General features: G+C 46.2%; 5 protein-coding genes and 1 long non-coding RNA gene across 26 annotated transcripts; 1 reads left to right on the forward strand and 5 right to left on the reverse strand.

Annotated features, from left to right (window-relative positions):
• Nucleotides 1-5,111: 5,111 nt before the first annotated feature.
• LOC146337824 (protein NKG7-like) lies at nucleotides 5,112-18,630 on the reverse strand. Its single transcript, XM_084815319.1, has 5 exons — nucleotides 18,569-18,630; nucleotides 14,134-14,351; nucleotides 12,571-12,717; nucleotides 10,660-10,791; nucleotides 5,112-5,437 (listed from the first exon to the last, which is right to left on the reverse strand). Exons 2-5 carry the CDS (start codon nucleotides 14,297-14,299, stop codon nucleotides 5,397-5,399), a joined length of 486 nt encoding a protein of 161 aa, XP_084671445.1. The 5' UTR covers nucleotides 14,300-14,351; nucleotides 18,569-18,630; the 3' UTR covers nucleotides 5,112-5,396.
• Nucleotides 16,063-23,779, forward strand: LOC146337825 (uncharacterized). Its single transcript, XR_014785106.1, has 3 exons — nucleotides 16,063-16,428; nucleotides 20,474-20,529; nucleotides 22,942-23,779. It is a non-coding gene; the product is annotated as an uncharacterized LOC146337825 (long non-coding RNA).
• Nucleotides 23,780-26,940: 3,161 nt separating this feature from the next.
• Nucleotides 26,941-42,018, reverse strand: LOC146337826 (uncharacterized). Of its 9 annotated transcripts, none has more exons than XM_084815302.1 (7): nucleotides 41,899-42,018; nucleotides 40,151-40,371; nucleotides 35,285-35,431; nucleotides 33,383-33,478; nucleotides 30,157-30,303; nucleotides 28,256-28,351; nucleotides 26,941-27,232 (listed from the first exon to the last, which is right to left on the reverse strand). In XM_084815302.1, the coding sequence occupies exons 2-7, from the start codon at nucleotides 40,317-40,319 to the stop codon at nucleotides 27,192-27,194; spliced, it is 696 nt and encodes a 231-aa protein (XP_084671428.1). In that variant the 5' UTR covers nucleotides 40,320-40,371; nucleotides 41,899-42,018; the 3' UTR covers nucleotides 26,941-27,191. The 9 variants fall into 9 exon arrangements, with proteins under 9 accessions (XP_084671428.1, XP_084671426.1, XP_084671425.1 ...); XM_084815300.1 differs by having other exon boundaries at nucleotides 28,256-28,387; XM_084815299.1 differs by having other exon boundaries at nucleotides 33,383-33,514.
• Nucleotides 42,019-53,686: 11,668 nt separating this feature from the next.
• LOC146337827 (protein NKG7-like) lies at nucleotides 53,687-78,614 on the reverse strand. 3 transcript variants are annotated; one of them, XM_084815323.1, is made up of 5 exons: nucleotides 78,471-78,614; nucleotides 67,645-67,862; nucleotides 64,247-64,393; nucleotides 54,523-54,654; nucleotides 53,687-53,993 (listed from the first exon to the last, which is right to left on the reverse strand). In XM_084815323.1, the coding sequence occupies exons 2-5, from the start codon at nucleotides 67,808-67,810 to the stop codon at nucleotides 53,953-53,955; spliced, it is 486 nt and encodes a 161-aa protein (XP_084671449.1). In that variant the 5' UTR covers nucleotides 67,811-67,862; nucleotides 78,471-78,614; the 3' UTR covers nucleotides 53,687-53,952. The 3 variants fall into 3 exon arrangements, with proteins under 3 accessions (XP_084671449.1, XP_084671450.1, XP_084671448.1); XM_084815324.1 differs by having other exon boundaries at nucleotides 78,484-78,583; XM_084815322.1 differs by lacking the exon at nucleotides 78,471-78,614 and adding an exon at nucleotides 75,465-75,693.
• A 2,007-nt stretch (nucleotides 78,615-80,621) lies between these two features.
• LOC146337828 (uncharacterized) lies at nucleotides 80,622-105,199 on the reverse strand. Its single transcript, XM_084815325.1, has 4 exons — nucleotides 105,043-105,199; nucleotides 102,147-102,161; nucleotides 100,941-101,081; nucleotides 80,622-80,752 (listed from the first exon to the last, which is right to left on the reverse strand). The coding sequence occupies exons 1-4, from the start codon at nucleotides 105,197-105,199 to the stop codon at nucleotides 80,679-80,681; spliced, it is 387 nt and encodes a 128-aa protein (XP_084671451.1). The 3' UTR covers nucleotides 80,622-80,678.
• Nucleotides 105,200-124,633: 19,434 nt separating this feature from the next.
• On the reverse strand, nucleotides 124,634-141,316 carry LOC146337829 (uncharacterized). Of its 11 annotated transcripts, XM_084815335.1 has the most exons (7): nucleotides 141,279-141,316; nucleotides 140,473-140,597; nucleotides 139,862-139,974; nucleotides 134,236-134,449; nucleotides 131,633-131,779; nucleotides 128,555-128,659; nucleotides 124,635-125,258 (listed from the first exon to the last, which is right to left on the reverse strand). In XM_084815335.1, the coding sequence occupies exons 4-7, from the start codon at nucleotides 134,399-134,401 to the stop codon at nucleotides 125,218-125,220; spliced, it is 459 nt and encodes a 152-aa protein (XP_084671461.1). In that variant the 5' UTR covers nucleotides 134,402-134,449; nucleotides 139,862-139,974; nucleotides 140,473-140,597; nucleotides 141,279-141,316; the 3' UTR covers nucleotides 124,635-125,217. The 11 variants fall into 11 exon arrangements, with proteins under 11 accessions (XP_084671452.1, XP_084671461.1, XP_084671454.1 ...); XM_084815328.1 differs by lacking the exons at nucleotides 140,473-140,597; nucleotides 141,279-141,316 and adding an exon at nucleotides 140,126-140,195; XM_084815334.1 differs by lacking the exon at nucleotides 139,862-139,974 and having other exon boundaries at nucleotides 124,636-125,258; nucleotides 141,279-141,315.
• Nucleotides 141,317-142,209: the final 893 nt, after the last annotated feature.

Consider the following 142,209-nt stretch of genomic DNA (forward strand, 5'->3'; position numbering starts at 1 on the left):
GCATCCAACACATCCATTGCATCTCTGTGGAAATATGCATTTTTAAATTAGGGGTAAGGGAGGATTCTGGGGAGTGCTTTCACTGAGTTCATGCCCTGAGTTTTGCACATGCATACAATGGTGCAGCCAGTGGGGGAGAATCATAGAACAGTAGGGTTGCAAGGGGCCTACAAGACCATCGAGTCCACCCCCCTGCTCAATGCAGGAATCCGAGTCAAACTGTCAAAGCATCCCTGACAGATGGCTGTCCAGCCAGCCTCGTCTTGAATGCCTCCAGTGTGAGAGAGCCCACCACCTCCCTAGGTCATTGGTTCCATTGCCGTATTGCTCTAACTGTCAAGAAGTTTCTCCTGATGTTCAGCCGGAATCTGGCTTCCTGTCACTTGAGCCCATTATCCCATGTCCTGCACTCTGGGATGATCGAGAATTGATCCTGGCCTTCCTCTCTGTGACAGCCTTTCAAATGTCCATCCAGAGAGCGGCAGGTGGGGACAAAAGTGTAGCAGAAGCCAGCTCTGCTGTATTCTTTCCATCATGATGGTGCCATGACTTCTGAGAGTTTAAAGTAAATCTTTACGTAGACTACAGGGACTAAAGAAGGAACGCGAATGGCGGCTCCCTATGGGGGCCGCCATTTGCGTACGCGCTTTTTTTTTTTTTAAGTCACCCGTTATAGGCTATGTGACAATTTACGTAGCCTATCACAGCTGACTTTGCAGATCTAGCCGTGATAGGCTACGTAAATCTTTACATAGCCTATCACGGGGCTTTTTTTTTTTTTTTTTTTACTTTTCGTTTGAAGTTCGCGGCCGGGGAGACGGGGCGCTTCTCCCCGGCCTGAATTTCGGCCGGGCGAGGCAGGAAGCCTCCCCCCCCCCGGCCTGAACTTCGGGGGGAGAAGCGAAGCACCTCCCCCCCACCGTGAAGCAAGCTGCGAGACCAGGTAAGTGACTTTCGTACATCCCTATAAAGAAGTCAGTTAATACGACCAAAGTGTCTAAAGTGCTGCAAGGTGCCACCGAGGCCCCAGAGCATACTTGGAGCGTCATTTAGATGCCTATCACCAGTATACCCCCCTCAACCCAGAGGCCCAAGAAGACGTGGATGAAAAAAATAGAAGACCCAGCAAAGGCAGAGGCACAGTGTGGACAAGATGGACATTGGTGGCATGAATGCCCAAATAAAATGAATCAAATACACAAAAGAGAAAACCAAAGGAGCCAAAATGGGCAAGAGAAAAGACAGCTTGAGAGGGGCCGTGAAATTGGCTGTGAGGGGCCGTGACATTGACTTCATGATTGACACTAGAGCGGGATCAAGAGCAAGCAAACGTTAGCCTTAAACAAGAAGTCCAAACACTGGGCAAAGTTCTTCAAGCCCAGCGTCGCTTTGTCTTAGAAAATAAGCCCCCAATTCCCATCACAGACGTTCATCCTTTCCAACCAAGAGTCAAAGCATGAGTTAAAGGGAGAAAAAATAACCCTTTGACTCCCAGATGGAGAGGACTAAAAACTGTTATACTTTCCACCCCCGCAGCTATGAAAGTAGCTGGAGTTAAACCCTGAATACATTGGACATGAGTCAAAAAAAGCAAAAAGGAGTGGACTGTAAACAGGAATCCTGAAAATCCTTTAAAAATCATTCTGAAAAAGCAGTAAGAAGACTCAGGCTAGACCTTACTGTGGTCACACTGGGAGACTGTCCACCCGGCGTACGGTCAGACCTGCAACTAGAGAATTGAAGAAGGGGACTAGACCCTACTGCAGCTTGCCTGATAAATAGCTGCCCAGAGTATGGTCAGATCCCAAAGAAGATCAAACATGCGTGTTGTAGTGTTAGTAGTGTTGCATTGTGTTTCCTTAATAAGGTGCGAAAAAGGGGGGTCTGCCCCTAGAGAGGGAAATCTGTCCCAACAATTCACTGATAATTACTGGCTTTACCTGGCTAACATCACTGGAGTAAAACATTTTTGTTTGCCAAGGAAGACTGAGCACTGAAGAATTGATGCTTTCGAACTGTGGTGCTGGAGAAGACTGTTACGAGTCCCCTGGACTGCAAGGAGGTCAAATCAGTCCATCCTAAAGGAAATCAACCCTGAGTGCTCATTGGAAGGACAGATACTGAAGCTGAAGCTCCAATATTTTGGCCACCTAATGCGAAGAGAAAACTCCCTGGAAAAGACCCTGATGCTGGGAAAGACTGAAGGCAAAAGGAGAAGGGGACGGCAGAGGATGAGATGGCTAGAAAGCATCATGGATGCAATGAATATGAACTTGAGCACGCTCCGGGAAAGAGCGCAGGACAGGAAGGCCTGGCGTGCTATGGTCCATGGGGTCACGAAGAGTCGGACACAACTGAACGACTGAACAACAACAATACCTGCAAACAGGTTTTTTTTATCTTTTTCTCCCCCATCATTTAATTTGACTAATAATAGTAATGCTGTAGATGTTCAAATCAATAATCTGCATGCATAATATAGTGGCTGACATAACAATGGGACAAAACAATTGGCTAAATTGGTTAACCCCTTGGCTTCCAGATTTTAGCTGGCTTAAAGCATTGTTCATCCTAATTCTACCAGTGTTGTTCATAGAGATACTGTTATGCCTTTGCATTCCTTGTCTTATGCGCTGTTTAACCAATCTGTTTTATGTCTCGGCTAGTAAAACTGCCGCCCTCTACACTCTAATAGCTCAACAAGATATTAAGTAAGAGGGTTGCTATAAGAGTCCTGTGTTATGCTTCGCAAACCAAAATGTCTACTTGTGTAATGAAATGCTATAATTGTAATGAAATTATGCATTTAAGGGGGGAATGTAGCAGCCATATCAGGGGTCAGACTAAGTAGCCTCATGCAGCCTCATGCTTCATGTTCTTGCTGAGCTCTTTCTCCCTTGAATATATTGTTGTAAGCTGACGAGACACAGGAATTTCTTATCTTGTCAACAAAAGGCTAAGGTCACAGAATTGCATATCTTGTTCTCTGCTGTTCTCTTCTGTTCTCTGCTTATCAAGGCTACCCTATAACCCAGTTCTTGTATTATAAACAATGGTGCTAGGAGAAGAAATGTTGAGGACTGCAACCCCACACGGGAGGGAGAGGAGGAGCCATTTCCTATGTGTCACAATATCTAAAAAACAATGTGCTGATGTAAATCGGGGCTTCTGGCTCTTTGGAAATGATTCCAGCCTTAAGCCCGCGCGTTAAATAAAAACTCTTTTTCCTTCACTCCGTGGTCTCTCTGACTCTGGGTTCTGCAACAATACAACATGCAACTCACTCTTCTCACACACACTCACCCCAGCCCCCACTCTCTCACACACCAGTAATTCCCGCACTCAAACCCATTGCATGGCATCTGCTTTGATTAGACAAAACCAACACACCTCTGAGAAACTGCCATTCTCAAACTGAGAGGAGCTTGGAGACAAGAACAGTTCTCCTGCTGAACCATGCTCCCTCCCCAGGGGAAACTGGCATCCACTGGCCCCTGGGCGGGAACGTCAGACACTGGGGCCAGTTCTGTTGTTCAGTTTGGGGTTTTGAGCATGTGGTTCTTCCTGTATTTGTTGTGTTTAATAAATATTGTAAGCCACTTTGAGGACTCTCATCAAAAACTGGGATTTAACTCCAATACATACATAAATAAATAAATAACCAAACCACACTTTTTTGCACCCTGTTAGAGAAGGTCAAATATGCCAATGAATTTCAGCTTGGTTCCTTCTGGTATGCATAATTCCATGTTCAAAATCAAAAGAGAACCGATGGAGTTTAAAGTCAAGAAGAAGGCAACATATATCTGTTTAACTGAATTGTTTCAAAATGGTCATATAAACATATAAAATCACACGGGCACATTTAATGTACATTTGTGCTATCATTCATCTCTTTTGAGGGGGTGTATTCTTGTCTTGGAGTGACGTGTAAGTGGCCAATTTTGCCAGGAGGCTCTGTAGGTTGACACTGAGAAGGAGTGTGAGCCTCCCTCAGCAAATACCCAATAATGCCGACTAGCGACATCGGCTCTGAAAAGAGGTGCCAATGTGTGTCACTGTCATCACTCTGACAGGAAACAATGGGTGGAATTGTGGGTCCACCCATCCTTAGAACGGACCCACCAAAATCACTAGAGGTTAAATCAGGAAGACTTTTGGTTCCACTGGGGCAGCTCGGCAGTTCAGACAGGAAATGTAGACGGAAATACACGGGTCACAAAACTAAGTGGAGAGAGATATGGGCCATTTGTGAAGGTTTTGCAATCTTTGGTAGGAGGTGCCGGTCCTGCCCATTCCTGTTAAAATATAATCCCATGCACAGTATAGCCAGATCGTTCCAGGGACGCATTCTGCAGTGCTACATGGGGCGGTTCTACCAGATTCCTGGATGGAATCTGGCTCCCGTGCCATCCCTAGTCCTGAGCATATGTGCAACTTTATACTCATGTCTAGAATAGTATATTCACTAACAACTTGATTGTGTGGGGCTCTTGATCACATGGAGGAGCCTACACGTGTTCAGCTGCACATGCTTGGATTCCCCTTTCCAACCTTTCACTCAACATATGGGTGGAACGGTGGACATGGGAGGGATGGAACTCTTGGGAGTGGGGCCACTGCATGGCCCTGCTCTCCCCCCCAAATGTTCTTTGAACATGACCTCCGGAGTGGAATAAACCATGACGTTTTCACATATTTAATACATATGTGGAAGGTGAATGGGATTAGGGCTGTGTGAGAAGGGACCCCCCCACACACACACACACACAGCAAATCCATTGCCTCATTGATGGGGAAAGAAGGAGATTTCCAGTCCTTTCCCAGCCCCTCTTCTCAATGCACCACCACTCTGGCCATCTCTGCATAGTTCTAATCTCGGTTCTATTTCTTGGTTATGCTACAGTGCAATGCTAGCGATCCTGTGACCCTCCAGATGTTGTTGGATTCCAAGTTGCTACAGCCCTAGCCAGCATGTCCAGGCAGTAGAGGTGATGACAATTGTAGTTCAACATCTGGAGGCCCACAGGTTTCATCACCCTGTGGTCTCTGTGGGGAATAGCTTGTATAGAAAGATGTTTAGTTTCTAATTATTTGCCTTTACACCTTTTCAGTCTTCTCTACAACCACAGTGACTAGTAACTTGGTTTATTTATTTATTTGGTATGCGTTTGTGGCAGGAAGTACAAAAGCCATGTGAGAAACTTCATCATTATTGTTAAAAACTCTCTTAATTCCTTTCAGAATTCCTCCGAAGATTCGGTTTAGGAGGAACCTTCACAGTTCTTTATAGTTGCTACTTCACTGTTTGTATATCTGCATTCATTTATATTATAAAGGAATCATGAATGAGCATCTCAGCAGCCAAAGAAGGTGGCACAGCCTTTTCCAAGTCCTCATATCAATATTTTTTCTCGTATTTTGTAAGCAAGCGTACCTGTCAGGAGAGAAAAATGATTGGTTTGGGCAACAGATCAAATATCATTTTCTTGGCTATTTCTTTCTAGTCCCTCCCCAGCTGGGCTATCTTCCTACTTGTGTCAGTGGCTTGAAACTCAGATCCTCAAAGTCTTCTCATGCACATAGCCCAAGATATGTTCTTCTCTTTTACAAAATTCACATGGCTGTAGTATTCTGAGACTTCTTTTTTTAAGAAGTGTGTGGTAGAAAGCCTTGTAAGTATCTTAACCCCTTAACACCTGCCAATGGAGCACCAGCAGAGAAATTATAAACCCCAGTTTGGGAGTGCCTCCTTCTGGTCCTCTCAGTGAGGTGATGGTGAGGCCATTATTAAAGAATCCCTCTTGGATCCCTGAAAAATCTGGAAATTATAGGCGAGTCAAATTGAACACATGAGGCTGACTTATACCATGTCAGACCAGGACTCTGTATAGCCCAGTCTTGTATCTCCTGGCTGACAGCTGGTGGCCCCCCATTGTCCCAGGTAGCTGTGAACCTTCACCTGAAGCCCACAGTGGTACATTTGGAGAATGACTCCAGAACAGAACTTTGTGCAAGTGGAGTCATCCAATATCTGTACATATCGATACAGATATCGGGGGTGGGGGGCGGGGAGATGCACACACATACGCACACCATTTCACTGAATTGCTCAAGGGAGAGGAGAAATTCTTCAACATTTTCTCAGGGGCTCTTGGCTCACTGCTAGCAATGGGAACAGCATGGTTTTCTTTTATCCCCCTACATTTTTTTTTTAATGCCATGGGAAGTAGCGGCAGCGGCAGTGGCAGCAACTGCTTTGGCAGGCTAGGCACAGTTTTGACTCCTCCACAATGCCATGGGCCTAGCATTCTTCTGGGGCATCATAGGAATATCCATTATGGGGAAATCCTGCCCTTTTTGGCCTCGCCAGATTTCTGCCGTGCCCTTCATTCAGCTTGCATTTGCAAGACAAGCCATAGGTTTCTTCCCAAAACCTGGGATTTTTTTTTTGTTTTTGTTTTTATCTGAAGATAAAGCCATTTGTGCAAATTGCCTCCACAGTTTGCACAAATGACACAAATTATGGCCACAATTTGCCTAATTTGCTTAAACTGCAGCTGAAATGTCCACAAATTGATTTTATGCAAAGACCCCCCCCCAATCCACAAAGTGGCCCAAATCGAAGCAGATTGGGTTGGGCCAGCTCGTAAGAAAGTGATGCAATGTTGGGGGGGCGGCAAGCTCATGAAAGCTCAGCGAGCTTCACCCTTTGGATGGATTCATCCGACATCCTTAGGGCATCACGGGGGGAAAGGGCTGCCAGAAAAAATAATACTTGGAGAAAATTCTGCAAAGCAGCAGACTTTTTCTAGAGAGGTGAGAGAAAGAAAAAAGTCTAAGCTCTGTTCCACACCTTCTATGAAATCAAAAAGGGATCTTCATGGTTTGATGTGCCTGGGAAGGTAAGCAGGGTCAGCCCTGGTTAGTACTTGGATGGGAGACTGCCTGGGAATCAGGCTTCCTGCACTGAGCAGGGGGTTGGACTCAATGGCCTTGTAGGCCCCTTCCAACCCTATGATTCTATGAGATTGAGCAAAGGGCTGGATGCGCCCAATCTTGTCTGATCTTGGAAGCTAAGCAGGGTCAGCCCTGCTTAGTATTTGGATGGGAGACCGCCTGGGAATCAGGCTTCCTGCATTGAGCAGAGGGTTGGACTCGATGGTCTTGTAGACCCCTTCCAACCCTATGATTCTATGATTCAGGAAAACCATGAGGAGGCCATCTCTAATGGTTTTGTAATAAAAGGCACTGAGACATGTCATAAAGGTCGAATAAACCTCCCAGAAAGCTGCAGCTATTTGGGCAGTTGTTGTTGTTCAGTCATTCAGTCGTGTCCAACTCTTCGTGACCCCATGGACCATAGCACGCCAGGCCTTCCTGTCCTGCGCTCTCTCCCGGAGCATGCTCAAGTTCATATTCATTGCATCGGTGATGCTATCTAGCCATCTCATATTCTGCTGTCCCCTTCTCCTTTTGCCTTCAATCTTTCCCAGCATCAGGGTCTTTTCCAGAGAGTTTTCTCTTCGCATTAGGTGGCCAAAATATTTGAGCTTCAGCTTCAGTATCTGTCCTTCCAATTGATTTCCTTTAGGATTGACTGATTTGACCTCCTTGCAGTCCAGGGGACTCGTAAGAGTCTTCTCCAGCACCACAGTTCAAAAGCATCCATTCTTCGGTGCTCAGCCTTCCTTATAGTCCAGCTCTCACAGCCATACATTACTACTGGGAAAACCATAGCTTTGATTAGATGGACCTTTGTCGGCAAGGTGATGTCTCTGCTTCTTACTGTGCTGTCTAGGTTTGCCATAGCTTTCCTCCCAAGGAGCAAGCGTCTTTTAATTTCATGGCCACAGTCACCATCTGCGGTGATCTTGGAGACCAAGAAAATAAAATCTGTCACTGCTTCCATTTCTTCCCCTTCTATATGCCAGGAAGTGATGGGGCCAGATGCCATGATCTTCGTTTTTTTAATGTTGAGTTTCAAACCAGCTTTTGCACTCTCCTCTTTCATCCTCAACAAGAGGCTCTTTAGATCCTCTTCGCTTTCTGCCATTACGGTGGTACCGTCTTCATATCGGAGGTTGTTGAAGATTCTCCCAGCAATCTTAATTCCGACCTGTGATTGATCCAACCTGGCGTTTCTCATGATGTACTCTGCATATAAGTTAAATAAGCAGGGTGACAATATGCAGCCTTGTCGTACTCCTTTCCCAATTTTGAACCACTCGGTTGTTCCACGTCTGGTTCTTACTGTTGCTTCTTGACCCTCGTACAGGTTTCTCAGAAGACAGGTAAGGTGGTCTGGTACTCCCATCACTTTAAGAATTTGCCACAGTTTGTTGTGATCCACACAATCAAAGGCTTTAGTGTAGTCAATGAAGCAGAAATAGACGTTTTTCTGGAATTCTCTTGCTTTCTCCATGATCCAGCGAATGTCGGCGATTTGATCTCTAGTTCCTCTGCCTCTTCGAAACCCAGCTTGTACTTCCGGTAGTTCTCGGTTCGCATACTGCTGAAGCCAAGCTTGTAGGATTTTGAGCATCACCTTGCTGGCATGTGAAATAAGTGCAATTGTGCGGTAGTTTGAACACTCTTTGGCGTTGCCCTTCTTTGGAATTGGAATGTAAACTGACCTTTTCCAGTCTTGCGGCCATTGTTGAGTGTTCCAAATTTGTTGGCATATGGAATGCAGCACTTTAACAGCATCATCTTTTAGGATTTTAAATAGCTCAGCTGGAAGACTGTCATCTCCGCTAGCTTTGTTGTTAGTAATGCTTCCTAAGGCCCACTTGACTTCACTCTCGAGGATGTCCGGCTCAAGTTCAATGACTGCACTATCATGGCTATCAGGGACATTCAGATCTTTCCTGTATAGTCCTTCTGTGTATTCTTTCCACCTCTTCTTAATCTCATCTGCTTCTGTGAGGTCCCTGCCTTCTTTGTCCTTTATCATGCCCGTCTTTGCACAAAACGTTCCCTTGAGATCTCCAATTTTCTTGAAGAGATCTCTAGTCTTTCCCATTCTATTGTTTTCCTTGATTTCTTGGCATTGTTCATTTAAGAAGGCCTTCTTGTCTCTCCTTGCTATTCTCTGGAAATCTGCATTCAGTTGGATATATCTTCCCCTTTCTCCCTTGCTTTTCGCTTCCCTTCTTTCCTCAGCTACTTGTAAAGCCTCATCAGACAGCCACTTGGCTTTCTTGCATTTCTTTTTCTTTGGGATGGATTTCGTTGCTGCCTCCTTAACAATGTTACGGACCTCCATCCATAGTTCCTCAGGCACTCTGTCTATCAGGTCTAATCCCTTCAATCTATTCCTCACCTCCACTGTATATTCATAAGGGATATGATTTAGGTCGTACCTGAATGGTTTAGTGGTTTTCCCTACGTTCTTCAATTTCAGCCGAAATTTTGCAACAAGAAGCTCATGATCTGAGCCACAGTCAGCTCCAGGTCTTGTTTTGACTGACTGTATAGAGCTTCTCCATCTTTGGCTGCAAAGGACATAATCAATCTGATTTCCATATTGACCATCTGGTGATGTCCATGTTTAGAGTCGTCTCTTGTGCTGTTGGAAAAGAGTGTTTGCTATGATCAGCATGTTCTCTTGGCAAAACTCTATTAGCTTTTGTCCTGCTTCATTTTGTACACCAAGGCCATGCCTGCCTGTTATCCTGGTGATTTCTTGACTTCCTACTTTAGCATTCCAATCCCCTATGATGAAGAGGACATCTTTTTTTGGTGTTAGTTCTAGAAGGTGTTGTAGGTCTTCATAGAACCGATCAATCTCAGCTTCTTCAGCATCAGTGGTTGGGGCATAGACTTGAATTACTGTGATGTTGAATGGTTTGCCTTGGATTCGTACTGAGATCATTCTATCATTTTTGAGATTGTACCCCAGTACTGCTTTTCCCACCCTTTTGTTGACTATGAGTGCTACTCCATTTCTTCTAAGGGATTCTTGCCCACAGTAGTAGATATGATGGTCACCTGAATTAAATTCGCCCATGCCTGTCCATTTTAGTTTGCTGATTCCCAAGATGTTGATGTTCAATCTTGCCATCTCATGTTTGACCACCTCCAGCTTACCTTGATTCATTGATCTTACATTCCAGGTTCCTAAACAATATTGTTCTTTACAGCATCAGATTTTCTTTTCACCACCAGACACATCCACAGCTGAGTGTCCTTTCGACTTTGGCCCAGCCGCTTCACTCTTTCTGGCGCTAATTGGAAATACCCTCTGCTCTTCCCCAGTAGTATATTGGACACCTTCCGACCTGAGGGGCTCATCTTCTGGCATCATATCTTTTAGCCTTGTGATACGTTCCATGGGGTTTTCTTGGCAAGAATACTGGAGTGGGTTGCCATTTCCTTCTCCAGTGGACCACGTTTTGTCAGAACTCTCTGCTATGACCTGTCCGTCTTGGGTGGCCCTGCACGGCATAGCTTATGGCTTCACTGAGTTATGCAAGCTCCTTCACCACAACAAGGCAGTGATCCATGAAGGGGGTTTGGGCAGTACAGATATGAAATAAAAATAAATAAATAAATAAATAAATAAATAAATATGAATATCTGTGTGTGAAGATGGGGAGAGGTCTGTGAATGCCATGTGTTAAGAGATGTTCTCATTCCTGTTCTGCACATACTCACCAGTTAACAGGAACAGAGTTGCAGAGGCCCAGCCCACACCGAAAGCCCAATCGTACCATTTCCCTGTCTGCCACTCGTAGCGATCAGAATATACTGCTGTGAACGTGGTCATGCCAACCATGGCACAAACACCTAGGAGACAAAAAGACGATACAGTGACGCCACGCTAGGGAGTCATATATTCCTGCAGAACTCCTCTCTGTCTATCATCACAGGGGGGAGCTGCTGGGATGTGTGTTGAATGTCAGACATTTGCAGGAGACAGGTTCCGACTTAGCGAATGCGACGGAGACAAGGGTTGCCAGGTGTCGGACCAAGGCCATGCCAGGCCTCTGTGCAGCTGAGCACAAATCCCAGCCAAGAGCGTTTGTACTCTGGCCTAGGGTCCTTGAGGTCAGTTATTCGCATGCAGACTAGGGGTGTCAAGCTCGGTGAGTTGGCAGATTTTTGGCGAGCTTTGGGCCAGCTGGTGGATTTTCCGTGTTTGTATGGTGGCATGGCAGCAGGGGCAGAAGGATGAGTGGGGAGTGGTTCTCCTCTCTCATCCTTCATTTTGGGCACAGTGGGGCCCCTGTGCAAGAACGTCTTCTTGCTCCTGGGCCTGGGAGGAAGAAGGAGCCATTTGCACACTGCAGTAGCAGTGCCGGTGTGGGGGCGGGCTCACATAAACGGGCTGGAAAGAGAGAAGAAGAGGGCAAGAGGGGAACAAAAAGCATGCCAAATGTTCATGTAAACCAGACTTCACACGTCAGCGAAGCCCTATTGCCTTGAGCTCCTCATACCGAAAGGACAGTCTATCCATTGATCACATTCCCCACATCTTTAGACCTCTTTGCTTTGAATGCCTCCACCTTTGGAGATTAAGCTGAAGATGACTCAGAGCAGGGTCTTTTAGTACCATAGCACTGGAAGCTGGTGGAAAGCCCTTGTGTTCCGCTTGCCGGCATCAGCAATGAGAGTGTCAGGGGTTTGTGCATGGCGGCAGTGGCAGGAGTCTGTACCAAAGCCGCCTGCCACCCATCGCTGCTGCCGTGTGCAAATGTGCAAATATACATAATATATGTTCTGGGCACCACACTTTAAGAAGGATGCAGACAAACTGGAGAGGGTTCAGAGGAGGGCAACGATGATGATCAGGGGACTGGAAACTAAGCCCTATGAGGAGAGAATGAAAGAACTGGGCATGTTTAGCCTTGAGAAGAAAAGACTGAGGAGAGATAGGATAGCGCTCTTGAAGTATTGAAAGGTTGTCACAGAGGGGAAGGCCAGGATCTCTTCTCGATCATCCCAGAGTGCAGGACACAGAATAATGGGATCAAGTTACAGGAAGCCAGATTTCGTCTGAACATCAGGAAATGCTACCTGGCTGTTAGAGCAATATGACAATGGAACCAATTACCTAGGGAGGTGGTGGGCTCTCCCACACTGGAGGCATTCAAGATGAGCCTGGACACGTCCTGGGACCCATGAGGGGGAAAAGGAGCCATTTGTGGACAGCGCCCACAAGTTCTGGCAGGGAGCCTGTGGCTCAGCTCACTAAAGCTAAGCCAGGGGCTCGGGGGAAATACATTGAGCTCCAAGAGGGATGGATTTCCCTGCACCGTCCGGACCTCCCTAATGCAGACAGAAGAGCTCAGTTGACCAAGCTGGGTAGAAGACAGGCTCCTAGTATTCATACTGTGACTGGCCAATCCACAAGTCTTCATACTTCTTGCCAATTGCAGGAGCTGATGATGAGCTCCCCTCCTCCTCACCTTTCTTTGCTGGCAACAGGACCAATTGGACATGTACTGCTTGCTTGTTCACTCTAATCTCGAATTTGTGATGTCTGAACACAGCCAAATGGCAGAAAGACAGCACAGAAAGCATCGAAAATGACATCTATAAATATGAAACCTTGAAATATAATACCTGCTATAAAGCTGGCTATGGCTGCCATCCTGGCCAGGGAGACGGAGCCAACATGTGGGCAACAACACGAGAAGCAAAGGCTGAAGAAGGAGATGGCCCCAGGGACCGCTGCCATCAACATGAAAGCTCTGGTGGCGTGAATGTAGCCTACAGGAAGACAAGAGAGTGGGTGGGGTTGGGGCAGGGGGACAACAGTCACCATTATGAATACCTTACTTAATATCTCCTCTCCCCTAATCCCAGTCTTACCATGCAAGGCCACGAAAATAACCTCCTAATTCGGCCTAATGGGAGGGCTGGCCCTGTGTCACAGTTATTTGCAAACCTCCCATTTGATACCTGACCCCACACTTCATCTCAACATTTCCATTCAAGCCTTTTACTGTGCCCCATGTTTCCAACTCCAGCAGGATGCCAATGGGATGACTAAGGATGACCATGTCTATGTTTCGTGGATTATCAGGCATCTTTTGTTCTGTTGTCCCCTCAGTGATGGAACTGGATCCCCCCCCCCCGTTTTGTAAAAGTATGCAAAAAGGTCTGCCAGAATTTATGTAGATTTGAGAGATTTTCTTCTCTCAAATCTTTCAGGGAGATTTGAGAGAAGAAAAAGCCTGGGGAGACTACACAGGGAGTGAAAAAAGCACCAACTATAGAAAAGCATGGCAGAGAAAACACACGCCCATGCGGGTGACAATCCATGTAGCAAGGAATAGTTTCACCCTGAGAGGACATATTCCATAACTAAAGGAATAGGCACCATACATATAATCCACTAGATTTCCTCTCTGCCTCTGAAAACCTCGCAGTACTGGCAGCATTCTAGTTTCAGAATGAAACTGAGTATGCGCTGCATCACTTTGCCAGCAGTTGCTGTCATAGGCATTAATGGGGCAGGAAAACCTTAATAACCCTTGAAACACCGCTCAGAGCTTCACCAATCAAATGTCGGATTTCCTTCGTCAAGAAGGCTGAACAAAGTGCTTCAGTAGTTTTCAGCAAAATGTGAAAGAAATGTATGATATGCCAAATTAAAAACTGGAATAAGTAAATGTTTCAGTCTTCAGTGCTGCCTGCAATGGTGCAGGTGGGTAATTTTAGACCCCGGACTTAATGTTCTTGGGTGCATGGGACTTCATACAGCCTTGTGTATTGCTTCAGTTGTGAAGCACACAGATAACATTTCCCTTCCCCAGGCAGCCACCATTCCATGCTTTACAAGTGCTTCTGCAGTCCTTATATGATAGAATCTTTGCTGATCCTGCACAAACAAACCCAACAACCCTTGAGCATGCACAACATTGCATTTTAAGCTCATATCAATCATGGCACTGTCATGACTGCAGGGATAAAATGGAGCTTGCTTCTGCTTCCCTGATGTCCTCACCTGCTGTTCTCTGGGTGGAAATTTGCCACACACCCTGGGAGGCACCACTGAAGACCTTCAGAGGGTTGACCCATCCAGTGTACCGCCATGCAAGCATTAGGACATGAGGCGGAACTTAGTGTACTCCTGACTACCACACCTCTAGTCTAGTTGTCATTTTCCAAGCAGGATCTTACCTTCCACATTCATTCCAGATGGCACACATGGGTGGCCCAGTTTGCAAACTTTCCACAGGCCCATGTTGGCATTGCCAGTCACCCAGTTGTCTGAGGCCAGGGCAGAGAGGAACAGCAGGAAGCTGATGAAAGAGCAGATGGCAGCACTAATCCGCAGGCAGCCCATGGTGGGGAATTGTCGGGACTCTCTGTCACTTCACAGCACAGTTGGGATGAATCTGAGGGAAGAGAGGTTCTGTTCATGTTCTGCCACAGGACCATCCGCTGCCTGTGTTGGGGCATTCCCTGTCCTTCTTAAGTGCCACTGCCCACTAGCGGCCATGGGGAGGTAAACACCTAGTTTGTGCGTTACAGTAGGGATGCTGGAGAAATTCGAGATGGACTAAAATGAGCTTGGATTTCTAAGAATCCCACCTGTGGAATCCGCTGTGGAGCGACCCCCTCCAGCTGCACGGAGTCTGTGGAGTTCCGGATAATTTTTTTACTTTCCCAAAATTTACGCATACAAATTTCCAAATTCGTAGCAAAGTATGTAAGTTTCTGCTGAGGAAATGTTGAATGGAATGGAGGCAATACACTAAATATTACTCACTAAGGTAAATTATGGAAATGCTTACGTAAATACTTTAATAATTATTTGCGCATTTTTCTGCTCAATGAAAAAACATATTCGCATCCGTCCGTGGGCGGACAACGGAACAAAAGGCTCCAGACAATCCACGAGACACAGACGGAGCGGATTTTACACAGTCCGTACATCCCTACTTTGTAGCTGTCCCCAACCTCCCCAGGTGAAAAGGCCTACAGCAGAAGGTGAAGATGCGAAGTGGCAGCAGCAGCAGCCCATGCAGAGTGCGATAGGCAGGTGCACAGCCATAGCACCTCCACATCTGCATCAAGTGCACCACAATGCAAGCACACAAACTGTGGCATCCTCTTTGCACTCCCCTTCCTTTGATAAGCCACATCTTACCCTGACATGACAGTGTTTAATGGTCCCAAGATGGTGCAAGTGCATATTGATCCTGTGGTAAACAATAAGATAGGAATATGTCTCCTGATTTATCAACTCAACAGGGGCTTTTTGTTGTTATTTTTAAGCACTTAAAGCACAATCCTATGCATGTTGGGACAGAAAAAAAGGGTTTCACCTCCCAGCGTGCCTCAGCCATAGCTGGTTGAGGCATGCTGGGAGTGGTAGGCCTTTTTTTCTGCCTAAAATGCAGAGGTTTTTTGTCCTTACTTAGAACAAGTGGAACAGACAACAAAATGTTCAAGCTCAGAGTTCTATCCTGCCAGCCGTGCCCTTTATTAGACTATTCCATTCCATCTCTGCCCCTAGTTTTCCATTTTATTCTCTAATGAAACGCTGCCTTCTGTGGCCAGTTGCCTTTAGAATCCCCTCCCTCGAAATATGAGCATTGCAGATATTGCTTTCTTTCGGCACCAAATCCAAATCTTCCTGTTTGTCCAGGCATCTTAAATATTTCGTGGTGTTTAAAATAATGGGGGGAGAGATGTTTGTTTCTTGTGGTTTGTTGGTTGGACAGTTTTTATTTTTCTCATCTCATAATTTTATCATTGCTGTTGTGTTGCATTTGTCCGTTTGTTATAGAAATTTCAGTTGTAATATGTCTGTTATCCCATGATTTTATAAGCTAGGCTATGTCTATTCTACCTCTGTGTGAGATTGCCATGCTAAACAAAGACACAGTGCCTTATCAGAGACTCAGGAATGCCAAGGATGTGTTTACATTAGAGCACACAACTAGCCGTCTGTTGCCTCTCTCTACCTGTGCCTGAGTATGTAAAAGGTGTTGTCTGTTTCCTGTCTCCCTTTCAGCTAGACAAAGAAAGTGGTAGAGAGCAGGCGTAAGACAACCCCCAGAGACTTTGTGTATATAAGCCTCTGGATCACATTACTTGATTGCGACCTTTGTTGGTGCGTAGCCCCAAAGGTTGCCTTATTCTGCAGAATAAAATCATGTTGGACCAGATCTCTGCCTCCTCTCGTTCTTGGTAAATGAATTGGAAAGTCTACCAGGGAAAAGAACACAATTTTTGTAACAAATCTGGCGACTTTGCCGAGACTCCCTGTGTGACCTGTGAGCTAGGCAAATGCTGGATCAACCCAAGCGGAGGGCGCCCTGGACCTTGTTTGGTTCACCGTGAGGTTTGAGGTGACTGTTGCCTGGCAACCCAGCTAGCAAAGGACTCCTAAAGAGATGAAGCTAGTGGCGGTCTTTTGGAGGACAGGACACTGTCTGAGGGGTCGTTATTAGGGTACACCATGAGGTAAGGGTTCCGCACTGTCTGAGCCGTTTGGGGAGTGAAAATCTCCAAATCTTGTCCAATTGAGCCTTGCTTAAGCAGCAATTGGATAAAGAAAAAAATAATAATATAGGGCTGGCGGGGGGGGGATTGGGGCGGTCCTTGGAACAGAACAGCTGAGACCCATTGGGATGCATGCTTAGGAATTTTAAGTTGTTCAAGCTGGATTATGGTGTTGAAATGACAAAAAGAAGAGCTCATCAAATTTTGTAACAGAGAATTAGTAATGTTTAGTGTCGGCTGGCCGACTAGGGGAAGCTGGGAAAAGAATGTTGTGTCCAAAGTTTAGAATAAAGTGACTGTTGATAATCATTAGGATCAGTTTCTTTATATTGATGCTTAAATGTTGGGGGGGGGAAATCCTAATTAGATAAGAAAATGTAAAGGGCAGTATTGTAAAATCATGATGGTATGCTCCTAGGCGAAGCCCAAAGCCCCTATTCTCCCTGACTCAAGCCCACGGAAGGAGCTTGGAGATTAAGAGATCCTGCCCAAGGCTCCCTAGGTTTCCCCTGCCCTATTTGGCCTGTTAGGTTGGGAGGAGAGGTTGCTGGGAGAGGGAGGGAAGCCCCCCCACACACAGAGAACCCATCTGTTACATCCCCATGTCTCGCTCCTTCTATGTTGAAAAATCCTCCACTGTTTTCAGGTTTGTTAGAGGAAGCAACAACAGCTGAGAAAGTTGTAAACTCTGAAGAAAGAGATTTGTTTGAAGTTGTAAAGACCCTAAATCTCTTTCCTAGGGCCCTGGATCTATTTCCTAGAACTCAGAGTGTGCACTGATTCCAGTGGGAGGTTTCTTTCATAGCACAATTGCCGTGGATGGGGTGATTTTTCAAGGGGAATTTCAGCTGGGGAGGGAAGGTTACCTTTCCCCTCCCCACCTGTTGCAATGTTCCCCCACTATCAGCAAATATATCCTTGCATAGCAATTATGCTTAGAAGAAGGGTGGGGGGAACTTCTCTCTTTGGTTTGGGGCGATCCTGGGTAAGATGCAAATTAATCAAAGATTTTATTTTATTTGAGATCATTTGGCTGAGAAATGACCTGGCTCGCTTTGCCACCTGTGAAACTGGCATCACCCCGGTAATTATTTCTGTGTTAGTCTATATAGATATAGATATAGATATAGATATAGATATAGAGGGGCCGCGGTGGCTTAGTGGTTAAGACGCTGAACTGCAGACTGGAAGGTCGGCAGGTCAGCAGTTCGAGACCCGAGACCCGAGTGCTGCGTGACGGAGTGAGCTCCCGTCTTCAGTCCCAGCTTCTGCCAACCTAGCAGTTCGAAAGCAAGAAATTGCAAGTAGATAAATAGGTACTGCCTCAGCGGGAAAGGTAACAGCGTTCCGTGCACCTTGGTGTTCAGTCATGCCGGCCACATGACCACGGAAGCGTCTTCGGACAGCGCTGGCTCTTCGGCTTAGAAACGGGGATGAGCACCGCACCCTAGAGTCGGACACGACTGGTTGGGGACACCTTTACCTTTTACCTTTTACTATATAGATATAAATCAACATATGCAATTTTTATGCAGATATCTGTTCCCTGGGCCTGAGCTCCAGATCTCTTAAGTGCCAAGCAACATGCTGGGCTGTGGCAATGGCACCAATGTCATAAAAAAAAAAAAAAAGGATTAGACACAGAGGACAGGTCTGTAAACAGCAATCAGCCATGATAGCTAAGGAACCTCCATCTTCAGAAGCAGTCTATCTGTGTGCCCTACATGCCTGGGATAAACAGCCAGGCACATCTGTTGCCTTCAGGCCCTGTTTCTTAGCTTTCTGATTGCCATGGCTGGAAAGAGGGTGACTGACTGGATTAGATGATCTAATATCCCAAGGTTCTCCTTTGGCTTTCTGGATTGCACCCTTTGATGCACAGAGTGTAATAGGCTAGATCGGAAGGAGGACTCATAATAAGACATTAAAAAGGCACAATTATTGCAGATGTCCAGTACATAAGTTCAATTGTAAACTTGGTTTTAGTAGTACCCCTTCCTCACTTCCATGTAGCATTGGAATTCCCCAGCCTTCAAGCTACTGAAAAAGCTATACCCCTTTTCCCTTCCACTGAAAGAAAGCTATACAGGTATCACCTCACCTGGCTCAGATTCCTTTCTGCAGGTGAATGTAGCACTGCAGAATGCGTCCCTGGAACGATCTGGCTATACTGTGCATGGGATTATACTTTAACAGGAATGGGCAGGACCGGCACCTCCTACCAAAGATTGCAAAACCTTCACAAATGGCCCATATCTCTCTCCACTTAGTTTTGTGACCCGTGTATTTCCTTCTACATTTCCTGTCTGAACTGCCGAGCTGCCCCAGTGGCACCAAAAGTCTTTCTGATTTAACCTCTAGTGATTTTGGTGGGTCCGTTCTAAGGATGGGTGGACCCACAATTCCACCCACTGTTTCCTGTCAGAGTGATGAGAGTGACACACAATGGCACCTCTTTTCAGAGTCGATGTCGCTGGTCGGCATTATTGGGTATTTGCTGAGGGAGGCTCACACTCCTTCTCAGTGTCAGCCTACAGAGCCTCCTGGCAAAATTGGCCACTTACACATCACTCCAAGAGAAGAATACACCCCCTCAAAAGAGACGAATGATAGCACAAATGTACATTAAATGTGCCCATGTCATTTTATATGTTTATATGACCATTTTGAAACAATTCAGTTAAACAGATATATGTTGCCTTCTTCTTGACTTTAAACTCCATCGGTTTTCTTTTGATTTTGAACACGGAATTATGCATACCAGAAGCAACCAAGCTGAAATTCATTGGCATATTTGACCTTCTCTAACGGGGTGCAAAAAAGTGTGGTTTGGTTATTTATTTATTTATTTATTTATTTATGTATTGGAGTTAAATCCCAGTTTTTGATGAGAGTCCTCAAAGTGGCTTACAATATTTATTAAACACAACAAATACAGGAAGAACCACATGCTCAAAACCCCAAACTGAACAACAGAACTGGCCCCAGTGTCTGACGTTCCCGCCCAGGGGCCAGTGGATGCCAGTTTCCCCTGGGGAGGGGGCGCGGTTCAGCAGGATAACTGCTCTTGTCTCCAAGCTCCTCTCAGTTTGAGAATGGCGGTTTCTCGGAGGTGTGTTGGTTTTGTCTAATCAGAGCAGACGCCATGCAACCGGTGTGAGTGCGGGAATTACTGGTGTGTGAGAGAGTGGGGGCTGGGGTGAGTGTGTGTGAGAAGAGTGAGTTGCATGTTGTATGTGAGTTATATGTGAATCTTTGTGTATTTGTGTGGGCATGTGCGCACGAGTGCATGTGTGTTCATGTGTGTGCACAGACACACCACTGCATCCGACATCGATGTAGCCCTCACGGCTGAAAAGGTTGCGCACCCCTCCTCTAAAAGGAGTCTGATAAAAAAAAAGTATTTTAAAAGGAAATACAATAGCACACCAAATGTTAAAACTTTCAAGAGGCATTGAAGATGGTAGATTATTATTATTGTTGTTGTTGCTGCTGTTGTTGTTATTATTAAACTTAATTTCACTGGCAAGTGGCAGTAAATCTTTAATATTGCAGACTGAAATGCCCCAGAGAATTATGGTAGGTGACAATGTAGCATTGTTCCCAGGGTCACTGTGTGGGGGGAAATATGGCTGTCCTTCTGGGTACTTCTGCCCGTTGTTGCGGCCACTGACATGGGAAGAAGCTCACCAAAGGGCATTTTGCCAAGCCCCTCCTTCAACCTGGAGCTGCGACCTCGGATTCGGGTTTTGAAACATATTATTTGCCCTGAAGCAACGTATTATTTATTCTCCACATCTTTGCATACCGTGCTTTGCATTTGTAACACCCATGGGTGAGCTATCGGTACCAACAGAAGTTCCAATTTGGTTCTAAGAGACATTTTCAATGAATATAGGTGACACATAGGAAAGAATCATTTTTGGAATCTTTGTTCTGGACATTAAAAAGAAAATAAATATAATCTCTCTCTCTCTCTCTCTCTCTCTCTCTCTCTCTCTCTCAGAAGCTGTAATCTCTATGGACTGAGGCCAACAACTTCAAAGAAATCAACTGAGAAAGGTATATAACAAAACAGTAAAGACATGTTACTGCGGGGCACTTTTTGAAAGCAGAACCTCCCCTCCCCTCAGGGTGAGATGGTCCTTGATCAGCCCTGTGGTCATGCCAAGTTGTTCAGTGTTCTCAGACTAAAGTTGGGGGTCACATATTTAATGTCTCCCTATGTAAAAATGAACAACAAAGAAAACCAACCCTCCCTGCAAGTAGAAAGTCAGCAGAGCAGGAATGGACCATGAGAGAACCTTTCTCTCTCAAGCGTTAGATGATGATGATGGTGGTGATGATGATTGGCAGTTAGGTTTTTTCCCCAAAAAGTAGGGGAACATTCAATCCAGGCAACCTTTGCCAACCTGGTGCCCTATAGATATGTTGATCAAAGAGCCCTATCATCCCTAGCCAGCATGGGGCATCATGACTGGTGTGATGGGAATTGTAGTCCAACACATCTGGAGGGAGCCAGATTCGCAAAGGGTGAAATAAATCATTGCTCCCTTGCAACCAGATGTCGGACAGTCTGCTCTCAAATCCTGGCATTTTAGCACATCTTTCTGCCACGAGTGTGTAAACTAAGCTCCAGGATAGACCTCCAGAGGAGTGCCTCCCTCCATATGTGCCGCACCAAAGAAGGCCAATGGGGGTGAAGTGCATCTAATTGTAGGCTGCTGGGTGTGGCTAATATGTTTCTGCTGGCAAGATTTCCCAGAAAGCCATTTTTTAATCTCCATGACTTTCCCCTTGACTGGCTGAAAAATGCCAATCTTCCTTTAAATTCTGTTATGATCATTGGCTTCGCTGACTGGAGCGGATGGGAGTTTAAGGCCAAAACATGAGGTAGGGGAAGGCTGCATTACATAAATAATGTCAGTGATGAAACCTTCAGCACCCAGTGTTCTCCTGTCCAGTCAGAATGGAGCAGAGAGGTTGATTCATTTGTATACAAAGAAAAGTTCCTAGGCTGGAGCCTCCTTCTAAAGCATTCCTGGAAAATTTGGATTCCCAGTTCTGAGGATGTCAGAGGGCAAACTATGAAACTGTGATGGAAGCAATGCAGTGGTGGTGCTGGTTGGCTTTTGTAGATGCTGCTTAAAAACTCGTAGCCTGCCCCATCTCCCTTTATCCAGGCCCATCTGGCAGTGCCCCTCCTAGCTTTGGGCACTTCCCTTCTAATAAGACCTATTAAATAATTTTTCATATACTGTAATAAAGAAAAATGGGGTGCATAAAATGGCTTCCCAATTAATTTAGGTGCAAGCAAGATTGTATTTCCTTTCCGCTGCCTCTGGGCCATCGGCCTCCCACTTCAAGCCTCTGCCTTAAGCAAACATCCCATAGATGTGCATAAAATGAACTTTAGAACTCAGCTTTCAGAAAGTTAAGCTGATTCATGGGACAAAGTATGCTCTAGGCCAGCCTCCCACAATTTAGTTTCCTCCTTCTGTGCTGGGCTGGAACCCCAATTATCCCCATTGGCTGTGCCTGCTGATGATGGTGGGAATTGTAGTCCAACACATTTGGAGGCCACCAAGTTGGTGAAGGGCAGAAGGGTTTTCCAGACTTAGCCTCTATTTCTTTATAAAGGGGTGTGGAACCTTCTCCTTCTGGGGTCAGAATTTCTGTAATTGAAACTTGACCATGGTGAGACCAGCAGTGATCAGGTTTGTATGACCACTGCAACTTAAACAAGCCACCTTGGCTTGTTTAAGCCATGGTAGGTGCCAGCGTGTACCAGGTGTAGGGATGTACAAGTTGTGTACCTTCCGTGCCGCTTGACTTCTGCAGTTTGTGGCCAGTGCTCATTTCGCCGTTCACAAGACCCTGGAATTCTCCTCTTTTTTTTCCGCTCCGAAAATTACAAAGATAAATCCGTACTCACAACTTTAATTCCAGTGCCCAGCTGTCTCTGTGAGTCTGCATAAGTTCTGTAAGAATAGCTATTTTTTGTAAATATTTACTTTTTTAAAAAATTGAAATCCTCCGTCTCCGTTTACTTTCAGCCAAAACACTTCCTCTTCCTAGAGGCTTCCCAAAAGAAGGCTGTCTTAGGTGTGCCTGAGTGATAAACTATTTGTTTAAAGCAATGCTGTTTGAAAGAAAGAAAAAACCTTTTAAGATAACCATGCCGCTCCAGGACTGGCATGGTCATTTTAAAAGGTAGTTTCTTTCAAACAGCATTGCTTTAAACAAATAGTTTATGGCTCAGGAACACCTAAGACAGCCTTTTTTTTGGGAAGCCCCTAGGAGAGGAGGTGTTTTGGCTGAAAGTAAACAGAGATGGAAGATTTCAATTTAAAAAGAACACCCACAAACAAGGCGGTGAACACAATTCATTTTTTTAAAAAAAAAACTATGTATTTATTATCAGAATATACTAAACTGCGTTTTTATTTACGAAAACGTTGCAACTCTTTGCAGATGATGAAAAAAAAGCCGCATGACTGCTGGCTCCGCAGAACCTCGTGGTGCCATTCTGCAGAGGATTCCGTGGCACAGACTGAAGGGAATTCGATCTCATTTCAGTCCATGGTGAAATTCTCTGACATCCCTAACCAGGTGCCATTTGCCTATGTCAAGGTTTAAGGCTAGCCTAGTGTGGGAAAAACTACAGACTAGGGATGTATGAAATGTACTTACCTTTCCACGGATTATGTTTATGGTGGTGGTGGGGAGGCGTTCCGTCCCTCCCCCCGGAATCCTTGACGGGGGGGAGGCGCTCCGTTCCTCCCCCCACTGGAATCCTCAAAGGCCAGCTATGCTCCGCGGCGTCTCCGTGGAGCAGCTGGCCAGGCCCAGGCCAGAGCCATCCGCAGCCGGATTTCTGGCCACAGAGGGCTCTGGGTAAAAAAAAAAAACCGCATACGCAATTTTTTTTTTGCGTTCCTTATTTTTGGCCGTCTTAGTCTACGTAAATATTTATGTAGACTATGACGGTGAAAATAAAGGGGAACGCAAATAGCATAGCGGGCGCTATTTGCCTCCCTTTTTGATTCACCATTTTAGCCTACGTAAATAATTACATAGGCTAAAACAGTGAATCAAAAAGGGATGCAAATAGCGCCCGCTATGCTATTTGCGTTCCCCTTATTTTCGCCGTCTTAGTCTACATAAATATTTATGTAGACTAAGACACCAAAAATAAGGAACGCAAATGGTGGCGGCCGTAGCCACCGCCATTTGATTACACGGGTTTTTTTTGTTTTTTTACCCAGCCATGATAGGCTACGTAAATCTTTACGTAGCCTATCACGTCTTGAAAAAAAAAAGAAAAAAAAACCACAAGTCTGCAAATGGCGGAAAATGGTCGGAAGACCAGCCGCCGCAGCCGCCGCCACCCGGAAGATCCGCCCCAGGTACGTCTCGTCCCGGGGGGGATCCGTGGGGTGGCGGGGGGGTGGCAGGCCATTCCGCCACAGATTTTGGGGGGCCGAATGCACTGACATTCAGCCTCACCGAGATCCGTGGCGGAATTCTCTGCCATCCCTACCACGGACGCAAATGGCATAGTGGACACCATTTGCGGCCATAAAGCCCTTAGTTTAAGCTAAATGCAGCCATTTACAGCTGCATTTAGCTTAATCGAAGACCTTTACGGCTGCAAATGGCATAGTGGACACCATTTGCATCCAGATTCCTTCCTCCTCAGCAGTGATACAGCATGGCGATGGCGACCATATCGCTGGCTATATGGAGCTGGCCGCGGAGAGGAGACAGCTTCACAGTGGATTCTGGGGGAGGTGGAGGTGAGTGCCCTGTTCTGCTGTGGACTCCCAAGGCCAGATTCCTTTGAATCCAGCCTCATTGGGGTCCACGGCAGATTTCTCTGCCATCCCTACCAGAGAGAGAGAAAGAGAGAGCCAGAGAGAGGGAGACGGGGGAGACCAGAGAGAGAGGAAGACCAGAACCTGAAGAGAGAGCAGGAAGAAGCAGCCTGGAGAAGTCTGCTGGGATAGTGGTACTAGTGCTTTTGCAACCTTTATTTTTTCTTCATGCCTCTTGAATCACTCAGCTCTATTCTGTAAATACCTTTAGTTGCAATTTGCTTGCTTTAATTTACCAGTTAACTGTTGTGGTTAACACTCAAGTGTCTGAAGTGGCAATCACCCCACATCTACAGCCTAAACCCCATGTTACTGGGAAGGGGAAGGTTAAGAGAAGGAAGGTGGGACTCTTAAAGACTTGCTCAGGGGTTCCTAGTCATAAGGGGAACCCTGACAGCCTAATTACCCACCTGGGTGTGGCTTGTTGTGCCATCCGTACCTGGGCACCATAGTTGTTAGAGAGGGAAACAACCCTCAAATAACCCATGGGCCATGGTTGGGTTCTGGGAAGGTTATTTCCCCTCCAACAAAGCATTCTTCCCAGTTTCAGATGACACGGAAAGCTGTTCCTGTGTGGGTAATTAGGCAAGTGGCACCCAGCCCACACCAAAGCTTAAATAACTAAGCAGACCAGTAACTAAATATTCTTGAGGAATGCAGATTTTGGGTGATGTGAGCTGAGAGGAAACAGGAGCGAAGCACAAAAAGCACCATAAATTTTGATCCCCAGATTGTTATTGTTTCCAGGAATCAGTTCCTTCCTCCCCACTTACGCCAGGCCTTTTGTTGTTGTTTTCTTACTGAAGAGTGTTAGGGACTCTATTGGCTTATTCTCCACCTCTTGGAGCTCTCACACTTAGAAGCCCATCCTTTATCAGTACGGACTGCCAGTGCATATCCACAGCCTATCTTAAGCTCTGGAACCCACGGATCCAGCTTCTGAGAGAACACAGCTATTTCCCTCATCATCTGGTTCTCTCCGCAGGCTCCAAAGAGCCTAACTGATTGTACGTACGTGTTTATGATTGCTCCAAGTTATTTTCTCTGAAGTCAGCAGTGTACATTTTCAATTCTTGCTTGTGTTTAAGAAATTCCCCCTTTTTCAAAGAAGCTTGTGTGTGTGTGTTGCCAGGTTCCACTTCGCTGGCTGGATACACAATATTGCCAAGGTCTAAAGGTTCCTTCACGAATGCTGGTCCTCAGCACACCTTCAAGTTCGTACTTGTGTCTAGAAGTGCATATTCAGTAACAATGAGATTGAGAACCGGATAGTGTGGGGCTCCTGATCACATGGAGGAGTGTACACGTGCTCAGCTGCACAGTCTTGGATTCCTCTTTCAGACCTTCCACTCAACGCAAGAGTCGAAGGGTGGACCTGGGAGGGATGGGCATGTTGAGAGCGGGTCACCATATGGTTTTTGAATTGAACATGACTTCTGGAGTGGGCTAAACCAAGACCTTTGCATGCATTTAATGCATCTGTGGAGGGTGAATGGGACTGAGTGAGAGGTGACCCCCTCTCCAAATCCATTCCCCCATCCATGGAGAGAGAAGGGGATTTCCAGTCCTTTCCCAGCCCCTCGTCTCAACCCACCACCAATGGTCATGTCTGCACACCTCCACTCTGGGTACTGTCTCTTGGTCTTCTCGGTGGTGCCTCCCATTTATTTATTTATTTATTTAGCCAGCCAGACAGCCAGTTAGCCAGCCAGCCATCTGGCCAGCTACCCAGCCACTCTAGGTGGCGTACAATGCAAATAACACGAAATACAACAAATTACATTATCAACTGAACAAAACAGCATTGCTGTAACACACACACACACACACACACCCCTAACCTATCCCCAAATGCCCACCTGAACAGCCAGGTTTTCAAAACCCAGTGGAAGGTCACCAAAGAGGGGGCATGGCGGAGGTCACTAGGGAGGGAATTCCATAGAATGGGGGCCACCACAGAAAAGGCAATGATTATGGAATGATCTCCCTGACGAGGCCCTCCTGGTACCAACATTGTTATCTTTTTGGCGCCAGGTTAAGACTTTTCTCTTCACTCAGGCATTTGGCAGCATATGTTGAGTTTTTAATCAGGTCCTGGATTTGTTTTATCTATGGTTGATTGTTTTACATCGTTTTTAGATATATCTTCCCTGTGTGTCTGCTGTCTGTTTATGTTTTCATTTAAATGCTTTTACACTTGGTATAATTTATTTTTAATAGTTTTTAATCTGTGTAAACTGCCCAGAGAGCTTTGGCTACAGTGTGGTATAGAAAGAAGAAGAAGAAGAAGAAGAAGAAGAAGAAGAAGAAGAAGAAGAAGAAGAAGTCATGCTATAGTGCAGTGATAGTGATCCTGTGGCCCTCCAAATTCTGTTGGACTCCAACTCCTTGCAGGGCTAGCCAGCATGTTCCGTGGTTATGGACGATGGCAATTGCAATACAACATCTGGAGGTCCACAGATTCCTCACCCCTGAGACAGTGTGACAGGAGATTAAGGAATTAGCTTGCAAACAGAGAGGTGTTCAGTTTCTGAGTATTTCATATATATAGTTATTATATCTTCTCTATCTTCTCAGCAATCCCAAGGACTAGACATTTCATTTATGAATTATTTATTTATGGCAGGACATACAAAAGCCATCTGAGAAACTTCATCATGGTTGTTAAAACTCCCTTTGCTTCCTGCAGAATTTCTCTGGAGTTTCGTTTTGCAAGGAACTTCTATGTTCAGAGATCTTTATAACCATCACTTAATTGTTTGTATACCTGCATTAATTTATATTATAAATGAAGAGTGTCTGAGTATCTCTGCAGCTGAAGAAGGTGGCACAGTCTTTTCCTAGTCTTCATATCACCATTTCTCTGTGCATTATGAAAGCAAGCAAACCTGTCCGGGAGAGAAGGGATGGGTTTGGGCAAGAGATCAAATACCGTTATCCTGGTCACTCATTCCTGGCTCCTCCCCAGCTGGGCTCTCTCTCCCAACTTGTGTCAATGGCTTGATCTTCTGATCTGCAAAGTCCTCTCATTTACATAGCACAAGATATCATCTCTTCTACAAAATTTGCATGGCTGGAGTATTTTGAGAGGGTTTTTTTTTTTTTTTTTTTTTTAAGGAACCAATGGCAGAATTATCTGGAAGTACCATAACCCCCTAACACCTGCCAGTGGAGCAGCAGCAGAAAAATTGTGAACTCCAATTTGGGAGTGGCCCCTAGTCCTCTCAATGAGGTGATGGTGAGTCCATTATTAAAAAGAAATCCCTCTTGGACCCCTCCAAATCTGGAAATTATGAGTGAGTCGACTTTGAACACAAGAAGCTGAATTATAGCAAGACAAATGGTGTAGATACAGATGGTGGGGAGGGGAGAGACACACTCCATTTCACTGAATTTCCCCAGGAGGGGGGAGAAATTCTTCAACATTTTCTCAGGGGCTGGGTCAGCACTGAAAATGGCAATTGCATAGCTTCTTTCTTTTTTTCTATGTTCTTGGGGGTATGTGTTTTTAATGCTATTGGAAGATCAAACATAAAAACATTTGACCTGGCAGCAATTGCTTTGGCAGCCTAGGCATCATTTTTAATTCTTCACTGTGCCATGGTCCTAGAATTGTTCTGGGGCATCATGGGTAAAAATGGCTGCCAGCACAAAACAATGGCAGAGAATATTCAGATAAAATTCTGCAGAGTGACCAACTTTTCCTCAAGGTGTGAGATGAAGAATCTCAGCTCTGCTCCACACATACAGGAAAATTATGAGGTGGCCATCTCTAACAGTTCTGTAATTTAAAAAAAAATCACTGAAAAATACTGCAAAGACCCAATTAGAATGTGTGTGCGGAGGGTGGGGGTAGTCAGGGAACCCTATGTATTGAGAATTGTTGTCATTCCTGTGCTGCACATACTCACCAGTTATTCCGGACAGCAACACAGAGGTCCAGCCCACAGAAGAAGACCACTCATTCTGTTTGACCATAGTCAAACCCCCACGTCCCATCTGAAATCCTAGGGAAGTCAACATAGCAACCATGACACAAAGACCTAGGAGCAAAAGATGGTGTATTAATACCCCTCTAGAGATCCATGTATTCCTGCAGAACTCCTCTCCATGTTTCATCACGGGGGGTTGTTGCTGGAATGTGTGTTAAACATCAGATATTTGGAGGAGACAGGATGGGCCTTACGATCAAGCACGTGGTCACCTAATCCCTTGCCAAGCCACCATTTTGTGTGAAAATGGTGGCTTGGCCTTTTTCGTAAATGGCCATATGCACAAATGGCAACTGCAAAATGGCCACTTTTGCAATACTACAGGTGTGAATGGACCATTTACTCCTGTAACTTTGGGTAAATGGCTGCTTTACGGCTGCCATTTTCTAGGGATGTCAGAGAATTCTGCGACAGATCTCGGTGAGGCCAAATGCCAGTGCATTCGGCCCCCCGAAATCCATCGCGGAACAAAGTCCCCGCCCCCCCAACCCACAAAAGTCGGGCGGGATGAAGCCCCCACCCCCTGACCCATGAAAGTCATGCAAAACGGAGCACTCACATGCTCCCGTCCTCGCCAACTTGCGAATGGCGGCCGCCCTGCGGCTGCCATTCGCTTCTTCTTCATATTTGCCATAGGCTATGTAAATAAGTTGCCAGAATCAACACGCAGACAAAAGGGCTCTTTTCCAAGGCTTTATTTCCATTCAGCCTAATGATGCTTACAGATGCTAATTGCCTGAGCCTAAGGGGAAAACTTTAGGGAGCAGACTACCAGGGGATTCTAGCTTTAGAGAGTCAGTTGGTCTCCATTTGGAGGGAAAGGGTGGGAAGCCTCTGAACTTAAGGTCTAGAAGGAGAGAGTCCATCCCTTCTCCATGGGGCATTGGGGCACAGCTGTTGCCATCGCGCCAAGTGGGCTGAGTGCCTTCTGTCAGGACCCACAACCTCTTGCTTGTCCCTGCACTGGAGCCTCGCATCCAGATGCTCCAGTTGTCCCCCCCTCTCCCTGCCAGGTCACTGTCACTCTCAGGAATGTGAGCAGGGAGGGGCTCACCCTCCAGCTATGCCTCTGAAAAGTAAGCAGGTTCCTCTCTCATGGTTTCTATCTCTTCCCCAGAATCAGAACTGCTTTGGGCTCTATGGGCTCTGATCCAACCCTGACAGCAATCTGCAGTTGAAGTCCATTCAAAAGCTACATTTTTGAGCTTGCAGTATGATTTGTGGATTATAGAAAATGTGTTCGATGGCATGCATGCATTTGAAAAATGTACTTGAAAAAAATACATGGTTTTGAAAAATGCTCACAAATATGTGTTAATTGATGGGAGACCAGTGCGTACATCGCACCAAAGCAAACCATTGACGTGTACTTTAAAAAAAGAAGCATGAACATGTGTATTAAAAATACACAGATTTTCATGAGAAAAGCAAATAACCAAAGGCCACAGTCTGATATGGACTTGAGTCAGAATCAGCTTCAACATAGGATTTGGGGAACATTGGTGAGCTCACATTTTACTCATATGCACATCTCAAAAGATAGGCTCCCAGTGTGGATACTGTGACTGGCCAGACCACAGGGCTTCCAACTGCTTGCCAATCACAGGAGCTGATGATGTGCCCCCCTCTCCCGCTTGCCCTTCTCTGCTGGCAGCAGGAGCCACGTGGGAGCAATCAGACATGTGTTCCATCAGACTTGCCTGTTCACTCTATTCCCAACGTCATGACATCTGAACATGGCTGATTGGATCAAAGACAGGGCAGAAAGGGTTTAAAATGACATTTTAATTAAATAAATATAAATCCTTTAAATAGAATACCTGCTATAAAGCTGGCTATGGCTGCCATCTTGGCCAGGGAGATGGAGCCAACACGGGAGCAACAACATGAGAAGCAAAGGCTGAAGAAGGAGATGGCACCACCAACTGCTCCCATTAGCATGAATGATCTGGTGGCATGAATTGTGCCTAGACGAAGGCAGGAGAGAGGGGTGGGGTTGGTGGGGAGGGTGACAACAGTCAGGATTATGAAGATCTTACATATCATCTCCCCTACCCCTCTAAATCCCAGTACCACCATGCACAATCACCAGATCACCCTCACTTGGCCTAATGGTAGGATTTGTTCTGCCTAAGCTAGGGGTGCACGAAAGCCACTTACCTGGTCTCACAGCTTGCTTCGCGGTGGGGGGGAGGCACTTCGCTGCTCCCCCCGAAGTTCAGGCCGGGGGGGGAGGCTTCCCGCCTCGCCTGGCCAAAATTCAGGTCAGGGGGGAGGCTTCCCGCCTCGCCTGGCCGAAATTCAGGCCGGGGAGGAGGCGCCTCGCCTCGCCCGGCCGCGAAATAAAAAGTTTTTTAAAAAAAACGCCCCCGTGATAGGCTACGTGATGATTTACGTAGCCTATCACGGCTAGATCTGCAAAGTCAGCCATGATAGGCTACGTTAATTGTCACGTAGCCTATCATGGGTGACTTAAAAAAAAAAAAGCGCGTACGCAAATGGCGGCCCCCATAGGGAGCCGCCATTCCCGTTCCTTATTTGGTCGCTATAGGCTACGTAAATCTTTACGTAGACTACGGCGAAAATAAGGGCAACGCAAATAGCTGTGGAGGGTGAATGGGACTGAGTGAGAGGTGACCCCCTCTCCAAATCCATTCCCCCATCCATGGAGAGAGAAGGGGATTTCCAGTCCTTTCCCAGCCCCTCGTCTCAACCCACCACCAATGGTCATGTCTGCACACCTCCACTCTGGGTACTGTCTCTTGGTCTTCTCGGTGGTGCCTCCCATTTATTTATTTATTTATTTAGCCAGCCAGACAGCCAGACAGCCAGTTAGCCAGCCACCTATCTGGCCAGCTACCCAACCACTCTAGGTGGCGTACAATGCAAATAACACGAAATACAACAAATTACATTATCAACTGAACAAAACAGCATTGCTGTAACACACACACACACACACACACCCCTAACCTATCCCCAAATGCCCACCTGAACAGCCAGGTTTTCAAAACCCAGTGGAAGGTCACCAAAGAGGGGGCATGGCGGAGGTCACTAGGGAGGGAATTCCATAGAATGGGGGCCACCACAGAAAAGGCAATGATTATGGAATGATCTCCCTGACGAGGCCCTCCTGGTACCAACATTGTTATCTTTTTGGCGCCAGGTTAAGACTTTTCTCTTCACTCAGGCATTTGGCAGCATATGTTGAGTTTTTAATCAGGTCCTGGATTTGTTTTATCTATGGTTGATTGTTTTACATCGTTTTTAGATATATCTTCCCTGTGTGTCTGCTGTCTGTTTATGTTTTCATTTAAATGCTTTTACACTTGGTATAATTTATTTTTAATAGTTTTTAATCTGTGTAAACTGCCCAGAGAGCTTTGGCTACAGTGTGGTATAGAAAGAAGAAGAAGAAGAAGAAGAAGAAGAAGAAGAAGAAGAAGAAGAAGAAGAAGAAGAAGTCATGCTATAGTGCAGTGATAGTGATCCTGTGGCCCTCCAAATTCTGTTGGACTCCAACTCCTTGCAGGGCTAGCCAGCATGTTCCGTGGTTATGGACGATGGCAATTGCAATACAACATCTGGAGGTCCACAGATTCCTCACCCCTGAGACAGTGTGACAGGAGATTAAGGAATTAGCTTGCAAACAGAGAGGTGTTCAGTTTCTGAGTATTTCATATATATAGTTATTATATCTTCTCTATCTTCTCAGCAATCCCAAGGACTAGACATTTCATTTATGAATTATTTATTTATGGCAGGACATACAAAAGCCATCTGAGAAACTTCATCATGGTTGTTAAAACTCCCTTTGCTTCCTGCAGAATTTCTCTGGAGTTTCGTTTTGCAAGGAACTTCTATGTTCAGAGATCTTTATAACCATCACTTAATTGTTTGTATACCTGCATTAATTTATATTATAAATGAAGAGTGTCTGAGTATCTCTGCAGCTGAAGAAGGTGGCACAGTCTTTTCCTAGTCTTCATATCACCATTTCTCTGTGCATTATGAAAGCAAGCAAACCTGTCCGGGAGAGAAGGGATGGGTTTGGGCAAGAGATCAAATACCGTTATCCTGGTCACTCATTCCTGGCTCCTCCCCAGCTGGGCTCTCTCTCCCAACTTGTGTCAATGGCTTGATCTTCTGATCTGCAAAGTCCTCTCATTTACATAGCACAAGATATCATCTCTTCTACAAAATTTGCATGGCTGGAGTATTTTGAGAGGGTTTTTTTTTTTTTTTTTTTAAGGAACCAATGGCAGAATTATCTGGAAGTACCATAACCCCCTAACACCTGCCAGTGGAGCAGCAGCAGAAAAATTGTGAACTCCAATTTGGGAGTGGCCCCTAGTCCTCTCAATGAGGTGATGGTGAGTCCATTATTAAAAAGAAATCCCTCTTGGACCCCTCCAAATCTGGAAATTATGAGTGAGTCGACTTTGAACACAAGAAGCTGAATTATAGCAAGACAAATGGTGTAGATACAGATGGTGGGGAGGGGAGAGACACACTCCATTTCACTGAATTTCCCCAGGAGGGGGAAGAAATTCTTCAACATTTTCTCAGGGGCTGGGTCAGCACTGAAAATGGCAATTGCATAGCTTCTTTCTTTTTTCCTATGTTCTTGGGGGTATGTGTTTTTAATGCTATTGGAAGATCAAACATAAAAACATTTGACCTGGCAGCAATTGCTTTGGCAGCCTAGGCATCATTTTTAATTCTTCACTGTGCCATGGTCCTAGAATTGTTCTGGGGCATCATGGGTAAAAATGGCTGCCAGCACAAAACAATGGCAGAGAATATTCAGATAAAATTCTGCAGAGTGACCAACTTTTCCTCAAGGTGTGAGATGAAGAATCTCAGCTCTGCTCCACACATACAGGAAAATTATGAGGTGGCCATCTCTAACAGTTCTGTAATTTAAAAAAAAATCACTGAAAAATACTGCAAAGACCCAATTAGAATGTGTGTGCGGAGGGTGGGGGTAGTCAGGGAACCCTATGTATTGAGAATTGTTGTCATTCCTGTGCTGCACATACTCACCAGTTATTCCGGACAGCAACACAGAGGTCCAGCCCACAGAAGAAGACCACTCATTCTGTTTGACCATAGTCAAACCCCCACGTCCCATCTGAAATCCTAGGGAAGTCAACATAGCAACCATGACACAAAGACCTAGGAGCAAAAGATGGTGTATTAATACCCCTCTAGAGATCCATGTATTCCTGCAGAACTCCTCTCCATGTTTCATCACGGGGGGTTGTTGCTGGAATGTGTGTTAAACATCAGATATTTGGAGGAGACAGGATGGGCCTTACGATCAAGCGCGTGGTCACCTAATCCCTTGCCAAGCCACCATTTTGTGTGAAAATGGTGGCTTGGCCTTTTTCGTAAATGGCCATATGCACAAATGGCAACTGCAAAATGGCCACTTTTGCAATACTACAGGTGTGAATGGACCATTTACTCCTGTAACTTTGGGTAAATGGCTGCTTTACGGCTGCCATTTTCTAGGGATGTCAGAGAATTCTGCGACAGATCTCGGTGAGGCCAAATGCCAGTGCATTCGGCCCCCCGAAATCCATCGCGGAACAAAGTCCCCGCCCCCCCAACCCACAAAAGTCGGGCGGGATGAAGCCCCCACCCCCTGACCCATGAAAGTCATGCAAAACGGAGCACTCACATGCTCCCGTCCTCGCCAACTTGCGAATGGCGGCCGCCCTGCGGCTGCCATTCGCTTCTTCTTCATATTTGCCATAGACTATGTAAATAAGTTGCCAGAATCAACACGCAGACAAAAGGGCTCTTTTCCAAGGCTTTATTTCCATTCAGCCTAATGATGCTTACAGATGCTAATTGCCTGAGCCTAAGGGGAAAACTTTAGGGAGCAGACTACCAGGGGATTCTAGCTTTAGAGAGTCAGTTGGTCTCCATTTGGAGGGAAAGGGTGGGAAGCCTCTGAACTTAAGGTCTAGAAGGAGAGAGTCCATCCCTTCTCCATGGGGCATTGGGGCACAGCTGTTGCCATCGCGCCAAGTGGGCTGAGTGCCTTCTGTCAGGACCCGCAACCTCTTGCTTGTCCCTGCACTGGAGCCTCGCATCCAGATGCTCCAGTTGTCCCCCCCTCTCCCTGCCAGGTCACTGTCACTCTCAGGAATGTGAGCAGGGAGGGGCTCACCCTCCAGCTATGCCTCTGAAAAGTAAGCAGGTTCCTCTCTCATGGTTTCTATCTCTTCCCCAGAATCAGAACTGCTTTGGGGCTCTATGGGCTCTGATCCAACCCTGACAGCAATCTGCAGTTGAAGTCCATTCAAAAGTTACATTTTTGAGCTTGCAGTATGATTTGTGGATTATAGAAAATGTGTTCGATGGCATGCATGCATTTGAAAAATGTACTTGAAAAAAATACATGGTTTTGAAAAATGCTCACAAATATGTGTTAATTGATGGGAGACCAGTGCGTACATCGCACCAAAGCAAACCATTGACGTGTACTTTAAAAAAAGAAGCATGAACATGTGTATTAAAAATACACAGATTTTCATGAGAAAAGCAAATAACCAAAGGCCACAGTCTGATATGGACTTGAGTCAGAATCAGCTTCAACATAGGATTTGGGGAACATTGGTGAGCTCACATTTTACTCATATGCACATCTCAAAAGATAGGCTCCCAGTGTGGATACTGTGACTGGCCAGACCACAGGGCTTCCAACTGCTTGCCAATCACAGGAGCTGATGATGTGCCCCCCTCTCCCGCTTGCCCTTCTCTGCTGGCAGCAGGAGCCACGTGGGAGCAATCAGACATGTGTTCCATCAGACTTGCCTGTTCACTCTATTCCCAACGTCATGACATCTGAACATGGCTGATTGGATCAAAGACAGGGCAGAAAGGGTTTAAAATGACATTTTAATTAAATAAATATAAATCCTTTAAATAGAATACCTGCTATAAAGCTGGCTATGGCTGCCATCTTGGCCAGGGAGATGGAGCCAACACGGCAGCAACAACATGAGAAGCAAAGGCTGAAGAAGGAGATGGCACCACCAACTGCTCCCATTAGCATGAATGATCTGGTAGCATGAATTGTGCCTAGATGAAGGCAGGAGAGAGGGGTGGGGTTGGTGGGGAGGGTGACAACAGTCAGGATTATGAAGATCTTACATATCATCTCCCCTACCCCTCTAAATCCCAGTACCACCATGCACAATCACCAGATCACCCTCACTTGGCCTAATGGTAGGATTTGTTCTGCCTAAGCTAGGGGTGCACGAAAGCCACTTACCTGGTCTCACAGCTTGCTTCGCGGTGGGGGGGAGGCACTTCGCTGCTCCCCCCGAAGTTCAGGCCGGGGGGGGAGGCTTCCCGCCTCGCCTGGCCAAAATTCAGGTCAGGGGGGAGGCTTCCCGCCTCGCCTGGCCGAAATTCAGGCCGGGGAGGAGGCGCCTCGCCTCGCCCGGCCGCGAAATAAAAAGTTTTTTAAAAAAAACGCCCCCGTGATAGGCTACGTGATGATTTACGTAGCCTATCACGGCTAGATCTGCAAAGTCAGCCGTGATAGGCTACGTTAATTGTCACGTAGCCTATCATGGGTGACTTTAAAAAAAAAAAAAGCGCGTACGCAAATGGCGGCCCCCATAGGGAGCCGCCATTCGCGTTCCTTATTTGGTCGCTATAGGCTACGTAAATCTTTACGTAGACTACGGCGACCAAATAAGGAACGCGAATGGCAGCTCCCTATGGGGGCCACCATTAGCCGTACGCTCTTTTTTTTTTTTTTTAAGTCACCCGTGATAGGCTACGTGACGATTTACGTAGCCTATCACGGCTGACTTTGCAAATCTAGCCGTGATAGGCTACGTTAATCATCACGTAGACTATCACGGGGGCGTTTGTTTTTTACTTTTATTGGAATGGCGGCGGCGGCAGCCGGTCAACAGACTGGCTGCCGCCCCCGCCCCTGACGAAGACCTGCCGATCCGCCGCCGGGACCCGCCGCCGGGAGGGACATTCGGGAAAGCTAATTCCCATCCCGGGGGGGGGGGGTGCGGGGTGTGGGGGGGTGCAGAGAATTTCTCCTCGAAACTACTTCGGGGGGCCGAATACGTTGGCACTTGGCCCCCCGAAGTTTCGGGGAGAAATTCTCCCCCATCCCTAGCCTAAGCATCATTGCAAAGCCCTCGATGAATAGCTGCCTCCACACTTCATCCCAGTTGCCTTGCAAGCATTTTACTTTGCCACATATTGCCAGCTCCAGCAGGATCACCTTGTGGGATGGCTAAGGAGGAACAGACTTTTTTCTGTCTGTGTTTCATGGATTGTCAGGCATCTTTTGTTCCATCATTCGCTTATTGTAAGAAGTGGATTCCCCCCCTGCCACTTCAAGAAACTCTGCAAAAATGTCCACTGCAATTGACATAATTTGTCTTTATCATATAACATTTTGTCTTTTTCTTAGATTAGCATACAGTCAATGAGCAAAGCCCACAAGTAAAGAGTGGTCCGAAGCAGAAGCTGAAAAGAGATAAGAGTTGTATAAAATGGTGTGTGTGCACGTGTGTGTGTTTTGAAAATGGCATTCACATTGTCCCAAAACACACATTTTTGCATTTGCAAAAATGCACATTTTCACCCATCTGCAAGTGTGCACATTCACAAAATTGTGCATTTCGTGCATATGCAAATATGTGTACTTTTGCAATTGCCACTTTATTTTTCAAAACGTGGCGACTGCAGAGGTTGACAAGGCTGCCAGGGTGAGTGGAAGCCCCTTGCTGAGCATGGGCGGGGGGCAACCAGGGCCATGAGCTCAGCGACGGGGCTCAAGGGTGCGGGCAGGGCGGGTTCTGCCAGAGTCCCTGATGGAATCAGGCACTAGCACCATCCCTAGCTAAGCCACACAGAGAATGAGCCAAGGTGGGTTGGTGGTTTGCTCCCAACAGATGAGGGCTCTGTGTCTTGCCATGGCTTGTTTTCCCCCCAGCAGCTATTCTGCAATTGGTTTGCTGGGTTTGCCAGCTTAGGTGGGGAACCCCCCCCCCCCGCATCAGATCACTAAATGCATGTAATTTTCTGAGCCCTCATGAATGCAGTAATGCATTCACAAGCTTAAAACAACCAACACTTTATTTGGGGGTCTTGCATAAATTTCACAGGAGCACAAGATTGCCTGTCCTCTTTTTAGCCCAGCATACCGATATCCCCCTTTTGTCAATGTCCTTGTCAATTTCATCCTCCACTTTGGTTCTTGCCTAGCTAGCGAACTCCTTTTTCTTTAAACACTGCTTCACGTACTATTAAAGAAATTACACTGGCCTCAAACTTTCCTTCTCCTATAGCCACCAGCTGCTTTCGGCTCCCACCCCCTTCATGCTTGTTGCTTCCTTCCACTGTTCTCCGCTGTTAGCTGTCAAATATACATACGGGTTATGGAATAGCAATGGGGATTGATAAAGATATTTGAATTTCAGTGCAGAGCAGTGATGGAGGTTGGTAAAGTTAGGCAAATTCCAAGGCAGAGCAGGGAGTGGGACTGGTAAATATACGTGAATTTGTGGCAGAGCAGTAAAGTGGAGGGGGAAATTATGCAAATGTCTAGCTGCTGACTTTTGAATGTGTGCACTTGCACAAGACCCAAAAACATGTTTGCCAATGCAGCTGCCATTTCCATAAGACTGAACTTACAGAAAACAATGAGGCGCCATATTTCGTAAAAACAGCATCTCACATGCAGGGCGGGCAGCTGCTGGACCCACTTTCAAGCTCATGGCTGCTTAGCATATGGGCCCAGCCAAGCACGTCTTCTCATTGAATGGGGGTGAGACTGCCGAGCAACCAGGAAAGCTGGACAGAGGTGAGTCCATCCATCCCTACCCATAACTAAAGAATAGGCATTGTACACAGAATCCTTTAGATTCCCTCTGCAACAAAGAATCCCTCTGAAAACACTGCAGTACTGGCAACATCCTAGGTTCAGAATGAAAGTGACCATGCCCTGCATTATCACTTTGCCAGCAATTGCTGCCAGAAACTTTAGGGAGGCAGAAAAACCTTAATAGTCTTTTAATGCTGCTCAGAACTTCAACAAACCAATGTAGGATTTCCTTCCTCAGCAAGGCTGAACAAAGTGCACCAATAGTTTTCTCCAAAATGTGAAAGAAAGATATGATATTCCCTGGTTAAAAAACTGGAGTAAGAAGGCAAATATATCCATCGTTAGCACTTTTTAACTTGCTGCACATGTGTCCATTTTTATTGGATCGGTTGGAAATTTTTATTTATTTATATATTTATGTATGTATTTATTTATTTCTATACCGGCCAATAGCTGAAGCTCTCTGGGTGGTTCACAAAAAAATTGCCATCATGACAATCCTGGATGCCACACTTTACGTTCTTAGCTCAGCTGGTGTTATTTGTATAAGCAATAGCAGTTTGAGGCCTATAAAGGTGAAAGGTTTTGTTGCTGTTGTTTCTGTACTAGTGTTAACTAAATGGACAATTCTGTGCCCCTTTAATTTTTTAACACATGCATATTCCCAAAGAGATGTTGGATGTATTCTAAGAGACACACCAGGTTCACATGGAGTGGCAGGGGATACTCAAAAGTTCGGCCTGCAATGGTGCAGGCTGCACCTAGGTAATTTTAGACTCCAGGCTTGATGTTCTTGGGTGTGTGGTGGGTGAACTTCATACAGCCTTGTGTATTCCTTCAGTTGTGGCTCAAGCAACTAAAAGGTATCTTCCCCCAATCAACCAGCATTCCATGTTTTGCAAACACTTATGCATTCCTGATATGGTAGAACGTTTGCTGACCTTCCCAAATAACAAAAACAAAAATAACCAAAACCCTCTGCACACATGGACTTTTTTAAACTCTCGGAAGTCATGGCACCATCATGATGGAAAGAATACAGCAGAGCTGGCTTCTGCTACACTTTTGTCCCCACCTGCCGCTCTCTGGATGGACATTTGAAAGGCTGTCACAGAGAGGAAGGCCAGGATCAATTCTCGATCATCCCAGAGTGCAGGACATGGGATAATGGGCTCAAGTGACAGGAAGCCAGATTCCGGCTGAACATCAGGAGAAACTTCTTGACAGAGCAATACGGCAATGGAACCAATGACCTAGGGAGGTGGTGGGCTCTCTCACACTGGAGGCATTCAAGACGAGGCTGGCTGGACAGCCATCTGTCAGGGATGCTTTGACAGTTTGACTCGGATTCCTGCATTGAGCAGGGGGGTGGACTCGATGGTCTTGTAGGCCCCCTGCAACCCTACTGTTCTATGATTCTCCCCCACTGGCTGCACCATTGTATGCATGTGCAAAACTCAGGGCATGAACTCAGTGAAAGCACTCCCCAGAATCCTCCCTTACCCCTTTAATTTAAAAATGCATATTTCCACAGAGATGCAATGGATGTGTTGGATGCATTCTAAAATACACACTTGGTTCAGATGGAGTGACAGCCAGGGGAAGACTCAAAAGATGGGCCAGTCCTGTCAAGAACCCAGTGTATGAACTGAGTGAGAGCACTCCCCAGAAAACTCTGCTATAAGGAGGGATATTTTGGCTGAGGTATAGCAGGGCTTCCTTGGCAGAATGGCCAATGCTGAAAGAGTTCCCTGACAGCAGAGGCTTTGAAAGTACCTGGTGTAGGCAACAGCAGGGGAGCTATCTTTGATCACATATGGTGATCAGGGGGTTGACCCATCAATTGTCCCAGAATGGAAGCATTGAGCCATGAGGAAGGACTTGGCGTGCTTCTGGCTGCCACACTTCTAGCTGCCATTTTCCAGGCAGGATCTTACCTTCCACATCCATCCCAAGTGGGACACACTGGGAACCCCACTTGCAAATCTTCCACAGGCCCATGTGGAACATGTCACTCGTTGACCAGTGGTCTGAGGCCAGGGCAATGAGGAGCATCACAAAGCTGATGAAGGAGACGACCACAGTACTAATCCGCAGGCAGCCCATGGTGGGGAATTGTCAGGTCCCTCAGTAACTGGACAGCACAGTTGAAATGAATCTGAGGGAAGAGAGGGATGTTCCTGTTGTGACACATGATCAGCTGCCCCTTGTGTTGGGATGTTCCAGGCCCTTCTTAAGTGCTGCTGCCCACTAGTGGCCATGGGGAGGGCAGCACCCCATTTGTGTGATGCAGCTCCTCAAGCTGCCCACGTGCAGTGGGTTATAGCAGACCGCGAAGATGTGCTATAGGCAGGGGCACAACAGCAGCCTTTCTGCACCTGCAGACCTGAATGGATGCCTCCTCTTTGTATCTCCCTTCCTTTGATAAGTCACATCTTACCCAGGCATGACATGGCTTAGTGGTCCTAAGACAGTGGAAGTGACTATTGATCCTCTAGTCTGTAAACCTGCTAAAATCAAATGGAGTGGCCCACGGGGCTATACCAATACACTTGTCATTTCAGACTTTGTGCAGAAATTTATTTACTTACTTACTTACTTATTACTTACTTATTACATGCCTATACCGCCCCATAGCCAAATCTCTCTGGGCAGTTTTCAAAGATTAAAAACATTTTAAAATACAATACACAGATTTTAAAGCCAATTTCATGAAAAACACACAAACAGACAATATCCAAAAGAACATAGATCTACAATACAGTCTGCCCACGACATAGGCCTCCAGCATCATTTCCCCTTTGTGTGGGATAATCTTGGGAAGGATGCAAATTAATTGAAGAATTTATTTGATTTGAAATCATTTTGTTGAGAAATTAATTGGCTGGCTTTACCTCCTGTGAAATTTAAATACATCCTAGCAATTATTTCTAGATAGATAGATGGATAGATAGATAGATAGATAGATAGACAGACAGACAGAAGCACATTTTTACGCAGATGTCTGTCCAATGGGCCTGGGCTACATATGTTTTAAGTGTCTAGGAACATCCATGGCAGTGTCTTTCGTTTAGATGCCATTGAAAGATGGATTGAAAACAAATACCTGGAGGATATCTATGTAAATGGCTATAAACCATGATAGCTAAAGAAACTCCATGGTCAGAGGCAGTCTATCTGTGCATCACAGATGCCTGGAATAAACACCCAGAAGGGTCTGTTGTCTCATGCCAAAATTTGTTTTCTGCAGTTCAATGGGCTAGGCAGGAAGGAGTATTAATAATAAGAATATGAAAAATAACACAATCCTTGAAGAAATCAGTCACAAAGTAATTTGATGCATTAGCTTACTTTTAGTGTCTTTTCCTCAGTTCTGTTCATGTAGCATCTAAATTCACTACCCTTCAAGCTATTGAAAAATACCTGCTTTCACTTCCACAGAAAGCTATACAAGTATGTCCTCATCTAGCTCAGAATCACCTCCTCCTTTCTTCAGATGAGGTTTTGTTTGTTTGTTTTTCCTGCCAGGTCTACAGACAACTGATCCAGCTGACAGAGATCTGTGGGACTTCATGAGGAGGTGGATGAATGAGGCTCCACAAAGTAATTACACTTCAATCCAGTTTATTCTAGCAGGTTAACAGATGTTACGCTAAGTTTCCAGTCCCTAACCAAGCATACTTACCCCCATATAATATTCTGATGGCCGATCACAATAGTACCAGGCGTTGGAGGCTCAGATCTGACTGCACACAGTTGCCTCTCTGGAGTGTTACTGTTGATCGCGACCATTGTAAGGGCGACTACCTTTTTCTTTGGCTCACAGTCCACTTATGCCTTCTCGATCTTCCAGTGCCAGATGGCAAGTGCTGATTACCATTCTGTGACTTTCCGCTACCCACCTTCAAGATGTCTCATGAGTGGCCAGCATTGGGTTATGCCTGGGCACAGCCCTGTCATGCCTGGATACAGCCTAGTCATGCTCTGATACAGATAACACAACCCTCCACTCACACCAGCATGACAACAACACCTGCTGGACATCCTGCTGGACATCCTGCTGAATATCCTTGTCCCCATCTTCCCATCCTCCGTCTCACACCTGCTGGACAACAGCACCTGCTGGACATCCTGCTGGACATTCTTGTCCCCATCTTCCAATCCGGGTCTCCATGTTACACAGCTAGGGGATATCTACAGCATGACTTTCACTTCTGTTTTCTCACTCTCCACTCTGTATTGCTTGTTATCAGTACCAGCTTCTGGTGCAAATGCAGTCATTTGCCAACTTATCAGCATATTGCCACTTGATGTTTTTTTGCAGTCTTCTTCTCATGGTGGTCAACAATATCCCATCTTCTTCTGATGACAGTCACATTCTTAGCCTCAGTGTCAGCTATGTAGGGTGAGAAAACACAGACTCAAATTCTTTTTCTTCTTAAGGTGCCATCTCCTATCAAAGGTTAGCTATCATTACAGCTATTTTGGTTTTGATGCTGCTGCTCTGAATAGTTGCAGAGAAGTACAGCTGAACCATTCCCTCAGATTCTTTAACCACAATGTTCATCTTCTTTCCTGACTAAATCAGGAAATACACCACCAAAAAAGAGACAAATCATAGCACAAGTTAGCATTAAATGTGCACAAGCTATTTTATATCTATATATGCCCATTTTAGAATAATCCCATTAAGGAGGTATACACTCCCTTCTTCTTGATTTCAAGCTATGTAGGTTTTCTTGTGATTTTGAACACAGAATTATAGATACCAGAAGAAACCAGGCTGAAATTCATTTGTACAGTTCATCCTCTATAATGGGGTACAGAATGTGTGGGCTGCAGGCACCCCCCCCACACACACACACATACCTGCAGCCCTATCTGTTGGCTCTGGGGGTGGGGGGAATGAAATACACACTTGTTATGGTCTCTATGGGTTTTTTTTTTTCCTGGTTTTTTTTTTTAAGTTTCCAGAGAACAAAGGGTTTGACATCAGGATTCTTCAGTGAAAAATGGATTAGAGGAGGGAGAAGGGCTAGCAGCCAGAATTCCTGGATGGCCGAGTGGTTTATTTATTTATTTAGTAGATTTATACTCCATTTTTTGCCTAGCATCCTCAGAGTGGCTCATAATTTTCATGAAACACAACAGATACATCAAGAACCATGTGCCCCCAAACCAAAACTAAACAACACAACCCTACCCCCTTGAGAAAGAGCCAGCTAGGGATGTTTGAGATTTTGTCTCACCTTGTTGGAGGGGTAAACAACCCTCAAAGAAGGCATGGGCTGTTGTTGGGTTATTGGACAGTTGTTTCCTCCTCCAACAAGGCATGCTGCCCAGGTTCGGATGGCCAGGTTCAGATTAGGCAAATGGCTCCTGCAGCTTGCTTAACCATGGTGATTATGTGAACTGGGCCAGTAACTCAACATCCTTGAGGAATGCAGGATTTGGTTGGTGCAAAGCAGTTCCCCTCTTGGAAATGATACAGGAGTGAAGCACACTAAGCACTGCACTATCAATTGGCGTGAATGTGTTCTGCTCCCCAGATGGTTACTGTGACTGAGTAGAAGGATGAGCCTTTCCTTAGCTCACATCTTCCTAGAATCATTTTCCTTCTCCCCACGCTCTAATGCTCACTCTAGACTTTTCATTTTTTCTTACCCACGAGCATTAGAGACTCCAACTGACTTATTCTCCACCTCTTGGACCTCTCAAACTTTCAAGCCCATCCTGTATCAGCAATGCATGGACTTCCAAAATATCTCCATTTTAAGTTCTCGATTGTATTTAAGAAATTGCTCATTGTCCGAAGAACAATGGCTGCAATTTCCATTACTTACACAAATCACAGCTGCAAATTGTGTAATTTACGCAAATTGTGGCAGGATTCTGTGCAATTTATGCCAATTATAGCCATTTATAATGGCTGAACATGACACATATTTACGTAAATTTTTAAAAACTGGGAAAATCCGCCTCTGGCCTAACTTGAGTCAGGCCAGATCACAATAAAATGAGTCAGAGTCCAGGGGCCCAGAGGATAAAAGCTTGGTGAGCTCCCCCCACCCCGACAGATTTCTCTGAAATCCATAGGAGGAGCTTACATGATGTGTTCAGCCACACATGCTTGGATTCCTCTATCTGACTTTCTGTTCAACAGATGAGTGGAATGGAGGATCTAGGATGGATGGGCATGGGATCAGGGCCATGGCCCTGCTCTCTTTTCCAAGTGTTCTTTGAACATGATTTCTGGAGTGGGCTAAACCAAAGCCTCTTCACATATTTAATGCATTTGTGGAAGGTGAATGGGACTAGGGCTGAGTGAGAAGGGACCCGCCAAATACACACACACACAATCCATTGTCCCGTTCACGGGGAGGGAAGGAGTTTTCAGTCCTTTCCCAGCCCCTCTTCTCAATGCACCACCCCTCTGGCTATCTCTGCATAGTTCAATCTGGGTTCTATTTCTTGGTTATGCTATAGTTCAGTGCTACCAATCCTGTGACCCTCCAGATGTTGTTGGATTCCAAATCACTACAGCCGTAGCCAGCATGTCCAGGGGGTAGAGGTGATGACAATTATCTATCCCCCCCGCCACCCACTCCTCGCCTGATCTCGGAAGCTAAGCAGTGTCAGCCCTGGTGGGAGACCGCCTGGGAATCAGGCTTCCTGAATTGAGCAGGGGGTTGGACTCGATGGTCTTGTAGGCCCCGTCCAGCCCTCTGATTCTATGATTTTATGATCCCTACCGATTTGTATTATTGTTATTTTGTTGTTGTTTTGAAAATGTGAGACCTGCAACAAAATAGTGCAGCATGGAGTGTTCCTCTCACAGGTTTCTAGCCAGCCAGCCAGCCAGCCATGTCCTTTACCGGAATGTTCCACTCCATCCCTGCCCCTGTTTTCCATTGTGTCTCTCAACAAACCCCCAATTTCTGTGGGCAGTGACCATCTGCCTTTCAACTCACCCCCCGCATGCGCGTGCACGCGCACGCACGCGCGCGCACACACGCACACAGGATATATTATCGGTGGTGACCTTGCTTTCATTTTGGCATGAAATCTTTCTTTTTTCCTTTTTGTCCAAGCATCTTACATTTTACATTATTATTTTTTTTTAAATAATTGGGGGGTTTTGAGGGGTGGTAGTTTTTATTGCTCTTATCTCATGTCATCTCTGCTGTTGTACTGCATTTGTCTTTCCGTAATGTTCTATGCACAGCCCTGCTATCCCCTGTGGATAAAAGGTGGTATATACATTTTAAAAATCAATCCATCAATACCTAAAGAAATAAAGGAATCGTCTTGAAAAAGTGCACAATTTTAGGGTTTTTATGTTGTTCTTCATCAAGTGCAGCTCACGCTCTTCAGCTCACCAACAGGTCCCATGGTAACTTTTATAGCTTGAACTGCTTTAATATCAAGTTCTGTCATGACTGTGTTCATCTCCTTGTCATAAAAGCTTTGCCTGCTGGTTCTTTCCTGCACTCTTTAAGACACAGGAAGAAACCAAGCCTTTTTCTTATGCGTGTCACTTGGTAGCCCTACACACCATGTTGGATAGGATTGGAAGCAGCTAAGGGATCAAAACAGAGCAGCTGTCAGTGACAAGTAAAATAAAGGGGCTTTTGCTCCCTGTCACTTCTCTGTGCTCATCTCTGGGTTCAGCACACTTAAGCACATTGATTTCTTGCTTCATTGGCACAGCCAGGGGCATTGATAGGCCTGGATCCATGGGGCCCCAACCCCAAAACTTTTTCCTAGGATTCTGGATCTATTCCACAGAGCCCTGAGTGTCCATTTGATCCAATGGGAGTTTTTTTTCATAGCTCAATTGTCTTGGAGGTGGTAGGTTTTCAAGGGAGATTGAGGCTGGGCAGGGAAGATTAGCTCTCCCCTCCCCACATGTTGCAATGCCCCACCACCATCACCAAAAGAAAAATATTTCCCATTAGTTTGGAATGTTCTTGAGTAGGTTGCAAATTAACTGGAAAAAAATATTGTATTTGAGATCATTTGGCTGAGAAATGAACTGTCTGGCTTTGCCTCCTGTGAAATTCACATACAACCTGGTAATTATTTGTAAATTTGCCTATATAGATATAAATCAACGTATGCAATTTTAATGCAGATTTGTAGCCTATGGGCCTGGGCTTAGACGACATTGAATGTCTGGAGGATAGCTCTCACAACATCAACCATGATGGCTAATGGAGCCTCCATGTCCAGCGGCAGTCTATCTGTGCATCTCAGAGGCCTGGGATGAACACCCAGGAAGGCTTGAGGCCTTCAGGCCCTGTCTGTAAGCTTTCTAGAGGCAGCTGGCTCATGGCCACTGCTGGAAAGAAGATGACCGGATTAGATGATCTGATCTCCCAAGATTCTCCTTTGGCTTTCTGGACTGCACCCTTTGATGCACAGAGCTGCTTTGTGCAGTGCAATAGGCTAGATAGGAAGGAGAAGTCATAGGAAGACATAAAAAGGACATAATTCTTGCAGACATCTGGTGCAAAATAACTTGATTTGCAAACTTGGTTTCAGTGTCGCTTCCTTGCTTCCACTCATGTAGCACTGAAATTCCCCAGCCTTCAAGCTCTTCAGAAATACCCCTTTTCCCTTCCACAGAAAGCTATACAGGTAGCTCCTCACCCGGCGTGGGATTGCCTCCTCCTCCTTTCTTCAGGTGAAAGTAGCACTCTGGAATGAGTCCCTGGAATGCTTCGGCTCCGCTGCGCATGGGATTGTACTTTAACAGGGATAGGCAGGACTGGCACCTGTTGCCAAACATTGCAAAACCTTCACGAATGGCCCATATCTCTCTCCAGTTAGCTTTGTGACCCATTTATTTCCTTCCGCACTTCCTCTCTGAACTTCCAAGTTGTCCCAATAGCCGTGAAGGTCTTTCTGTCTTTCTGAGCATTGGGTTGGATCCATATTTACCCAGAGCTAGAGTTCAGCCATCAAAATCAATGGGTCCTGAGTTAGTCATGACCAATTTAACCCCCAGTGATTTCAGTGGGTCCCTTTTATATATGACTAAATCAGGATTCAACCTATTGTTTCCTCTCAGAAGGGATGGCTGAACTCATCCCCATCTGCATCGTGCACTGCTCACTGGACCCTTGCCAGCCGTCTGACCCTTTTCGGCGTGTACAGAGAGCCACCAGGCGGTGCATGGGGGCCTGGTGAGCGGCACACAGCCACCTGATCCCTCACCAAACTGACATTTTGTATAAAAATGGTGGCTCTGCCTTTTTCGTAAATCCCCATTTACGCAAATGGCGGCCGTAAACTGGCCATTTACGCAAGATTACAGGTGTACATGGTCCATTTGGGGGGATCCTACTGGAGCAGGCCCTCAGGTTATCTTTCCTGGCTTCTGTCTCCAAATTGTTCTCAGTTTGAGAATGGAGGTTTCTGGGAGATGTGCTGCTTATGTCTGATCAAAGCGGATGCCAGTCCTTTGAAACGCCCTTGGGCAGAAACTGGATCTAAGTGAGTGAGTGGTGTGTGTGTGTGGGTGTGTGTGTGTGTGTGTGTGTGTGAGTGATGTGAGTGGCATGTGTGTGTAAGTGAGTGGTGTGTGCATGTTTGTGAGGGGGGAGAGAGAGGTGTCTGTGTATGAGTTTTATGTTAAATGTGAGTTATATGTCAATGTTTGTGTATTTCCATGTGCTTGTCCACATATGTGCATATATGTTCATGAGTATGCACACCTACACACATGTGTGGCCCTCACCACTTCAGCAGACACCGATATGGCCCTCTGGGCTGAAAAGGCTGTGCATCCCCATTGTATAAGACACCCTTAAAAAGTAGGGGGGTCTTTTAACAAGAAATAAAATGGTAAACCAAATGTTCAACGATTCAGAGAGGTACTGGCTAGCTGGTCTTTCTTCTTCTATGCTTCTTTTAAAAACAAAACAAAACACACACAACTTAATGTCAAAGGCAAACTGCAGTTCAGCATAAATATGAGAGCCTGACATGGTCTGGGGAATTATGGTAGGTGACAACGTTGCATTGTTCCCAGGGTCATGGTGTGGGGGGAAATATGGCTGCCCTTCTGGGTACCTCTGCCCATTGCTGCTGCCCCTGACATGGGAGGAGGCCCACCAAAGGGCACTTTGCGAAGCCCCTCCTTCAGCTTGGAGCTGCGACCCCAGATTCAATTTTTGAAACATCTTCTTTACCCTGCAACAACACATTATTTAATCTCCACATCTCTGCATACTGTGCTTGTATTTGTAAGACCCATGGTCAAGCGATTGGTACCAATAGAAGTTCTAAATGGATTATAACAAACATAATCAATGAATGTAGGCTACAGAAGGGGGGGGCGTTTTTGGAATCATTGTTCAGGGAGAAGTAGATATACACTTTCTCTCCCCACTCCCCCTTTTCAGGATGGTGTAATCTCAGCAGACAGAGGCTGACAAGTGAGAAGAAATCAACTGAGCAAACTACATAAGAAAACACTAAAGAAACATTACAAGACACACACACACAAACACAGACCAATTTTTGAAAGACACATTGCAGGGAGCACTTTTTGAAAACAGAACTTCCAGTCTCCTCAGAGCAAGATGGTCCTGAAGTAGCCCTGTGCTGGCAGGGGGTGGTGGTGGAAGAGTGGAAGACCAGGAATTCCTCAGTGGAAGACCAGGAATTTGATGATGGGCACTCCCCAGACTGTTCAGTGTTCTCCAACTGATGTGTGTGTGTGGGAGGGGGTCATATTTTTAATATCTCCCTGTGTAAAAACAAACAAAACCAGAAAACCAACCCTTCCTGCAAGTAGAAGATTAGCAGAGCAGGAATGGCCCATGATAGAAGCTTTCTCCTTGCAGAGCTGGGTTTTTGTTTTTTACTGGTGGGGAGTCTGTTTACAACTTGGGGAGCATTCAAATGAGGCAGCTTTCGCCAACCTGATGCCTTCCAGATGTGTTGGAGTGCAAGTCCTCTCCTCTGTACCTAGCATGGGGCATGTTCTTGTAGGGTGCTCAGTTGGTGTAGGCCGCAATACGGCATTGCTCACCAGCAGCCAGAAGCTGGGCCTCCTTCTCTCAAGTCCTGGAATTCTCCCACCTCTTTCTGCCACATGTGTATAAGCGGGGCTGCAGAATAAACCTCCAGAGGTGTACCTGTCTGTCTCCATAAGCGCCACACCAGTGAAGGCCAGTGGGGTTCAGTGCACCCCTCTCTGGCCGGCTGGGTGTGGCCACTCTGGTTGCTCTGGCAGTCTCCCGAGCAGCCGTTGTTATCTCTGTGACTTGCCCCTCGATTATGAAACCGAACTCCAGGCTGACAAATGCCAATCTTCCCTTAAGGTCTGTTATGACCATTGGCCGTGCTGACTGGGCTGATGGGAGATGAAGCCCAAAAGATCAGGAAGGCTGCATTAGATAAATAATGTAAATGATTAACTTCTCAGCACATGGACTTCTCCCCTCCAGCCACAGTGGAGCAATGGCTGAGTCATTTGGAAACAAAGAAAAGTGTCGAGGCTTAAGCTTCCCTCCGAAGCATTCCCGGATGTTTTGGATTCCCAGTTCCTGAGATGTCAGAGGGCTGGCTGTGGAACTGTGACATAAACAGTGTGGTGGTGGTGGGTGCATCTTTTGTAGGTGCGTCTGATAATCTTCTAGCCTCCCGCGTCTTGCTTTAACCGGGCCCATGTGGCAGCGCCCCTCCCACCTTTGGACACTTCCCTTCAAGAAAGGTGTCTCTGCGACTGAAAAGAAAAATGTCAACACTTCACTTAGAATCTAATTTAGGGTGCATGTTTAGACAGGAAAAGTTCTACTACTCCCAGCATTCCCCAGCCAGGATGAGCATATATTATGTAATCTTACATGATAATAAAAAGTACCTCTGAGCATGTGCAGGATGTCTTTCATTTAGCACTGAGCAATTTCTGCCTGTCCTCACACACTTAGAATTAAGGAACAGAGCTTCTTTGCAAGGCTGTTGGCAGGGTTCCTGCACGGGCCTTGCAGTCTCTCATTTCAAGCCCTTGAATCTCTCATGTCAACAGTTAAGCTCTACACTTGGAGGGGTGGGAGCATTGCTCAGGGGTAGAGCACCTGCTTTGCATGCAGAACATTCTAGATTGATCCCTGGTATCTAGGGATGGGCGAACTCACCCTAGTCCAGGTTGTGCACCACTAACTGGGCCCCCACTGGCCACCTGCCCCTGCTAGCAAAGTGCAGCCAGCCACCACACAGCCCATGGCCACCTAGAAAGTGGTGCGTGGTGGCCTGACCTCTCAACGAGCCAACATATTGCATAAAAATGGCGGCTTGGCCTGTTTTTGTAAAGGCCCATTTCCACAAATGGCAGCTGTAAAGCGGCCATTTATGCAAAATTATAGGCGTAAATGGTCAATTTACGCCTGTAATTTTGCATAAATGGCCACTTTACAGCCGCCATTTGTGGAAATGGGCCTTTACAAAAAAGGCCAAGCTGCCATTTTTATGCAAAATGGTGGCTCAGCAAGGGATCCCGGTGCTTGCCTGACTGGGTGCATGCTGAGTTGGGCAAGCATGGGGGTCTGTGGACTGGAGTCCAGGGGGCCGGTGGGGGGATGTCCCCCTGACTCCACTTCCTTCCTGGACTCCTGCAACATCCCTACTGGTATCTCCAGCTAAAAAGCTCACAGGTGATGGACAAGATGTCTGCCCGAGCATTTCTGCCAGTGAGAGTAGACTCTAGTGAATCTAGTCTAGATTTTTGAGATATTCTGCGCACACAGTCCAATTTTTAAAAAAAATATTTGTGGGGGGAAACTTAATAGATCATCTTTGTCAGGTGATGGTGGTATTCTAGTCCTGCCACTAAAATTTAACTGGGCACTCCATTCCGGACTGTACCTGCTGACTTTCACCACTGCTGCAGTGAGGCACTGGTGAGCCCCCTCTGATCATTCTCAGAGACTCTCTTCCCACAAAGTGCAAGGAAGGAGCAATGACCTCATGGAGGAAACGGTTGCTTGTGAGGATCGTTGCCTATTAGCTGATTGTCGTGCATAAAACTACTTCCCTATTTAATTAGACACAAGCAAGGTTGCTTCCCCTTTCCGCTGCCTCTGTGACATCCGCTTGCCACTTCCAGCCTCTCCCTTCAGCAAACGTCACATCAGTGTGCATAATATGTACCTTACCCGTCAGCCCTCGGAAAGCTAAGCTGATTCATGGGACAAAGTACACTCTAGGCCAGCATTCTCCAATCTGGCCCCTTCCAAATTTGCAAGGCTAGAACTCCCATCATCCCCTTTGTCCATGCTGGCCAAGGATGGTGGGAGTTGTAGTCCAACACAACTGGAGGCTGCAAAGTTGGAGAAGGGTGTTCCAGGTTAATCCTTTATTTCTCTGTGAAGGGATGCAATTTGCAAAACCTTTTACTGCTGAGGTCCGCATTTCCGTATTTGAAACTTGGCCACGTTGCAATTGGTAGTAACTAAGTGTGCTTGATTGGTGACAGCCGGTTCCCCTCTTGGAGAGGAAACAGGAGTGAAGTGCACAAAGCACTATAAATTGGCATGAAGGTGTTTTGCTCCCCAGATTGTCATTGTGTCTTTGCAGCAGGATAATCCTCTTGTTAGCATACACCTCTCTAGAATCATTTCCCTTCTCCCCACTCTCTAATGCTCACACTAGACCTTTTCTTTCTACTTACCCAAGAGTGTTAGGAACTCTGATTTACTTATTCTCCACCTCTTGGACCTCTCACACTTACAAGACCGTCCTATATCAGTACAGACTGTCAATCCACAGCCTAGTTTAAGTTCCAGAACCATCGGATCCAGCCTCCAAGAGAACAAAACTATTTCCCTAATAATCTGGTTCTCTTCACAGGCTCTGAAGGGTCTAACTGACTGCATGTACATACATATGTATGATTTCTCTACCAAGACACTTTCCCCAAATTCATGTGTATACATTTTCAATTCTTGCTTGTGTTTAAGAAATTCCCTCTTGTTCAAAAAAGGGTGTGTGTGTGTGTGTGCACGTGCATGTGTGTGTATTTCCAGGTTCCACATTGCCGAAGACACACTATCACCAAGGCATCATTTTCCTTATTACCCACATGAGCACAGCTTGTTGTAGCATCTGAACCCAGGCAAAAGAACTTATTGGAGGGGAAAACATGCCCGAATGGGTATTAGGGAAATGGTGCCCGGTATGCATCACATTCACAGCTTAAACATGCCACTGTGTCCTCTTTATGCCATTCTAACATGGTTAGAGCCTAACTGATTGCATGTACATGTTTGTGTTTGCTCTACCAAGTTACTTTCCCCAAAGTCATGGATGTACATTTTAAATTCTTGCATGTGCTTAATAAATTCCTAGGGATGGGAGAACCAGGGAAGCTCGAACTTGCTGAAACACTCTGAACTTCACACCAAAGCTTGGTTTGGCTTGCTCCCACTCTCATTTGCAACCATTTTGGGGGGTTCTATTCAAAGGAGAAAAGTGCACATTTTGTAGAAGGATGTTGTGTATTTTTCAGAAGTGTGCACTTTTCTCCATTGACTAAAGTGTGAAAATGGAAATTTTTAAAAGTGAACATTTTTTAAAAGTGTGCTTTAAAAAAAAAAAAAGCACATTTTTCAAACAAGAATGAAAATTGGGGAATTGGCAAACATTTTTGCAGAACAGGCACTCCTGTTTGCATTCGGGGTTGTGAACATGGCAGTTTTGAGTGATATGCAAACTGAAATTAAATTCTCATATATCCATATAAATTCCCCTGTTTTTGAAGACGCGCATGTATATGTGTGTGTGTGTGTGTGTGTGTGTGTGTTACCAGGTTCAGCTTAGCCAAAGATGCACTATTGCTAAGGTCTAAAGATTCCTTAATGAATGCTGGTCCTCGGTACATCTGCAAGTTTGTACTTGTGTCCAGAAGAGCATATTCGGTAACAGCTCAGTTGGGAACCTGATTGTGTGGGGCTCTTTATCACACTGAGGAGCCTATGTGTGTTCAGCTGCAGAAGCTTGGATTCCCCTATCAGACCTTCCACTCAACACATGAGTGGAAGAGTGGACCTAGAATGGATGGACATGTTGGGAGTGGGGCTGAGTGAGAAGGGCCCCCCTCCCTAAATCCATTGCCCCATTCATGGAGAGGGAAGAGATTTCCCAGCCTATCTTCTCACCACCCTACTGGCCATCTCTGCTTATCCCCACTCTGGGTTTGGTCTCTTGGTCATGCTACATTGCAGTGGTTGCAATCCTGTAGCCCTCCAGATGTTGTTGGACTCCAAATTCCTCCAATTCTAGCCAATGCATCCAGTGGTTAGGGATGATGGCAATTGTAGTCCGATATCCGGAGGTCCACAGGTTCCCACCCCTGAGATAGTGTGACAGGATGTGGGGAATCAGCTTGTATAGAGAGAGTTGTTTAGTATTTCATACATCTGAAGTATGAGTATTGCATATATATGGCCAGACATCTCCTCAATCAAGGACTAGTCACTTTATTCATTGATTTATTTGTTTATGGCAGGAAGTATAAAAGCCATCTGAAAAACTTCAACATGGTTGTTAAAACGCTTTCAGTTTCCTTCAGAATTCTTCAGAAGTTTTGCTTAAGGAGGAACCTCTACATTCAGAGTTCTTTATAGTTACTGCTTAGTTGTTGTTTTTACGTGCATGCATTTATATAATAAAGGAAGAGCGGCTGAGCATCTGTGCAGCTGAAGAAGGTGCCACCGTCTTTTCCCAGTCCTCATGTCAATGTTTTGGTGTGTGCTTTGTAAGCAAGTGCACCTGTCAGGAGAGAAAAGTGATTGATAGGGAAATCAATCTAGTATCATCATCTGGGCTCCCTTCTTTTTTCCTGAGTTTTTTGTTTTTGTTCTTCTGCCATTGGAAGCAGCAGCAATAGCAGCAAATACTTGCGTGCCCTGGCTGCCATTTTAAATTGTCTACATTGCCATTTACCTAGCATCATTCTGGGGCATTTATGGGCACCGTTGGAGGAAACAGCTGCCATCATAAAATGATGGCAGAGAATATCCAGAGAAAATTTTGCAAAGTGGCCATCTTTTCCTATGGGGTTGAGGTAAAGAATAAACTCTCAGAAATTTTCAGGGGAAAATGTGTTTTGAGAAATCTCAACTCTACTCCAGACATGTTCAGGAAAATTACGAGGTAGCCATTTCTAATAGTTTTGCAATAAAAGTTACTGGGACATACACAAAGGTCCAATAAGAATGCCTGTATGTGTGTGGAGGGGGGAGGTCTGGAAACCCTATGTGTTAAGCAATGTTGTCATTCGTGTTCTGCACATACTCACCAGTTAAAAGGAACAGAGGCCCAGAGGCCCAGCCCAGGCCAAGAGACCACTCATACCATGTCCTCAGCCTCCGCTCATAGTATTCAGAATACACTCCTGTGTAGGTGGCCATGGCAACCAGGGCACAAGTGCCTAGGATCCAAAAAGATGGTTCATTAATGTTAGATAAAAAGTTCTTGCTTTCGGTTTAGAAGAAAAGAATGCCAAACAGGCAGCAGTGGATCCAACACTATTTTATTGAATATTTTGAAAAACGGGTGCAGAGCAGTCTGGACCCCGAGACACGTGTGCAAATAGGGATGGCGGAGAATTTCTCCCCGAATCTTCGGGGGGCCGAGTGCCAACGCATTCGGCCCCTCCAAAATCAGCGGTGAAATTCTCCGCCACTCCCCCCCGGGATAGGACTTAACTTTGGCGAATGTCCCTCCCGGCGGCGGGTCCCGGCGGCGGTTCGTCAGCCTTTCGTCAGGGGCGGGGGCGGCAGCCGGTCTTCCGACCGGCTGCCGCCGCCGCCATTACAAAGTGTAAAAAAAAAACAACAACCCCGTGATAGGCTACGTAACGATTAACGTAGTCTATGTAAATCTTTACGTAGACTACCGGGCCCAAATAAGGAACGCAAATGCCAGCGCCCATAGGCCGCCGCCATTTGCGTACGCGCTATTTTTTTTTTTTCAAAGTCACCCGTGATAGGCTACGTAACAATTTACATTGCCTATCACGGCTGACTTTGGAAATCTAGCCATGATAGGCTACGTTAATCGTTACATAGACTATCATGGGGTTTGTTTGTTTTTGTTTTGTTTTACACTTTGTTTCGCGGCCGGGGAGACAGGGCGCTTCTCCCCGGCCTGAATTTCGGCCACGTGAGGCGGGAAGCCTCCCCCCCCGGCCTGAATTTAGGCCGGGCGAGGCGGGACACCTCCCCCCCTCGCCTGAACTTCGGGGGGAGAAGCGAAGCGCCTCCCCCCCACCGCGAAGCACCCCTGCGAAAAGGTAAGTGACTTTCGTACATCCCTATGTGCAAAAGCCTTTTATACCATATCACTTCTATTGTTCTTGCCAGTAACCAATGAAACAGTCAGTACATCAGCATACCAAGTCAATAGCCAATAAACAGTCAGTATCAGCTTACCAAGCCGTTAGTCATGAGCGCGTCAGTATGGTTCCCTTTTTGCTCCGCCTACATTTTTCCCGCCACTCGGGTTCTTACGTGACTGAGGCGCCAACCAGTTATGAAGTCTCTTTTTCTAACAATTCCCTCCTTTAAGTCTTTACTCACGTCTTAAAGCATTTTAAAGCGGAGTCTCTTTTGTTATTGGGATCCCTAGTCTGGCTTTCCAGGGATGCTTTTCCACCTCAGGAATTTGCACCAAAGGTGGTTTGGGAGACGCAGGTGGTCGAGGGTCTCTTTTGACGGGGATTAGTTTACCTTCTTTTTCTTTTGCCTTCCGTATTAGCTGATTGACGGTTTGGTGAACCTGTGATGGACTCCACTCACCTAACCCCCATTGAGGAATAGTCCTCACACTCCCTGGTTCTGGTAGCTCCCCTCTGCGGAGGCAAACCGTGCTACTTACTGGTAGAGTGCCTCTCTTTTCACCAGTGTAAAGTGGCTTAATCAATTGTACTTCATAAACCCCTATCCCATTACAAGTGGTGGATTTCTTGGACTTATAGTGCTCCGCTCCCAAAGAGGACCTATAGAATGCCTCTCCCCAGTGCCCATTTTCTTGGCAACAGTTCCTTGTTGCCCTGGCTGTTATGCAGGAGAGCAACATCAGGCTCCATAGCCACTTTATTTTAACAATAGTGGTTATGTTATCAAGCCCGACTGAGTCGGATCCTGGCCTTTCTTAGGTGCTGAGATTTATAAACAAGAGGCGATTGTGGCTCCTGGATGGCTTCTTCGCCTGTGTCCCTGGCAGCTTCCGGTGGGGTGCCAGGGAGCAGAGGACCGTTGTCCGTGTCCTCCTGTTCTCTCCGGGTGACAGGAGGAGGCAGGGGTCGTCTAAATGGCTCCAATTGACTGCAATGTGTCTATTTGCTAGAACCTACAAGTTTTATACAAGAATGGCTGGTTGGTCCCACTAAGTAGGGCCCTTCCCACCCTTCCTTTAAAGCTTCTTTATTTTACTTTTTCAGCAATACTTCATCTCCCGGTTGGAAGAGATGGATGGGGGCATCCAGCGGCAATCTCTGGAACGGGACAGGGTAGGCTCCTAGCTGTGAAAGAACAGACTGTAGAGAAGTCAACTGGCCCCTTAACATTTGATCTCCCATCTCCCATTTGACCTCCTCCCTCTTTCTGCAGTGTACCAGAGGCGGGAATCCAAACATTAGCTCAAAGGGGGACAGCTTTATGTCTTTTCTTGGCATTTTTCGAAACTTTGTTAGGGCTATTGGCAGAGCCTCAACCCAAGTGAGTCTTACCCCTTGCTGGAACTTGGTTAGAGTCTCCTTGAGACTCTGATTGGTTCTTTCAACCTGCCCACTCGCCTGGGGTCTCCAGGGGCAGTGTAGGTGCCACTCTACCCCCAGGGCTTGAGCCAACCCTTGCGTAACAGCTGAGGTGAAATGTGAGCCCTGGTCAGATTCTATAACTTCAGGCAAGGAGAACCGGGGCACCACCTCCTGTAACAACTTAGCAACTACAGTTTTCGCTTGACAGTTTCTGCATGGGAACGCTTCTACCCACCCCGTCATTTGACACACTATTACAAGCAAATATCTGTAACCCCTACATGGTGGCATTTCAGCAAAATCAATCTGTACCCTGTGGAAGGGATAGTACGCCCATGGTCGCCCTCCTTTTGGTGGAGGGGGTGCCCTGGGGAGTTAGTTTTCTGGCAGACCTCGCAGGTTGCGGCTAGTCGATAGGTGCGTACAGTTAGGCCAGGAGAGACAAATAGCCTCTTGCAATAGTCCATCATGGCTGATGCCCCAGGGTGTCTAAGAGAATGATGCACTTGTTCTAGGATAGCTCCCTGCAGGATCTGCGGGAGAAGCAGTCTTCCATCCGTCATCTGGATCCATTCATCGTCGCGGGGACTCACTCTGTGTTCTTGTGCCATTTGCAACTCAGAGGGGGAGTATGTGGGGCACTCTCCCCTTCTGGGTAAGACAAGGAATGTCCCTTGGATTCCTTCCTTGGCTGCTCTCTTTGCGGCCTCATCTGCCCTTTGATTTCCCCGCTTCCACTTTTCTTCTCTCTCCCTTCCATGGGCTCGGACGTGGATAACAGCTACTTGCAAGGGTAGTTGGAGGGCATCTAGAAGGTCCACTATTAAGCCGCCATTGGCTACCGGGGATCCATTTGCTGTAAGGAATCCCCTCTCCTTCTACAGTTGCCTGTGATCATGCACAACGGCAAAGGTGTTTTTGCTGTCGGTGTACTCACTTCCCTTTGCCTGCCTGCAGGGCTCTTGTTAAGGCTACCAACTCAGTGGATTGGGTGGAGAAATGAGGAGGCAGTCGTTCTTCGTGTACACTCTCGTCTTGAGTAACGACAGCCGCTCCTGTGTAACGCTTTCCATCTAACATCTAACTAGACCCGTCTACAAACAGATCTTCAGCTCCCTCTATTGGTTCATCTTCAAGATCTGGCCAGCCTTTGGTGTCTAGGTCTAGTACTTCGAGGCAATCATGATCTGGGAGCCCCGGTCTACTCGTGCCCTGTATTGTCAGCAGCAGTGTGGCGATATCGACTTGGATTTGGTATGGCCAGGGCAGGTGGCGACACAAGGGCAGCTTTGAGACTGAGGAAAGACTTATTTATTTCTTTTTAGTCCATTTTCATTTATTTAATTTATCTTTCTGCAGCGCCTCATACAGCGGTCGCGCCGTCTCCCCATCCATGTAGACAAGAGGGTGGGCAGCTGGCTGGGGTTGAGGCACATGGAGGTCCACCCAGGAGGAGATTTTACATCTCACAGAGTTGCGTCAGGGCAGGGCCCCTAGAGGTCTTCATCACCAATGCCCTCAAAGGCGTAGTTGCCATGGAAGTTGTTGGCCCCAGTGTCAGCAGAAGAGCTGGAATGGCTGATGGCACGCAGACTGACGGAGCCCAGTTTGCTTGAGACCTTTGCAATAGACTCCCTGCTTGCATCAGGAGAATCCAAACGAGGGGGAGCCTTTACTGCTTGCTGGCTGCTTAGTCAATAAGTCCCTTCTTAACAATGCCACCGGACAGGAGGGGGTACAGACAAACACGTGTTTTAGGTGTGTTTTCCTAACCTTGGTGAGCAAGGGATGAGAAAGGGGCACTCGGGTTGCCCTTCCTTCAACCCCCATTATGGTGGTAGATCCCCCACTTCCCGTTGGTGGCCTGCTAAGGGGGAGGATGGACAAGGCGGCCCCTGTATCTACAAGGGCATCATAGGAGCGGCCCCCAACTTTAATTTTGACCATGGGGTCCCCTCTTGCCTCGGAGACGGCCAAGAGGGGGCCGGGCCCCTGTCTGTCCTAATCTCTTGTTCATACAATACTCTTTGCTCTTCCCCTCTACTTTCTTTCTCTTTCTGTTTTAGGGCTTCACAGTCTCGCTTCCAGTGTCCAATCTTTTTACAGAAGGCACTGATCTTTTCCTAAGGGAGGCCCTTTTCTGTTCCCCTTTCCACCCTTCTTAACCCCTCCTTGCTCTGGCCTGAGAACGGCAGCGAGGAGTTTTGCTTGCCTCTTGTCTTTCATAAACTTTCTGAACTACCTCTAGTAAAACACTTAGGTCAGCTGCCAATCCTTTCTCAACCTTCTGCAACTTCTTTCTGATGTCTTGGCAACTATTCCCCATGAACTGAGTCGTGAGAATCCTTAAATTATTTGGGTCATTCAAGTCAACATCAGTATACTTGGCGAAGGCTTCCCTTAGCCTTCGGAGGAACACGGCAGGAGGCTCGTTTTTGTCTTGTTTTAAAGTCAGAACTTTTTGCAAATTGGGGGCCCTCCACGCGGCTTGTCTCATGCCTGCTAAAATGAGCTGAAAATACGGCATGCCTCTGCTTTTGTGCAGCGGTGGCTAGTCTCTGATCAGCCTGTTTTAAAGGCAACACCGCTGCTATCTCATCTTCGGTCACAAGGGGGAGCTCCTCCCTAAGCTTGGCGTGCGCGCCGGCAAGAATAGTCGGTTTCTGACTAAGGAAACAAGTGTTTAACAACATCTGTGTGTCGTCCCAGGTAGGATTGTGTGTGAGCCTCACATTTTCTATTAAGGACAACAATGGACCGGGGTCCTCCTCAAAGGGAGGATTGAACTGTTTCCAATTGTACAGATCAGATGTCGTAAAGGGGACGTAAACAAACATTGTCCCCTGAGGGTGTTGGGCAGTAGGATCGGGGACCTCTCTAATAGGGAAGGTCAATTTTACTGGTGGCTGAGGGTCCTTTTGTAAATTGTAATTAGGCCCTCCTTTGGTTTCCCCCTCTTTATCAGGCACCTTTTCCTGGGTTCGAGGCCCCCAAGCACCCTTCATCTCTTTAAAATCTTTCTCAAGGGCGTCCAAACCATCTTGGAGAGTGTCCTCGAACTCAGTCATAGACCCAATCTCGGGAATTTTTAACAGTTGCAACTCTTGGGCAGGCTCCCTTGGGGGAAATGAAGGCTGGGGTGGGCGTGGTCCCCTCCCGACAGCCGTCCCATAGGGAGGAGGGAGCAACGGATCCTCGGGGGCCGTAGCTACCACCCTAGGTGTTCCCTTCCTCATCAATTTTTTTCTCAGTTATCACAGGGAGGGCCAAGGACATACATTTAACTACCCACGGGGCGGGCCTGCCGCCGAGGGGTACGCAAGTTGCCCATGAATCAATATAGGGGAACTGATCCCAACTTCCCCTCTGTGTTACTATTATACGCACAGCAGATACCAGGGTTGGGTCAAAAGACCCCTCGGGTGGCCATTTGGGTTCTAATACCGGCCATTCCCGGGCACAAAGAAGGACAAGGCGATCCTTCGTCATCGTAGTTCCATAATCCTGCTTAAAATGTGACCAGTTGCGCAAACAACACTCCAAGGGCGTATGGGACTCCTCCGTGAGCCTGGATTGGGACCCGCCCATGATGGTGGGATTTCACTCAACAAATCTCGTGCTTTGCCCTCCTCTGACCCAGCCCGTCGCTGAGACAAGGAAATGCAGATCAGGGCTCCTCACTCGCTTCGCCCTCGTGTATCCCCTAAAGTAAGCTGTTTCACTTACCCCGAGGCCTCCTCTGTCCCACCCGCAGCCGCGTCCAGCTGCCTATTGATCCACTGCCAGTGCCAAAAAGGAGTGATCACGTCTCCCTCTCCCTCTGGCGTTGGTCCCCAAGCGCCTTTGCCGCCACCGATGTGAGGAAAAGGCAGTGTAAAACAACCGCCTGTGGCCACTCCTCCTCCGTGGCCCCTCGGCTCAGCGCGAAGGGGAAGTCCCCCGAAGCAGGATCTGAGTCACGGCACCAAGTTGTTAGATAAAAAGTTCTTGCTTTCGGTTTAGAAGAAAAGGATGCCAGGCAGGCAGCAGTGGATCCAACACTATTTTATTGAATGTTTTGCAAAACGGGTGCAGAGCAGTCTGGACCCCGAGACACATGTGCAAAGGCCTTTTATACCATGTCACTTCTATTGTTCTTGCCAGTAACCAATGAAACAGTCAGTACATCAGCTTACCAAGTCAATAGCCAATAAACAGTCAGTATCAGCTTACCAAGCCGTTAGTCATGAGCGCGTCAGTATGGTTCCCTTTTTGCTCCGCCTACATTTTTCCCACCACTCAGGTTCTTATGTGACTGAGGCGCCAGCCGGTTATGGAGTCTCTTTTTCTAACATTAATACCCCCTTGGGAACTATGTATTCCTGCAGAACTCCTACCCATGTTTCCTTCAAGGAGAGGAGCTGCTGGAAGTGTGTGATGGACATCAGATATTTCGAGGAGAAAGGCTGGAGCTCTGCAAATGTGGAGGACAGGACAGTTGCAAGGTGTCAGGCCCAGGCCAGGCCCACATTCAGCTCTATTCAAATCTGGAACTGGTGAATGTGTACTCCAGTTTTGGGTCTTTGAGGGCAGTTATTCACCAGTTATTGACCAAACTAGGTAGGAGATAGGCTCCTCGTATTTACACTGTGACCAGTACAGGCTGCAGCTTTTTGAGGTCCCCTCCCTTAGGGAGTCTACCTTCCTTTCACCATTGTCACCTGGTGCTCCACCCAATACGGGAGAAGTGACAAGGAAATATGTTTTTTTCTAATGGTAGTGCAATAAGACAAACCAACACGTGTGATTTTGCAGTTAAAATAAAAACAAATTTTGTTTAATAAAAGAAGATTAATGCATTATTAATCAATCTATGCTTGGTCCTAACCTACCTGCCTGCTCTTAGGGGTGTACGAACCACACTCACCCGTCCAGTCTGGGGCGTCCGCTGGAGAGGTGAGGCGATCCATCCCTCCCCTCGGAATCCTTCTTGGCCGGCTCTGCTCCGTGGCGAGTCTGCGGAGCCGCCTGCCAGGCCTGTCCACAGCCGGACGTCCATCTTCTGCCACGCAAATGGCGTCCGGCATAGCGGATGCCATTTGCATCCCTTCCCTGGGCCGTGATAGGCTACATAAATATTTACGTAGCCAATCACGAAAACAGTAGGGATGCAAATAGCGTCTGCTATGCCATTTGCATCCCTGCTCTTTGCCATGATAGGCTACATAAATATTTATGTAGCCTATCATGACCAAGGGCAGGGACGCAAATGGCGTCCACTACGCCGGATGCCATTTGTGTCCGCAGCCCGGCAGCGGATGGCTGCGGATGGCAGCGGATGGACCTGGACCGGCCGACACCAGGTAGGGTCTGTCCCTACTGGACTTCGTGGGGTGGCGGGGGGGAGCAGTCTGTTCTTCCACAGACTCCGGGGGGCCAGATTCTAAAGAATCCAGCCTCACTCGAGTCCGTGGCAGATTTCTCCACCATCCCTACCTGCTCTAAAAAGGTAAAATGTAAAGGTGTCCCCAACCAGTCGTGTCTGACTCTAGGGTGTGGTGCTCATCTCCATTTCTAAGGGGAAGAGCCAGCGCTGTCCGAAGATGCTTCCGTGGTCATGTGGCCAGCATGACTGAACACCGAGGTGCATGGAATGCTGTTACCTTTCCCACCGAAGCTGTACCTATTTATCTACTTGCAATTTCTTGCTTTTGAACTGCTAGGTTGGCAGGAACCTGCTCTACCCCTTCTAAATCCTATTCCCCAAACCCCATTCACCAGATGAAGCTTCCTGAATCCGTACAGCTCTATCTGACCTCTGACTGTCAGTTCGTTCCTTTTATATAACCTCAGAATCCTCTCGCGCGCACAGGCCCCTCCCACCTTTCACTCACTCCCTGTTAACCCTATCTTACCTGGGTCGCATTTAACGATACAAACATATACATGAATAAAACAGGCATACGTTACACCCCTCCTCCTCCTCCTCCTCTTTCTCATAATTACTACCAGTTCCTTGCTTGACAGGCAAAAATCCAGTGAGCAAAAACCAGCATACAGTGGTCAGGAGGAGGAGGAGGAGAGCAACTTCAGGGAGTTTTTGTCCATAGGCCCCTGCTGGGGTGCCCAACCATGCCTACCCTTGACGCTGGCCCTGTCTGTGACTGGCCAGTCCACAAGGCTACGTACTGTCTGCCAGTCGCAGGAGGTGATGGTGTGCCCCCATCCCCCCGGCCTTTCTCTGCTGGCACCAGGAGCCAAGGAGGAGCAACAGGACACATGGGCCGCCATACTTGCTCATTCCCTCTAGTCCCAAGTTTGTGATGTTTGAATGGGGCTGAATGGCACAAAGACAGCACAGAAAGACTTTAAAATGGCATTTTAAGTAAATATATATATAAAATGTTTAAATAGTAATACCTGCTATAAAGCTGGCTATGGCCGCCATCTTGGCCAGGGAGACAGAGCCAACACTCCAAGGGCGTATGGGACTCCTCCGTGAGCCTGGATTGGGACCCGCCCATGATGGTGGGATTTCACTCAACAAATCTCGTGCTTTGCCCTCCTCTGACCCAGCCCGTCGCTGAGACAAGGAAATGCAGATCAGGGCTCCTCACTCGCTTCGCCCTCGTGTATCCCCTAAAGTAAGCTGTTTCACTTACCCCGAGGCCTCCTCTGTCCCACCCGCAGCCGCGTCCAGCTGCCTATTGATCCACTGCCAGTGCCAAAAAGGAGTGATCTCGTCTCCCTCTCCCTCTGGCGTTGGTCCCCAAGCGCCTTTGCCGCCACCGATGTGAGGAAAAGGCAGTGTAAAACAACCGCCTGTGGCCACTCCTCCTCCGTGGCCCCTCGGCTCAGCGCGAAGGGGAAGTGCCCCGAAGCAGGATCTGAGTCACGGCACCAAATTGTTAGATAAAAAGTTCTTGCTTTCGGTTTAGAAGAAAAGGATGCCAGGCAGGCAGCAGTGGATCCAACACTATTTTATTGAATGTTTTGCAAAACGGGTGAAGAGCAGTCTGGACCCCGAGACACATGTGCAAAAGCCTTTTATACCATGTCACTTCTATTGTTCTTGCCAGTAACCAATGAAACAGTCAGTACATCAGCTTACCAAGTCAATAGCCAATAAACAGTCAGTATCAGAGAGTCACTCCGGGACTCATTCCCTCTAGTCCCAAGTTTGTGATGTTTGAATGGGGCTGAATGGCACAAAGACAGCACAGAAAGACTTTAAAATGGCATTTTAAGTAAATATATATATAAAATGTTTAAATAGTAATACCTGCTATAAAGCTGGCTATGGCCGCCATCTTGGCCAGGGAGACAGAGCCAACATGTGGGCAACAGCAAGAGAACCAAAGGCCAAAGAAGGAGACGGCACCACCGACTGCAGCCATCAGCATGAACGCTCTGGTGGCATGAATGTAGTCTGCAGGAAGCCAAGAGAGAGGGGTGGGCTTGGTGTGGAAGGGGACAGCAGTCACCATTATGAAGGTCTCGCTTAATATCCCCCCCTCCCTGATCACAGTGTTATCAGGTAAGGCCACCAGAATCTCATCATTTGGCCTAAAGGTAGGGCCAGTCCTGTGTTGTCATCACTGCAAAGCTTTGATTTAGTAGATGCCTCCACATTTCATCCCAGCATCACCATGCAAGCACTTTACTGTGCCCCGTGTTGCCAACCCCAGCAGGATCACATTGTGTGATGGCTCCATGCTCACCTCCTTGTAAATACATATGGAGTGGCTGCTCGCTCCCCTCCTACCACCACCACAACATTAGCCCAGTCAACTGACCCTCAGCAGGCCACCTGGACATAGCCTAGTGATACTGGAGTGGTGGCTTCAGCTGCCCATTCACGCCATGCTCCTAGTGGCTGCCTCCTCTCTCCACTGCTGTGACAAGCAGGTCTCCAGGCCAATGGATGACAAGCCCATGGAAGGAATATGTGAGAGAAGCTACGTATGCCTTATCTCCTGTTTTGGTGGGGAGATCTGAAGGCCTCTGTCCAGTGTCTCAGCTCCAAGGACTGAGCCTGTTCTAACCTTTTAAAGTTGGAAAGGCAGCCAAACCAGGGATGCACTACTGTTTGCAGCCCTGTTGGGAAACTTGTTGTAATGTAGGGTCATCCTGTCTACCTCTTCTGGAATGAAGGGCTGAGATAAGTAGCTGATACATATTTAATGATTTAAAAAATCCTACTAGTTTATATCTCACTTTGGCTCAAACTCCAGAAAGCCAGGAAAATGGAAGCCAAGGCTGATGCCTTTAAAGACATGCCCCATGATACGAAATGATGTTGTGGAATGTCACACATTGTGCTTGCTTACAGCTTACCCACCATTCACCCCACACTTTACTTTGGTCTTTCAGGCCCAAATCCAGAGGATTTGGTGTGCCTGGGACCAGCAAAGATGCCCCTTGATGTCCAATAGCCTGATGAAGCACCTGAGCTTTATTGTATTGCTAGAGGGATCTTCCTGTGGGTTGGCCCATAGCTGTTTCTTGCTCTGCCTGGTGAGCTTCAAAACGTGAAAGAAATATATGATATTCCTGTTTTAAAAAAAACTGGAGTAAAAAAGGTAAATATGTCAATCTTCACCACTGTTTTACTTGTTGTGCTCCTGACCACTTTCATTAGTTTGGTGTGAAATTTGCCACCATGGGGATCATGAATTCCACGCTTCACATTATTAGCTCAACTGGTTTTATTTGTATACATTATAGCATTTTGAGGCCTATAGTGACAGACACATTTGTTGCTGCTGCTGCTGCTGTTGCTGCTGCTGCTGTTGTTGTTTGTTTATTTATTTATTTATTTATCGTATTTCTATTCCACCTTTTTTCATCCAAGGACCCAAGGCGGTGTACATCATCCTCCTCCGCTCCATTTTATCCTCACAGCATCAACCCTGTGAGTTGGATTGGGCTGAGAGTGTGTGACTGGCCCAAAGTCACCCAGTGAGCTGCCATGGCTGAGTGGGGACTAGAACCTGGATCTCCCGGCTCCCAGTCCAACACTCTCATCACTACGCCATGCTGTTGTTGCTGTTGTTGTTGTTTTGCTACTAGCCTTAGCTAAATGGGCACTTATATGCCCATTTAATTTAAAAATGAATATTCCCAAAGTGATGCAACAGAAGTGTTGGATGTCTTCTAAGGTACATACTTGGTTCACATGGATTTATGGGGAATCTTCACAGATATGCCCTACCCCCATGTCCGGCTTGCCTAGCCATGGGGGGGGGGGCATTGTGGGCACGTGCGGTGAGTGTGCCGGGCCACCATTGGTGGAAGCCGCATGGCGCCACTGAGGAGGGGAGGGGTCAGAGAGGCCTCTTTACTCTCCATGCCCCTTCCAGCTGCCTTCAATCATGCAGCTCCCCCCGCCCTCCCTTAAGCAGTGTGGGCTCTAACTGGTTGCCCTTTGTGGGGCCATGTAGGAATATCTGGCTTACGGTCCGATTGGCCTGGGCTGTGCATCTTTTCGCCTCCTTCACACTGTTAATGGGGTTGGGTGGGTCCTTTAGGTAAATTTGGTCTGATTTTTTGTTAATTTCAGGTCACATTTCTGATGGTGGCTAGGATGGGCAAGGGGGAATGAGCTTAGGGATGATGAACATTCAGAGGCATTGTTATGGTGACAGGCGACACTTGAGGCCTCCTGAATGGGTTTTGCGGCTCAGTGGGGGGATAAGGGTTGCCTACGAGACCGACTCACCTCACTCACCCAGGAGCTTTGCGGCCTGGGAGGGGGTGACAGGGGAAAGTCTACCTCCCCCATAAGGGGTAGTTCTGCAGGGCAGCGATGCTGTCACGCTGCTCCTCAGGCTGTGTATGTTTTCGTCCATTATTGTGTCAGCTAGCAGGTGGCACAGTCCAGTGCCCGTCGTAGGTTTTCCCCTTTGCAGGTATTTCAATAAATGTGGCTCAATTTCAATCCAAGCACTTGCGTCCGTCTCTTTATTCCCCCTGTCCGCTTGCAAAGTCCTGCAGTGGTACAGATAGGTAATTTTACACCCTGGACTTAATGTTCTTATGGGTCAGGGGAGGGGGCTTCATGTAGCCTTGGGTATTACTTCAATTGTGAAGCACACAACTAACATTTCTCTTCTCCCACCAACTACCATTCCTTGCTTTGAAAATGCTGCTGCAGTCCTTATATGATAGAATGTTTGCTAAGCCTGCCAAAAAAAAAAAAAAACCCAAACAAACAAGCCCAACAACCTCTGAGGATGTGCAGTTTTGCACTGTAAACTCACAAGAATCATGGCACCATCACAATTGCAAGAATAAGGTGGACCTTGCTTTCTGCTTCGCTGATGTCCTCACCTGCTGCTCTCTGGGTAGACATTCGCACCCCCCCACCACCACCACTGTAGGCCTGTCAAGAACCCAGTGTGTGACCTGAGCAATAGCACTCCCCAGAATCCTCTGCTATGTGGAGAGACATTCTGACTGATGTGCAGCAGTGCCTTCTTGACAGAAACATCTATGCAGAAAGAGTTAGAAGACATTAGAAGCTTTGAAAGAGCCTGGTGTATGCAATCTTTGGTCACATATGATGATCGGAGGGATGACCCATCAATTGTCCCACAGACATTTGCAAACATTAAGGCACACAGAAGAAGTCAATGTACTTCTGACTACCACACTTTGAGTTGTCATTTTTCATCTTACCTTGCACATTCATTCCCAGTAGGACACACTGGGAATTCCAGTTGCAATGCTTCCACAAGCCCATATGGAAACTGCCCGTCACCCAGTAGTCCGTGGCCACACAGGCGAGGAGTAGCAGGAAGCTGATCAAAGAGCAGATGACAGCGCTGTTCTGCAGGCAGCTCATGGTGGAGAATAGTCACGACTCCCAGTCAGTGGGCAGCACAGTTGGGATGAATCTGAGGGAAGAGAGGGATGGTCATGTTCTGCCACACCATCTGCTGCTGTCACTTGTACTGGGGTGTTCCCTGCCCTTCTTAAGTGCCACTGTCCGCTAGTGACCATAGGGAGGGGAACACCTGGTTTGAGCAATTCACCTGGCTCAAGCTGCCCAGGTGCAGAGGCCCAGAGCAGATGGTGAAGATACAAAGAGATGGTGACATCAGCCTTCAGAGTCTGAAGAGTGAGCAGGAAGAAGCACCCTAGAAAAGTCTAAGGACAGCTAGGGTAAAGGAACTTGCATTTTGCAACTTTTATTTTCTTTTAATGCCTTTTGTATCACTCCACTCTATTGGGTAAAAAACTTTAGTTGTAATTTGTTTGCTTTAAATCTACTAGTAAAACTGTTGTGGTTAAACCCTGGGTCTAGATTGTCAGTCACCCCACGTCTACAACCTAAACCCCACGTTACTGGGAAGGGGAAGTTTGAAGGAAGGAAGGTGGGACACTTAGGGAGCCAAGAAATCCTTAAGGAGTTGCTCAGGGGGTCCAGGTCATAAGCTGAGCCTTGACACATCTCGACAGATTTTATGAGCACTTCAAAGAAGTGGGACCTCAGCAAAACATTGCAGCATGGAGAGTTCTTGTTCAGAGTTCTAGCAAGCCAGGCAATGCTATTTATCGAGATACTCCCTTCTATTCCTGCTCCTGGTTCTCCATTGTGTTCTTCAGCAAAACTCACTTTTCTGTGGGCAGTGGCCGTCCAACTTTGGACTGCCCTCCGAAGGGAGGTATGACTGGTACTGACTGCTCTCTTTATTTATTTGGTGGCTGGATAGCTTTCAGGGCTCTTGTTATCTGGTTATTTTATTGCTGTTGAATTGCATTTGTCTTTCTATAAAATTCTGTACACCACCCTGGGATCCCTTGTGAATGAAAGGTGGTTTATACAGTATATGTTAAAAAGAAATTAGTGCAACAGATCCCGTTGAAAAACAATAAAAAGGTAAAGGTGTCCCCAACCAGTTGTGTCCGACTCTAGGGTGCGGTGCTCATCCCCATTTCTAAGCCAAGAGCCAGCGCTGTCCGAAGATGCTTCCGTGGCCATGTGGCCGGCATGACTGAACACCGAGGCGCACGGAATGCTGTTACCTTTCCCGCCGATGCAGTACCGATTTATCTACTTGCAATTTCTTGCTTTCGAACTGCTAGGTTGGCAGGAGCTGGGACTGAAGACGGGAGCTCACTCCGTCATGCCGCACTCGGGTCTTGAACTGCTGTTCTGCCAACCTTCTGGTCTGCAGTTCAGCGTCTTAACCACTAAGCCACCGCGGCCTGTAATCTTTTTAGCTCATTTCCCCACAATACACAAGAGAAAACCAGGCCTTCCCTGCGCCTCTTTTGCTGGTAGTTGGGCACCCCACACACCATGTTACACAGAAAGTGGGCGGGAAACAGCAGTCATGTAGCTGCTGTCTTCAGGTCTTTTTTGTAAGCTTCCCAGAGGCATCTGACTGGTGGCCACTGCTGGAAACAGGGGTTACTGGTTTAGATTATCTATTCTCCTGATGCTCTTCTTTGGCTCTCTGGATTGCACCCTTAGATGCACAGACCCATTTTGTGCCATTGATAGGCCATATAGGAAGTAGCAGTATTGATAATATTAAGGGTAATATCCAACATGGTCCCAGTACTAGCTGGTTGGTTTATGCTAGTACAATGAAAAGAGCATTGGTGCTGGGACTATGTTGGATCCTACCTAGGCTGACCATATTTCCTTGAGACAAAAATAGGATATTGGGATGACAAAAACGGGACGGGGTTATGTAATAATCCGTATTCATGAAAAACCACAATCTAACAAAACAACTGCAGCTCCCTTTGTGGTCTCTCAGGCTGTAAGAGACCTAAAAAAACACCTAAACTCACTGCAAAAGAACATGGAAAGGGGTGCAAATGAATAACACTAATTTATTGCATATACACACAAAAACACTCATAAATATACATATATAAAATACTTATAAAATATCACATGAGCAGTAAACAAATCTGTATGGTATACCACACTGAACACTCTAATGCAGGACTGCAGTGGCCAGACTGCAAAAAAATCATAAACATACACCAAAAAGAAAAAGAAAAAAAGGAATGAACACCCCAACTGCTATCACAAGCCGGTATATGCTAACATCCCACCGGAGAGTTCCACTGTAATAAAAAAATAGCTAACAGCCCGTTGAACCGAAATATGAGTCTGAAAAGTCCGAATCAAACTGAATGTAGGGCAGAAAGAATCTCTATGGGTGGAATGATGGTAGAAATAACAGTAAGACTCACCCTCCTGGCTCCCACACGCTGAATGGGGCTTAGCGACCGCCTCTTGAATTCCCCGCCACTGCAAACAAGCAAGGGGGCGGTGTCTGATCGTTGCTGGCTCAAGAAGCCTGGCCGTGACTGGATAAAGGAAATGGAACTTCCTCTTTCGACACCCTAGTAGTTTTACTGCATGCATTGTTTAGCATAGAGCCTTATGATAAACTAGGGCTGCCAGAGAATTCCGCCACAGATCCCAGGGAGGCCGAATTCCAGTGAATTTGGCCCCCTGGAATCCATGGCGGAACGAAGCAACCTGCCCCAACACCCCACGAAAGCCCTGCAAAACAGAGCCTACCTGGCTGCGGCTCTAGCAGCAGCGGCAGCTCCAGCAGCAGTGGCAGCGGCTCCAGCGACAGCAGTGGCAGTGGCTCCAGTGGTGGCAGCAGCAGCTCCGGCCACTGCCGGGCTGCGGACGCAAATGGCGGTTGCTACACCAGCCGCCATTTGCGTCCCTTCGCTGAGCCGTGATAGGCTACATAAATATTTACATAGCCTATCACGGCAAAGAGCAGGGAGACAAATGGCGTCTGCTGCGCCATTTGTGTCCCCGCTCTTTGCCATGATAGGCTACGTAAATATTTACGTAGCCTATCACAGCAAAAGTGGCGACGCAAATGGCGCAGTGGATGCCATTTGCGTCCCCGCTTTAGCTGTGATAGGCTATGTAAATATATACATAGCCTATCACAGCCTAGTGTAGGGATGCAAATGGCGTCCCCTACGCAGGACACCATTTGCGTCCGCAGCAGCCTGGCAGCAGATGGAGACCCTGCTGCGGATCAGCCCAGCCGGCGGCTCCGCAGACTAGCCGCGAAGTGGAGCCGGCCGAGCAGGATTCCGGGGGAAGGACTGGATCGCCTCCCCCCCATTGAGGATTCCGGGGGGAGGAACGGATTGCCTCCCCCCCTCACGGACCCCAGCGGAGCAAGGTAAGTGGGTTTTCGTACACCCCTATGATAAATGCGTTCAGTTTTTTACAAAAAAATTGAAAAGGGACAAAATTAACATTTATATTAAAACGACGGGACGGTCGGGAAATATGAAAAAAAAGGTACTGTCCCATTTAAAATGGTACATATGGTCAGCCTAATCCTACCCTAAGTCTAACCCCCCCCAAACAATTATGGCACATCTCCAGTGCAAAGGTATTGATTTGCACAGTGGCCTTTAGCATCTCTTCCTCAATTCTATTTATGTAGCTTCAGAATTCACTAGCCTTCAAGCTATTTAAAAAAAAGCTGTGACAGTTTTGTCCTTGTCTAAGGATGTTATGATATAGGATGTTTGTATTTAGCTTAATTATAAATCAGCAGGTAATATATCCTCTGCCAAATTCCAAGACAAAGGGCTCCTTCATACGGAGCTTTTATCCTGCAATTGAGATGGCTCCTTCAGGGAAGTTTGCAGGCTCTTTACACGATGCCATGACCCTCCTGCACTAAATGCCCTTTTTCTTCCATTTTTAAATAGATCGCAGATAATGAGCTATCAAATTACCCCGTTGTGTTCAGCTTCAATTTCCTCTGTGAAAAGAGTTAAAGTGGCAAGAAGAGGAGTGAGATCAATGAAAGATGATGGAAGACTCAGATATGGGGGGGAGGGGAGGGGAGGGGAGGGGAGGGGGGAGGGAAGCACGTGTAAAGGAGAGAGAGAGCTTCGGCTATTGGGCGGTATAGAAATGAAATGAATAAATAAATAATAAATAATAACGGGAGGCAGCTGTGATCCTCCATTTAAAACGGAAGCAGAAAGCTCCATTTTAAATGCAGGAATCTAGGCTGGTGTAGAGATGCCCCAAGTGTCACCGAGGAATCTGTGGGTTTACAACATTCCTTGTATTAACACTCAGAATTTTTAAAATAAAGGACTCTGAGGTCAGCATGTCTTTTTATCTTTTACTTCAAAATCTCAGTCAGTTTTCATTATATGATATAAGAGCATTAAACATATGAGAATGCATAGCAGTTGTAAAAAAAAATAAAATCTTTAAAGCTTTTTAAGAACCATTTAGGAGCACTGCTGCCTTTAAAGTAGTAAAAGTATCTCAGCCAATAACATTTCTGAGCTGGGAGCAAAATGGAGCTGAGAAATCAATGTGAGGACCGCTGCCGCTGCCCTCCTGAGGACACAGATGTTGCATCCTGTGAGAACCAATCTGATGACAGGTAGAATGTTCTGGAGCTTTTGTATTTTGCCTCTTCTGATTCCGTATGAGCTCCTGATATGTGTTTCCCACAAAACAGGAATTTATCTAACAATTAGTTATCATTTTTCCCCAAATCCTCAGTAGGGATGTCGGAGGAATCCATCTGGGGGATTGGGCCTGCCAAGCTTTGGGCAGCTGGGTCCCCCTGGACTTCTGACTCATTTGTCCACAGGGTGGCAGCTGGTTGGCCACTGTGTGAACAGAATGCTGGACTAGATGGACCCTTGGTCTGATCCAACATGGCTCTTCTTATGTTCTTATGTCTCTACCACCCAAGGGATTGTACTCTAAAAGGAAGTGGAAGAACTGACACATCCTGCCAAAGATGGCAAAACCTCTCATCTCTCTCCAATTAGCTTTGTGACCCATTTCCTTCCTTCTGCATTTTCTCTCTGAACTGCTGACCTGTCCCAGCGGCAGCAAAAGTGTCTCAGTCTTTCTGAATATTGGGTTGGATCAAGATTTACCATATTGAGAGTACACTAATTTCAACCTATGGGACTGGAGTTACTCATGACTCATTTTTGTTGATTTCACTGGGTCCATTGTAAGTATTACTAAATTGAGATTCAACCCACTGATTCCTGTCAGATTGTTTGGAACAAGACACTTATGCACTTACCTTCAGAGATGGCATCAAGGGTCAATATTGTTAGGCATGTGCTGAGGCTCACACCCTGGCCCATTGTGAACCCTCAGAACCTCCTGGCTAAGGTAGATACTTACACCAAATCATCCCCAAAGAGGAAAAAAAGAGATGATGACATACATTTGCATATTCTATTTTATATGTATGTATGCAAAATTAGAAATAATTTATATTATTTAAATATAAACACATTGCCTTCTCATTGATTTTAACCTACAAAGGATTTCTTGTGATTGCAAACGCAGAATTATAGATACCAGAAGAAGCCAGTAGAGAGAAGGGGAGTCCGACACCAGGGGGAGTCTTAGAAGGGGGTAGAGTCTGACGGATCCCCCCCCCTTGATCTCCCAGACCCCGTTCGCCAAGCTATCACCACTGACTGGATCCACTCACCAAGCACCCCTTAACAAGCCACCATTTTGTGTAAAAATGGCAGCTCAGGATTTTCCGGATGTGTAATGTTATGAAAATGGCAGCTGTAAAGGGGCCATTTATGCAACATTGCTGGCATGAATGGTCCATTTACACCTGCAGTGTTGCATAAATGGTCCCTTTACAGCCTCCATTTTCATAACATTTCATATCTGGAAAACCCCAAGCTGCCATTTTTGTGCAAAATGGTGGCTTGCTGAAGAGGACAGGCAGCTCTGCAGTGCTTGCCAAGTGGTCATTGGGTGCTCCAGTGGCTCACACAGTGGGCAGGGGTCTGCGGTGGCAGCTCAGCGAGCACCTGGCAAAACTGGAGAGAGGTGAATCCGTCCATCCCTAGAAGCCAGGCTGAAAATCATGTGTGCATTTCACCCTCTAAACCAGGGCAGCAGAACCTCAGGTTGGGGTGAGGGTGGGGGTAAATCCAACCCTTCTGGGGTCACAATCCAGCCCTCCAGAGTCTCCCAGCAGGCCACACTTCTTCCCCTGACCTCACCCCCTTTCCCCAACCACTGATCATTTGGTGGTTTCCTGGGTTTTGTGCAGCTTTTCCCCCATTCTAAAAGGTTGAAATGCCTCTTCTAAGACTTAGTTAGTTTTAAGCTAAATTATGCTGAACATTTTGGTATTTTGGCCCCACTTCTTATGCCTTTGGTCATGCCCGCCGCTGGAATGAGGCCCGCAAAGGTGTCTCCAAAATTGATTTTGGCTCTTATTCTGAAAGAGGTTCTGCACCGCTGCTCTATAAGAAATCCTTAAAAAGAAGGGTTTGGTGTTGTTGTTTTTAAAGAAGGAATACAATTATACTCCTAATGTTAACATGTTAACATTATTGTTATAACAAACATGCTCTGGAAGACTGAGGGAGAATATTGGGGGAGGGGGAGGTATCTATGTATGTATATACTATTAGAAGAGGTGGCTGGATGGTCTTTCTTCTCCTTTATTGTATTTTCTCCAAAAATACTTATTTTTGAAGACAAGCTGCTGTGCTTCTTCCATACCCTTTAATATTGGAGCATCAAATGTCCTGGGAAATGAAGTTAGCTGACAATGTACCATTGTTCCTAGGGGCATTTTCTAGGGGAAAACATGGCTGCTTTCATGGGTACATCTGCCCATTGCTGCTGCTACTGATGGTCATAATAAATGTCATCAGTGAATATAGGTGACACACAGCAATGAATCAATTTTGGAATAAGTATTTTGGACATTAAAAAGTGTTATCATCTGTGTGTGTGTGTGTGTGTGTGTGTGTGTTACTTTGTGTGTGTGTACAGGATGATGTAATCTCAGTGAACTGAGGCTGACCACTGTGAAGAAATCAATGGATGAAGAAGAAGAAGAAGAAGAAGAAGAAGAAGAAGAAGAAGAAGAAGAAGAAGAAGAAGAAGAAGAAACTTCCCTCTTAATTTGCTTGGTTAGTCATGACTAACTAAAGTTCCATGGATGAGGTCTAGCTCTGACCCATAGGGCTGTGAGTTGGTTTTCTTGATCACTATTTTCTTTTGACTGCCTTGGTAAGTAAGACTTTCCCCATCAGTTTTGAGCTTTGTTAGGGTACTTATTCAAGCTGATTCCATTTTTCGCTTCACTTTGTACCGTCGCAACTTACATAGCCATACAGCTGTATCGTAGTCACTCTGCTTCCTATCATCGTTGCATAACAGTTTTAACTATCGTTTGGTGTCCTTTCTCATTCGAGCCGAGTGCAGTCTCTGTCTCTGAGTGATTTGTCACCAGGGATTAGGGGGGGCCAAACACCACCCTGCTTATTTTGAAAACCTGTCTTTTTGTTGCAAGGGTTCCTAGGAAATGCTAGCAAACTCTTAACATATTACTTCAAAGGTATCCTAGGAAAACATCGATGGTTTTTCCCACCTCTCCTCCCCTGCCAGAAAAGGAAAGCATAAAGAAACACACATGTCCAACCAGCCAAACAACAAAACCAAAACTTACCCTCAAAGAGGGGAGGAAACCATGGGACCCCAGCTCACTAGCTGACAAATTGGCCGTCTTGCCTGCCTGTCCAACTGCAGATGTTGATATGATGCTTTCGAAATGCTCAGAAGCTTCATTTCCCACCCCGATTAAAGGAATTACGAGTCATGGAACCACTAATTTCCTGCCAGGAAATTATAAACAGTGTACTAACGATAAACAAAGGGGAATCTGTGACACAAATGAACCCAAACCATGCAATGCTTGATTATACTCAAGAATGTTAACATTCTTTCATATTAAGACCTGGGTACATTCATAAGGGTGTAGATGACCCTTCAAGTAACCTGGACTCAATGATTTGGATTGTAAAGGTCAACACCTACACTTTGCTCAGGCACACACTGATTTTGAATTGGGCACAGACATACATTGTAGGACAGATTTTGGCACAGCACTAGGCTAGGAATGTACACACTGTGTAAAATCTGCTCTATCGGTGTTTTGCGGATTGTCAGGTCCCTTTTGTTCCAGCGTCCACTCGCAGATGGAGGTAGGGATGTTAGAGAATTCCACCACGGATCCCAGGGAGGCCAAATTCCAGTGAATGCGCCCCCCCCGGAATCCGTGGCGGAACGGAGCAACCCGCCCCACCACCCCATGAAAGCCCCGTGAAACGGAGCCTGCCTGGCTGCAGCTCCGGCTACGCCAGCCATCATTTGCGTCGCTGGCAAGCCGTGATAGGCTACATAAGTATCTACGTAGCCTATCACGGCTCAGGGCAGGGACGCAAGTGGCGTAGCCACTGCCATTTGCATCCATGCCTTTAGCCGTGATAGGCTATGTATATATTTACATAGCCTATCACAGCAAAAGACAGGGCTGCAAATGGCATAGCGGCCACCATTTGCGCCTCTGTCTTTTGCCATGATAGGCTACGTAAATATATACGTAGCCCATCACGGCAATAGGAAGGAACGCAAATGGCGGCTGCCGTAGCTGCCGCCATTTGCGTCCATGTCTTTAGCCGTGATAGGCTATGTATATATTTACATAGCCTATCATGGCTAAAGACAAGGACGCAAATGGCGGCAGCTACAGCAGCCGCCATTTGCGTCCCTGTGCAGCCCAGCGGCCGGATGTCCGGCTGCAGGCGGCCCCGGCTGGCGGCCCCAGCTGGCAGCTCCGCAGAGTCACCGTGGAGCGGACCCAGCCAGGGAGGATTCCAGGGGGAGGGACGGAGCGCCTCCCCCCCACCGCAGATTGCCCGGTGCGGAGCCAGGTAGGTGTTTCGTACATCCCTAGATGGAAGTGAATTATTTTTTGTCGTTCAGAAAAATACAAATAATTAGGGCTGTGTGCAGACCCCCTGATCTGCTTCAGATGCTGCTTCGGATCATCCAAAGTCACCCTGATGTGCTTCAGACTGATTTAAACCCCTTCCACTCCAACTCGGATCCAAATCCAAAGTGGAATTCGGATATCCAGATCACCTGTTTTTGGCATTTTCCCACTGACTTGCATGGGAAAATACAGATGGTCATAACTTTTACAGGTTTTATGATACAGGCATGAAATTTGGGACCTCCTCCTGGAGTGGAGGCCACCGTCAAGATTGCAGAGTCTGGCCCAGTGGGTTTTGTGCTATGCGGAGTTAAAATTTGATGTTTTCCACAGAAACTCTCAAAGCAAAGAGCTGTAACTTCTCCCTGTTTCTACACATGCACATGGCACCTTGGCCTCTCCCAGCCCCCCTTGAGGGCATCGCACCCCCCAAATCCCAGGCAGTTTGGCCCACCAGCTTGTGTGCTAGGCACTGGTGAAATCTGACTTTTTCCAGGAAAACTCCCAAAGCCAAGAGCTGTACATTCTCCCCACCTTTGTCCCTGCCAACACCCTGAAGATGCTTGATATTGCACTGGATTGCTTTGCCACACAGTGGACTTGTTATTGGAATAAGAAGGTAATTAATATAAATACTATGTGTCTCATGCTTTTTCAACACTGCCTTGAAATTTGGACGTATAGTGTTGGTGGAACTACAACCTAGCAGGCACATACATGGACACAGACACACAAGAGCTAAAGAAAAGCAGAACTACCTAAGCAAATGACGGGTGTCTTTAATTTAATGTTTTATATTTCATGTTCTTTTATGGAAGGCAGGGTAACTTCAAGAAATACAGGATGACAGCACAGGCGATAAGAGCCAAATGAAACAAACTTTAAAAATAACACACACCCTTCTTTAATTTCTGTTTGGGGAGGATCAACAGAGAGAGAAGACACAGATGGTTCACTGCAGCGGGGAGAGGGGAGAATAAACACTACATGGGCTGCTATAATATGCCTTTCTTTGAGAATTCAGAAAGATAAAAGTAAATGCTTGAATATGACATAAAAGGGGCGGGGGGGGGACATGTCCAGAAGTCAATGTTTGCTTTTAAGAATCAAAATAAGATGGAGTTTTTAAAAATCTAAAAGAGACAGAGTTGACTGACAAAAATGACAAGGAAATAGAGTGGAGAAAGCAGAAGTAACCGTCGACCTTAAACCACAAACACAGCCTTTTCCAGAGTCCAGAATCAAGATAGACAGACAGACACAGGAATGGCAGGGGAGGGGAGAACGTAGCAGCAGCAACGGAGAAAAAGCTATGTTAGCTTGAAAAATTATGGAAAGAAGAGATGAATCTAATCAAATGCAAATAACAAACTAGTTGGAGGTAGAAGGAAATAGGAGAGGGCGGCTTGAAGAGCTGCTGCAAAGGACACCGTCCCAAAGGGGACGGAGTATCAAGGAGTGAGGAAACGCTCCCAGTACAACCAGGTTGTTTTCTTTTAATTTAAATTTTGAGGAAAGCCTAATGGTGATCAAAATCAAATGAATTGGAGGAGCAGCTCCTAGGAATGCACGTGCACGCATGCACACACACACGCCATCCTCTACCCACACCACCACCCTTCTCCCAAAGACACAGCTAGAGCAATAACCGAACACAGCCTTTCGCCAAAGTATATATACCGCCTTCCTCCACCTCTCTCTGATTGAAGACTGCTGGCATCGGTTCTGGCTGAGAGTTCCTATTCGCCAAAGCACACTCCTTCCTCCTCCTGTGCTCACTTTCCCACGTCCCCTGCCTTCTCACGTCCACTCCCCTTCTGCCTTCCCCCTCCCTCCTCCTCCTCCTCCACATGAGCATTCGGAAGTTGATACATTTTGGAGACAGCCTGTCTGGACTGCTCAGGCTTTAAGTAGAGCTCTGAATATACAAGGAGGAGGACACGCTTCGTGGGGAAGGGGGGGTGCTTCGCCCCAGGGTACCTTGGTACTGCTCTGACCCGCCCCATATCACAAGGATTTTGCTCTGAATAAGCCTGCTTTGCCTTGTTATTTGGGCTTCGTAATGAGGCGGTGCCTCATTCACAATCATCCCAGAATGCAGGACATGGAATAATGGGCTCAAGTTACAGGAAGGAAGCCAGATTCCAGCTGAACATCAGGAAAAACATCCTGACTGCTAGACCAATAGGACAATGGAACCAATTACCTAGGGAGGTAGTGGGCTCTCCCACACTGGAGGCATTCTATGATTCTATGAGGCTGGACAGCCATCTGTCGGGCATGCTCTGACTTGGATTCCTGCATTGAGCAGGGGGCTGGACTCGATGGCCTTGTAGGCCCCTTCCAACCCTACTGTTCTATGATTCTATGATTATGCAAACTACAGAGAAGCAGGTCTTGCCACAGGCTACAGACAGTATCCTCATGCAGTAATTTGCAACAACCTTTCCTAGCAGACTCTGCATAATACAGTAGGCTTCAGGTACTACCTGCAATAAAACACTATGAATTAGAGTTGCTACTAAAGTGGCACCGGCTACTAGGGCCCCCTCCTCAAACTGAATGGGCTACCACTAGGGATGTCAGAGAATTCCGCCACGGATCTCGGTGAGGCCGAATGCCAGCGCATTCGGCCCCCCAAAATCGGTGGCGGAACAGTCTGCCCCCCCCGCCCCCCCAGGACGAGACTTACCTGGGGCGGATCTTCCTGGCGGCGGCTCTGGCGGCGGCTCCGGCAGCAGTTCAGCAGCGGTGGCTGCGGCAGCTGGTCTTCCGACCGGCTGCTGCCGCCGCCATTTCCAGTTAAAAAAAAAAAGACATGATAGACTACGTAAAGATTTACATAGCCTATCACGGCTAGGTTTAAAAAAAAAAAAGTGATAGGCTACATAAATGTTTACGTAGCCTATCACGGCTGACTTAAAAAACAACAACAACAACGCATGTACGCAAATGGCGGCAGCCACGGCCACCGCCATTTGCGTTCCTTATTTTGGCATGTCTTAGTCTACGTCAAGATTTACGTAGACTAAGACGGTGAAAATAAGGGGAACGCAAATAGTGTCCCGGCCAGGATTCCGGGGGGGGGGAGGAACGGAGCGCCTCCCCCCTGTCCAGGATTCCGGGGGGAGGTACGGAGTGCCTCCCCCCCCCACCATCAACATAATCCGCGAAAGGTGACTTTCGTACATCCCTAGCTACCATTCTCTCCCTCAAGGTGGTTCCTTCCACAGAGTCGTCTCCCTTGCTCCAAGTTTCTTGGAGTGCTTCATGACCCTGCATCGCTCCTCTGTTTTCATCTGACAACTAACTCTTAGGTCTCTTATTCCCACCCTCTCCTCTTCGATCTGCATCAAGTCAGACCTGTTTATGGATTTTCCACATTTATTTTTATTTGAGCAAATAGAGATTTGCCCAAATTGCGGCCACAATTGCAGCTATAATTTGCACAAAATGCAGCTGCAATTTGCACAAACCTCTACTTGGACAAATTTTTAAATTGCAGAAAACATTCACAGATTTCGGGGGAAACCTGCAGCTCAGCATGCAAATGCGAGCCGAGCCAGGCAGTTGGGGGAAAGTCTGTCAAGCCCACAAATGGCTGGATTTCAAAGTGATGGACATCCCTACGTAGGACTGTCAAGGGGTTGACCGACAGACTGGTGCAAACACTAAGAACTGGAAGAGAAGTGAGCATCCTTCTGGGGACCACACCGTTAGTCCTCCTTTCCAGGCTGGGAGAGGCAGGATCTTACCTCCCACATTCACTCCAGATAAGATACAGGGGGAATCCTGTGGGCAAATTGGTCCTGTGGGTTTTTTGCCCAGTCATCTGAGGCCGAGGCAGCGAGGAGCAGCACAAAACTGATGAAGGAGAAGACCACAGCACTAATCCGCAGGCAGTCCATTGTGGGGAATTGTCAGATCTCCCTGTGTCAGTGCACAGCACGGTTGGGATGAATCTGAAAGAAGAGAGAGACATCCATGTTGTGCCATACAAGCAGCTGTCACTTGTATCCGGGTGTCTCGCCCTTCTTAATTGCTGCTGCCTGCTGCCCACTAGTGGCCACGGGGAGGGGAGCACCCAGCTGGTGTGATGCAGCTTCCCCATCCCCAAGCTGTCCAGGCACAGAGGCCTGTAGCAGATGGCAAAGATGCAAAGAGGTGGTGCATCAGCCCATGCAGAGTGCGATAGGCAAGTGCGCAGCAAGCAACAGCATCTCTGCATCTGCAGCACCTGAACAGTTGCACCCTCTCTTCACTCCCCTTCCTTTGATAAGTCACATCTTATCCAGACATAATATTGTTTAGTGGTCCTAAGATGGTGCAAGCAACTATGGATCCTCTAATCTTTAAAACTGCTAGAATAAATAAATATTAGCCAGATGTGATTTTTTTCTTCTTCTTTTTTACTGGCCTTAAGATGGTGCAAGTGAGTATTGATTGTCTAACTGTTAAGGATCCTTATCCTGGTTTATCATCTCTACAGACTGTTTTTCTTTAAGCAAGTGGGTGGGACCTGCAACAAAACCTTGCAGTGCATTTTCCTATTCAGAATTCCAGCCAACCAGCCATGTCCTTTCCCACAGTACTCCATTTCACCCCCCTCCTAGTATTCTGTTGTTTTTCTCCAATAAAACTCAGTGTTCTGCAGCCACCGAGCATGCTCAGTCCTCATTTATTTTTGTTTGGGGGTGTTTTTTTCTCCCCTGAGGATTCCCCAAGCCTGCTGATAATTCCCTTTTGTCCCTTGGTGGTGTAGTTACCTAAGGATTGACACTCCATGAATGAGTTCACTATCAGCATATAGGATGTTATTATATGTTCCTTTTGACATTTGTGGGTAAAAAAATCTCCCCAATAAAGCATGATTGTGCTAATAAACAATAAAATATAAAAAGAATTAGCGTGTGGTGGGGGTTGCTCTGGACACACAGGAAATGGCCAATTCAAGAGCCAACTGTGGTCAGAATGGAACAGGAAATGACTAGCTGAATGGCTGGTTAATGATGCTGGAGACCAAGAGGGAACAGGAAATAGCTAATGAGGGCAAATTTCAGTTCTGAGGTGGCCAAGATAAGCAGCCACCATTTTAAACTACACCAAACAGGAAGATCTTTGCAGAGTGAAGGTTGCAGCCCTAAGCACACTTTCTAGGATGTGGTGGGAATGGCTTCTCAGAAAACAGATGATCTTGCCCATAGCGATGGACAATGTGGTATTTCTATGAGGAATATAACATCATCTCAAGTGTGATATGGAGCCACCATTCTTGTTCCATTTTCAGCCGACTGCAGCACAGCAATCCCTCACTGGCACTAAAACGATCTGGCATGGAAAGGACTCTGGAGATTTTTGCAGATCAAGCCACTGTTAGACATTTAGGAGGAAGCCAGGCTGGGTTGTATTTCTGGTCAGTGAGCAACTCCACAGTTGCTATGTATTGTACAATGATTATTTAAATAAGCTGGCTAAACACCATGGTTTGTTGTTGGCTTGTTTAGCAACTGACTGGAGTCTTTTTTAAACCAGGATTCCTGGTTCATATATAGCACTAAGCTGAGATTCTTTGGAAACTCAACAGATGTCTGCCTCCCAGCTATGTGGAGAGGAGAGGAAGGTGGGACTTTGCAAGCTCAACACTTCACTCAGGCTCACTGAGGCTTGTTCATGTAGTGCTCACCCATGGTTTAGTGTGAACCAAACCACAAAAACAATTAATCTGTCATTTCCTTATGGTTTCACAACACATTCCTTATTTTGGAGCTCTTTGGGGGGCTGAATCCTGAGTAGATGAGGACACTATGTGTAGGTAGTTCTCAGGTCTTGGAAGTTAATATTTAACTGGTTCTGGATGGGCTTACACTTCCCTTGAAGGAACAGGTGTGCAGCTTGGTGGCGGCGTGGGGGTGGGGGATGCTCTTCAATTCAATATTGTCTCTAGAGACCTAAGTGACCTCAGTGGTTTGGGGCACCTTTTTCCAGGTTTGGTTGGTTCAATGCCTGCAGCCTTTTCTAGACAGGGATAGCATTGTCACAATGATCCATGCTTTGGTGACTTCCAGGTTAGATTTCTGCAATGTGTTACATACTGAGTTGGCCCTGAAACTGGTTCAGAAGCCTCAACTTATTCAGAATCTGGCTGCTTTCTGACACTTTTACCTAAATGGAGTGATATTACACCTTTGTAAGGAATTACATTGGCTTCCTATCTGCTACCACTTCAGAGTGCTGCTTATCACCTTCAAAACTCTAATGGGATTGGGGCCCAAATATTTGAAGGACTGTATCATCCTGCCTCTGCATTAAGATCATCCGAGGATGCCCATCAACAGGGGAAATATATTATGAATTTACAAAAGAGATAGGCAACTCCAAGTTTGAAATTCTTTGTTTTTGATGCCAAATACATTTATGTTTGCCCAGGCATTTTACATTTTAAATGTGGTTGGTGTTGTTGCTGTTGTTTTGTAGTAATTTATTTACACTGTAAATCTTTTTAAAAACCTTTAAAAAGTAGTTATACTATTCTGTACCACCTAATATCCTCAGATCACTATGTGGCTTACATCAGGAATTGATTCATTTGTATGCTTGTTTGCTGTTTGGAATACTGTTATTGCCTCCCATCATTATATTGCATTTGTCTTTTTACAATGTTATGTATACTGCCCTGGGACACCCTGTGAATGAAGAGCACTTTATACATTTAAAAAGAAGTCTATAATACATATTGTGTTAATCCTTTAATTCGTGTGTTTCCAGAATCTCATTTGTGTGTTATTGTACTATGGTTCTGCTTCTAAAACAATTTAATGATGCCTAGAGAACCTGTTTTATAGGTTTCTTACCTATTTATTGTTTGAATGTATAAGCAAGTGAACAAACAAACCCTATTGCAAAAGCACGTGAACATGCTGGGAGTTTTCCCAAAGTGCAGCAGATGCTGTTTAATAGTCCTCTTGTAACTTTTATAGCAGCTCGAACTGCAAGTTTTATTATCAAGTTCTGCCGTGAGCCTGCTAATCTCCTCGTCATAAAAAGCTTCACCTGCTGGTTCCTGCACTCTTTGAGACACAGAAGGAAACCAGGCCTCCCTTCTTCTTCTGGTCGCTTGGCAGCCCTACATACCATGTTGCATAGGAAGCAGCTGAATGTGGGGGTGCCAAAAAGATCAGTTGTTAGCAGTTAGTAAAAGAAAGTGCTTTTTGCCCCCTGTGACTTCTCTGAGCACAATCTTTGGGTTGTGGCCAGTGGCAACAATCCAACATAGAGTTAAGCACATTTAAGCCCATTGATTTCTTGCTTCTTCACCTGACATGCAACTACCTTCATTGCCATGGCAATGAACCCTGGCTTAGATATCATAGAAAAAGAGACTCCCTCCCAGGAGAGGTGCAATTAGCCCCCACTGTGTCTGTGTTTCAAGGTAAGTTCTTTTATTTACACAAGTGTTTGGCTCCTGACTTGTTGGGTTTGGCATTTCAGGTTAGATTTATTATCATTATATTTTGTTTATTGTATGTATGTACATATATATATATATATATATATATATATATATATATATATATGTGTGTGTGTATTTTAATTGTTGTAATGTGATAGCATGATTTTAGGGTTGTTTTATCTCTGCTTGTTTGATTAATATTGAAAGGCACTCCATGATCTTTTGGAGGAGAGTGAGTCATAGTAATTCTAAATAAATAAACAGACAGACACAAATGCCTGTAGGATAGGTCTGTCAATAGCTAATGTAAACTCCATCTTCGGAGGCAGTCTATCTGAGCATCTCGGATGCCTGGAATAAACACCCAGGGAGGACTGTAGCCTTAAGCCCAGTTTGTAAGCTCACCAGGGGCATCTCAATGGCAGCCACTAGGATGCTGGATTAGATGGTCTCATCCCCTGAAGCTTTCATTTGGTTTGCACCCTGGGATGTACGGAGTTGCTTTGTGTTGTGCCATAGCCTTGTAGCGATGATAATAAGACTTAAAGAAACAATTTTTGCACAACTCCAGTGCAAAATACCTCATTTATGAACTTGTCTTTAATGTCCCTTCCTTGGTTCCATTCAAGTAGCATCAAAATTCTCCAGCCTTCAAGCAACTGAAAAATGCCCTTTTCCTTCCCACAGAAATGTATAGATGTGTCACCTCATATGGCTCAAAATCACCTCCTCCTTTCTTCAGATGAAAGCAGCTCTGAAACAAATCACTGGCATGGTATGGATCCTCCAGCCCTGGGTTGTTGTTCAGTCGTTCAGTCGTGTCCGACTCTTCATGACCCCATGGACCATAGCACGCCAGGCCTTCCTGTCCTGCGCTCCCTCCCGGAGTGTGCTCAAGTTCATATTCATTGCATCCGTGATGCTATCTAGCCATCTCATCCTCTGTCGTCCCCTTCTCCTTTTGCCTTCAGTCTTTCCCAGCATCAGGGTCTTTTCCAGAGAGTTTTCTCTTCGCAATAGGTGGCCAAAATATTGGAGCTTCAGCTTCAGTATCTGTCCTTCCAATGAGCACTCAGGGTTGATTTCCTTTAGGATTGACTGATTTGACCTCCTTGCAGTCCAGGGCACTCGTAAGAGTCTTCTCCAGCACCACAGTTCGAAAGCATCAATTCTTTGGCGCTCAGCCTTCCTTATAGTCCAGCTCTCACAGCCATACATTACTACTGGGAAAACCATAGCTTTGATTAGATGGACCTTTGTCGGCAAGGTGATGTCTCTGCTTCTTACTGTGCTGTCTAGGTTTGCCATAGCTTTCCTCCCAAGGAGCAAGCGTCTTTTAATTTCATGGCTACAGTCACCGTCTGCGGTGATCTTGGAGCCCAAGAAAGTAAAATCTGCCACTGCTTCCATTTCTTCCCCTTATATATGCCAGGAAGTGATGGGGCCAGATGCCATGATCTTAGTTTTTTAATGTTGAGTTTCAAACCAACTTTTGCGCTCTCCTCTTTTACCCTCAACAAGAGGCTCTTGAGATCCTCTTCGCTTTCTGCCATTAGGGTGGTATTGTCTGCATATCTGAGGTTGTTGATAATTCTCCCAGCAATCTTAATTCCGACCTGTGATTCATCCAACCCAGCGTTTCTCATGATGTACTCTGCATATAAGTTAAATAAGCAGGGTGACAATATGCAGCCTTGTCGTACTCCTTTCCCAATTTTGAACCAATCGGTTGTTCCATGTCTTCTTCTTACTGTTGCTTCTTGACCCTCTTACAGGTTTCTCAGAAGACAGATAAGGTGGTCTGGTACTCCCATCACTTTAAGAATTTGCCACAGTTTGTTGTGATCCACACAATCAAAGGCTTTAGTGTAGTCAATGAAGCAGAAATAGACGTTTTTCTGGAATTCTCTTGCTTTCTCCATGATCCAGAGAACGTTGGCGATTTGATCTCTAGTTCCTCTGCCTCTTCGAAACCCAGCTTGTACTTCTGGTAGTTCTTGGTTTGCATACTCCTGAAGCCTAGCTTGTAGGATTTTGAGCATCACCTTGCTGGTATGTGAAATGAGTGCAATTGTGCGGTAGTTTGAACACTCTTTGGCGTTGCCCTTCTTTGGAATTGGAATGTAAACTGACCTTTTCCAGTCTTGCGGCCATTGTTGAGTGTTCCAAATTTGTTGGCATATTGAATGCAGCACTTTAACAGCATCATCTTTTAGGATTTTAAATAGCTCAGCTGGAAGACTGTCATCTCCGCTAGCTTTGTTGTTAGTAATGCTTCCTAAGGCCCACTTGACTTCATTCTCGAGGATGTCCGGCTCAAGCTCAGTGACCACACTATCATGGCTATCAGGAACATTAAGATCTTTCCTGTATAGTTCGTCTGTGTATTCTTGCCACCTCTTCTTAATCTCATCTGCTTCTGTTAGGTCCCTGCCTTCTTTGTCCTTTATCATGCCCATCTTTGCACAAAACGTTCCCTTGAGATCTCCGATTTTCTTGAAGAGATCTCTAGTCTTTCCCATTCGGTTGTTTTCCTCGATTTCTTGGCATTGTTCATTGAAGAAGGCCTTCTTGTCTCTCCTTGCTATTCTCTGGAACTCTGCATTCAGTTGGATATATCTTCCCCTTTCTCCTTTGCTTTTCGCTTCCCTTCTTTCCTCAGCTACTTGTAAAGCCTCATCAGACAGCCACTTGGCTTTCTTGCATTTCTTTTTCTTTGGGATGGATTGAGTTGCTGCCTCCTGAACAGTGTTACGGACCTCCGTCCATAGTTCCTCAGGCACTCTGTCTATCAGGTCTAATCCCTGAAATCTATTCCTCACCTCCACTGTATATTCATAAGGGTTATGATTGAGGTCATACCTGAATGGTTTAGTGGTTTTCCCTACATTCTTCAATTTAATCTGAAATTTTGCAACAAGAAGCTCATGATCTGAGCCACAGTCAGCTCCAGGTCTTGTTTTGACTGACTGTATAGAGCTTCTCCATCTTTGGCTGCAAAGGACATAATCAATCTGATTTCGATGTTGACCATCTGGTGATGTCCATGTGTAGAGTCGCCTCTTCTGCTGTTGGAAAAGAGTGTTTGCTATGATCAGCATGTTCTCTTGGCAAAACTCTATTAGCTTTTGTCCTACTTCATTTTGTACACCAAGGCCATGCCTGCCTGTTATCCCGGTGATTTCTTGACTTCCTACTTTAGCATTCCAATCCCCTATGATGAAGAGGACATCTTTTTTTGGTGTTAGTTCTAGAAGGTGTTGTAGGTCTTCATAGAACCGATCAACCTCAGCTTCTTCGGCCTCAGTGGTTGGGGCATAGACTTGAATTACTGTGATGTTGAATGGTTTGCCTTGGATTCGTACTGAGATCATTCTATCGTTTTTGAGATTGTACCCCAGTACTGCTTTTCCCACCCTTTTGTTGACTATGAGTGCTACTCCATTTCTTCTAAGGGATTCTTGCCCACAATAGTAGATATGATGGTCACCTGAATTAAATTCGCCCATGCCTGTCCATTTTAGTTCGCTGATTCCCAAGATGTCGATGTTCAATCTTGCCATCTCATGTTTGACCACCTCCAGCTTCCCTTGATTCATTGATCTGACATTCCAGGTTCCTAAACAATATTGTTCTTTACAGCATCGGATTTTCTTTTCACCACCAGACACATCCACAGCTGAGTGTCCTTTCGGCTTTGGCCCAGCCGCTTCACTCTTTCTGGCGCTACTTGGAAATACCCTCTGCTCTTCCCCAGTAGCATATTGGACACCTTCCGACCTGAGGGGCTCATCTTCCGGCATCATATCTTTTAGCCTTGTGATACGTTCCATGGGGTTTTCTTGGCAAGAATACTGGAGTGGGTTGCCATTTCCTTCTCCAGTGGACCACATTTTGTCAGAACTCTCTGCCATGACCTGTCCGTCTTGGGTGGCCCTGCACGGCATAGCTTATGGCTTCACTGAGTTACGCAAGCCCCTTCGCCACAACAAGGCAGTGATCCATGAAGGGGCCAGCCCTGGGACTGTACATCAACAGGGATGGGCAGGATTGGCACATCCTGACAAAGATAGCAAAACTTTCCACTTAGCTTTATGGCCCATTCCCTTCCTTCTTCATTCCTCTCTGAACTGCTGATATGACCCACTGGCAAATCCTGTTGGGGATACCTTGCTCCTCCAGGCAAATATATCTAGATCTCTCTAACCCATATCTGTATCTGTATGTTTCTGAATATTGTTTCCTGTCAGATTAATTAGACTGACACACATAGGCAACTCCTTCAGGGACTTTCAATGTATGTTTCCTACTCGTTTGCATTTTGTTATTTGCAGGGAAAGAACACTGTTTCCTTCTTGAGGGTCTTCCCAGTTAAGGCTGGGCACAGCCCCCCCCCCCCAATCTGCTTTGGAGACAGATTCAAAGGTCCCGAATCAGCCCTGACCTGTCTCAGCCTGCTTCGGAGCTGAGTTGACCCACTTCAAGGTCTGGAGCCAAAGCAAGATTTGGAGACCTGAAGCAGGGCCCCCTGCCTCCACTGAGCAAGCCCCCCTGCCACCACTGCCACCACCACCAAGCTTCATGAGACCCCGCTCTCCTTACCTGGACCTGGCAGGAGGATGCACAGCCATTGGCCTCTGCAAGGGTGTCACCATTTTATTTTTTTTTTACTGGTGAGTCTTCTTACTGGAAAAAGATTAACCATTTTCTTTCAAAATGGTGACTCCCTCCAAGGCAGTGATGGCTGCTCACGCTACTCAGGGGTCCAGGTAAGGTGCAGGGGACTCTCACAGCAACTGTCCAGATTGGGCCGAAGCACCCCGAAGCACTTTGGAGTGATCCAACCCACTTCAGAGTGCTCCAGCCTGATCCTGACCTGCTCATGAACCATGCCACTGCAGCCTGAAGAGCCCTGATCCACTTTGGGATTTGGACTGAAGCGGTGCACAACCCTATTCCCAATTACAGACCTTTTTCTTTGCCCCATAAATAAAGATTGAACATAATGCTCTATTTCCCATGTGTATTAGTGTGGCAGGGAGAGGAGGATTGATTGAAAGCATTTCCGTCTTTCTGAAAATTGTTTCCCATCCTTCGGGATAGCATCAGGGGCAGGCATTGACACCCACTGTCAACTCCCAGAGCCTCCTGGCTAGGCTGGCCACTTAAGCATTATCAAAAAAGAGGGCAAAACATGATGTAAATTTGCATAAAGTGTAATATATTATAAAAATTGAGTGATAATGATTATTTAAATAGAAATATGTTGCCTTCCTCTTGATTTTAACTTCCAAAGGATGTCTCATGATTGTGAACACAGAATGATAGATATCAGCAGAAGCCAAGCTGAAGACCATGTGTATATTTGACCCTGTATAGCAGGGGTGGGGAACCTCAGGTCTGGGAGCTAAATTTGGCCTTCCTGAGGCCCCTCCTCCTTTCCCCCAAGTACCAATCATTTGTTGGTTTCCTGGCTTTTGTGTGTCCCACCTTCCACCCCATTCTAAAAGGCTGAAATGCCTTTCCCATGGCTGAGTAAGAGCTTTAAGCTAGAATATGCTGGTATGTTTTTGTATTTTTGTCCCTTCCCCTTTTGCCTTTGGGTCTACACTCTTTGCCTTTGACCCCACCCACCACTGGAATGCAGCCTCTGAGATCTTCTCTGAAATTGAATTTGTCTCTCAGGCTGAAAGAAGTTTCCCACCCCCGGTCTATAGGAAGTCCTTTAAAACATTTAAAAAATAAATAAATTGAACAACAAATGTTAAAACATCAGAGACATACCGGGGGGCGGGGAATCCCTCCTGAAAATTGGGGATGAATATTGGGGGAGGGACATGCATATGTACTATTCAATGAAGTGGCTGGATGGTCATCCTTTCTTAAGCTCATTAAAAAAAAAGATTTCAAAGGCAAGCTAGAGTTCAGCTGCCATACACTTTAATACACTTTAATATCTGAGTCTCAGATGCCCTAGGGAATTATGGTAGGTGATAACACCTCCTTGTTCCCAGGGGCACTGTGTGTTGGAAACATAGAGCTGACCCCATGGGAGATTTTGCCCACTGGTGGACCTCCTCCCATGTCAGTGGCAGCATGGACCCCCTTAAATCTGGGGCTGTGACCTCTAATTTGATTTTTGAAACTGAGTTTTTTTACCCTGCGACAACATAGTATTTGATCTCCACATCTTTGCAGTGAAATGAGATTGTGCTTTTATCTGAAACATGCATGGGTGAGCGATATGCACAGACAGAAGTTCCATCTTGATTATAACAAATCTAAAAAACAGATGGCACATAACAATGAATCATTTTTAGGGGGAGCAGGGAGAATAAGTGTTCTGGACATTAAAACAAACAACCAGATACCAATTTTCTCTTTCTTCAGGATGGTATAATCTCAGTGAATTGAGGCTGACAAGTATGAAGAAATCAAGAGAAGAAAAATACTTTAAAAACCCTCTTAAATTCCTTGGTCATTATGAGCAGCTCTGCTGATAAGGAGCTGAACTTCGGCCACGAAGATCATAGTCACATATGAGGAACCGACTTGCAAAATACAAGGGTTCCATTTGCGTCTAGGGATGTCAGAGGGATCCATTTGGTGGGTGGAGCTTGATGAGCATTCGTTGGCTCAGCCCCCCAGACTTCAGTTTGTCTTCTGCTAACTGGCCTGACTAGGTCTGCAGCGAGTCGGGCCATGTAGCAGATTTTTCTTTTTAAAAAATTCGCACAAATTACAGCCACAATTTGCACAACTTTGCACAATTTGTGCAAAGTTCGGCCACCCAACATTTGCACAAACTGTGCAAAAGTATGGCTGCAATTTGCTCAAATCATACAGAATATGGCCACAATTTGCTCAGATTATGCAAATTTGCTCTATTTCTGCAAATTGCAGCCCAACAACAACAATACCAACCACAAAATGAAAAAGGTCCCTGGACTTCAGGTAAAGGTTTTGACTCAGCTCACAAATGCAAGCAGGCAGGTAGGCAGTGAAAGCCCATCAAGCCCCAAAAGGGCTAGATTTCCAAGTGACAGACATCCCTATTTGCATCTGTCTCATGAGGAATGGACTGAATATGGAAATTACACCTGGGTGAAGCTTATGTTAGTAATTCAAAATACTATGTTCATAAATCACATGATACTTCATTACAAAAGACGATGGACTTTTTTTGTGTGTGTGGGGGGGAGGCTGGGAATGACCACAACATGGGTGAGATGCAACCTGCAGGGCCTATCCTGTGCCCCTCCCCCTGCCTTTTAATAAGCCTCCATTGGTACCAATGGGGGCTTTGCAAAAAGCATAATTGGCACATGGGCATTTGTAGTGCTTATGCTGGGAAGGAAAGGCTAACCCTCCCTTCTGCATGCAATGCCACCATCCTTGAAAAAGGTCCCCTGCCCCACTGCAATTACACTTTCGAAAAGGTACTATTGGTGCCAATGGAGAGAGGATTGTACTATGAAAGACACGACACTCACACAGACTCCTTGGCCACCTCATAAGTAAGGGAAGGACAAGAAGCCTGAATCCCACCCATGAGAATTTCTCCACATTTTTCTTCTCCTTTGAACATTTTTCTGAAAAGCCATTTCGTTTCTCAAATTGAATAAGAATGGTTGGGGGACAATATGGAGGAAATTTTCAGCATAGCACAAGTATTTGTATTTCTTTTCATTGGCTTAATGTAGCTGTAGACACAGATATAAATGATTGCCTGGAAATGTTTAAGTCAGGGCCAGCTCTGGGTTGGGGGGGGCACTTGGCAAGTTGCCCTATATGGTAGGCCCCCCAATAGTGATGTATGAGAAATTCATTTCTGTTCATTTTTGATCAGGATTTAGCAAGTTTGCACCTTCCAGACCAAACATGGACTCAGACACAATCTGTGGTCAAAGTCTGTACATTTCCAAGCTTGCAATGTGATTCGCAGATCCACAAAAATGTGTTCAGCAGCATGCATACATTCGAAAAATGCACATGAAAAATGAGTACCTTTGAAAAATGCACAAAAATATGCTTTAATCAATGGGAGAAGAATGTATACTTTTCAAAAATGTGCACAATTGATGCTTACATTTGGAAAAATACACATGAAAATATGCATGGATTTTCATGCGAAAAGGCAAAAACAGTGCTTGCAATCTGAGAAGGACTTGAGTCAGAACAAGCTTCTAGCTGGAATTTGGATAACTTCCATGAGCTCGCGTTCTGCTGATTCGCACATTAGGGATGTCCAGTGGACTCCCTCCCCCATTTGCGGACTGCACAGCACTCACCTGACCCATCTGCGAGTGCTGCACGGTCTATGAGCATCCAGCAGCCTGCCTGCTCCTTCCCTGGAATTTTGTGTAACAATGGCAGCTCAGGCATGTCCAGGAAGGGAATGTTGCATAGATTGCAGCTGTAAAGGGTGATCCATGCAACATTACAGGTGTGACACCAAGAATGTTGTGATTGCACCCTTCCTGGCTGCAATCTACGCAACTTTCCCTTCCCAGAAATGCCCAAGTTGCCATTGTTGTGCAAAATGGCGGCTCAGGGAAGGAGCGGGCAGGCACCCGGAGCTTGATGGTCACTCACTGAGCCATCGAAGGGCTTGCGTGGTGCGGCAAGCCAGTGCAGGAGGCCGCGGTGGCTTGGCAAGTGACCAGTGGCCCCAGACGGAGGTGAGTCCATCCATCCCTATCACACATTCCTACCCCCCAACAGAAGGTGGCAGCAGGTCCTACTCTGTCTCCTCTCCTTGAACAGATGGAGAGGGCAGGTGGCCATGGTGGCAGCTCCTACTCTGCACAGCCATTGGAGATCTCTTCCCTGCCAAAGAAGAAAAGTGGACAGAGATGGTAACTAGGAGCAGCCGATCTCCCCCACCCCCCACAAGAAGAGGAGTCAGCTTCTCCTTGCCACCACTTGCTGGGGCAGGCACCACTGCCACCTGCCCTCCTCTTTCATAGCACCCTTCCCCAACCTGGGGCCCTACAGATCTTTGGACTGCAACTCCCATCAGCCCCAGCCAGCATAGCCAAGGGCCAGGGATGAGCAGCTGTTGTTGTCCAATACCTCTGGAGGGCACCAGGTTGGAGAAGGCTGCTTGATGCATTGGAGAGAGGGTGAGGAAGAGACACCATGCTGAGGAAGGCAGCCCGGGATTCGACCACATTCTGCAAGCTGCCCCGACCCTTACTGTCACCCAGAGAGAGGGCAGACATCGCTGGCAGCTGCTGCTCCCGCAACAGTGCCGGCTCCATGTTTTTAAGGGCCCTTGAGCAAGACCCTTTCATTGGCCCCCCTCCCTCAGGCTCCCTCTACCTTCTCACCACCACTGTCACCAGCTGCTCTTGCTCCCTTTCCTCTTTGTCATCACTGCTGCTGCTTGCTTGCTCGCTCACTTGACAGGCAGAGAGCCAGGGAGCAAGTCGGCAGTAACATCTCCTGCTCCTCCTTCCCACCACCATTGTTGTCTGGGCCAGAGTGAGAGCCGGGTGAACAAGAAGGCTGTAGTGGTGAAGAGGAGGCGCAACTCCAGGGGCCTGTTTTCAGGGGGTCCCTGCTGGGATGTGGGCCCTTGGCACGGGCCTAGTCATGCCTACCCTTGATTCCAGCCCTGTTGTCCAGCCCTAGTTTAAACTTTAAATTATTATGATTTCCTGCTGCCTTGTGCATTGAGTGTTTGGAAACTCCAGAGGCTGCCTTCCGCAGGGCCAGTTTCCACGTGAGGAGAGAGTGCTGGTCGCTTACAAAGTTCTTGTGATGTCTGTGTATCTCCTTACGTAGTCTTGTGATTTGGCTGGCTCAGTCCTGACCCCACCGTTTGTCTGTTGCCTGTCTGGGGAAGTAGGACTTGCATTCTCGCACTTGAGCTTTCATAGGGAACTTATTCAAGCTGATTCCATTTCTCACTTCATTTCACTCTGTACTCTTACCACTTACACACCTGTATAGGCATGGTTACAGGGTGTGCCGAGTGTGCCCAGGCACACCCTAATGTCAAAAAAAAGGGGGGGGGAGAAAAGTGGCTGTGCGTTTCAATTTAATCGCATGATACGCTCTTTCAGTTTTAAAGTATGGATTCTTGTATTATGCAATAAGCGCCAAATTGCATAATATATTGTAGAAATGTACAGGAAGCCCACGTTCGCTCGCAGCGTGCGTCCCCGCTACTGCAACACCACAGTGTCATTGGTCCTCCCGTCCCAGGCCTTTTCCAAGTCTATTCAGTGCTTTGCAGCCTTACCTGTTACAAGCTGAAGCTGTTCATGTGAAAGAACCTCTTCAAAAGTAGCACATGTAAAAAAACAAACTAAGAAGTACAATGTCCCAACAGCACCTCGACTCACTCATGATTTTGTACATTGGACAAGAATTGGCTTCATCAGTTAATTGCAATAATGTGATGGAGGAATTCAAACCCATAACACCTGCTGATCAAGGTCTCATTCTCCAGGAAAGGAAGATGAAGAAACCTTAATCTGTTTTAGTCAATTTGGGTTAGCTCATTATCTGGTTAGAGATAAAGATCATGAAAATTGACTGTATCTTTGTATACGCCTATCACTATAGCAAAAATATGGTATTTTGTGTCTCATTTTTTAGATTTGTATTCTTAAAGATTAGTTGTTATTTTTTAAAAAAAAAAGTTTAGTGAAGTTTTAGTTTCTTTAGTTTGTCTGATGAATAAAATAATGTTCTTTATGACTGAGTATTCAATAAATGTTCACCTTAAAAAAAAAAAAAATTCCCTGGGTGCACACCCTAATGAAATGTGCTGCACTCCTATGATTTTATCCTATTGGTTCTGCTGTCATTTGGTTATGTTGTCATCTCATAACTGTTTGAGCTATCATTTGGTGTTGGTGTCCTTTCTCATTTGAGCTGAGCACAGTCTCTTTCTTTGACGGATTTGTCGCCTGGGATTGAGGAGGGCCAAGCACCACCCTGCCTGCTCTCCTCAAAAACACAACTCTGTGTTGTGAGGGTTCCTTGCAAATGCTAGCAAAAGCTTGAAGTGGTTCTTCAAAGGAATATATGTGAGAAACATAGATGGTTTTGCCCAGCTCCCCGCCCCTCTCCTGCCAGTACAGCAAAGCAAAATAAAAAACCCCAAACCAACCAGTGAAACAAAACATCCCAATACCCTGACCACGTCAAAGACAGAAGGGCGCCTGGATCATTAGTGACCTGTCAGCTGTCCTGCCTGCCGTCTGACTGCAGAAGCTGACATTGTTCTTTTTGAAATGCTCCAAAGCATAATTTACTGCTGAGAACAAGGGAACGGTAATTCCTTGGAAGTACTATTTCCCTGGCAGGAAAGTGCCATTCATCTGGTAGCTATAAATGGTGAAGAAATGTTTACACAAACAAACCGCAAATCAAACAACGTTAACAGAATTTGTTCATATTATAATGAAATCATTTTAGTGGTGGTGATCACAGGAACAGAGCAACATGGAAGATACTGTTTACTAGAACAGGCCTTGTTTATATGATTAAGAATATCTGTAATTGTCTTAGAAAGGACAGATTCTGGATATTTATCCTAAAGCTCTTTTGGGCAGCAACAAGTATTTATACAGAGGTTTTAGGGGCATTTCGCGCATTATTTTTTTAGTGCACACCCATGACGTTTTAAGGGCACACAACATGTGACTGAGATAAAATGGCGCTTGAAAACATGTATATCATATGAGTACACACATCAGAGAAGACTGATTGTCTGCAGTTCTGTGCTGAGTGAACATACACATGGTGGCAAACCCAGGTTTGCTTGTGTGTAATGTGTGAAACAGCACTGGAAAATGCTTTTTGCCTAATAATCACATGGGTTTATTTTTGTAAACAAAGGACAGATGGTCCCAAATGGACTGGTGATTATTTTTTTGCAATATTGGAGACAATTTGTAGAAACATACTTGGGGAAAAGGGTCTCATTCAAATGCCAGCAATGGACTTGTCAAGGACAATTCCTCCGCCAAAGATCTCATGGGCTTTAGACGAAAAGAGAGAGAGCAAAAGAACAAGGGATGGAGGAGGACCAGCTGCTTCTGGCCACAGCACAGAGATGGCTGGGAGCAGAAATAGGCCCTCCAATTCTAAATCCAGACCCATCCTTCTGCCCTCATTACCAAACTGACTTTTTAGGTGTAGGGATTTGCTCTAGGTCTACCGCGCTCCATTGCAGGCTTTATTTGTACTGCCCCATGCTACCATTACAACTCCAAATGTTCTCCCAAAAGCAGCAGTGCCTTTTCCCCATGCTCATGCTGTTGATGAGACATCTTTTAAAAAGTAAGCCAGTCCACCTCTCAGGAGAGAAAAGCAATTACTTAGACAGGCAATAGGTGAAACAGAATAAAACACGACCCAAAATATCTGAATCACTGAGCTCAACATTATCTCCTCCCTGCTCATCTCAGTAGAATCACACTCTGGTTCTCGAAGTCTGATGGCCCCAAATATGTTATCTTCTACAGAACTGCATGGCTGTTGTATTTGGAGACCTCTCTAAGAACCTAGTCCAGGGGGTAACAGGAAATGTCATGAAACCCTCACACCAGCTGGGGCTGGGGGGGTGTTGTAAAAAAACACACCCTCATATAAAATGGATAAGCTCATTTTGAACACAGGAGGTGATAGTTCCTGGTCCTCAAGAGCAGGGATGGCAAGATCTCAAACTTCTGGGATCTGCAAGTGGTACATGCAGCATAATGTGTCTGTGAGGAGGGCTGCTGTTCCAAATTCCAGACCCTTCATTCCATTCCCCTCCTGTCCACCGGGGTTTTCATTTCTGTCTTCCAGCAGTTTGCAAGCATTCTGTGCCTACTAAGCATGCACAGTCCACATTGGCCTTTTTTGGTTATTTTACCCCTTTATGCACCCCCCAAAAAATATTGTGTACCTTTGAGTTTCCCTGAACCTGCTGATACCTCCCTTTTGCAGGTGGGTGGTACCATTTTGGCTACATAAGAAATGGCACTCACAGCCTGAACATCAGAAATAGAGGGAATTATTTTTATTTGTATTAGTTTTAGTATAACCTCAAGGTCTGCCAAGAAGCAGCAGATGCAAACTAGATGTTGGGGGTGGGGGTGGGGGGAGGGTGAGCATAGAAGTAAGGAACAGGGTGCCTCTGAACACATGTTCAATCTAGGAATTTGTTTAATTGTTTTCAGGACCAGAATTAAGCCCAGAATCCTTTCCCGCAAAATAAACACTCCTGGATTTCCTCTAAGCTTTCTTCATTCCAGCAGGCTAATTCATAAGGAGACAGGAAGAAGGCCTTTCTATGATTGCTATTATTAAACAATTGGACTTTTGCTGATTTATGCCTGCCTGCTCACACTATAGGAGAGGTGATAGTGAGGTCCTTATTAAAGAAGTCCTCCCTTGGCACACTGGATCCAGGAAATTCCAGGCCTTTGACCAGATCAGGGCCAGGTAAACATGATCAGGCACACGCCAAAGGCCCACACCACAGCAGGGACACATTGGCAAGTAAGAATGCATGAGAAATTTGTTTGAGCTTGTTTTTGATCAGGATTTTACCCAGTTTGCGCCTTCTGGACCAAACATGGAGTTGGACATGCTTGAAGTCTGTACATTTCCAAGCTTGCAATGTGATTCATGGAGCCCCCATCCCCCACCCCGCAAATGCATCCAACAGCATGTGTAAATGGCAAAATGGAAAAATGCACACATTTCAAAAATGCACACATTAAAAAAATGCATACATTTAAAAATGTGCACAATGGATGCATATATATATATATATATATATATATATACACATTTGGAAAAATAGGCACAGAAATACACATGGATTTGCATGCAAAAAGAAACAAACAAAGCTTGAAATCTGATACAGACTTGAGTTGGAACAAGCTTCAAGATGGCATCTGGAAAATTTGGGCAAGATTGAGTTTTGCTGATTCACCTCTCCATACTGGCAAGAGCCCCCAGGAGTTGCTCCTCCTCTTCCTCATTGCGACCTGCCTGTTCACCTGCCTCTTTCTCTGTCCCAGACAACAAGAGGTCATGAGAAGGAGGAGCAGTAGATGCCGCTGTCTTCTGCTCACTGGCTCCCTGCTTCTGCTTGCCAACAATGTCAAGCAAACGAGTAAGAATGTCCGTTGCCAGGAAATCTGCCCCTCTGGGGGCTTGCTGGACTTCTGCAGCATGCCCAGCTCAGCTTGCTTTTGTGAGCTGAGCCACACAGTTTCTGCAAATTCCAGGGACTTTTTAAGTAATTTTTTTTGGTCTTGGCTGTAGTTTGCACAAATAAAGAGTTGCACAAATCATGGCTACAAATTGCACAAATTTGCGTAATTTGTACAAATCACAGTCAAGTTTTGTGTAATTTGCGCAATTCATGCAAATTCAAAAACATTGGAAATCCACCTGCTGGCCCAACTCGCTGCAGGCTGAGTCAAGCCAGCCAGCAAAAGGTGGAATGGAGTCCGGGCAGGGTGAGCTGATGAAAGCTTGTCAAGCTCCACCCCCCAACCAGATTCCTCCGACATCCCTATAAGCAAGTGGTAGCAATGATGAGAAGAGGATGAGGTGCAACAGTAGCTGATGACAATGGTGGTGAGAAAGGAGGCTCACCGAGGGAGGGGGCCCACTGAGTGTCCCTTGCCCAAGGGCCCTCAGAAACCTGGAGCAAACACAGGATCAGATTAAGCAGCTTTATGCTGAGACAGGCCATGGGCCCATCTAACCCAGTCTCGTCTCTCCTAAGTGATGATGGTCCTGCAGGATCTCAGATGGAAACTTTTTCTTTGCTCTTCTACCCGTGGTCCTTCTAAATGAAGATGCTGCTGGGAGATGCGCTTGGGCCCATGTGCCTGAAAATCAGATGCTCCACGCTGAGCTGCAGCTCCTTCCCCAATTTGCTTGGGCAAGCCAAGAGAGTACATAGCAGCTGTTCAGCAGCTGGCACATCTGAAGGAACCAATCATATGGGCCCCTATCAGTCTGGCTTCAGACCAGGTATAGGATGGAAACTGCATTGGTTGTGCTGGTAAACAACCTTTGACTGGGTTAAATAGGGGCGTGAGACCCTTTGGGAGGTTTTAGCCCTCTGTGACATATGATACTATCAGCCATGATCAAATCCTTCTGCACCATGATGCAAAAGGTAGTCTGGGGGAGAAGGGTTCCTCCCAATGGGTGATGTGGTGCTGCTGGGGGTGTATTTTATATCCCATGCTCCTTAACATCCACACAATGCCACTGGGAGAGTTTGTGCTGAATCATGCCAGCAAATTCCAAAGTGGGGATTTTGGAATATCTATCTATCTATCTATCTATCTATCTATCTATCTATCTATCTATCTATCTGTAACATTTGTATCCCACCCTATATCATTAAGATCTCAGGGCGGCGTGCAGATAAAATCACTTCAAACAGTATGAAACAATAAATAATTTAAACAGCTAAAAACATATTAAACCATTAAGCAAGCTAATACCAACTGAAAAATCTAAAACAATAAAACAGTTAAAACACTGTGCAACTTTAGGGAATTCAATTCGCCTTCAAAAACTTGGGTGAAAAGCCATGTTTTAACTTGACGCTGAAATGAAATCGATGTCTGTGCCAATCGGGCCTCCAAGGGGAGGGCATTCCACAACCAGGGTGCCACAGCAGAGAAGGCCCTCTCCCACATCCCACCATAGCGTACAATGTATGTCTTGCACTAGTGGGACGTACACCATGACATAAGGTGTATGTCATACATCACAGTGTATGTCTCTTACTGGTGGGACGTAGAGGAGGGCTCCTCTAAAAGATCTCAATCCTCGGGCAGGCATATATTGGGGAGGTGCTCCCTCTCCCTCTATATGTGTGTCCCCTGCCTACCCATCTGTCTGTCGCCCCTTGTCTGCCTACTGCATCTATTTGTCTCTCCCCTCCCATCTGTCTCCCTCCCCACACACCCATCTGTGTGTATCCCCGTTCACCTCTCTATCTGTCTGTCTTTCCCTACCCACCTGCCCACCATGCCTAGTCATCTCCCTATTGCCCCACTGCATCTGTCTGTCACCCCCTCTGCTCATTGCATCAGTACTGCAGTCTGTACAGTATTCCAGGGGACAAATTCCAGGGACATCTCTCACACACTGGCCAACTGTGAGGGAGAACCAGAACCAGGTGTTTGGGCTTGTCCAGCTCTCTGAAGAGCTGTGGTAGTGGCAGGAAAGGGGGTGGGTGGGGGAGCTGGTGGGCAGTATGCAGCAGTGTCACGTCCTCCTTGTGGGAAGGGAGTGTGTGATTCACTGATCTTCCCACTCTGCTGTGTGAGGCAGGGGATTCACCCTACCTCATGAGAGGGGGGCCTTGGCAATATAATTAAAAACAAAAGCAAAAACACCTTGCTGCATATAGAAAACAAGCACACGGGGTGGGAGATGACTTATAGCACTTTTCCTCTTGTGGTGCTAGCTTTATGTGTGCATGGATTTTTCAGCCAGGAAGCAGTTCAAAGGGTGAACCTCCACCTGTAGTCTAAATGGTACAGTCCCAGAAGGACTCTACCACATGATTCTGCCAAACCTGTAGGTCAGCCCTACCTGTTCTGTCATTAAAGCAAGAGTTTGGTCATGAAAAAAAAAATGTATCTGCCAAATTAGATGATTTGAGGAGCTTGAACTGGCTTTGGAAGTGAACACTTATTACCCCACTATACCTGCAACAAAGCTGGCAATAGCTGAACTCCTGGTCAGGGTGAAGGAGCCAAGTTGGGACAGAAGAAGTGTAGCCCCAAGGCCAAAGAAAGAGACAGTGCCAGCAATCATCCCGAAAAACAGGAAAGCGCGGGTGGCATGGACTGCACCTACATAGAGCCAAAGAAGGGGGGGGGGGTTAAATATAGAAACAGTAACGGATGGCAGCATTGCAGAGATCTCAAGTAATCAAACACAGTAAAAGGTTCGATCGTGAACCACTCATAAACATCAAAGCAAAATAGGTTTAAGAGAAAGTGTGTGTGTGTGTGTGTGAGTGTGTGTGTGTGTGTGTGTGTGTGTGTGAGAGAGAGAGAGAGAGAGAGAGAGAATGTAGTTTTCTTGGGTCTTTCTGGAAAACTAACGTTGCATAAATTGCGTCCATAAAGGGGCCACCTGTGCAACATTACAGGCATGAATGCGCTCGGCAAACAGGAGTCCGGGGGGCTGAGTGGCAGGGAGTCTGTCGAACTGCCTCCCCACATCAGGCACTCATGACATCATAGGAAATCGAGGGGATGATACTTGTCATTAGTACTTTAAAGTTCATCTCCAGGTGGATCACATCACACGCATCTCTTTGTAAATAGGTATGGAGTGGCCACCCATTCCCCTGCCACTGCTGCACTATGGTGTGGTCCCGCAGAAAGGCCTCTCCTGCTGATCATAATATTCTGGCAGGTTCATAGTGAGACAAGCAGTCTTTTAGATAGCCAGGTCCTAAGCCATTTGGGGCTTTAAAAGTTAAAACCAACGCCTCGAATTGCACCTGGTAAGCAATTGGCAACCAGTGCAGGTGTTTCAGGGCAGGTGTAATATGGTCCCGATACTGTGCGCTGGTTAGCAGCTTAGCTGCCACATTTTGCACCAACTGAAGCTTCTGGACAGTCTTTAGGGGTAGCTCCATGGAGAGCACATTGCAGTAGTCTAGCGAAGATGTACCCCAAACATGAATAACTGTTGCCAGGACAGACCGATTCAGGAAAGGTCACAGCTGGTGCAAATGCACCCTTTGCCACTGCCACCACCTGAAGATCCAGGGTGAGCAAAGGATCAGGGAACACTCCCAACTTATGGATCTGAGCCTTCAGGGGGCGTGCAACCCCTTCCAGGACAGGTTGTTGTTGTTTTTGGTTTTGGTTTTTCCCTGAGTCAGGCTTTCTACTAACCAACAACACCTTCATCTTGTCTGGGTTTAACCTCAGCTTGTTCACCCCATCCTGTCCATTACTGAACCCAGTCAAAGTTCAAGAATTTCAACTGCTTCCTTGGTTTTAGGTAAGAGCAATAGAAACCTTAGTTCAGGGTAGGAATGTAGGAGAAATCCGCAATGAAACCAATTGAGTTTCGATTTCTATGAATCTGCCCCACAGATTCCACATCAGTTTTTCCCAAGTCACACAAATCCTGTGGACTTGCAGACCAGGTTTTGTTTTTTAAAATTTCTGGAATTTTATGCAATCGTAGAAAGATATGTAAAGTAATAATATATTTTTTTAAAAAAAACAGCTGAAAATGTGCATTTCTCCCTTAGGCTAAGGCATGAAAAAGCACATTTGGGGGGGGGGGATTTCTGCATGGGGGCGGGGTTACACATTTCCGCAAGTGCAAATTTGCATAAATACAAATTTGCGCAAATGTGGATTTGCCCAAATTCAGGTAATTGGGAAAAACCAATCTCCATCAAAGAGCTGATGATGGAATGAAAGGCACCTGGCAATGCTTGAAACACTGACAGAACAGATTTTACAAAATCTGTACATCCCGAGTTCAGGGCTTGAAATCCCCAGCAATGCCATGTAGCTTTTACTGAGCATCCAGGCTGGGGCAAGATGGAACACTGCAACTGCCATAGACCAAAGGCCACAGGTTGGGATGGAAGCACAACCTTCTGGAATGTTCCTTCCAGCAAGGGCTGGAGTCACCACAAAACAGTGGACAGGATCCAACAAGGTGCTTATCCCTCTGCTGACTCCTGTCCTTCTGATTCCCTACTGCGGGTGGTGGTTCCCTCCAATGCTGTTGTGCAAGTGGAACCCCTTATGGGAACTCCACCAAGCTCCGGATGCCCCAAAAGTGCTAAATTGACAGAGCTGGTGGACCATAAGAGCACCATTGGATTCTGCCCTATGGCTCCAAGCCTCATGTGGTTAGCCAGCCCAGAAGAATAACATCGTGGTTATGGGATCAAAAATCACTGAGAGGTCCCGGAAAATCTGACATCATTCAACTTCTCACATCATTCAACTTGATAAAGATACTCGCTCTGTAAGCTCCGCTAGAAGAATCCAGCTTCAAGCGTGGGCCATGTGTCATCAGCTTGAGGCGGCCAAAGAAAGGATCGAGAACACTGGCTATGAGACTGGCATGCTTTATGCTCAGGGCTGGCCCTTTCATTAGGCAAAATAAGGGAGCCACCTTGGGCAGCAGAAGCTGGGGGAGGTGGGGAGTTGTGGTGAGGTGTTGGAGGACAGAGTAGTATATGCCACATGGCTTGCCATGTGCCTGTTATGCTAGTGGTGGAGGGACACTGTCCTTTGCCAGTGTCAGATTTGAACTCAACTGCCAGTCCAGTCAGCTTTTGCACATGGAGTGAGCAGGCATCATGACATTGGCAGCAGGCAGCAAAATGTCTCGGCCCAACCCTGCTTGTCATCTGCAACACAAACAGAATGAAGAAACCTAACATGCACACTATTGTTGCATCTCTTATGAATTGTTGTAAACCTCCCAGAGAACTTTGGCTATGGGGAAGCATAGAAATGAAATAAACAACAACAACAACAACAACAAACTAATGGTTCAGATCTTGTCACCCTGCCCAGTCCTCAACAGGTTGTGGAAGTGAAGGAAGAGGCAGGTGTATCATGTAACATGTGTTCTGTGAAGTTCTGAGTCTTCTCAGAAGCTTCTCGGACCTTCCATGATGAGTAGATCAAAGCTTCAATAGCTTCTCTGAAAAAGAGCTTGCCCACCACTGCCAAGCTTCCCCTGTGATTAAGGATGTCAGAGGAATCTGCCGTGGATCAGGACCACTTACCTCCACTCCAGGAGGACTGGAGGCAGAACGGCACTCAGCTGCTTCTCACCAGCCAGAGCCGTTCGCCTCTTCCCTGTCCCTGCCAATTGCCATGTCTTTAAAAAAAAAAAAAATGGTGATAGGGAGGATGTGCCCATAGACTTATACACAAATAGAGTCATAAGTCTTGCATATAAGTCTATGTGTCCATAGACTTATACGCAAGTTTCATGGCTCTATTTTGCGTATAAGTCTATGGGCACATGTGATCAGCAGGATGTGCCCATAGACTTATATGAAAAATACAGCTGTGAATCTTGCGTATAAGCCTATGGACACACAGACTTATATGCAAGATTCATGACTCTATTTGCATACAAGTCTATGGGCACATCCTCCCTACCGTCTTTTTTTTTTTTTTTTTTTTAAGACATGGCAATCAGCAGGGACAGGGAGGAGGCAAACAGCCCTGGCTGGCAGGAGGGAAGGTAAGCACCCCCAAGCCAGTTCCCCCCCCCTGAATCCAAGCAGAGCAGAACCACTCTGGAGGATTCCGAGGGGGGGAAGGAACGGATTGCCTCCCCCCCATGGATTCCCCACCAGAACAGATGGTGGGGAATCCGTACACCCCTACCTATGATGCACAGCTCCACAGAAATGCTGGATGTGTCCTAAGACACATGCTTGGTTGACATGGAGTGACGCTGGAACCCAACAGACCTTCCAAGAACACAATGAGAACTGGGTGTGTACTCTAGGATCCTTTACAATATTCAGGGAGGTTGTGGCTGATATACAGGGTTTCCTTGGCAGACAGGTCAATGCAGAAAGGGTTCCCTAAAGGTAGAATCTTTGCAAATGGCTGCTGTATGGAACAGTAGGGTTATTATTCTCAGAAACACAAATGATCAAGGAGATGAAGAACCATAAGCTGCTCCCTGAACTGCTGCAAACCTAAGAAATGAAGAAGAGTGCAGAGTGCCTGTGAGTACCACAGTGCTACTCACCTTCCTGTCCCAGGACAGGGATGAACTTACCTGATGCACTCATCCCGAATGATAAGCATTTGGAATTGGCACAAACGTTCCACAGGCCAGAATGCAAATCTTTGGCTGCTATCCAGTAGTCTGAGCTCAGGGAAATGAGCAGCAGCAGGAGACTGATGAAAGAGCAGACCACAGCGCTAATCTGCAGGACAAGCATCGTGGGAACTTTCCAATCTGTGACAGCACAGCACAACTGAAGTGAACCTGGGGACGGAGACGTGAAGGTTGGTGCATATCCATTTGTGGCAAATATTGGGATCCATATTGCCCAGCCTGACTTAGCTAAGCAGTTAGGAGACTCCATCATCAAATGAATCAAAGGATATTCTACACCACACCAGAGAGCCAGTGTGGTGTAGTGGCGAGAGTGGTGGACTGGAAGCCGGGAGATCCAGGTTCTTGTCCCCACTTGCCCACTGAAGCTCACTGGTTGACTTTGGGCCAGTCACAATCTCTTAGCCCAACCTACCTTGCAGGGTTGTTGTTGTGAGGATAAAATGGAGAGGAAGAGAAAGATTATGTACTCCACCTTGGGTTCCTTAAGGAGGAAAAAAGGTGGGATAGAAATGTAATAAATTAATAAATAAATATTCTGCAATAAAATTTCGTGACTGTATTCCAGCACCCAGTTCCACACAACTGTGCATCTCAAGCCAAGAATAAAGTTTTTCGAAGTACAGTCCCATGGGAATCTTGTTGTGATACCTCACATTCTGGGAAACATCTGTGCCAGGATGTGGTAAATAGCTGACAATGGAGGTTCTAGTATCAAAATGGGATATTGTAAATCAAGGGGGTCACAATGGTATTAAGTCATAAGCAATAACAGCCATAAACTAGAAACATTATCAACCCAAGACGGGGCATCTGAAATGAGAAACATCGGGTCTCTCTGGCTAGAATGTACATTAGGGATGTACGGATTGTGTAAAATCCATTCCGTCTGTGTTTCGCAGAAAGTCAGGTGTCTTTTGTTCCATATTTCACGCATTGATGGAATTGGATTATTTTTGGTTCCAATTTGCATTTGTGGAAAATGTACAATTGCACAATTTCAACATGTGGAAATGTGCAATTTCCCCAAAATGGGCATTTTCACACTTTAGCCTATGGGGGAAATGCACATTTTGGGTCTGGTTTTTGTGTGTGTCTTTTTCTCTGATAAAAGGAGATGCAGTTACTCCTTGCACTGGGGGAAATTGAGTGGAAGCGGTTAAATGGCAGGCTAAGCCTGCCTAAATACTTATTTGTTTGTTTGTTTATTTGAAACATTTCTATCCCACCCTATAACATTAAAATCTCAGGACGCCATACAGATAAAATCAATGTAAACAGTATAAAACAATAAATAATGTAAACACCTAAAAACATATTAAACTATTAAACAAGCTAAAACCAGTTAAGATCTAAAACAATAAAACAGTTAAAACAATGTGCTAGGGAATGCATTTAGCCCTCAAAGGCTTTGCTAAAAAGCCACTTTTTTACTTGGCGTCAAAATGAGACCAATGTCTGTGCCAATTGGGCCTCCAAGGGGAAGGCATTCCACAACTGGGGTGCCACAGCAGAGAAGGTCCTCTCCCACATCCCACCATAGTGTATGTCTCGTACTGGTGGGACGCAGAGGAGGGCTCCTCCAACAGATCTCAGTTCTCGGGCAGGCCTATATAGGGAGAGGCGCTCCTACAAATATCGAGGCCCCAAGCTGCTTAGGGCATTAAATGTCATCACCAAAACTTTGAATTCCAACTAGAAGCATATTGGCAGCCAGTGCAATTCCTTTAAAACCAGTGTTATATGGTTTTTATGAGGTGTTCTGGTCAGCAGTCTTGCTGCTGCATTTTGCACTAGCTGCACCTTCCAAGTCATCTTCAAGGGCAGCCCCATGTAAAGTGCATTGCAATAGTCTAATCAGGAAGTTACCAGTGCATATACTATGATGGCTAGGCTATCCCTGTCCAGGAAAGGCCGTAGGTGGCAGATCAGCCAAAGCTGGCCCCAAGTACACTGGGCCACGGAGTACACCTGAGGCTCCAGTGACAGGGATGGATCTAGGAGTACTCCCAAGCTACACACCTTCAGGGGGAGTACAACCGCATCCAGGACAGGTTGCTTACCCAATTCCTGGACTCAGGAACCACCAGTCCACAGAGCTTCCATCTTGTCAGGACTTAGCTTCAGTTTATTGGCCCTCATCCAGCCCATTATAGCCTCCAGGCACTGGTCCAGCACCTTCACTGCCTTGGCCAACTCCGACGACAAGGAGAAATAGAGCTGAGTATCATCAGCATACTGGTGACACCCCACCCCAAAACTCCTAATGAACTCTCCCAACGGCTTCATATAGATGTTGAACAGCAAGAGGGATAGAATAGAACCCTGTGGCACCCCACTTAAAAGCCTTGGGGTAGAACAGGAATCCCCCAATGCCACTCTCTCAAATCGGCCCTGCAGGTAGAAGCAGAACCACTGTAGCACTGTGCTCCCAACTCCCATCCTGCAGAGCCGATCAATGGTGTCAAAAGCCACTGAAAGATCCAGGAAGATCAACAGGGTAGCACTCCCCCTGTCTTTCATCCAGAGTAGGTCATCAGTCAGAGCAACCAAGGCTGTTTCAGTGCCATACCCTGGCCTGAAACCAGACTGAAATGGGTCCAGATAATAATCAGTTTCCTCCAAGAACACCTGAAGCTGCCCAGCCACCACACGCTCAAGCACCTTGCCCCAAAAGGGGATATTGGCAATGGGGTGATAGTTTTCACACACCTCTGGGCCCAGGGAGGGCCTCTTCAGGAGAGGGTGCACTACAGCCTCTTTCAAGGCAGCAGAAACCACCCCCTGACACAGCGAAGCATTTACCACTCCCTGGACCCACCCAGTCAATCCACCCCTGCTAGATCATATCAGCCAAGATGGGCAAGGGTCAAGCTATACTGGTAAATACTGGTATCCCATCTCATACAATCCCTGGGTGAGGACAGAATTGTCACACATTGCAGCCTGTGTTTGAGTGTGCACTGCCCTTTCTGAGTGTGCATTGCCCAGCCTGTGGCCAAGGGGCCGAGGAAGGTCCAGTTTGTGCAGTGCAGCTTCTACAAAGTGGCACATGTGGAGAGACCTACAGTAGATTGCACAAACGCAGACAGAAGATGTCATCAGCCTGTGCAGACTGTGACAGGCCTCTGCACAGGTGCAGCATCTCAGCATGTGTGAGCTGTGGGGATGGGAGGAGAAATTTGCAGGGATGTACAAAAGTCACTTACCTTTTATTTATTTATTTATTTATTTATTTATTTATTTATTTCTATACCGCCCAATAGCCGAAGCTCTCTGGGCGGTTCACAAAAACTAAAACCAAACAACACACAATAAAACAATTTAAAATATATAGAACATTAAAACCACAATATAACAATACAACCACAATAAAACCTAGCAGCAGTACAGGAGTTTAAAATACAGATTTAAAACAGCAAAGATAAAAATTTAGAAAGCTAAAATGCCTGGGAAAATAAAAAGGTCTTCACCTGGCGCCGAAAGGAGTACAATGTAGGCGCCAGGCGAACCTCACTAGGGAGCTCATTCCAGAGCCGGGGTGCCACAACAGAAAAAGCCCTCCTCCTAGTAGCCACCCGCCTCATTTCCTTTGGCAGGGGCTCACGGAGAAGGGCTGCTGATGATGATCTTAAGGTCCGGGCAGGCACATATGGGAGGAGGCGATCCTTCAGGTAACCTGGCCCCAAGCCGTTAAGGGCTTTGAATGTTAACACCAGCACTTTGAATCGGGCCCGGAAATGGACCGGCAGCCAGTGCAGCTGGAAAAGTACTGGCGTAATATGAGCTCGCAGGCCAGTCCCTGTTAACAATCTTGCTGCCCTATTTTGGACCAGCTGAAGTTTCCGGACCGTTTTCAAAGGCAGCCCCACGTATAACGCATTGCAGTAATCCAGACGAGAAGTTATCAGAGCATGGATAACTGTAGCTAGGCTATCTCTGTCCAGATAAGGGCGTAGTTGGTATACCAGCCTAAGCTGATAAAAAGTGCTCCGTGCCACTGAGTTCACCTGTGCCTCAAGTGACAGTTCTGGATCCAAGAGCACCCCCAAACTACGAACCTGATCCTTTAGGGGGAGTGCAACCCCCTCCAGAACAGGTTGATTATCACCTAGCCGGGCAGACGAACCACCCACTAACAGTACCTCCGTCTTGTCTGGATTGAGTTTCAGTTTATTGGCCCTCATCCAGTCCATTACCGTGCCAAGGCACTGGTTCAGAACAGCCACTGCCTCACCTGGTTTTGATGAGAAAGAGAGGTAGAGCTGGGTGTCATCCGCATATTGATGGCACCTCAGCCCACACCTCCGGATAACCTCCCCCAGCGGTTTCATGTAGATGTTAAACAGCATGGGGGATAGAGTAGAGCCCTGTGGAACCCCATGGCACAATTGCCATGGCACAGAGCAATAATCCCCCAGCACCACCTTCTGGAATCGGCCATCCAAGTAGGAGCAGAACCACTGTAGTGCAGTGCCTCCAACTCCCAACCCAGACAACCTATCCAGAAGGATACCATGGTCGATGGTATCGAAAGCCGCTGAGAGGTCCAGGAGAATCAACAGGGTCGCACTCCCCCTGTCCCTCTCCTGGCAGAGGTCATCCCACAGGGCGACCAAGGCAGTTTCCGTTCCAAAACCAGGCCTGAAGCCCGATTGAAATGGATCTAGATAATCCGTTTCATTCAAGAGTGCCTTTTCACAGGTGTGATTTGCGGTGGGGGGGAGGCGCTCCGTCCCTCCCCCCAGAATACTCCCTGGCCGGCTCCACTCCGCGGCAACTCCACAGAGCCGCCAGCCAGGGCTGTCCGCAACCGGAGTTCTGGCCATGGCCGGGCTGCTGCGGCCGCAAATGGCGGGCGCCATAGCGGCCGCCATTTGTGTCCTGCCAGGCTACCATGATAGGCTACGTAAGTATTTACGTAGCCTATCACGGCAAAGAACAGGAACGCAAACGGCAGCCGCTACGCCGTTTGCACTGCTGCTCTTTTTGTGATAGGCTACATAAATATTTCATGATAGGCTATGTAGTGGCCGCCATTTGCGTGGCTGCCTTTACCGTGATAGGCTACGTAAATTCTTATGTAGCCTATCACGGAAAGAGCAGCGGCGCAAACGGCATAGCGGCCGCCGTTTGCGTCCCTGCTCTTTGCCGTGACAGGCTATGTAAATACTTATGTAGCCTATCACGGCAGCCTGGAAGGACACAAATGGCGGCCGCTACAGCGGCCTCCATTTGTGGCCGCAGCAGCCAGCCGAAAGACCAGCCGCTGCCACCGCCACCCCAGGTAAGTTTCGTTCCGGGGGGATTCTGTGGGGGAGGGGAGGCCGTTCCGCCACGGGTTTCAGGGGGCTGAATGCCAGTGCATTCAGCCTCACTGAAATCCGTGGCGGAATTCTCTGCCATCCCTAGAAATTTGTTCAGTTCCCAAAACCTGATGGAGCACCTTTCCCGACCTGAACGTACCCAGGCACTATGATCAACATCAAAGGCCTTCACATAGACTTATATGCAAAAAGCACTGCGAGTCTCCCATAGACTCTAGTTCACAGAGCTATTTTGCATATAGCTCTGGGCAAGTGCTGCCAATAACCTTTTTTAAAAAAAATTGCGATTGGCACAGAGACGAATAGGCCCGGGTAAGTTGCAGGCTACTCATATAGTGGGGTGGGGGATGCTCGACTGCAGCCCAGAGGGCCAGTGAGCAGGGGGAAAACTCAGGGGCACATGGAGAACTTGAACTGGGATGTGTTCTCACATCCCTAATTGGGTTGCATAGAAATAGAAATAAAAATAAAAACTTCCATAATTTCGCACCTCTGAACCAATGCCTGAACTGAAAGTTCTACTTCTAAATTCACACTTCTCTGAATTTTACAATGGACTTCTCCAGTTTAATAATGTCTGCAAAAATGCATATATCGGGGGAAATGTACACAAAATGTGTGCATTTGCAGAAATGTACACCAAAATGCATGCAAATTTTCACACAGTTTTTTTTTAACGAACAGATTCATCTAGCCAGTACCTTCCTTGTGCAACCCAACTAGGGATGTACGAAAGTTCCGCCACGGATCTCGGGGAGGCCAAATGCCAGCGCATTCGGCCCCCTGAAATCGAAATTGGTGGCAGAACGGCTCACCACCACCCCGCCACCCTCCGGGACGAGACTTACCTTGGGCGGATCTTCCTGGCGGCGGTTCGGCGGTGGCGGCTGCGGTGGCCAGTCTTCCGACCGGCTGCCACCGCCGCCATTTCCGCCGCTGCCATTTCCAGGTTTAAAAAAAAAAACAAAACGTGATAGGCTACATAAAGAATTCTTGCTCTAGTTTACATATCTGCAGAGTTTGGAAAGCAGCTAATTGCAGTGCTATTTTATATTTCTTCTGATAATACACACAATTATGTTCTGTTTTCCTGAATGCAACTTTAATTTATTTTATTGATCTTGTTTGCCCATGAGTAGTTCAAGGCTCTTTCCAGACCACTAGTCCTAATGAAGTCTTTCCTGCCTAGGTGTAAAGGAGACAGTGAGGCCAGATGGTAGCAGCTAAAAGCTTTCATCAACAAGAATGAAATTGTACATTTTGCTCAGGAAAGTTAAGTGACAATTATAGGTGTTCCTGGTTCAGGACATCCCTAGTTCTTAAAACAAACAAACAAACAAACAAAAACTTTAAAGAATAAACACTGACACACCTTCAGCCACCTCAAAACTTTTTTGAGGATAATAAGCTACACCCCCACCCCTGAAATCTTTGAAGAAATTCTTCCCCCATGTACGAAAGAGGCAAAAAAAAAAAAAAATGATTGCCTCTTTCACAGGAGGCAAAGAGTTTCTCGAAAATAGGGAACAGGGTTCGACACAGCTTTAGAACATCCAGCTTTTGGGAATCTTTCTCTGGGCTGAAACCATTAAAAATGTAGGTGGGCTTTCGTCTCCTTTCACTCTCTACTAGTCGCATGGTAAGTAAGTGTGAATAATTAGCAGAGACCACATAAAATGAAAATCGCACACACTGGAAGTTTCTTCAAGAAGGACAAACTGTTACTAAATTCATGGTTATACTAAAGCTACAAAAGAAGGAAGCAATAAGAGTTCATTTGTATGAGATCATTAGCCAAAAGTGATGAATAAAGTTGGGGTAAAATATCCAAGTTCTCCCTAAATTTAGTTTAATTTCAAGAAGTAGGCAATTTACCTTAAAGTTGCAGCTTCCTCCTTTCTTTAAGGGATGTTTCTGGTTGAAGCTGCAGACTCAGCAAAAAATCACCACGTTCTTCCTTCCTTTCCAAGTGTTCCAGGAGGTGAAGAGGGGAAAAGAGCATCTAACAAAAGTTCCCTTTCTCTTATATACTTTTCTGCTGACCCCACCTCTAACCTGACTCCTTCTGCAGGAGTTTCTGGGTGGAGTTGGCCAACGTCTGAATAACACCTGTAAAGTAGCATTAAGAATAACAATAGCTGAGACATTTGCAACCATAGTGAGAAAAATGAGTCAAGAGGGGTATCATTGGGTAAACAAGGGCAAGTCTATTTCCTTTAACATGCCAGCATTTGCAACAATCCTAAACACTGTGTGGGACCCTGCTAATGCAGGAGCTGCCTCTCAGCTATCCCTGCCTTGAATTAGGGCAAGCCATACCTGGCCATGAGTTGGAGGTAGTGTTACAACTATCCCCTCCCCACTGCTCACATGTGTTGATGGATCCTTTCCTGAGTAAACCCCCTCCACCAAAGCTCCACAGCTCTAGGTAGGCAAGACAGATTATTGCCAAAAGAGTTTTGTACCTCATCCCAACCAGATCTCATAGCCCTGAATGTCAAGTCTCAGAAATCCCCCATCATCGTAAAGCAAGGGTGCAGAACCTCGTTCAACTGAGGTCCAAATTCCATTTTGGAGAAGCTCTTGGGGGATGCATTCCAGTGGTGGGGGTGGCCAAAGGCAAAATACTAGCATATTGTAGCTTAATGGTCTTATTGCCAGTAACTAAGCCTTACGAGAGGCATTTTGATCTTTTAGTGTGTGTGGGGGGGGGACCTGCACAAAAGCCAAGAAACCTTAAAGATACCCAACTCATGCACCCCTGGACCTGAACCAACCCCTCTCCCACCCCTAGCCAAGCCACTCACACTCACCCTGGGCCTGTCCGGCAAGCCACTCACACTCACCCTTGCAAAAAAGAAAAAGAAAAAAAGGCAGGTGCAGATACGTTCTTCCACAAAATGGTGCTGTGAATGGCCAATATATGCAATGTTACAGGCATAAATGGTCCTTTTAAGCCTGTAACCTTGTGTATATCAGCCATTCACGGTGCCTTTTTTCCCCACAAAATGGCAGGTGCAGAGTTCGTCAGATGGGCATGGCATGAGTGCAGGTGGCTCAGCAAGTGTGTATGGGGTGGGGTGGGGGTCAGGCAGGTAAGGGGGATCAGCAGGCATGGCTTGGGGTAGTAAGTGTGTGTGTGGGGGGGGTCTACCAGATTCCTGGACCTGATTGGGCACCCGCACCATCCCTACCTCAGAGTGCTCACTAATGTTCTTACTTGTCTTGTGATGTTTCCTGCACAGCCCTATCATTAAGGCAGCAGAACATGCCTAGATGAATTACACACTCTCCACCCTGCTAGATAGTGTAGAGTTGGCAAAAAAACCTGTCACCCCCCACCAATCGGGAGACAGGCAAAAAAATCCTACTCAGCCCATAAGCTTCCAACTAATTCTACACAGTAATCCTGGGGTCTCCAGCAAAGGAGATCATTACCTTGTCATGGTGCTGGAGCTTGAGCACCTCAGTGGTGCCATGAGCTAAACCATGAAGGGACACCCAAGACAGGAAGGTCATGGCAGAGAGGTCAGACTAAATATGATCCCTGGGGAAGGTAACGGCAACCCACCCCAGTATTCTTGCCATAAAAACTAAATGGATCAGTACAACCAGAGATATGTTGGTATACCATCAGAAGATGGGACTCTCAGGTTGGAAGATGGTCAAAATGCTACTGGGAAGGAACAGAGGATAAGTTCAACTAGCCCCAGATGTGATGGCGCAGCTAGCTCAAAGCCGAAAGGATGGCTAGCAGCCGATGGTGGTGGTGGTGAACGACGAATCTGATGTTCTAAAGATCAACACACCATAGGAACCTGGAATGTAAGATCTATGAGCCAGGGAAAATTGGATGTGGTTATTGGGGAGATGTCAAGATTACATATAGACATTTTGGGTGTCAGTGAACTGAAATGGACTGGAATGGGCCACTTCACATCAAATGACCACCAGATATACTACTGTGGACAAGAGGAGCACAGACGAAATGGAGTAGCCTTCATAATTAATAATAAAGTGGATAAGCAGTGCTTGGATACAGTCCAAAAAATGACAGAATGATCTCAATTCGAATTCAGGGTAAGCCATTTAACATCACAGTGATCCAAATATACGCCCCAACCACAGATGCTGAAGAAGCAGAAGTAAATCAGTTCTATGAGGATCTGCAGCACCTACTGGATAGTACACCAAAAAAAAGATGTTATTTTCATTACAGGAGACTGGAATGCTAAGGTGGGTAGTCAAACGACACCTGGAATTACAGGCAAGCATGGTCTGGGAGAACAAAATGAAGAGGGACATAGGCTGATAGAATTTTGCCAAGACAACTCACTGTGCATAACAAACACTCTTCCCACAACCTAAAAGACGACTTTATACATGGACTTCACCAGATGGTCGACACCGAAATCAGATTGACTACATCCTTTGTAGCCAAAGGTGGTGGACATCTATACAGTCAGTAAAAACAAGACCTGGAGCTGACTGTAGTTCAGATCATGAACTTCTATTGCACAATTTAGAATCAGACTCAAGAGAATAGGGAAGACCCACAGATCAGTTCGATATGAGCTCACTAATATTCCTAATGAATATGCAGTGGAGGTGAAGAATAGATTTAAGGGACTAGATTTAGTAGATAGGGTCCTGGAAGAACTATGGACAGAAGTTCGCAACATTGTTCAGGAGGCGGCAACAAAAAATGTCCCAAAGAAAAAGAAAACCAAGAAGGCAAGATGGCTGTCTGCTGAGACACTGGAAGCAGCCCAAGAAAGAAGGAAAGCAAAAGGCAACAGTGATAAGGGGAGATATGCCCAATTAAAAGCAAAATTCTAAAGGTTAGCCAGAAGAGATAAGACATTATTTTTAAACAAGCAACGCACGGAAGTGGAAGAAGATAATAGAATACGAAGGTCAAGAGACCTCTTCCAGAAAATCAGAAACATCGGAGGTAAATTCCAGGCAAAAATGTGTGTGATCAAAATCAAAGATGGCAAGGACCTAACAGAAGCAGAAGAGATCAAGGAAAGGTGGCAAGAATATACAGAAGATCTGTACAGGAAGGATAATAACATTGGGGATGAATCTGACGGTGTGGTCAGTGAGTTAGAGCTGGACATCCTGAAGAGTGAGGTTGAATGGGCCTTAAGAAGCATTGCTAATAACAAGGCAGCAGGAGACGATGGTATCCCAGCTGAACTGTTTAAAATCTTGCAAGATGATGCTGTCAAGGTGATGCATGCCAGATGCCAGCAAATTTGGGAAACACAAGAATGGCCAACAGATTGGAAAAAAATCAACTTATATCCCCCTACCAAAAAAGTGAAACACTAAAGAATGTTCAAACTATCGAACAGTGGCACTTATTTCACATGCCAGTGAGGTAATGCTCAAGACCTTGCAAGGTAGACTCCAGCAATCCAGCAATGAGAATTGCCAGATGTACAAGCTGGGTTTAGAAAAGGCAGAGGAACTAGAGACCAAATTGCCAATATCCACTGGATAATGGAGAAAGCCAGGGAGTTTCAGAAAAACATCTATTTCTGTTTTATTGACTATTCTAAAGCCCTTGACTGTGTGGATCATAACAAATTGTGGCAAGTTCTTGGTGGTATGGGGATACTAAGTCATCTTGTCTGCCTCCTGAGGAATCTGTATAACAACCAAGTAGCAACGGTAAGAACAGACCATGGAACAACAGACTGGTTTAAGATTGGGAAAGGAGTACAGCAGGGTTGTATACTTTCACCCTACCTATTCAACCTGTACACAAAACACATCATGAGACGTGCTGGGCTTGATAAAGCCAAGGCTGGAGTTATAATCGCTGGAAGAAACATTTAACAATCTCAGATATGCAGATGATACCACTTTGATGGCTGAAAGCGAGGAGGAGCTGAGGAACCTTCTGATGAAGGGGAAAGAAGAAAGTGCAAAAGCTGGTTTGCAGTTAAACCTCAAAAAAACCAAGATTATGGCAACCAGCTTGATTGATAACTGGCAAACAGAGGGAGAAAACGTGGAGGCAGTGACAGACTTTGTCTTTCTAGGCGCAAAGAATACTGCAGACACTGACTGCAGCCAGGAAATCAGAAGACACTTACTTCTTGGGAGGACAGCAATGAGAAATCTTGATAAAATAGTGAAGAGCAGAGACATCACACTGACAACAAAGGTCCGCATAGTTCAAGCAATGGTATTCCCTGTAGTAACCTATGGCTGCGAGAGCTGGACCATAAGGAAGGCTGAGCGAAGGAAGATAGGTGCTTTTGAACTGTGGTGTTGGAGGAAAATTCTGAGAGTGCCTTGGACTGCAAGAAGATCAAACCAGTCCATCCTCCAGGAAATAAAGCCAGACTGCTCACTTGAGGGGATGATATTAAAGGCAAAACTGAAGTACTTTGGCCACATAATGAGAAGACAGGATATCCTGGAGAAGATGCTGATGCTAGGGAAAGTGGAAGGCAAAAGGAAGAGGGGCTGACCAAGGGCAAGATGATATTCTGGAGGTGACAGACTTGACCTTGGGGGAGCTGGGGGTGGCGATGGCCGACAGGAAGCTCTAGCATGGGCTGGTCCATGAAGTCACGAAGAGTCAGAAGCGACTGAGCGAATAAACAACAAACAACAACAAATCCTGGGGTGGGTGGGATGCCAAGAGAACATCAAAAAAGGTCTACTTGGGGGCAGAACATGCTTAATAGCCCACCTTGGCTCCACTCAAAGCCAGCCTCAGGATGGGGCATGTATCTGCATGTTGGACTCCTACAGATGCTTTGTCCAAAAGCTGGCCGGCCACAAAGACATCCCATCCTAAAACTATTTGGGGGGCCTGTACTAGGATGTGTCCTGCTCCAGCTGGGGTTCCATCACCTGCTCTGGGTCACAGCAGATCAGGCAAGGAGGCACAATGTTGGACAGATGGAACAGGAGCATTTTTAGTAGCCCAGGCGCTCACCTAGGTCTTGTCATGATTTCAGGACCATGGACAGCAGCCCTGGAGCTAGAATGCTGACAGGTTACGCTGCCACTGACTGGCAGCACCTGGCAGGGATTTATAGTCAGGCCAGGAGAGTCCTTCAGGATGTTCCGCCCCCTCAGGTGCTGTATCGGGCTCTTAAAGATTGGACGAGTGAGGAGCCAGTTGGGGACTGCTCCTTAGACTTCTTGTTCACTAGAGGAGTCTGAGATCCACTCCTCTAAATCAAGACAAAGGAAGCTTCTACATCATGACAAGGTTGAGAAATTGGTTAAAGCAAGTAATTGTAGAGTTCTCCCAGTTCCATTTGCTCCAGAAGTCGGACAGCAAGCTCTACTCCGAAGGTGTGCAGCAAGAGTCAGCGCCCTCTGGCCCATGAGCTGCATGTGCCCTTTGGTCACTTCTGTGACCTGTGGCACCTCTGGCAGATTGCCCCTGAGCCTTCCCTGTCCCAGCAGGGAAAGAGTAGCCCCTTCCCCACCCAGTCAAAGAGAGAATGGTACTTTGGAAAGTGTGGATCGGACCAGATACATGCATCCCTTTCTGGAAACCCCCAAACAATAAGGGCTGCTCTTGCACAAAATCCCCTGAACCTATTTATCTAAAACTTGACAAGATCGACCCCTAAGAAGGGGCCACTACGCTTGCAGTGTGTCTTCCAATTCTGCTAATATGTGTGCACACACACACACACACACAGAGAGAGAGAGAGAGAGAGAGAGATACAGTACTGTGCAAAAGTCTTAGGCCACCATTAGATTTGTTGTTTTAGCAATGGTATAATGACCATATATAATTATTTCTCAGTCTCTTCATTAGAATAGAACCAGAAAATTCAGGAAATTTGTATGCAGTATTCAACAATAGAAAAAAAAGTAAGAAAAAAACAGCTTCCATAGGCTAAAGTGGCAAGAATTTAGTGTGACCTCCCCTTACACTAGAGTAACAGCAGGTGCCTGGCCAGGAATGGTCTTCATGGAAGGGTAGCAGCCAAGGAACTACTTTTGTTGGAAGGGGAACAGGGTGAAAAGGCTAAGATATGCTAAAGCTCACAAAGATTGGAATGAGGATCAGTGGAAAAGAGTATTATGGAGTAATGAATCCAAGTTTGAAATTTTGGGGTCCAATCGTCAACAACATGTGAGAAGAAGAGTTGGAGAGAGATGGATGAATGAGTGCTTGCGGCCTTCAGTGAAATATGATGGAGGGTCTGTCCTGGTTTGGGGCTGCATTTCTGCCAGTGTTGTTGGCGATCTTGTCCATATTGATGGGATCATGAATGCTGAAAAGTACAGACAGGTTTTAATTCATCATGCCATTCCTTCTGGAAAGTGCCTGATTGGGAATGGCTTCATTTTTCAGCATGATAACGATCCCAAGCACATTTCCAGAAACCCCGTTTACCTGGCTCTGGCAGGTTCCGCAGGTGGGGGGAGGCGATCCATTCCTCCCCCCAAAATCCTTGATGGGGGGAGAGGCATTCCTTCCTCCCCCCCCCCAGGAATCCTGCCCAGCCGGCTCCGCTCTGTGACCAGGCCACGGAGCCGCCGGCCGGGCCAACCTGCAGCAGGCCCTCCAGCTGCTGCCAGGCTGCTGCGGACGTAAATGGCATCCTGCATAGGGGCCGCCATTTGCGTCCCTATGCAAGCCCATGATAGGCTACACAAATATTTACATAGCCTATCACAGCTAAAGCAGGAATGCAAATGGCGTAGGGGATGTCATTTGCGTCCCTGCTTTAGCCGTGATAGGCTACGTAAATATATACATAGGCTATTATGGGCTGGCGTAGGGATGCAAATGGTGGCTGCTACGATGGCCGCCATTTGTGGCTGCAGCAGCCCAGCAGCGGACAGAGCCGCTGCCACCTCCACCACCGGAGCCAGAGCCGGAGCCAGGCAGGCTCCATTTCATGGGGCTTTTGCGGGGTGGTGGGGCGGTGGGCTCCATTCCGCCATGGATTCCGGGGGGCCGAATTCACTGGAATTCAGCCCCCTTGGGATCTGTGGTGGAATTCTCTAACATCCCTACAAGCACACTGCTAATGCAGTGAAATCATAGTTAGCAAGGAAAACAGCTGATAAAACACTGACAGTCATGGACTGGCCTCCACAGAGTCCAGACCTGAATATTATAGAGGCAGTACGGGATCACCTTACGGGAGTAAGAAGCAGAGACATCACCTTGCCGACAAAGGTCCGTCTAATCAAAGCTATGGTTTTCCCAGTAGTAATGTATGGCTGTGAGAGCTGGACTATAAGGAAGGCTGAGCGCCGAAGAATTGATGCTTTCAAACTGTGGTGCTGGAGAAGACTCTTACGAGTCCCCTGGACTGCAAGGAGGTCAAATCAGTCCATCCTAAAGGAAATCAACCCTGAGTGCTCATTGGAAGGACAGATAATGAAGCTGAAGCTCCAATATTTTGGCCACCTAATGCGAAGAGAAAACTCCCTGGAAAAGACCCTGATGCTGGGAAAGACTGAAGGCAAAAGGAGAAGGGGACGGCAGAGGATGAGATGGCTAGATAGCATCACCGATGCAATGAATATGAACTTGAGCACGCTCCGGGAGAGAGCGCAGGACAGGAAGGCCTGGCGTGCTATGGTCCATGGGGTCACGAAGAGTCGGACACGACTGAACGACTGAACAACAACAACAAAACGGGGTCACCTGGACAGAGAAAGAAATAAAAGACAACCTACATCTAAAGAAGAACTCTGGGAATTGCTGAAAGAAGCCTGGTATAATATACCAGAAGATTACTTCAGAAAACTTCAGGACAGTCTCCCCAAAAGAGTTCAAGATGTGCTTACAGCCAGGGGATGTCACACTAAATACTGACTTTTGCCTGTACATATTTCCTGTATTTTCTGTTTGTATCAATACAGAGACCAAAAAATAATTATGGATGGTCATTAAAACTTTGCTAAAACAACAAAGCTGGTGGTAGCCTAAGACTTTTGCACAGTACTTTATATATGATTTTTTTAACAGCTTGGGGCCAGGTTACCTGAAGGATCGCCTCCTCGCATATGTGCCTGCCCGGACCTTAAGATGATGCTCAGTGGCCCTCCTCTGTGAGCCCCTGCCAAAGGAAGTGAGGTGGGTGGCTACTAGGAGGAGGGCTTTTTCTGCTGTGGCACCCGAGCTGTGGAATGAGCTCCCTAGTGAGGTTTGCCTGGCACCTACATTGTATTCTTTCTGGTGCCAAGTGAAGACCTTTTTATTTTTCTAGGCATTTTAGCATTTTAGCATTCTAGACTTTTAGCTTTGCTGTTTTAAATCTGTATTTTAAATCCCTGCATTGCTGCTAGAATTTATTCTGGTTTTATTCTGGTTGTATTGTTATAATGTGGTTTTAATGTTTTATATATTGTATATTGTTTTACTGTGTGCTCTTTGGTTTTAATTCTTGTGAACTGCACAGAGCACTTCAGCTATTGGGTGGTATAGAAATGAAATGGAATGGAATGGAATGGAATGGAATGAAATGAAAGAATGAATGAATGAATTAATGAATGAATAAATAAATAAATAAATAAATAAAAATTTTGGAAATCGCCATTTACAGGCATCTAGCACAAAAACTCCTGCACTCATTTTTCTGATGTTTGGGGTTTCTTCTCTTCACATGGGCTACTAGGTTTGTGAAATTCATCCAGTTTTGACAAGCACCAACGAAGGTATTGTCATTTGTTGATTTCTAATGCCAATTAGTTGGTGGGAAACATGAAGTTTTGGCTTTCCAAACTGAGATTCAGATTTGGCCCTGAGTTGAACAGGGCAACCTCTGAATTGGTCAGAGCCAAATCAGGCTGTTTTCTGAATCACCAAAGTGGAAACTAAACAAATCCTTGTCGTGAGTGTACACCCTTACAAAGAAATCCACACATGAAGCGGCCTGCCTTTAATTATCAGATGCTGGTGATAGAGATGAGTGGTTTCCCTGAAGGCCACGGTCTTTCCCTTGGCCACACCACTTCCCACAACCACCACTTCTTTGGTGGTTTCCCAGCACTTGTGCAGTTTTTCCTCATTATAAAGGTTGAAAAGCCTGTCCCATGGCTTAGTTGCTGGCAGTAAGAACATCAAGGTAAAAATATGCCAGTATTTGGGTACGTTGGGCCCTGCCCATTTTGCCTTTGGCTTCTCCTCTTTTACCTTCAGCCTCACCCTTCACTGGAATCCCTCCCCCCCCCCCCGAGCTTCCACAAAATGGAATTCATCCCTCAAGCTGAAGGAGGTTGAAAGTGCCTGGTTTATAAAATACCTATCTATCTTCAGCTTTTATACCTCACCTTTCTAACCAATATTCATGAAGGTTTACCATGTGCAATAAAATCACTTTCCACAGCAAGACTGGCTTTATAGGTAATTGAACCAAGAAAAAGGAAAGCCTTTTAAAACAGCAACAACAACCCTATTCAGCTTTTCGATTTGCCTCCTTTCACAAGGCAAGATATTTGAGGGCATGGGCTACACTCCTGTCCTTGAAATGCTCCTTCTGATATAAAGTTGACCCCCACACTTTCACACTCACTCTGTATTGAAATGGAACAAACACATCTAGCTGGACACTCAGTGCTTGTCTATAAATAAAAAGTAAAGAGCATAACCTTGGAACTCCACCACCCACCCAGGACTCCTCTTTGCCAGCCAGCTGCAAAAAGTACTTTAACTGGCTCCATTCCATCTGGCTCCATACCAGCTACCAAACTGTTTGTCTCAGAAAGAGGGGCACACACACGCACAGGCATTAAAAGCCACCGCTCCTCATTTAGACCACTGAGAAAGCAACTTTAGCTGTCCATTCAACAAAAGACACACTAGAGTAGGGATGGCTGTTGCAAGGAAATCTGGCCCTTTTGGGGCTCCCTGGATTTCCCCAGAGCCCCTGGCTCACCTTGCATTTGTCGAGCCAAGCTGTGGGCTTTTTCTCAGAAATCTGGGGTCATCCTTCGATTTTTAAAAATCGCAGTTTATGCAAATTGAAGCCACAATTTACATAATTTTCACAAATGGCATCTGTAATTTGTGTAGTGTGTGCAAATTGTGGCCATACTATATTTAACTAGGGATGTTAGAGAATTCCAGTGAATTCCCCCCCCCCCGGAATCTGTGACGGAATGGAGCCCCCCCCCACCCCGCGAAAGCTCCGCGAAATGGAGCTGGAGCCATCTCTCTCTCTCTCTCTCTCTCTCTCTCTCTCACACACACACACACACACACACACACTTTTTCTCACACAGTATTCAGCAGACCTTGGGGAGATCCCCCTCCCCAATATGGTCCATATGTGGTCTATGGACCTCAGGTTGCCCAAATGTGTTTAAGACTAGGAGTGTGCACCACTTTGGTGCAAAGCCCACATAGCAAGGTGAACTGGGCTGATTTGGAGGTGCCTCAGTGTGACACGAGGCAGATGAGAACAGCGCTGATGCACCCCAAAGCGAAGTGGGTCACCTACAAGGCACCGCAGTCTGCCTTGTCTATTCAGAGCTCTTCTGATGCATTCTGAGCAGCCCAGACATGCTGGCTCCAAAATACATCTACGTGTGAAAGGTCAGGGAGAGGGAGAAGGAGGGGGAGGACGGAGGGGGAAGGAGAGAGGAGGAGGAGGGAGTGAGCATGGCCAAATTAGGGCTGAACTTAACCCAGCAGTGTCTAATCGGTGACGGTGGTGGTGGTGGTGGTGGTGGTGTGTGTGTAGGAAAAATTGCAAATATTTTGGCAAAAGCCTGCATTTGTTTATTGCTTGAGAGCAAGAGGGTTGGCTGGGTTAGATCTGCATTTATTTCTTAAGTTTGGTTAGATCTGTGTATGTGTGTGGGGGGTGCAGTTTGTTCTTATACTTTCCTACCCAGTCCTTTTCCATTCTTCTTTCTTTTCTAGATGATTAATTAAATAACAAACACTTTTACTATATTAGTTAGCTTCTTCTTGGCTTGTTCTTTTGCTTCCCCCCACCCCCGATTCATACTGTTCATTGCAAGAGCAAGAGGTAGTCCATTTGTTGGGTTCCTGAGAGAGCCGCATGTGTTTCTTAAGTTTGGTTAGATCTGGGGTGGGGATGGGGCTTCAGCTTCCTCTTATACTTTCCTACCCAGTCCTTCTCCATTTAACTCTTCTTTATTTTCTAGATTATTAATTGAAAAACAAACATTTACTGTATTCGCTGGCTTCTTCTGGGCTTGTTCTTTTGCCCCCCACCCACCCACCCACCCAAAGACCACTGAGAGCCTGAGGTCATTGAAACCTACAGCAGAGATCAGCAACTGCATATGTAAATATAAACTGGATAATGATGTGCACTTGCTACACTCTCAGTTCCTTCAGTTCACTTGCAGCATTTTTTAAAATTAAAAACTGGCTGAAGTTTGGCAGGCGTGGTGGGGCTAAATAAATAAATAAATGGTTTATTAAAATATAAAATAAATATAAAATATTCCTTTTGTGTGTGCTAGGCTAGGGGGAAAAAAAGCACATTGCTACAAAAACAAACTACTCTGCCAACTTGCCTGCCAGGAAGTACTACAGGAAAGGGGTTGTTTACACTTCAGAGAAACCTACAGCAGAGATTAGGGATAGCAACCTCCTCCACTAACTTATTACCCCTTCTGAGTTTGGTTTGAGTTTCTGAGAACACTACATTTCACCTGCGCCAACAACCCCAAACCTTCTGGGCCCAACTGTCTGATATTTGGTAGGTGGGATCCCTTCCAGTGGGGATGGGGGTTCCCCAAATGTCATGCACAGCTATGCAAGCAGTGAAAAGTTACAGCTCTTTGCTTTGAGAGGTTTTGTGGAATAAATCAGATTTCACCTGGGGTTACAACCTGGCCCTTTGGGGGACCTCAGGTGGCCCCACCCCCTTTCCCCCAACCATTGTTGGTTTGGTGGTTTCTTGGCTTCTGTGCATCTTATCTGCCACTCTAGAAGGCTGAAATGCCTCTCCTAAGGCTTAGGAGCTCTGAACTAAAATATAGAAAAATATGGTGCTTTTTGTCCCCACCATCACTTGAACGCAGCCACCAAGAGCTTCTCCAAAACTGAATTCGGCCCACGGACTGAAAGAGGTTCTCCATCTCTGACGCGCAGCATAGAAGTACAGACATCAGGGAGCCTGGCTGGCTCTGTGTTGAGTGAACATGCACGCAAGGACAAATCTGGGTTTGCCTTTGTGTAGTGTGTGAAATCTGGCCTCGTAAGGTAAAGTGCTTCATCAAGTAAGTCACAGAAGATTATTCTTAAAGTAAAGGACAGACAATACAGAATTGGCTGGGAATTATATTTGCCAAACTGGAGACCATTTTCAGAGCTCACCTCTGGCCAAAAGAAGTCATATTTGGGTCCAATTCAAATGCCTTCAATAAACTCTTCAAGAAAGAGGGCCTTCCCCAAATAATGAGTGGGCTTCTTATCAGGGCTGGCTAACATGTGGCCTTCTGGGTGTTAGTAGACTGCAACTCCCATTATCCTTCACCATTGGCTATACTGGTGAGGGCTGATGGAAACTGTAGTCCAACAACATCCAGAGAGTCACACATTCCCACCCCTGCTTTAGATGGGGGATGGAGGAACCCAGAGCAAATGAGCAAAGGATCCAGATGAGAGAGGACCAGGAAGTCTGGGAGAACAACCAGGCCTCCTGATTCTACATCCAAGTCCATCCCTCTGTGCTCATAATCAGGCTGCCTTTTAAGTGTAGGAATATACTCCCAAGTCCACTGTGCTTCAGTGTGGCCTCTATTTCTGCCCTCACATATAGCTCCTGATGTCATCTCAAAAGGCAGCAGCATCTTTTCCCTCTGCTCATGTTGATGTGTCCAGTTGTAATGTGTAAGGAATGCCACCTGTCCGGAGAGAAAAGATATGGATTAAGTGGGCAATAGGTGAAGCAGAATAAAACATCAGCAGCATGATGGAGCACCAGCACCAGAACCAAAACCACCTGGTGTCAGGGTGGACACTGAGCCCATAGAATCCCAGAGTAGTTCTGATTCTGAGGAAGAGCAGTCGCTCCTGGGAGAGGAGCGTGCTCCTCTTTCTCAGGGCCCACAGCTGACGGAGATTCCTCCCACCAGCATTCCTAGATTAGATAGCAGTCCTGGGAGTGACAGAGCGCGGGAAGCAGACTTGGTGGATGCGCGACGCCGACGCAGAGAGCGGCGCCAAATGGAGGGCGCAGAAAGGAGGTGTAGTGCCCGGTTGGCGCGCAAACAACAGCTGCACCCAGAGGCTCCAAGGGAAAAGGGGAGGGACCCTCCCTAGTCCTTAAGTTCAGGGGTCTGCCAGTAATTCCCTTTCAAACGGGGACCAACTGTTCCAACTTAGGGCATAGGTACTGTGGTGCTCAGATCTAGTTGCAAACGGTATAGCTGTTAAGTTGTAAAAGAAGAATAAAGCTTTGAAAGGAATCCCTTTGTCTGTGTCTGGACTTGGCTACTGGATTAGACTGAGAGAGCCCTCCAAGGAGCCCTTGACACCTGGGACTCAAGTGACAGTGATGAATCCAGGAACACCCTGAAGCTGCAAGCCTGATCTTTCAGGGGGCCTGCAATCCCCTCCAGGGCAAGTTGAATGCAACTCAGCCAGGCAGTGGACTGGATGTAGGCCAATAAACTGAGACTCAAATCTCTCTCAATCTCAATCTCTATCTCTCCCACCCTGCCCGCCCCCCAGTGGACATGATTGTGGGTGGTTCATCTGTCTGGTTAAATGGCTGCCCTGCTTAGGCTGGGTCAGACTCAGCACTGAGGCAATTGAAAGGCAAATCCAATGGCAAGTGAATAAATAGGCATTGGTCAAAGGCACAGTATTATAGGCAAGAAAAAGAGTTCAGAGAGAGAGAGAGAGAGAGAGAGAGAGGTCCAAGGTACAGTGGAGGTCTAAACACAGATAAGCAGACAGATACAAATGGAGTCCAAGAAACAGAATCAGGAAGAAGTCCAAAGGTTCAGTCATAGAGCAAGATCAGATAGGGATGTTGGAGGAATCTATCCAGGGGGTAAAGTTCACCAAGCTTTTAGCAGCTCAGCCCCCTGGACTTTGACTTTCTTACCTGCAAGCTGTCCCGATTCAATGCAAATCAAGTCGGGCCAGCTTGTGGATTTTCAGGTTATTTGTGTGTTTGTTTTGTTTTCTTAAACCAGTAGTTATGCAAATGGCAGCTGCAATTTGTGTAACTAGTACAAATGTAAGCAATATTAGCATAATTTGTGCAAATTCCTGCCATGATATGCTTGATTTGAACAAATTGTGCCCACAATTTCACAAACAGAAAGTGCAATTTGCACAAATTCAGCATATTACAGCCACAATTTGTACACATTCCAGCCAAAATTGGCACACATTATGTGAATTTCAGCTGTAAATTTGTGTAGATGTCACTTTAAGAAAAAAAAGATCTGAGAGAAGTTCCCGGATTCCAAGAAGAAGCCCATGGCTTGGCTCATAAATCCAAGCCAAGCTGGGGTCAACGGGGAAATCTGGCAAGTTTAAAAAGGCCTAGGTTTCCCCATGATGGCCATTCCTAAGGTCAGAGAAACAAGGGTTCAAGACACTTCAGAAAATAGCCAAATTCATTGTGGACCAATCTGGAGTCAATCCACTCTGATTCTGTATCAAACCCAAGTAGAGGTTTGAAAAATTGAGATTTTGTGCCTCAGATACATATCTTCTTATGTTTCTTGTGATCTGTTGTTCTGAAAATGACAGACTGACTATAGGTCTCCTTAAGTAAAAAAAAAACAAAAACCCTGCATAGTTTCAGAAGGATAGGTGCAGTTGTTCATGAAGAGAGGGAATCCTCAATTGGAGGGGATCTATGCTTCTCTGTCCCTCTTCTGCATGGTTTTTGGGAAACGTTTTGAAAATTGTTCATGTCACAGAGATGTCCCCAGGCAAGAAACTGGCAAAGTTTCAGCAGGATAGATGCTTGAAAACCAGTTTAATGTTTTCCCTTTGTGGATCATGGTGGCGTTGGAAGAATGTTTAATAAAGGAAAGCATATGTAACCCAAAATGTACTGAGAAATAACAGAACAAAATGAGACTGGAACCAAAATTGAACCCAACAAACAAAACAAATAAAACCAAAGTTAAATAGGGAGAAAGAACTACACTGAGGTACAGTGCTGGCAAACTTCCTGGTCAAAAAGCAAAGCAAGAGACACAGACAAAAATAGGGGAATAATCTCTCTCTCTCTCTCTCTCTCTCTCTCTCTCTCTCACACACACACACACACACACACACACAACTTCAGGACTACAAGAAGGAAATAAATTCAAATTATTTAATTTATTTTTCCTAACTACTGGAGGGGGAAACAGGTTTGCTGCCTGTATTTGCTACACAAATGCAGTCTCACTCACAGACAGACAACTCAACAGACAAGTCAACAGAGAAGGACTAAGATATCAAAGTAGAGTATCTCGAAAAGATTTTGCTGGAAAAAGTCTGAGATAAGTATTGTGTGAAAGCAGAAAGAACCACGAACAAACAAAACTTGAGGCCAGGTGGCCCCATCCCACCCCAACACACAGGAAAACATTCTTTCAGTTCACTTCCTACTTCCAAGCAGAGAAATAGAAGATATTGAAACACTCGATAGAATTCAGTCTTCACCACAGGTGATTGGAGTCCCTGGTAAAACATGTCCTAGGCTCAGAAGGTGAACCTATCAGTCACTCAAATGCATTCCCTCCCTTCCTCTTCCTTCACTCAGTGTTTCAGAGACATGAAATTGATTTGTAGGAGACATGAAACAAGTCTCCACAATCTCTGAAACATGATTTGTTAATGCTCTGGTTCTGTCGCATTTGGAGGGAAGCCCACTTCTCTTTGGGAAGCAACAAAACTGGACTGAAGTGGCATGATTCTGCTTGGGCTTCAGGTTTCATCCAAATCTGATGCGCACCCCTAGATTTAACCATTAAAAGCCCTAAAAGGCTTGGGGCCAGGCTGCCTGAAGGAGAGTCTTCTCCCATATCTACCTACCGTAAGGTCATCATCCAAGACCTTCTTCCAGGTGCCCCCACAAAATGAATCAAGGCAGGTGGCTACATGAAGAAGGGCCTTTTCAGTGTCTGTCCCACCCCCCAGCCCACCCCCCCATGGGTGGAACTATTCATATTCTGCAAATACTTACTACTTATAAGGAAGAGAGGAACGGATGCCCAGCCCAAGCCAGAAGACCATCCATTTGCCGTAAACACTCCTGAAAAAACAGCCATGGCAATCATGGTAAAAACACCTGTAAACAAATAAAAAAAATGGTGTCAACATGTACCTCCCCTAGAACAGTCATGGAGAATCTCTGGCTGGGGAACCTTCCATGAGGGTTCCCTATCTGACCCTTCAGCTTCTTCCCCAGGCTTTAGCTCTTATCTCCAACTCTCTGCTGATCTGACATGAGAAATCTTTCCCTGCTCAGGGCTCAGAGAGGCTCCCTTGCTCAGTATTAAGGAAAGGAAAGCTCTTATGGACCAACTAATGAGGAAGGACTGGGTGCATGTATACAAGGGTGAGGGCGTATGTGAATGGTGTGTGAGAGAATGGGGAGGCCGTGCCCCCTGCTGGCATGCAGCCCCTGAGAGGTTTCCCAAGTTGTAATCCAGTCCTTGATCTGAAAAAGATTCTCCACCCTGCCTTAGAACATAAGATCAGACCAAGGCCTATCAATCCAGCATCCTGTTTTCCAGAGGGACCAAACAGGTGCCCCTGAGAAGCCCACAAGTAAGACATGGCTCGGAGTTATTGATGGCCTTCTCCTCCATTAGTCTCTCCAATGCCTCTTGAAAGCCATTTAAGTTGGAGGCTATCAGCACATCTTGTGGTAGTGAATTCCATAGTTTAACTATGTGTTGTGTGAAGAAGTCCTTCCTTTTATCTCTCCTGAATCCCATCCCTCAGCTTCATTGCATGATCCCAGGTTCTAGGATGATTAGAGAGGGAGAAAAAAGGACTCCCTGTATGTTTTCTCCACACAACACATAATTTTATACACCAAACATTTACCTGCCATTTTTCTAGACTATATATCCCCAAACATTGCAACAGTTTCACTTAGGGGAGTTGTTCCAGTCTCCTGATAATTTTGGTATCCCTTTTCTTAACAATATCCGGGGGTGGGGGGAAGCAACCATGACTGTATACATTATCCCAAGTGCAACTGCACCATAGATTTGTATAAAGGCATTTTGATACTGGCAATTTTATTTTCAGCCCTTTAGCTTATGATCCCTAGCATGGCATTAGCCATTTTCATAGCTGTCTCACCTACGCCACTAAGTCACTTGAATGTAACTGAAAACAGAAGTCATGGGGAGAATGGGATCAGGACCATGGCACATGGGAAGGAGGGTTAACCCTCTCCTCCCACACTGTGATCCTGACATAAATCCCCACCACCCACACACATGCATCTGCTGTTTGGTGCAGGAGGGAAGTCTCAATTAGCTCCAAAGGAAGATTTCCTCCTGTGCCGAATACCAGCTTTGGGAGAATATTCGGACTATGGCTGTTCTAGACTGTCATAAAGGGCAATTCCTTCCTTCAGTGATCAGGAAGGTCAGGGTAGCAGAGGAGCTGGCCTGCAGAGAGCACAGAAAGAAAGAAAGAAAGAAAGAAAGAAAGAAAGAAAGAAAGAAAGAAAGAAGCAGGGGGATGGGACCAGTCCAGGTGCTACTCTTCTTCTAAAGCCTCAGCTGCCTCACATTGAGCATCACACCTAGTAGTGGTCTCTGGAGGACTACTGGCGTCTTCTGACTTTCCCTGACCCTTGCAACCACTAAGATTAGTATCATGACCCTCCTCCTTTGTTTCCTCAAGTTCCATGGTTATCATTTCAGGAAGATGGCAAGATACAACAGTGGTGTAGGAGGCCAGGGGTAACTCCCCCCTCCTCCCACACCATGTGCTCTGGTCCCAATTATATTATCTCCCTGTGCTTCTATTTTCAGCTAACACAAGATAGGGATGGCAGAGAATTCCGCCACAGATCACGGTGAGGCCGAATGCCAGTGCATTCGGCCCCCCGAACTCCATGGCAGAACGGCCTGCCCCCCCTGCCCCCCCCCGCGGATCCCCCCCAGGATGAGACTCACCTGGGGCAGATCTTCTGGGCAGCGGCAGCGGCACCTGTGATGGCTGGTCTTCCGACCGGCTGCCGCCGCTGCCATTTCCACTCTTGTAAAAAAAAGAAAAAAGAAAAAAAGAAAGACGTGATAGGCTACGTAAAGATTTACGTAGCCTATCATGACTAGGTTTTAAAAAAAAACACGTCGTGATAGGCTACGTAAATCTTTACGTAGCCTATCATGGCTGGGTGGGTTAAAAAAAAAAACCGCGTACGCAAATGGCGGCGGCTATGGCTGCCGCCATTTGCGTTCCTTATTTTTGCCCTCTTAATCTACGTAAATATTTACGTAGACAATGACGGCGAAAATAAAGGGGAACGCAAATAGCGTAGCGGGCGCTATTTGTGTCCCTTTTTGATTCGCCGTTTTAGCCTACGTAAATATTGACGAAGGCTAACACGGGGAATCAAAAAGGGACGCAAATAGCGCCCACTACGCTATTTGCGTTCCCCTTTATTTTCGCCGTCATAGTCTACGTAAATATTTACGTAGATTAAGAGGGCAAAAATAAGGAACACAAATGGTGGCGGCCATAGCCGCCGCCATTTGCATACGCGGTTTGTTTGTTTGGTTTTTTCCCCAGAGCCCTCTGCGGCCGGAAATCCAGCTGCGGACAGATCTGGCCTGGCTGGGCCTGGCCGGCTGGTCTGCAGAGCTGCCGCAGAGCACAGCCGACCATGGAGGATTCCAGGGGGGAGGAACAGAGCGCCTTCCTGGTGCCTCCCCCCCCCCACCATCAATATAATCCGCGAACAGGTAAGTGACTTTGGTACATCCCTAACACAAGATGAATCCCAAAACTGCAAATGATACATTCAATGTCATGTGTAGCTTGGCCCTCAGATGAAACAATTTCATTCAGAACATCTAGGAGAGCATTAAAGTTGCATTTCAGAACTGAAATTTGGAAATGTTCAGCATGTCCAGATTTTGAGTGTGTGTGGAGTCCTTTCAGCTCAAATCTTTTTGGCGTAGGGTCTGGGAATTTTCAAATGCAAATTATGGCTTGGAGGTAGGGGACTTGAGAACTGGAATTGGCTGTGGAAGTCAATGTGCATTACTCCATTATGCTTATTACCGCATTATACCTGCTACAGAGTTGGCTACAGCTGCGATCATGGCCAGGGAGATGGAACCCACTTGAGACAGAAAAAATGTGGCACAAATAGCAACACAAGCAATGACACTGGCGATCATTCCCATCAACATGAAAGCTCGAACAGCATTCAGTGCATCTATAGAGAGCCAAAGGAGAAAGGGGGGGGGGGTTCAATACATCAGTGGTGTTGAACAATAGCATTGCACAGGAATCATGAAATACTTGCATCCTAGACTGAATCCCTGCCTAATTATGCAAGGTCATCCAAAGCAAGTTTACTGTGCTACGATAAGGATTGGCACTTACAACTGAACATCAGAAATAGAGTGAATGATAATTGTCATTAGGATCCAGTACCAATGGGTTCACCCTGTGGGATTGCATCACCCACACCTCCTTGCAAATAGTTATGGAGTGTCTAGCCACTCCCTATAATGCAACATTATCTCAGTCACTTGACTCGCAGTTGGCCATTTGGATGCCAAACATAGCCACCAAAGCTGGAGCCAGGACAGCCATCATTCATCCAGACTTTCAGTCCAGAGTGCAGCATCCACATGCTCCTCACCTGCTGTGGCAAGGTATGCTACAGAGCAAGTGAGAACATAAGAACATAAGAAGAGCCTTCCTGGGTCAGACCAGAGGTCCATCTAGTCCAGCATTCTGTTCACACAGTGGGCAGCCAGCTGTCAACCAGGAACCCACAAGCAGGGCATGAGCGCAACAGCACCCTCCCACCCATGTTCCCCAGCCACTGGTGTACATAGGCTCACTGCCTCTGGTACTAATGGTAACATATAGCCATCAGGACCAGTAGCCACTGATATCCTTTTCCTCCAAGAATCTGTCCAACCCCCTTTTAAAGCCATCCAAATTGGTGGCCACCACTACACCCTGTGGTAGCAAGTTCCATAGTTCAACTATGCACTGTGTGAAAAAGTACTTCCTGTTGTCTGTCCTGAATCTTCCACCAATCAGCTTCATAGGATGACCCTGGGTTCTAATATTTTGAGAGAGGGAGAAAAAAGTCTCCCTATTCTCATTCTCCACACCATGCATAATTTTGTGCACCTCTATTATATCTCCCCTTAGCCTCCTTTTTTCCAAGCTCAGCAATCCCAGCTGTTGTAACCTTCTGTCATACGGGAGATGCTCCAGCCCCTTGATAATTTTAGTTGCCCTTTTCTGCACTTTTTCCAGCTCTACAATATCTTTTTTTAGGTGTGGTGACCAGAACTGTACACAGGATTCAAAGTGTGGCCACACCATAGATTTGTATAAGGGCAGTATGATATTGGCAGTTTTATTCTTAATTCCTTTTCCAATTATGCCTAACATGGACTTTGCCTTTTTTACAGCAGCTGCACACTCGGTTGACATCTTCATTGAGATGTCCACTATAACCCCAAGATCTCTTTCCTGGCTGGTCACCGCTAGCTCAGATCTCATCAGGGTATACTTGCAGTTGGGATTTTTTGCCCCAATGTGAATCACTTTACACTTGCTTACATTGAACTGCATTTGCCATTTAGATGCCCATCTTCCCAGTTTGGAGAGATCCTTTTGGAGCCCTTCACAATCCCTTTTGTTTTAACCACCCTAAATAATTTGGTGTCATCAGCAAACTTGGCCACTTCACTGCTCACTCCTAATTCCAGATCATTTATGAACAGGTTGAAATGCATAGGTCCTAATATAGATCCCTGTGGGACCCCACTGTTTACTTCCCTCCATTGGGAGAACTTACCATTTATTCCTACTTTCTGCTTTCTGTTCTTAAACTAGTTAATGATCCATAAGAGGATCTGTCCTCTTATTCCATGACTGCTAAGTTTTCTCAGGAGTCTTTGCTGAGGGACTTTTGGAAGTCCAAGTAAACAAGTGAGGAGGTGGGGGGAAGGATGACAAGACCAGGCAGGAAATGGGCAGGAGAGGCCATGGCTGCCTTATCTCCTGCTTCAGTGGGGGATCTGAAAGGCTGTGCCTAGTGTTCAGGCTGCAAGATTCCAAGTTTCCAGACCTATCCATCCCACCCAGTTGAAGTAGGAGAGGCAGCTGAAAGCCTTTCCCAATCACCTGAGCACAGATGGTATGAGAGAAGGAGGTCCCTAAGTAACCCAGGCCAGATTGTTAACAGATACCCTTGTCCACTAATAACTTTTATGGACTTGTTAGTATTATATCAACCATGATAACAACCCCATACACACACACACACACACACACACTGGGGTGGGCAAACGTCAGGGCTGATGGATCTAATTTGTTTTGTTTTTTTACACCAACCAGAGTCAGATGCAAAAAAGTGGCATAGGAGAGCTTCTGTGTACTTAGACCCGGATGCCTCAGAGTGCATGTGCAGCCCAAGAATTCCTTTTCAGTACCAGAACTGAACTCAGTCCTCTCTCTCTCCCTCACACACACACACACACAAAGACTGGTGCCTGGTGTGGTTCCCCATGCAAGTTTACCTGCCTGGCTGTCAGGAGCAGTTGTGTTTGTTGACCCTGAGTAATTGTCAATGAAACCCACACTTGAAGGGGCAAGGTGCTCCTGAGTACCACTCTGCAACCCTTCCAGTGAATATCTTACCTGAAACATCCACCCCAATTGAAATACAAGTGTTCAAAGCACACGTTTTCCACAGGCCACTATGACCTATGCCAGCTATTTCCCAGAAGTCTGAGCCCAGGGAAATAAGAAGCTCCAAGAGACTGAGGAAGGAGCAGACCACAGCAACGATCTGTGTGGCATTCATTGTGGCCACCTGTCAAGTCTGTGACTGCTCAGCGCAACTGGGATGAACCTGGGGGAAGAGAGACAATAAGGTCATTCTATATAGAGCTGTGTGCAAAATGCCTCTTGACATTCTCCACCTTACTTGTGGGCAGAGAAAAATGGGGGACAATTTCACTGAATTTCTCCAAGGGGAGGAGAAATTCCCCATGGTTTCTCTCAGTCGGGCTCCCCACTGGCAGGGCTTGCTTTCTTTTTAGCTTTCTTTTTAGTAAGGGTTTTCAGGGGGTTTCAGGCTGCAACAGCATGAATTGTCTTGGCAGGCTGGCCCTAGGGATGTTAGAACACATCCCAGGTTGGGTACTCTGGGCACCCTCCGAGCTGTCTCCTTGATCACTGTGCCCACATAGACTTATACGCAAAAGGCACTGTGAATCGCCCATAGACTCTAGGTTCACAGCACTATTTTGCCCACAAGTCTATGGGCAAGCGCTGCTGATCACCATGTTTTTTAAAAACATGGCGATCAGGATAATGATGAACAGGCCTGGGTAAGTTCCAGGCTGCTTACTGAGCGCAGGGGGGGCTCGACTGCAGCCCCGAGGGCCAGCAAGAAGGGGAGTGCTCGGAGGACGCAGCTTGGGGGGGCGCAGCTTGGGGGCGGGGGCACCAGCGGTCCAAAAGATTTGCAGACAGAAAAGGGCACCCACACCATCCCTAGCTGGCCCCCAGTTTGCATCCACTGCAATGCGGGTGGGGGCAGTGTTGTGTCCAGCTCCAGAGATGAGGTGGAGTTTGTGCTCTGCCAAAATCTGTCCTCCAATTGCCTGAATTCTTCTTCCCCCCTGAAAGAGGCTTCTATTGTTCTGCCACATTCAGGAAGCTTTATAATTTATTTTTGTGGTGTTTTTGAGCTAACCTGATCACAGGTAGCCTCCCAGGCTGCCTGCACATCCTGATCTGAAAAAGCCCCATGGGAGGAATTACCTCATGGTGCCTTAAGCCGGGCTTTAAGTGAGGTGTAGGAAGCTGAAGCAGCGGCAGGCAGCTGGAGAGATGATGGTACAATGAAAAACAGGACTTTTGCACTGACTCCTCAGGCACCTCCTGAGTAAGGTCAGGTCAAGAAACTCAAACCCAGCCCATGAGAATTTCTCCAAAATTTCTTCACCATTGAATTTCTTTTCGGAAGCAATTTCTCTTCTATCAAATTGAACGAGAATGGTCAAAAAAATGTGGGAGCAAGTTTCGGCACAGCTCTAATTCCATATCCATTGCAGCTTGTGTCTGAGTGTGCACTGCCCTTCCTGAGTGCCCTCCTTGCCCAGCCAGTGGCCAAGGGGTAGGGGACAGCCTACTGTGCTGTGCGGCCGCTACAAGACTACACATGCAGAAAGGCCTCCAACAGATGTCACCAGCCTGTGCAGGTTTCTGTGCATGTGCAGAGGCCTATAGCATCTCAGCCTATGTGAACTGTGCCCTCCTTGCCTACCCAGGGACAACAGTATTGTAGCTTGAGGCAGTAATAAGATCAATAAAAGTAGAAGGCATTTCCATTCCTGTTATAAAAAGATGTGCTGAGGCAGCCACGGTCTCACATTTAACACATTGGTTCAGTTATGATAAGTCAGTCCTTTGGGAACCAGATACTATTTCAACTCACCTGAAGAATACACTTTGATATTGCAGTAAAGCACATCAGGATATTATAAAACTGAATCCTTGCACCCGCATAATATGTGGGACAGATTTAGAAATAAGCCCAGGCCTTTCTCTACATACTACAATTTATTAAACTGATGAATTGGAGAACAAAACTTCGGCTATTGGGCAGTATAAAAATGAAATAAATAAATAAAATAAACATACACATAATTATATATAAAGATATATAATCTTTTAATATATATTAAAAGATGGTGAACTTAAAATATGTACATAAATAACTGATGATATTTTTTTTTTCATCCCCACATTTCAAAATTTGCAGATCAGACATTTTGTTACTAGGCCTTGAGGAAACACCCTGTACTTAAAGACCAAATATAGATGAAGTATGATAATTAAGAGCAAATTAAAATAATATTCAGCCAATGATATAATTCCTATCACCAATTTAGATTGATCAAGAAAGGCAGATCAACAGAAATGGGAAATGGATATAAGATCTGAAATATCATCAGAGGTTTAAGGTTGGATTACAACAGCAAATTCTCTGTATGAATTGTAGAATTCTGTTCTGTTGCTTTAAATCTGTTATTGTATTTTAAATCTCTTCATTACTGCTATGTTTTATTCTGGTGTTACATTTGTACTGTAGTTTTAAACTTTTGCATTTTATATTGCATATTAGGGTGACATCTCTAGGGCTAATAGGGCTGAACTTTTAACCCAGCAGTTTGTTTCCTTGCTTTGTACTGTTGGTTCTTTGGTTCCTCGCCCTTCTCAGTTTCGATTCCTTTCCTTCCCATTTTTCTACTCTCCCTATTCTTATATAAAACCAAAGAATACAAACAAACAAACAAAACCCACCCCTTTTCTCTTCTGTTAGGCTTTAGTGTTATTTCCCTTCTCCTCACCCCTTAGCTTGTAGGTAGTTTCTTTCTTTCTTTCTTATCTGCTTTTCTTTTGGTTGTGTGTGTGTGTGTGTGTGTGCGTGCGTGCACTCACACACTGTGTGAGCTTACCATACACATTGTTGTGCAAAAGCAAACAGTGTGTGGCCAAAGCAGTAGACTAATATAAAGTCCAACATATACCGTGGGGCAAACGAGTACACAACACACATAATGTGAAGCAGCATCACTTTTGCTGATGCTCCAAGACACTTTGACTGTCACTTGTGTTTAGGGATGTACGAAAGTCACTTACCTGGTCCCGCAGCTTGCTTCGCGGTGGGGGGGAGGTGCTTCGGTTCTCCCCCCGAAGTTCAGGCCGGGGGGGGAGGTGCCCCACCTTGCCCGGCCAAAATTCAGGCTGGGGAGAAGCGCCCCGTCTCCCCGGCCACGAAATAAAAAAGTGAATTTAAAACACACACACACACACCCGTGATAGGCTATGTAACAATTTACGTAGCCTATCACGGCTAGATTTCCAAAGTCAGTCGTGATAGGCTATGTAAATCATTATGTAGCCTATCATGGGTGACTTTGAAAAAAAAAAAAAAGCTCATAAGCAAATGGCGGCGCCCATGGGCGCCGCCATTTGCATTCCTTATTTGGGCCCGGGTAGTCTACGTTAAGGATGGGGGAGAATTTCTCCCGGAAACTTCGGGGGGCCGAGTGCCAACACATTCGGCCCCCCGAAATCGGCGGTGAAATTCTCCGCCACCCCCCCGCCACCCCCCAGGATGGGACTTACCTTTGACGAATGTCCCTCCCGGCGGTGGGTCCCAGCGGCGGTTTGGTGGGTATTCGTCAGGGGCGGGGGCGGCAGCCAGTCTTTCGACCAGCTGCTGCCACCACCATTACAAGGAAAGTAAAAAAAAAAAAAAGTGATAGGCTACGTAATGATTAACGTAGCCTATCACGGCTAGATCTCAAAAGTCAGCCGTGATAGGCTATGTTAATTGTTACGTAGCCTATCACAGGTGTGTGGGTTTTTTTTTTTTAATTCACTTTGTAATGGCGGCGGCAGCAGCCAGTCGGAAGACCGGCCACCGCCCCCGCCACCGCCGAACCGCCGCCGGGAGCCGCCGCCAAGAGGGACGTTGGAGGGAGGTAAGTCCCATCCCGGGGGGGGGGCGGAGAATTTCACCGCCAATTTCGGGGGGCTGAATGCGTTGGCATTTGGCCTCCCCGAGATTCATGGAGAAATTCTCCGCCATCCCTATTTCCTGCGTGTACATCAAATGCCCATAAGAAGAATGATCAGGCTAGGCTATATGTATTTTTAATGTTTGCTTCTGCTTACCCTTTCTGGGGAAGAGGGTTGTCAAAATGATCAAGGGGCTGGAACAATTCCTCTATAAAAGGCTTCAGTGTTTGGGGTATTTAATTCAGAAGAAAGGCAAATAACGGGGGGGGGGGTTATAATATGATATGGAGTACAGAAAGTGCAGCAGTGCAATTAATAAAAAAGCCTCACTAAGTTCAGTCAGTGTGACTTTTCCAGGTAATGTTTATTGCATTTTGCAGCCAAAGAGATGTTTAACTTTTCTTTCTTCCCTTAATGAGAGCCTCAGGTCAGTGGCAGACTCAGGACAGACAAAAGGAAAGTACTTTTGCAGTTCAAAAAAACCTGCACCAGAGATTAGGGATAGTGACCTCCTAATTGACAACTTAAACACCTTCCAATTAGGATCTCTAATCCTCTGTGTGGCTGATAGTTGTTTTGTTTTGTTTTTTACTTTTTGCTTTAGTTTCTGAGAAAAGGAAATTTTATGCATGGCTAGCACAAAAACTCCTGGGCCAAACTGACTGAACATTGGCAGATTCTGTCATCTCCATTGGGGCTGCCAGATGCCCAAATTTCATGCACTTCTGTGGAAGCACTGAAGAATTATAGCTCTTTGTTTTGAGAGATTTTCTTGAAAAAAAGCAAATTTTACCTGTGCCTAGTACAAAAACTCCTGGGCCAAAATGTCTGAAATTTGCCAGGTCCCCAAATGTCATGTATTTATCATAAAAACTGAAAACGTTATGGTCATTTCTGTTTTCCAATGCAAGTCAATGGGAAAATGTAAATGCGAATAATTCAAATATCTAAATCTTGATTCGGATCCGAATCCAAAGTGAATCACATTGGCTTTGAATCAGTTCGAAGCAAATCAGGCCTGATTCAGAAGATCCAAATTGGCTATCATACAGTTTAGATTTGTGCTACAAATAGAATATGTTGGATGCCTATTAAAATAAAGTTTGAATAAAATTGTTTTCTTTAGATCCATTCTGGCTTTAAATACCAGGTGCTGTGGCAAAACAGGAATGTGTGTGTGGAGTGGGAGTCCTGTTGCCTTCGTGCTTGCAAAGTTCCCAGAATCACCTGGTTAGCAACTGTTAGAAATACGACATTGGACTACATTTGTCTGATCCAGGTGGCCATTTCTAGGTTTCTCTGAATTGCACCCTTTGGTGTATAAAACTTGCATTTATTTCTCAGTCTTCAGCACCCCACTTTTCTACCAAATATTGAATGTGGCCTACAATCAAAATCAAACCATACACAATAAAACAACTTTCTGTAACAAAACAGGCTTTATACAAATTAGGAGGAGGATAATGATGATGAAGAAGAAGAAGGAGAAGGAGAAGAAGGAGAAGGAGAAGGAGAAGGAGAAGGAGAAGGAGAAGAAGAAGAAACATTCTTATCTCCTTGCTTTCTTGTGTAACTCTAGTGCACGGGGCTGACCCAAGAAATTTCACTGCCTGAGATGGACAAAATATTACCCACCCCGTCCAATCCAAGAACAAGATGCCCACTGGATTAGCAGCTGAACTTACTTCAATCAATGCTGTCAACACAACTACACCGTCCACAATACCTGAGAGTAGCAGGCTAGCATAGGGGGCACAGCTTAGGCTCATGGATCTCCCTTCCCTGCAGCATCTGCTGGCTAAGGCAGCTGCCTCACTTTGCCTTATGGTGGGGCTGGCCCTGCCAATGCAGGATAATAATATTGGTAAAGTTGCGTCTCGTGTCTCTTCCCCAGTTCCATTCATGTAGAATCAATATTCACCAGGTTTCAAGCTATTACAATAAAGACCCCCTTCCCCTTCCCCAGACAACTATGGACATATCACCTCACCAGGATCAGAATCACCTCCTCCTTTCTTCAGGTGAAAGTAGCACTCTGGAACAAGTACCTTGCATGCTCTGGCTGTACCATCCATAGGATTATACTTTAACAGAGATAGGCAGGATTGGCACCTCCCAGCAAAGCATTCAATCCCTTCATGGAAGATTCTCACCTCTCCTCACTGCTCTCTCTTCCCCATTAATTTCCTCTATGAACTGCTGAGCTCACCTGGACAGAGCCAGGTCAAAGTACTTTGTTTTTTTACTTTCTCACCCATTCGCATTTTTAAAAAAATAAATCTCAAGTTCTTTCCATCCCATGTATGAAGAAATTTGCAAATTTTAGTAAGTCCTTACCCAATGATGACCCAAACAACATTCTCACCCATCTACACCAGCCAAATTCAATAGGCACAGCTCATCCCAGCATGGAGAGAATCATGGCACATCTGCCTGCCATGTCACTTCTAAAGATGAGGAGCCTATCAGAAAAAGAAAAAGAAAAAAAGTGGTGGCAAACATGGTTGAATACACAGGGATTTAAACCGAACAGTAGCATCTTTCCTATGGATGGAGGAGAAATACCTTCCATTAATATAAAGTGTCCTCATTCATCCTTCCTGAACCAATATGCAAACCAAATCACAGTTATACTTGCACAGTCTTCTCCAAAGTTTGTGATGCAGTTCTCCAAGAAAATAAATGCATTAATGTGTTTGTTCAGGGAACATGTGCATAAAAATGCATCTATATGGGGAAGTGTGTATTGGAAGAGGCAAGATACAAAAACATATTGCGGGAATGGCTTGCAGGCAAATGTAATACAAAAATGCATACATTAAGTGAATTGTGCATGAAATTGTGTACCAATTTTCATGCTGACTTTAAAAAAGAAGAAGACGCAAACTGATATGGAAAAAGGATAAAATGGATTTAAGATAAGAAAAATCAGAAATTGACCAAAAGTGAAATTGACAGATGTGTCCCTCGCTACTTTCCCCCTACTACACACAAATGAAAAGATTCAACCTCCCAGCTTTCTTTGTGGATAGATATAGACATAGAATCATAGGGTTGGGAGGGGCCTACAAGACCATCGAGTCCAATCCCCTGCTCAGTGCAGGAAGCCTGATTCCCAGGCGATCTCCCATCCAAGTACTAACCAGGGCTGACCCTGCTTAGCTTCTTCTTGCAGAATACTGTTTTCTTGCTATGTTATCAGTATATATGCTGCCAAAGGACCTTTAGACTGAGGCTGAAAACTGTCACTTGCAATCCAAGGAAAATGCCGGTAATTTGCCAGGACATTATGAACTGTTCTGTTGATAAGGCGAATGAGCGGAACTTTGCATCAAATGTAAAATGTGTCTTTATATTTAGAGCAGAGGCAGGCACTGCCCATACCTCCAGGAGTTTCTGAGAGTTAAAGTCCAAAACATCTGGAAATTGGCGTTCTACCCACCCCTGATTTAGTGTTTTCTTAACAACAACCATGCAGTACCCCAACAGTGGGCCTTCTCTGTGGTGGCACCCACCCTTTGGAAAACCCTCTGTCTTGCAGTTCAGAAGGCAGAAAATGTGGCATCTTTTAAATACCTCCTGGAAAACACAATTGTTCACCCAGGCTTTCCCTGGGCCATTGTTGAATTAATCATGCCACTGCATTACACTGCTCCTTGAATTATTCTTTATTGTAGTTGGAAGTACTTTTAATGTAGTGTTTCTAATGTTGTATTTTAACGTGATTTTACTATTTATTGTGAACTGCTGAGGGATTTTATTATATTCAGCAGAATATAACTGTCATAAATAAATAAATAAATAAATAAATAAATAAAACATTTAAAAATGGACTAGTAAGTCCTTAGTCACATGCAATCTCCATTTGCCTCTGTTTCATGAGGCATGGGCTTAATGTGGAAGTTGTTATACCTGGGTGACATTTTTGTTGGTAATCAGGTTGCATGCAGTGCAATTATGTGCAGGTTTACTCAGAAGTAAGTTTACTCAGAAGTCATGTATGACTTCTTGTCAGAACAATCCTCTGGGGAGGGAAGTGAAAAGAGTGCAGGCAGACTAACTGCCAAGTCCAAA

This window comes from Heloderma suspectum, chromosome 10 (assembly GCF_057233095.1).
Source record: "Heloderma suspectum isolate Gila_16-S chromosome 10, 16-S_ref, whole genome shotgun sequence".
Taxonomy (NCBI): Eukaryota; Metazoa; Chordata; class Lepidosauria; order Squamata; family Helodermatidae; genus Heloderma; species Heloderma suspectum.

Excerpts from the sequence above, each read along its gene's own strand:
- LOC146337824 (XM_084815319.1), bottom strand. The coding sequence starts at position 14,299 with ATGGGCTGCCTGCGGATTAGTGCTGCCATCTGCTCTTTCATCAGCTTC. Across the intron at positions 10,792-12,570 it reads CATAGCCAGCTTTATAGCAG|GTGTTTGTGCCATGGTTGGC; the intron begins GTATTATATTTC and ends TTTGTCTCCTAG. Across the intron at positions 5,438-10,659 it reads AACTCTGTTCCTGTTAACTG|GTACGCTTGCTTACAAAATA; the intron begins GTGAGTATGTGC and ends CTCTCCTGACAG.
- LOC146337826 (XM_084815295.1), bottom strand. The coding sequence starts at position 40,319 with ATGGGCTGCCTGCGGATTAGTACTGTGGTCGTCTCCTTCATCAGCTTT. Across the intron at positions 33,515-35,284 it reads CATAGCCAGCTTTATAGCAG|GTCTTTGTGTCATGGTTGCT; the intron begins GTATTCTATTTA and ends TTTTGCTCCTAG. Across the intron at positions 28,388-30,156 it reads CATAGCCAGCTTTATAGCAG|GTCTTTGTGTCATGGTTGCT; the intron begins GTATTCTATTTA and ends TTTTGCTCCTAG.
- LOC146337829 (XM_084815326.1), bottom strand. The coding sequence starts at position 134,401 with ATGAATGCCACACAGATCGTTGCTGTGGTCTGCTCCTTCCTCAGTCTC. Across the intron at positions 131,780-134,235 it reads AATTGGGGTGGATGTTTCAG|ATGCACTGAATGCTGTTCGA; the intron begins GTAAGATATTCA and ends GGCTCTCTATAG. Across the intron at positions 128,660-131,632 it reads TGTAGCCAACTCTGTAGCAG|GTGTTTTTACCATGATTGCC; the intron begins GTATAATGCGGT and ends ATTTGTTTACAG.
- LOC146337827 (XM_084815323.1), bottom strand. The coding sequence starts at position 67,810 with ATGAGCTGCCTGCAGAACAGCGCTGTCATCTGCTCTTTGATCAGCTTC. Across the intron at positions 64,394-67,644 it reads ACTGGGAATGAATGTGCAAG|ACTACATTCATGCCACCAGA; the intron begins GTAAGATGAAAA and ends GGCTTCCTGCAG. Across the intron at positions 54,655-64,246 it reads CATAGCCAGCTTTATAGCAG|GCACTTGTGCCCTGGTTGCC; the intron begins GTATTACTATTT and ends TTTGGATCCTAG.
- LOC146337828 (XM_084815325.1), bottom strand. The coding sequence starts at position 105,199 with ATGCTTGTCCTGCAGATTAGCGCTGTGGTCTGCTCTTTCATCAGTCTC. Across the intron at positions 80,753-100,940 it reads TATTGCCAGCTTTGTTGCAG|ATTCATCCCAACCGTGCTGT; the intron begins GTATAGTGGGGT and ends CTCTTCTTTCAG.